Raw genomic sequence first — 144,179 nt, 5'->3', positions numbered from 1 at the left:
AAGCACGCAGTTTCACTACGAGCCGCTTGTGTGGTAAAGTGTCAAAAGTCTTCCGGAAATCCAGAAATACGGAATCGGTGTGAAAGCCCTTGTCAATAGCACTCAACACTTCATGTGAATAAAGAGCTAGTTGTGTTTCGCAGGAACAGTGTTTTCCAAACCCATGATGACTGTATGACAATACATCGTTTTGTTCGAGGTAATTCATAATGTTCGAACACAATATATGTTCCAAAATCCTGCTGCATATCAACGTTAACGATACGGGCCTGTAATTTACTGGATTACTCCTACTACCTTTCTTGAATATTGGTCTGACCTGTGCAACTTTCCATTCTTTGGGTACGGATCTTTCGTCGAGCGAACGGTTGTATATGATTGTTAAGTATGGAGCTAATTCATCAGTATACTCTGAAAGGAACCTAATTGGTGTATAGTCTGGACCAGAAGACTTGCTTTTATTAAATGATTTAAGTTGCTTCACTACTCCGAGGATATTTACTTCCACGTTACTCACGTTGGCAGCTGTTCTCGACTCGAATTCTGGAATATTTACTTCGTCTTCTTTTGTGAAGGCATTTCGAAAGGCTGTGTTTAGTAACTCTGCTTTGGCAGCACGGTCTTCAATAGTATCTTCATTGCTATCGCGCAGAGAAGGCATTGATTGTTCCTTGCCGCTAACATACTTCACATACGACCAGAATCTCTTTGAATTTTCTGTCCGTTTACGAGACAAAGTTTCGTTGTGGAAACTGTTATAGGCATCTCGCATTGATGGCCGCGCTAAATTTCGAGCTTTTGTAAAAGATCGCTAATCTTGGGGATTTTTCGTCTGTTTAAATTCGGCATCTTTGTTTCGTTGTTTCTGCAACACTTTTCTAACCTGTTTTGTGTACCAAGGAGGATCAGCTTCGTCGTTTGTTAATTTATTTGTTATAAATCTCTCATTTTCTGCCGATACTATTTCTTTGAATTTAAGCCACATCTGGTTTACACTTATATTATTAATTTGGAATGAGTGGAGATTGTCTCTTAGGAAGGCGTCAAGTGAATTTTTATCTGCTATTTTGAATAGATATATTTTTTGCTTATTTTTCGAGGATTTGGGGATTAGAATATTCAGTCTCGCTACGACAACCCTGTGTTCACTAATCCCTGTATCGGTTTTGATGCCGGTTATCTCACGATTATTTGGTGCTAATAGATGTTTGGATGTGATCCGTCGATCACTCCAGATGAGAGTGTCCTCTCGTTCCAACATTGCGGGAACCACAGCTGTGAGCGGCCGGCCAACAGGCGGGAGGTCGGGCATGTCTGCGCGACTTGTTCTTATGGCGACAAACGCCTCGCGGAAGTTTCACGGGGCTTTTGTTCACGGCCAGGTCTCCGTAGACATTCTGCAAGCACCTATGAATATCTGCGATGCTCTGGTTTTTCACCAAGAGAATCTCAATGACAGCTCTTTGCTTGGAGCGCACCTCCATTAAAGACGCCCTTTTGGAGGCTACTTATCAGTTGCTCTATGTTGCACTGGCCAACGCCAATGGGTCAGTGACTGACCCCACTTCCAATAAACTTTCTCTATCTAGCGTAAACCATATGACTTAAGTATTTCCATATCTTTGGTAAACTAGAAGTTAAAAATGTTGCTTATCATTACTGGGAAAGGGTTTCTGGGACCTGTTTTTATAAAAGGATTCCTTGAAAAAGTGTTTAAATAAATTATAAAAATGATTTTACATTCATTTATACTAATTTCACAATTACAAGAGTTACTCAGACTCACATTCAGAAGACTTTACAGTACGAACTACATCTACTTTCTTGGTGTGTGCAGCCCAGATATATTCCTTGCAAGAAGTACAAGCCTTCATGTACTTTTCTTCTTTGCTTCTGGCGTAACAGCGTCCTTTCTTTGGTAGATTACCCACAGCTCCACGTGTTACTTTCCGTCACGGCTCTGTAATGATGCTCCCTCTGCTTACAGCACCTTTCTGTTGATTACATTCATGCCCAAAAGTTGATAACACTGTAGTGTATTTTGAGTGTAGGCCTACAGCATTTCAAGCGCGTCATTTCATGTTGAGATCGCAAAGTTCCCAAGCAAGATCTTTCAGGCACTGTTTCCTTCCAGAACTCTTTGTGGGGTGATTCCTTGCCCATTCCTTGTATGTATCTTGAAATACAACATACGAATTATATGCTACAATGTCAATCAAGTCGAGAAACACTGCCATTGGCCATCAACGCGTTGCTCGACGGCAGCTGTACACACTTATCGAATGTATCCACTCCATACTTCGTAGCCGGCCGGTGTGGACGAGCGGTTCTAGGCACTTCTGTCTGGAACCGCGCGACCGCTACGGTCGCAGGTTCGAATCCTGCATCGGGCATGGATATGTATTATGTCCTTAGGTTAGTTAGGTTTAAGTAGTTCTAAGTTCTAGGGGAATGATGACCTCAGATGTTAAGTCCCATAGTGCTCAGTGGCATTTGAACCATACTTTGTACAGTTGTAGAATAGGACGATGTCTGGCTTCTCCTCCGTCACATCCATGTCGTGATGTTGCGTTGACAATACTGTAACAGCCAGCCGCTGTGGCCGAGCGGTTCTAGGCGCTTCAGTCCGGAACCGCGCTGCTGCTACTGTCGCAGGTTCGAATCCTGCCTCGGGCATGGATGTGTGTGATGGCCTTAGGTTAGTTAGGTTTAAGTAGTTTTTGGTCTAGGGGACTGATGACCTCAGATTGTTAAGTCCCATAGTGCTTAGAGCCATAATACTGTAACAACCTTTCGTTTCTTAGGCTCATAACTGACTATAGTGCCATCACCACTTAAGCCAAACCGAACTGTTCCCAGTGTAACTTTTTTAGAGAAACAGGACGAAGTTCTAAAGGAACATAGCGTTTATCACTTAGAATAGTACCAACTGTAGTTATTTTCTCTTTCAAGAGATCGGATGCTAGAGGAACTGTAGTTAACTTTCTGTCGATGGCAACATTTTCTCCTGATTCTTTCTAGGTAGAGATTTCAATCAACCTTCTAACTGTTTCAGGGGCATTGTTATGGTTCTTCTCATTGTCGTGCTTTCCAGCATAGGGATTTGCAGAGAAACAGTATTTCTTATTTGAGCCACATAACAATTTTTTTCTGGTTTTATTGGAATATATAGCCTGAATGAGCATCGGCTATGGAAGGTCACAAGTTCTTTATCCACTGTAACTGACTCACTAGGATTATAAAACTCAGGAAATTTACTATCATGTTCCACGTATCCCTGACAGGAGCAAATTTGTCGGTCTGTTTTCTAGCTGCTCGAGTTAGAGTATCATCAAAGTGCAGACCCTTTAATAAGAGCCTCAGTCCATGCTCTGAACATGAAGCTGTGCTTGTTCTGTCTATGGACTCCACAGTACAAAAGAACTCCAATTGCTGACACAATTTCTTCACTTTCAAATGCTTTCGAATTTTTTCGAATTGCCTAGCTTTTGGTTGGTATATATCAAAATGTTATCTAAGGTGTTATTGTGGTGTCACCGCCAGACACCACACTTGCTAGGTGGTAGCCTTTAAATCGGCTGCAGTCCGGTAGTATACGTCGGACCCGCGTGTCGCCACTGTCAGTGATTGCAGACCGAGCGCCGCTACACGGCAGGTCTAGAGAGACGTCCTAGCACTCGCCCCAGTTGTACAGCCGACTTTGCTAGCGATGGTTCACTGACAAATTACGCTCTCATTTGCCGAGACGATAGTTAGCATAGCCTTCAGCTACGTCATTTGCTACGACCTAGCAAGGCGCCATTATCAATTGCTATTTATCTTGTGATGCATGTACCGTCAGACCGATGTTCACCAATTATGAATTAAAGTTAAGTATTCCAGCAGCTACGTACTTTATTTGCTAGTCTCAATTACTTTAACTGTTCCAGACCTCACGCCAGCCTGCGTGAGCTTAAACGCGTGCCTTTCGGCTACCTCCTAGTGGCTTGGCTGTCTTGCAAAGTCACAACAGTTTGGCGCCGAGGATTGGCGACGAGCCCATTCGCGTTTGTCCCAATACAGACTGGTTTACTTGTGTAATGGCTTCGCCACCATCTCCAGATGTACTGTCGAATTTTATCGCTTGCAGAATCAGCAGACGCAGGCCTTATTGGATGCCCTTGGCCAGCTCGTCCAGGGTCAACGTGCAATGCAAAACGATGCGGCAGCCGCCACTTCACCGCTCACGCAGCCACAACACGCAGTTGCACCACCTTTTCGTCCTTTTGATGCGGCACTGGAAAGCTGGACGGAGTGGTCACGCCAATTTGGATTCCATCTCGCCCCCTACAGAATTCAAGGTAATGAGCGGCAGCCTTTTTTTGCTTTCTTGTGTCGGAGTGTCCACCTACCGTGTAATAGTGAAATTATTTCCCGGACGCGACGTAGCAACTCTGTCCTACGACGAAATTTTGTCTGCATTCGATGCATATTTCAAAGAATCAGTCAATGTAGTTGCAAAAAGGTATACCTTCTTTCGTACCAAACGTACGGCGGGACAGACTAATAGGGAGTGGGTTGCAACCTTGCAAGGCCTTACTAGGGATTGTGCTTTTGAGTGTGAATGTGGACTCCCTTATTCAGACACTATGGTACGTGATGCAATTGCACAGAACGTTTCTGATGTTCGTATATGGGAACAGATTTTGAAACTAGTCAATCCCTCCCTTAAACAAGTGATGGACATATTGGATCGGCAGGACACACTTGACTTTGATCTGGAATCTTTTGAAACTTCGTCACTCGTGTGTCAGGTTAACCGGCCCGCCGGGCGAGCTGCACGGAACAGTAAACAGTACTCGCGCCCGGCCGCGCCAAAGCCACCAGCCTCTCAGCCACGTGTCCCGCGCCGGCAAGCAAATGCAGTGAAATCATGCCCGCGGTGTGCTACTAGACATTCACGTAAGAATTGCCCATCACGCCAGGCTATTTGCTTTTTCTGTAATAAAAAAGGACATGTTCAAAGTGTTTGCCAGAATAAGCTCAGATCGGACACTCACAACCATACCAGGCCCTTTGCTTCGCGCCGGAATCGGAATCGAACCAAGGATACTCCGGCTCGTGCACCTTCGCCCATGGAAATTCATGTAGTTCATGCCAGTCCGCCCAGTGCTACTCTCTCTAACAGTGACTGTGTTCGTCCCACAAGTAGTGTGCGTCGACATCGCCGGAAATCCCGTCGAGTCGCAAGTGATTATGTCCCAGTGTCAGTTCACGTTGCACGAGACAGTCTCTCTTGTCGTCAGCAGGACAATAAACTTTTTGTAGACTTGGACATTAACGGCAAAGTGATAGCATTCCAGCTCGATACCGGAGCTGCAGCTTCACTGATCAATCACGACACGTACAAACAGCTAGGCACACCTCCGTTGCGTGCCGCAAATGTTCAGCTAACTTCATATTCAGGTCACGGGCTCCCTGTGTTAGGACAGTGCAGCCTTCTTGCAACATACAAGGGACAAACAAAACTTGTGTCATTGTACGTCCTTCATTCTTCTTCTGCAGTGAACTTGTTTGGTTTCGATTTGTTTCAGTTGTTTAACTTGTCTATAGTAAATCAGGTCCTCTCAGTGAACCAGACTGTGCCTTCAGCCAGTGTTTCTCGTCTATGTGAAGAATTTGCGGACATTCTTGCACCGGGCCTCGGTTGCGCTAAGAACTATAAAGCAGATTTGGAACTGAAAGTAAACGCGCAACCGAAATTTTTCAGAGCGCGCAATGTTCCCCACGCGTTGCGTGATGAGGTCGCAAGAACATTGCACGATTTGGAATCACAAGGTGTGACTGAACGTGTGCAGGCTTCTCTCTGGGCATCACCCTTAGTAATTTTGCCAAAACCTTCTGGAAAATTGAGACTTTGTGTGGACTTCAAGGCAACAGTGATTCCCCAACTAGTGATTGCAACTTTTCCTTTACCCCACCCAGAAGATCTTTTTGACAAACTGTGCCCGGGTAAATATTTTTCGAAGTTGGACCTAGTGGATGCGTACTTGCAAATACCGGTGGACGAAGAATCTCAGCGCGTTTTAGTGGTTAACACGCATCTTGGTTTGTACCGATTCAAACGATTGCCATTCGGGTGTGCATCTGCCCCTGCATTGTTTCAGCAATATCTACAAACTGTTTGTGCGTCGGTCCTTACTGCAGCAAACTATCTGGACGATATTGTGATCTCCGGAAAGACGGAAGAAGAACATTTAGCCAATCTCAGAACATTATTTCAGGTCTTGCGACAAAATGGTCTTCGTTTGCGGAAGATAAATGTGTGTTTTTTGCTCGGGACTTACCCTACCTGGGCCATGTAGTCAATGCCCAAGGCATACATCCCAGTCCAGAGCACCTCCGTGCCATACAAGACTTGCCTTCGCCATAGAATTTGAAGCAGCTACAGAGTGTGCTGGGCAAAATCAATTATTACCATCGCTATGTGCGCCACGCCTCTTCCATTTCAGCTCCGCTTCATCGCTTACGCCGTAAAGGTGTTCCGTTCGTCTGGACGACGGAATGCGAACGCGCCTTTCGCCAGTTGAAATCGGCGTTGCTTTCCAATACTTTCCTTACGCCATTCGATCCCCAGACACCCCTTTTGTTGATGGTGGATGCATCGGATTTCGGGATCGGTGCTGTGCTTGCGCACAAAGATGGATCGCACGATCACCCTATTGCCTTTGCGTCCAAATTGCTCTCGTCTGCGCAAAGAAATTATTCACAGATCGAGAAAGAAGCTTTGGCTCTCGTATTTGGTGTTACAAAGTTTCATGATTTCTTGTATGGTCGTCACTTTACCATCATCCCAGACCACAAACCTTTGACATCGCTTTTTCATCCGACCAAGCCTGTACCTCCACGTACAGCGCACAAATTCATTCGCTGGTCTATTTTCCTCTCGCAGTACCGCTACGATATCTTGTATCGGTCCACTGCTCAGCACGGAAACGCCGATGCGTTGTCCCGTTTGCCTGTTGCTGAGGATAGAGCATTCGATTCCTCCGAACTTGCTTGCATGTTCATTGATTCGGAATCCGATGACGTGGTCGAATCGTTTCCGATTGATTTTCGTCGTGTAGCTACAGCCACAGCTGCAGACCCCGTCCTTGCTACCGTTCTGCGTTTTGTTGCTACGCAATGGCCCTTGTCGAAGTCACGGATCGGGGATCCGTTGGATCGCCGATTTTTTGCTCTCAAGGAGAGACTTTTTGTACGACGTGGTGTTTTGCTGTTGCGTTCTGATAATGATCAGTCCAGGGTCGTGGTCCCACGTTCGTTACAGTCCTCTGTCTTACGGCTTCTCCACCAAGGACATGGGGTATAGTGCGAACGAAACAACTTGCTCGTCAGCACTGTACTTGGTTCGGAATCGATGCCGCGATTACGAATATGTGCTCTTCTTGCATGGTGTGTGCCGAACAACAATCAGCACCATCGCGGAAATTCTTGGCATGGCCACAAGCCACTTCCCCTTGGCAACGCTTACACATCGATTTTGCTGGTCCATTCTGGAATGCTCGATGGTTGGTTCTGGTCGATTCATTCAGTAATTTTCCTTTTGTTGTCCGGATGTCTTCCACGACGTCTTCTGCCACCATCCAAGCGTTATCCGCTATCTTTTGCTTTGAAGGTCTTCCACTGACAATTGTTTCAGACAATGGCCCACAATTCATGTCCGCAGAATTTCAGTCATTCTGCAAGGCCAATGGTATTCAACATCTGACGTCCGCGCCGTTTTCGCCGCAGTCAAACGGTGCCGCTGAACGTTTGGTCAGGACTTTCAAGTCACAGATGTTGAAGTTGAAAGAGTCTCATTCTCGGGAGGACGCGTTATTGCTCTTTTTGTCCACGTACCGCTCTCAGCCTCGAGATGGTCGCTCGCCGGCTGAGTTGCTTCACGGTCGCCCTCATCGCACCTTGATGTCTTTGCTACATCCGCCGCATCAGGTTCCTGTGCAGCGGCAGACACCTGCTTTTGCCCCAGGCGACGTTGTATACTTTCGCAACTATCGAGGTTCACGGCGTTGGCTCGCAGGGCGCATTCTTCGCTGCCTCGGCCGCGCTATGTATCTGGTTTTGGGGGCCTCCGGTGAGGTGCGTCGGCATCTCAATCAGCTGCGCCTGTGTCGTCGCACGGGTTCTGCCGCTCCCCGTCTGCTTTCAGCGTCGGTGCCGTCCGGTCAGCGCCCTGGGGACCCATCTACTGGCTCGCCTCAGCCCCAGGTGTTACCGACGCTGCCTTCCATTTTGCCCCATGGCGACGCGCCGCCGCCTGTTCTCCCGCCGCCGACGCCCGCAGTGGACGCGTCGCTGCAACCGCCGGGCGACTCCCTGGGTCACGCGCCGCCGATCGCTTCCCGTGACCCGTTGTCCTCCGACATGGAACTCTTGCCCGCTCTGGACCACATGGCGTCTTCGCCCGTCGGGTGCCCCGACCCGATAGAGGTCGACCCTTCGGCCCCTCCTGTCTCTCTACGGGCGCGTACACCGCATGTTGGCGTGCACCCTGGACTAGGTTTTCAGGCGTTTCCTAGCTCCCCTCGGACCGAATGGCAGGGTGCGGGTGGCACAGCCTCGCCTGCTGTGAGGCTCCCCACCTCGTCGCATACGTCAACATGGGGTCCTCCCCACGGCGGGCGGAAGCCTTATAACACAACCGTACGCCGATTTGCGGGGGAGGAATGTGGTGTCACCGCCAGACACTACACTTGGTAGGTGGTAGCCTTTAAATCGGCCGCGGTCCGGTAGTATACGTCGGACCCGCGTGTCGCCACTGTCAGTGATTGCAGACCGAGCGCCGCCACACGGCAGGTCTAGAGAGACGTCCTAGCACTCGCCCCAGTTGTACAGCCGACTTTGCTAGCGATGGTTCACTGATAAATTACGCTCTCATTTGCCGAGACGATAGTTAGCATAGCCTTCAGCTACGTCATTTGCTACGACCTAGCAAGGCGCCATTATCAATTGCTATTTATCTTGTGATGCATATACCGTCAGACCGATGTACACCAATTATGAATTAAAGTTAAGTATTCCAGCAGCTACGTACTTTATTTGCTAGTCTCAATTACTTTAACTGTTCCAGACCTCACGCCAGCCTGCGTGAGCTTAAACGCGTGCCTTTCGGCTACCTCCTAGTGGCTTGGCTGTCTTGCCAAGTCACAACAGTTATCAACAAGGTAAATGAGAAAAGCTTTACCTGGTGTATCAGGTTTTATCCCTGGCTTAGTTCCTTTTGGGGTCCTCATTAAGCCAGCAGGAGACTTCCTCCTTTGATTTACTTAAGGATCTCTCTTCCATATCGTACATGAGTGGTCACCATGTCTTTTTCAAGGTGATCAATTTGTGCCTTCAGCCTGGGTCGCCTTCTTGTTGCTTGAATGTCTTTAAAAATGTGAAAGCAGAACCGTGCACTAAGCACACAAAACACTCATCTGCCGATACAGACACCCTAATATACTCCAAAAATCTGCAAAAAGTAATAAAAATCAATACTTAACCTGTTCATTTTCATCCACCTCGCTGGTGTCAGAAACTACTTGATCTGGAATCTCCACGGCCACATCTTCAGTTTCACTGCTTGAACTTTCGGATAGTTCCCCACTAAATTCATTGTCTGAATTCTCAAGCAACGTTCATATTTCGCCATCTGTCAATTTCATCTTTTTGGATATTCTGTGAATATGTCACAGAGATATCAGCTTCCAGTCACCACACTGTTTACCGATTGACTGCGGGTGGTGATTGTTGAGCTGCTACACCTTCAGTTACAACAATCGTTATGACTCAATAATGAATGTAAACCAAAAGCTCTTTTTATTATCAATAGTAGCAATAATCATTACGATAAATGTCATGTATGTATTAAATAAAATACTGAACACAACGGGAGTTGTAGGCCAAAAACTACGTTGGGGTCAGCTACCGAACCCCCCTCCCCCCTTCAAATTGGTACGCAACTGTTATAGTGCCGCCACCTATCGCAGCTTGGGCTTAAGCGGGAATATTTCACGATATCGCACAACAAATTATGCATTTTTTCAACCGAAGTTGGCCGAGAAAAAAATGTGTTACGTTATTTTTTGAACGCCCGTAAATGAACAGAGAAAAAGAAAGATTTGGGTGTAATGTCGCATCGACGACTTCGTCGCTGGAGACGGAATATAATATGGAATTGGAGAAGGATGGGGAAAGGAAATAGCAATATCCTCTTCAAAGGAACCGTCCCGGTATTTCTGTTTCACGGTAAATGGAAACGACGTAAAATTTAAATGTGGTGGCTGAACAGGAGCTGAACCGCCGACTTCCCTAATGCAAGTGCAGTATTTTACGACTGTTTAAGCTAGGGTACATTAGTGCTGAGAGCATCAAATTTTGAAAACAGTACAATGCCTTACAAACAACTTAAAAAATAAGACATTATTCTTATGAATAATATATCGCTTAAAAGTGTAAAATCCTCATCACTTTAATTTAGGTAGGTCATCTACTAATCAGTTATCTGCAGATAATTGTCCAATTTTAATTAATCACCAATCATTAAGCTGCATCATAAGAGAAATATACCTATAGGAAATATTTCTACACCAGATGAATAAACAAGAAAGTAAGAAGCGAAGGAAACCATCCCTACGATGCCATAAAGCTCAAGCTCATCAGTTACTTAATTTCGTGTTGCACGATAGATCGTAATGATGTGGAACGACTCACTTTACATTCACAGCGCAAATTAATTTGTACATTTTATTACATTGTGAACATTTCTAATTTTTTTCTTTTTCAAAGAGGAACAAATGATGTGAGTTAGTAAGTCCTACCCACCACCTTTTACGCATTGCAGTAATAGAAATTCTTCTACGGAATAGCAGGAGTTGTCAAGGAGAAACTTTCTCGGGTTGTTTTCATATTTTACTTTATTACCTGTCAGAGGTTTTATTTCATTGGGTAAACGATAAAAAAATTTTGTTTCAGCGTTGTGCACACCATCTTCTGCTAAAGACAAACTTAATGTGGAGTAATGAATGTCATTCTTCCTTCTGGTAATGTACATTATTGTTTCTTTTGAACTGGAGTGGATTATTTACAACAAACTTCATGAGGAAATAAACATACTGTGAAGCAGTAGTCAGAGTGCCAAACTCCTTAAATAGATGTCTACAAAATGATCATGGGTGAGCTCCATATATTGTTCTTACAGCATGTTTCTTTCTTAAAATGAGCTACACCAGAACATTTTCCATATGACATTACCGAATGAAAATAGGCAAAATATTTCAGCTTATTGATCTGTCTGTCCCCAAGATTTATAATGATTCTAAGTACAAATGTCGATGAACTCAGTTGTTTTTAGAGTTCCAAAATGTGATTTCTCCGATTTAAATTCTCATCAGTATTGACACCTAAGAATTTCCTCAACATATGTTACATGTATCATTGGTATAGTACCCGTTCGCGTGCAGAATTTAATATGTTGTGACTTTTTACAATTCGGGTGCGACCATTCACAGAAAACTAGTCAATGACACTTTTAAGAATTTTGTTTACCATTTCTTCTGTTTCTGTTTGTATGCTTGGATTGATTACAGTATTAGTGTCATCTGCAAAAAGAAAAAATTCTACTTATTTTATATTAGATGGAAGATCACTTACGTCTGTGGGGAATAATAGTGGGCATAATATTGAGCGTTGGGGAACACCATACGTGATATCCACCCTGTCAGAATTATGTCCCCAGTCTATACTGGATGAATTACTAAATACAGCTCTCTGCATTCTTTTGGTTAGATATGGCATTATCCACTGGTTGGCTATACCTTCAATCCCATAAAACTTCAATTTATCTAGGAGAATACTGTGATACTATCAAATGCATTAGATAGGTCGCAGAAAATACAAACCGCTTCTGTTTTATTATTTAATGTTTGTAAAATGTGGTGAGTGAACATGCAAATGGCATTGCCAGTTAAGCAACTCTTCTGAAATCAAAACTGTGATTTGCTGAGAGTATTATTGTTGGTAAGGTGAGATGCTATTCCAGAATACATCACCTTCTCAAAAATTTTGGAAAATGATGTCAGCAATGAATCAGGTTTTCACTGAATGTGACTTCGCTTTTCTCTAAATGTCATGAGTTAGCCGTCATGAACTCCGGCCGACTTACTAATCTGCAACAGACATCTTTTCAGATTCAGTGAGGACAGACAAGGCGTTTTAAGACACCGCAACATGAACTTATCGAGAGAAACAGCGCATTGTTTAAGTAAATAGGAAACTATCTGTGAACATCTGGCATCAATTCATCATCCATCTAGCTTGATTTATGTTTTCCCTGGTTTCTGCAAATCATTTCAGGACCATCCCTTTCCACCTGATTTAACGCTTTATATCTAGCAGCTTCGAGGTCCGTAAGTCCTTGAGTTCTAGCTGTCCTTCGTTCCTCTTCAGTAAATACAATGAGCAGTTTGATCAGCACTTATTAGTTTCAGACAGATGTGACAACCCGAAATTGTGCAGACATCGAATATTTCTACAATCTTGGTGTAACATGGTACCGGGACATTACATGTAAAGCTTTATACATACCTAACCTTCGCAGTATTCGATCAAGAGCGCTTAATCTTCCTGGTTTGCAAGAACTGCCCAAAGCAAGTAAAGAGCCACATTGGGTAATGTGAGTCATAGACTATCTGATCAAAAGTATCCGGACACGCCAGAAAACATATTTTTCATATTAGGTGCAATTTGCTGCCACCTACTGCCAGGTTCTCCATATCAGCGACCTCAGTAGTCATTAGATGTCGTGAGAGAGCAGGATGGGGCGCTCCGCGGAACCCACGGACTTCGAACGTGATCAGGTGATTGGGTGTCACTTGTGTCACACGTTTGTACGTAAGATTTCCACACTCCTAAACATCCCTAGGTCCACTGTTTCCATTGCGATAGTGAAGTGGATACGTGAAGTGACACGTACAGTACAAAAGGGTGTAGGCCGACCTCGTCTGTTGACTGACAAGAGACCACCGACAGTTGAAGAGGGTCGTAATGTGTAATAGGCAGACGTCTATCCAGAGCGTCACACAGGAATTCCGAACTGTATCAGTATTCACTGCAAGTACTATGACAGTAAGGCAGGAGGTGATAAAACTTGAATTTCATGGTCGAGCGGCTGCTCATAGGCCACACATCACGCCGGTAAATGCCAAACGACGCCTCGCTTGGTGTAAGGAGCGTAAACATTGGACGATTGAACAGGGGATAAACGTTGTGTGGAGTGACGAATCACGGTACACAATGTGGCGATCCGATGGAAGGGTGTGGGTATGGCGAATGCCCGGTGAACGTCATGTGCCAGCGCGTGTAGCGCCAACAGTAAAATTCGGAGGCGGTAGTGTTATGGTGTGGTCGTGTTTTTCATGGAGGGGTCTTGCACTCTTGTTGTTTTGCGTGGTACTATCACAGCACAGGCCTACATTGATGTTTTAAGCGCCTTCTTGCTTCTTAATGTTGAAGAGCAATTCTGGGATGGTGACTGCATCTTTCAACACGATCGAGCAACTGTTCATAATGCACGGCCTGTGGTGGAGTGGTTACACGACCATAACATTCCTTAATGGACTGGCCTGCACAGAGTCCTGACCTGAATCATATAGAACACCTTTGGGATGTTTTGGAAAGCCGACTTTGTGCCAGGCCTCACCGACCGACTTCGAAACCTCTCCTCAGTGCAGCACTCCATGAAGAATGGGCTCCCATTCGCGAAGAAACCTTCCAGCACCTAACTGAACGTATGCCGGCGAGAGTGGAAGCTGAGTGGGCCAACACCATACTGAATTCCAGCGTTACCGATGGATGGCGCCACGAACTTGTAAGTTATTTTCAGCCACGTGTCCGGATACTTTCGACCACATAGTGTATCTAGAAACTTTTGCTACCGGACGTGTATCCTATACGACGCAATGACTTTTTATGGCCAAGATAAGGAATCAGAAGGTCCACCAGATTGCCCACACTAAACGTGGGCTGTGGGGAGTAGCATCTCAACCAGACTCTTAGAGTGACACATTGTACCGCCGATATCTAGAATTAGGCTGTACGGTTACACGCATCGGAGGTGTTATGTAGACCACATGGTGAAAGAAGTGGTAGGACGTCTTGGTCAGTGTGGGTAAGCGAATTTTTATTTCAGTTGTTTGTTGTTAAAGATCATGTGATTGTGCATATTTCCATTAGATAATCATCTGTCCATAGCACAAACTACATATAAATTTGATATCAAGAGACTTTGGCAAGGCACAAATGGCAAGAAAAGCGTTTCTGAAGAAGAGAAATTTGTTAACATCGACTATAGATTTAAGTGTCAGGAAGTCGTTTCTGGAAGTATTTGTATGGAGTGTACCCATGTATGGAATTGAAACATGGACGATAAATAGTTTGGACAAGAAGAGAATAGAAGCTTTCGAAATGTGGTGCTACAGAAGAATGCTGAAGATTAGATGGATAGATCACATAACTAATGAGGAGCTATTGAATAGAATTGGAGAGAAGAGAAATTTGTGGCACAACTTGACTAGAAGAAGGGATCGGTTGGTAGGACATGTTCTGAGGCATCAAGGGATCACCAATTTAGTATTGGAGGGCAGCGTGGAGGGTAAAAATCGTAGAGGGAGACCAAGAGATGAATACACTAGGCAGATTCAGAAGGATGTAGGCTGCAGAAGGTACTGGGATATGAAGAAGCTTGCGCAGGATACAGTAGCATGGAGAGCTGCATCAAACCAGTCTCAGGACTGAAGACCACAACATCAACGACATCAAGAGACTTTCAACTCGTAGTGCGACTATCAAATTCGCTAGTTATAGGCCTTGTACATCACTGACAAAACAAGGTAGGCGAAGTTTGGTTACATCCCAGCTACTGCTGAGGTGACAGGACCTGATGTTTCTTCAACAGATATTGGGTAAACTGCGATTCACTCAAAAACCATTAAAAAGAAAAGAAAAAATTACTTACACACGCTCACATACATGCGCATACATGTGTATTTATTCTACATTTTTTCACAAATAGTTTCTCAATTTAAGTGCTTTCCTACAAATGACATTAAAAACTGTTCATCTTGTTTTATAATAGATAGTTGTTGTGACATAATACTACCACCTGCCCATGATATCTACAGAATTTATCTGAGGCCCTGTCTACGTGGGACCAATATAAGATATTTTTCTATTTTCGTTTATGAGCCTACTCGAGCACATTCACTCGCTCTTCCATTTTCTCCAGTTCTCCTTGTGATGAGTTACAAACCGAGGCCACACCAACACCGCATGAAGTCTCGCTGTCCTTAATATTCCTATTTTCAGTAACCCATGGAGGAAGTGGAGTGACACATCCATGTGGTTACAAACAGCAAACTGTCTTTGAGTATGCGCACACCATATAGATGACAATTTGATTCACCGCTTCGAAGTTTTCAGCAAATAACAGAAGTGTTCAGAAGTCATTAAAGATGTAAACCGAAGCATATGTCATCTTTGATGTTGGCTTTCCGACCCTCATATGCTAGTAATATTACATTGATCATTTTGATGCTATAGCAACATGAGACTACTATATTAAAATCAGTAAATAAAAATTCCTACATGTAAGTGTGTACATATTCCAAGTAACTGAAGTTGTTTTATAATGCACTGAGGATTAATTCGTCTGGTGAAACGTAATTGCATTTATTTAGTTTTAAGTTGCTCAAAGAATTAACCTGAAAAAAAAACGAATGTGAATTACAACTGAAGCTTCCAAAGCTACTCAGCAGTCCCTATACGCTGCATCCGTAAGTGACCATCATTCATAGTTAGGGTACAATAGGGGCGTCAAAGTTAACGAATCAGTAACCTTCACATGCCGTAATACCCAATCTTTTAACTACATCACTTTAATCATTTTCAGTGGTTATTCCGAAAATATAAACACTTCTTGATACTAAGAATACCTCACGAAGAAAGAAATTTGCTAGGAATACAGTAAAAACAAAGCAAATAAGTTTGGTGATTTTATCCATTTCCGCACTGTCGCTTTGACCATTGAAGCGTTTGTCACGTATCTACGCTTGCGCAAGTAATTCCTGCTTATACGGTGCAACAACTAGCGGGCTGATTTATTAATTTACAGTTTCATACGTAGCTTCACATCTGACTTTTACACACCATTAGGGCATTTCTCTAAATGCTGTAGCTTCAACTTCGATCATTGATTCACTGTTCCTTTTCTTTCACTGAATCCCTGCTTTTGCGGCAACATGATCATCTGTTTGCCAATTCAGTAAGGCTGAGTCCTATTTGGGAACAATGTCTGTGCTACTAGTTTTTCAGCCATAGTTTGCAATCAGTCTCCTGTGAACATCATAAAGTCTTACAATTTACAACTGATAAATATACCTCGCGCTTACCAGTTGGTAGGAGATGAGAACCCTACGTTCCCTGACACTGTCGATGGTACACATTGGGCTAGGCCATCTTCAACAGGTACCTGAATGCAGAGGACCAATTTTCGGTGGCTACGAAATTTTATTTAAGACCCTTATTCGTTTAATGCATTAGATTAATCAGGACTTCACAGTCAGCGTGCTCTGCTAGCAGACGGTGTGTGCAGGGCTGCGAACAGCGAGTACTGTACCCCCTGCATCGGTACAGGGAACAAGCTAGGTTGAGGAGACGTGTAGGGACTTGTGTAAACGAGGAAATAGATCCTAAGGGAAATACTTGGAGAAATGTAGAATGTCATTACATTCGTGTTGCAGTGTAGATCAGTTACTTCAGTGCAAATTGGATACTGGAAAACTTCTCATTTTCCTTTAAGTTGCTTTGCGACTACAGATTTATTTCCCAATATAACTTGGGCTCCGTCTGTAGACTCATAAATTAATAAATTCTACGACAAACCAACATTTTCTAAGAATGTCACATCAAGGTGTGTGCCTGTGATATCTACATTTTCTTAGAATGCTACAGAACATACAGCAAATTATATCCAAAGATTTTCCGAGATGGCTCTCAACGTCGTGTGCCAGAAACTGTGTCGGATGCATGAGTCTCGTGTTTGATAACAGAACCACGTCAAATTGTTCTACCTAAAATACGAACAAACCCCGTCCGAACAGCTTATGAAAACCCAACGGTATCGACCGGCCGCCGTGTCATCCTCAGCCCTTAGGCGTCATCCGATGCGGATACGGAGTGGCATGTTGTCAGCACACCTGCTCCCCCGGCCGTTGTCAGTTTTCATGACCGGTGCCGCAATCTCTCAGTCAAGTAGCGTAGCTCCTCAACTGGCCTCACAAGGGCTGAGTGCATCTGGCGTGCCAACAGCACTCGGCAGAACCGGACGGTGGACCATCCAAGTGTTAGCCCAGCTCGACAGTCCTTAACTTCGATAATCTGAAGGGAACCGGTGCTACCACTACAGCAAGGCCGTTGGCTCAACCTGAAGTGGATCCATAAATTCAACTGCAGCAACCAAGTATGCTTCTATCAAATCGCGTGAAAAAACACAAGGACTTTGATAAAAGTAGTGCAATTAAGTAACATTAGAACGGCACATTACTTGATTTTGTTCCTCTTCTTCCTGCTCGACACAGAGCTTCCTTTCAGGTTTTGAAATCTTTTGATTTCTCACGTCCTTCACGTTTGCCGCTTCCGTATTTTTTGACATGGAATGACATGTAGTGTGTTTGAAAATTGAATTTCTTGAAAGTATCCAGTAAAAAAAGGATAGATATATGTACGGCAGAGATAGGCAACGGTCTCCAACTACCCGCCTTACAGTCAGTCATCGTTGCGAGTGACACGTTGATGCTTCCATTGACTCTTAACTTCAACAAAAAGAAGTATTTTCCGTGATTTTAGTTTTTAATACATCTTAATATTATCTAGCATGTCCATACTTTTCCATTTTTCCCGAAGTTAGACTGTGAGTAGTTCCGTAAACTTAAATTTCAGGGCTGCATAGGTCTGGAAGGAACACATAGAAAATGTGGGGAAGGCTAACCAAAGACTGCGTTTCATTAACAGGACACTTAGAAAATGTAACAGATCTACTAAACAGACTGCCTACACTACGCTCGTCGGTGATCTTTCAGAGTACTAGTGTGCAGTGTGTGATCCTTACCAGATAGGATTGACGGAGTACATCGAGAAAGTTCAAAGAAGGGCGGGCCGATTTTTATTATCGCGAAATAGGGGACAGAGTGTCACTGAAATGATACAGGATTTGGGTTGGATGTCGTTAAAGCAAAGGCGTTTTTCGTTGAGGCGGAACCTTCTCACGATATTACTTTCTTCTCCGAATGCGAAAATATTTTATTGACGCCGACCTGCATTGGGAGAAAAGATCACCATAATCACAGCTCGCACCGAAAGATGCAGGTGTTGGTTTTTTCCGTGCTCTGTACGAGATTGGAATAATAGAGAATTATTGTGAAGGTGGTTCGATGAACCCTCTGCCAGACACTTAAATGTGATTTATATCCATGTAGATGTAGCTACGTACCGTCACGTTGATCCTCGTTGTGTTCTCGTTCACCGTGTCTGATGACGTGCTAAGGCCAGCTCTCCCTGCCGATTGGGAGAGATGGCCATACCAACTTTGGGACAGTGAGCCACCCGTAAAACTTTATTTATTTTTAAGTTTTGACGGGAATTCATCTTTCTTTTTGTACAGATGCTAAGTACGTACGTTCTCAGGATTGATTCTTGTAAAGGCAGAGAGCGTGAAGAAGACTTCAGACTGCTGTTAATAAAGTAAAAATTGCTAGTTACTGAGTCAGAAAAGTTTCTGTAGAGTTTAGTATTCCAAGGAAACCCCTGGAGTGAAACATAGAAATCGGTTGTGATGTAACAACTGCAATAGGTCCAGGTTCCTGTTTGGGTTTAGCCAATGAGGAATGTCTTGTGCGATTTCCTATCACTTTCTCTACGAAATTTACCTGTAACAAAAAGTTCAATAAAACATGTTAAGATTATTGGATATTCTTTATTCTTTTAATGCGATGTCCTGTTTGTTTTTAAAGTGTTTTTGCAGCTGGCCATCTATTCCTCGCGTGTCTGGCCATATAATCATGATACATGGGTGAAATGGCCAAGCGGTACATAATTTAAAAAAGTTCGTAGTTATTTCGACATTTGATCTAACTTCGTAGTTTGACATTTGATATAACTTTGTGAACGAAGTCTTATTCTGTTTTTTTTTTTTTTTTAATGAATATAGCTAAGCAGAAGCATAAACTAGTAGTCAAGATCGCAGGAATTCTTTTTATTCCATGTTTACCAGTTTCGGCGAAACTGAAGCCGCCATCATCGGATCTTAGGACACATGCGGGTTACAACATCAAGGCAGACAATGGTGATATTAATAGTTGCCCATAACACGCACGCCTTACAATTATATTATTAATATCACAATTGTCTGCCTTGATGTTGTAACCTGTATATGTCCTAAGATCCGATGATGGCGGCTTTAGTTTCGCCGAAACCGGTAATCATGGAATAAAAAGTATTCCTGCGATCTTGGCTACCAGTTTATTGTTCTACAACCATCTAGATCGCTCCCACATGACCACAATGTGCTCCCTACATAATATATATAAAGCAGTAAATGTAAATTTCTAAGTTTTTTTGTATATTAGTGTTTGATATCGGCATATGAAAAAACGAGGCCATATATATCTGTTTTACCCTGCACGAAACATTTTAACCCATTATTTGTGTAAAAAAAGATAATATTCCTCTCATTGCATATTTAAATGTGTAGACAGTCGGTGCCGCACAGCTCTGACCTGCCCGTGCGGAGACATTGTCGGTGTCACACAATTCCGTCTCACCATTGCTGCTGTTAGATGGCACCATTGGAAAAACTGTCCCTTCCCTACTGTAGCTGGCGCTTCTCCAGTGTTGTCACCGCCAACGGGTGCGCGCGCATTTCCCCCTACACCCCCCCCCCCCCCGGCCCCTTCACCAAAAAAAAATCACGATGCAACTGCTCTTCTCGCGAGCAAGAGTCCAGGCGCAAATGCTCACGCTCAAAATCAGCTAGTTGTTAAGCCCCGGATCATAGGCTTAGCAATATCCGTCCCCTGCTGCCGCAGTGGTCAGATTGTCCTGCATGTATGGATGCACATCAAATATTTCTGAAATATAGGTAGCATATGAATTATATGTAGCGTAGAATCAAAAGCAGGAAATTTCAATTAAAGAGATAAGAACAGTGGTTTTGAAAGTTTTTTACTTTTATTTGTTAGTGCTGTTGCTTTAATTAATATGTTATAAAAAGCGAATTGACTCCTAACAAAATGACCCCAATATATCAGTGCCTCACACTGAATTGAATCTCTTTGATAACTGAATTACATTTCTTCGTCTTTCAGCAAAATGAGGTGACAAAACGAAATATTCATTCGGTTTAGATATTAGTAGAACAACACAAAATTGAAGTACTGGGAAAAAATCATTCTGAAGTTTACGAGATTGATTTGCAACACAAACTTTTAAACTTTTGTTTTTGTAACGTAATAAAGATTTTATAATGAAAATAGACATAACCAGTTTAATTATTCTTTTTTGTTGATTAAAATCAACAGTTTGAAATCCCCCTGAATAAAGTGAAGGTAAGACACTGACTATGAAGTCATTCTGCAGTGCTACAGAAACAGAAGAGATAAAAAAAAATGTATTGTAAAGCTGTAGTGGTTGACACGCGAATAAATGCAATAAATGAAAGCAAATATAAAGCCTAGCTGTCGTTCATGAACACACTAGAAACTGAGCTCTCAACTCTGTCTTCACCATGTGCCAGCCTCAACCCTAGAATTAGGTCTTCTTTCTCTTACTGATTGTGTATTCATTTTTCTTCTTTTTTGGGCTACCTAACTTTCACCATTAGAGTACTTTTTCTCCTATTCTTCGGGAGTGGCATCAGTATTACTGTCAGTCAGCATAATTTGCAGTCAGAATGTTATGTCCAAAATACATCAAGTCTTGGCTACACAGGTCTCCTCCATTATTAAACATTGTAATAGTGTCTCTTATGACACATTGTTATTAAATTCCATCCAGTGTAACAGTAAGTATTTCACCACTTAACATTTTATCGAACCATTTAATGACTGAGAATCAGAAAAAGATGCGATGAGAGGAGGTAACGAGATCCAGCATCACGGAAAGTAAGGTAGTGACGTGTGGCGCCAATAGAAGTGTTACGGGTAGGAACGACGAAATATATGCTCCTTTGGCCCCTCATCCATCCATCTGGATAATTTTTTTTCCAAATTGTGGAAGAACCTTCGAACCTATTTCCCCCCTTCCCACACTTTCACTTTCCCATTCCACCACTTCCCCCTCTCCCCTCCCCCCCCCCCCTCCAACACACAGACCCTCGGTTCTTCGTTCTTTCCCGTTTTGTCCACTCTGCTGACGAAATTCAATAAAAGGAACGAGGGAGAAGTAAGTGACATTATCTTCTTCACTAAGATTCTTCTGATATTTTTTTGTTCAGTCAACGCTTGTAAGTTATATTTACCTGTGTACTTCAATATCTATTTATATTATTTAGAGATCTAATGAAAAAAAAAATTCAGAAACTATATCAGGTAACGCAAGTGGAATTTTTTGAAAATATTTTTGCTCTTTTATGTAACAATAATCTCATTCATATTATTTCGATTCGTTTAGTTCTGTACGACGTAATTATCGGAGCTGCAGAAGAAGAAAACAAGTGCATTGTACATTAATTAAAATATGCAAAATAGTATAAGCATGGGTGGTCGTAGCTAAAATTTCTTGAGTTTGGTAGTACTATCGAAAATGTAGTCATTTTATGCAACTGTTGACTATTTTTGAAGAGATCCATATTTTGTGGAATAATAAGGAATATTCAAAAAATTTTCTAGTTTTGGAATGTCCACGTGGACCTACAGTACCAAGTTAAATCTGTATATCAGTTTCTTTTAAGTGTCCGCTATCAAACTGTACTTATTTACATAGAATCTGTAGTGTAAGGAGGTAACACTTGTAGGCAGGGGAAAACATCTTGCAACCACTTTCCTGTACAGTTTCTCTTGTGCGGCCTTGTACTCAGTGCATGCCAATTCGTGTTCCAGCCTCATACGGAGAAGGGGTGTCCCATGACCTTTATTTACTTTCCTATCGTCGAACGAAGTTCGAGAAGATATATAAGGTTGTTTGGCGGCTACGAGTCGGCCGTTATATTTTTGGGATACAGACCATTCACGACTCCAGTCACGGTAAACATCTTTCATGATCGTTGATTTGAAAGTAATTTGATTTTGTACATAGCAGTACTAACAGTTTAAGGTTACTGTTTCAGTGCCAATACTCGTAGCTGGTATTTTGGTTTTATTTCCTAGTAATGAAGAATATTGTGTAGAATGGACAGCTCAGCAACTTTACGCAAGAGTTCTAGGTAAATCTCAAGCCTCTCCAGAGAGTCTCACCGGGTGAAGGACTACACCACTGTTGATGATGATCCATCCATGAGACGAGAACGTTTGGCTCACCAAACTCTACGAAGACATTCGTGAGAAAAGGAGTGTTGTGTTGTCAGTAGAGAAGCAGTAACAGCAGAATGGATCGGTCAGGAGAGCACAGTAATTTCGAATGTAGACTAGTCACTGGTTGCCAATGGAGCAAAAAATCCAACAGGTGTGTTGCAATCCTTGGCTCAAATGACTCTGAGCACTATGGGACTTAACATCTGAGGTCATCAGTCCCCTAGAACTTAGAACTACTTAAACATAACCAACCTAAGGACATCACACACTTCCATGCCCGAGGCAGGATTCGAGCCTGCGACCGTAGCAGCAGCACAGTCCCAGACTGAAGCGCCTAGAACCGCTCGGCCACAACGGCTGGCCTCGCAATCCTTCCAGAGTTGCTCAAGTTGACTGTTGTGGGTGTGATTCTGAAGTGGAAACACGAAGGAATCATCACAGCCACGCCAGGATCGGGGAGACCTCAGGTACCGACGGACAGGGACCGTCAAGCATTGCCAGCGGGAGGAATCACTCGTAAGTTCCAAAGTACTACCAGCAGTCCAGCTAGCACGATGGCTGAGCGTAGGGAGCTAAAAATAATGGGGTATAATAATCGAGCAGCTCCTCACAATTCACACAACTCGATAGGCAGTGCTAAGTGACACTTGAGGTGGTGCAAAGAGCGACGCCAATGACAATGGATGACTGGAAACGAGTGATCTGAAATGATTAATCCCGCTATATAGTGTGAGAATCCGATGGAATGGTTTCGGTTTGGCGAATTTCTGGAGAATTTCACCTTCCGTTGTGTGTAGTGCCACCAGTGATGTACAGAGGAGATGGAGTCCGGACCAGGACCAAACGGAATATACTCGAGATGAGTTAGAATGTCGACTTTGCCCTAGACCCCAGCATCCAGGATCGCTACCTTCCCTGATTTCCGCTCTTGAGAAAGAATGGGCTGACATTCCGACGTCTCATTGAAAGTGTCCCTGGCAGAGCTCAAGCTGTCATTAAGGCCAAAGGTGAGTACACCCTACATCCACTGATAGGCGTCCGTATACTTTTCATCAGATGACGTATAGTCGTCTTAATCACCTGTTTGGAACAGGCCAATTTGAGACATCTGGGACGGAAACCACCCAAACACCTATACGTCGCTGCCGTATAAGATACGAGGAAATGCGTCGCTCCTACCTGACTGCCCAAGTGCGCTGCTAAGCTGCCCTGAGAAGTCATCATTTATCTCGATGTCTCATTAATTACACTGCCCCAAAGACCATCAGGAACACATAAACATCAGAGTGAATGGAACTGGTGAAGCTCTCGCAATAGGTCCACTTCGCTGCAGGTATGCTCAGTAGAGTGGAAACACAACAATAAACGGTTTGTGTTCTACTATACGATGTGATAAGGTTCTAGACTCTATTGCAAATAAATTTTCACGTGGCAGTGGCCTCCTACAAGCTAGTAGATAGTGTGACTCTGATCCAGGTCCAAAATACATTAAGCAGCATGGCATATGGTGTGTCCTGCAGCAGAGTTCTCAACGCAGGAATGCCCTGGGCACCAGCGTATTGTCGGTGCTGGGCTTCTGCTGCCTCTTCTGGTGCCCCTGCCTGGCTGCAACCAGCCTGTGCAGCAGCAGCTCTAGCAGCAGCGCCGTCAGGGATGCGGCGACGCCGTAGCACAGCATGAGCAGCGCGGGCGACACCTCGGTGAGGCCCACCTCGGCGTAGCCGCTGTCGCGGTTCAGGCAGCGCGGCTTCTGCGCCACCCACCGCGTCCACTCGCGCTGCGTCATACCCGTCTCTCGCAGCCAAGTCAGCCTGTAATGTTAAATAATAGTTGTTTCCTGGCCTTCCATCACAGGTAAACCATCGCTTCACTCAGTTTGTAAATTAAATGAAAGATAACATAAATTAGGTACAAACCATAACGTGCACACAGTTTATTCAACATGTAAACGTCACTACAGATATTCGGATTTAGGTTATGACATGTTCGATACGGCTGCCATAGTTGGCGATGACGTGGCGCAGAGGAATAGTGAAATTCTGCATGACCTGCTGAAGTGTCGGAACATCGATGACCTCCTGAAAGGCTCTTTTCAGCTCAGCAATGCTTTTGTGGTTAAATGATAATTAATTGAAACTCTAAGCTGCCGACAGGTGTTGTTGATATACCTTGATGGGGACAGCTGAAAACGTGTGCCCCGACCGGAACTCGAACCCGAGATCTCCCGTTTACATGGCAGACGCTCTATCCATCTGATCCATCGAGGACACAGATGAACAGCGCGAGTGCAGGGACTTATCCCTGTTGCACACTTCCCTTTGTGATTATTGCTGTAAGCCTTGTCTTTGCAACAGCCCCACAAAAAGGAATAACATGTGTTCAGATGAGGAGAATATGACAGCCAATCGAGACCCATGGCAGTGGTCTCTGGGTACCCCAGAACCACAATGCAGTCCCCGAAGTGCTCCTCCAGGACATCAAACGCTCTCCTGCTTCGCTAGTGTTGAGCTCTGTCTTGCATGAACCACGTATTGTCGAAATCGGGGTCACTCTGGATAATGGGGATGAAATCATTTTCCAAAACATGCGCTTATCATTTGGTGGTCATCGTGCCATCAAGGAATATAGCATCGATTATTCCGTGACTTAATATTGCATACCTCACAGCCACCCGTTGTGGGAGAACAGACTTCTCGATCGCGAAATGCGGATTCTCAGTTCTCCAAATGTGCCAATTTTGCTTACTGACGAACCCATGCAAATGAAACTGGGCTTTGTCGCTAAACCAAACCATATTCACATCACAGTCCTGTTCAAATGTACAAATGTGTGTAAAATCTTATGGGACTTAACTGCTAAGGTCATCAGTCCCTAAGCTTACACACTACTTAACCTAAATCATCCCAAGGACAAACACCCACAACCATGCCCGAGGGAGGACTCGAACCTCCACCGGGACCAGCCGCACAGTCCGTGACTGCAGCGCCCTAGACCGCACTGCTAATCCCGCGCGGCTCACAGTCCTGTTCGTCACTTCTGTGGACAATAGTTTTGGCGAAAAACAACCAATGTTCCATGGTCCTAGGGCTTAACGGCTGATGTGTTTGAATTTTGTATGAGATGCAAGTCTTCAACAACAATTTGTCGCAGTGTCTCCCGGTTGATTCCCACCTGTTGTGCAGCTCGTCTGATCGATTTCCTGGGTCTGGTTTGAGATACAGAGCGTGTCTTCTCCATGTTTTCACCCTTTTTGCATGACCGACATTGCTAACATTGTCATCACGAACGCTACCCGTTCTCTCAAATTTGCGAATCAAATTCGTGATTGTTACCATTCTTGGACTGATTGTCTTCAGCTTGAACTCGGTCGCAGACTTCCTCTGAGCCGCAGTTGGACTGTTGTTGCTCGCATAGTAGGCCTTCACAAGCGCTATACACACATGGACACTGTACCGTGACATTTTCACCTGCAAATGGCTGGCAACAATAAGGCGCGTGCGCATGCGAATACTGATTGCCATCAAGCCCCGCAGCCAGCCATGCCGTTCCACCATCCTAACGCAAACCGTTGAGAAGTTATGATGATTTTATTTCATATAGATCAATTATTGTCATTCTGTATATACACTTCTCTCACACACACAAAATTCTAAATTTTTGTTTGGTCGACGTTCTCATTAAAGGACGTCGTTCCAGAAATAAATTAATATGGTTCCAATGACCCAGTCCTGACCAAGGTTTTTGGGAGGTTTCCATTGGTTGTGGAGCGTATGCTGGAACTGGTAGGTGCCTCCCACTTACTACCGATTGGGATCCCCCACTGTCAGCTTGCCTGATATTTGGCTGAATAGTACCACAACTCTCTAATTCCTAAGGGTGGAAAAAAAGCAACGGACAACATTCTCCCAGGAATAAATTAAAATAGTCCCAAAGTCCCAGTCTCACCAAAGTTTTCGTGTTACTACGCTTATGGCAGAACTGGAGTTACCATTTTAAATATTCTTAATTTCGATTCTCATTTGCACCCTGATGGGTTACTGGGGTGAAAAGAAGGAAATTTTAAAACACCCCGCTTTGTTCTTATGAGTTGATATTCACGCCAACACACACACGCACACAAAATTTTAATTTTGGACTGAGACAAAGGTAACATTGTCCCAGAAAAGCTCTATTGGCCAGAAGGTTCCGAGACTGATTTTATTTCTGCCGTATAAGCGACGTTAGCACTGTAACGACGGTGGCAGCTTGAACTAACAGCTGTGCGCAACAGACGTACATTCATCCAGTCAGCTGGGGCAGGCAGTGGTGGATATGCGACCGAAGTGTATCACGTTGTTGCGTTACAGATCGCAGGGGAGCAACGAACTGAAGTATGCCATTGTTATACCACTGCATAAAATAGGGGATACGTCTGATGTCAACAACTACCGCCCAATCTCTCTTCTGACTGCCTTATCCAAAATTCTTGAAAAAGTAATGTGTTGTAGAGTAGCTTCACACCTTTGTAAAAATAAAGTTTTAACAATATGTCAGTTTGGTTTCCAGAAGGGTTTTTCAATGGAAAATGCTATATATACTTTCACTAATGAAATATTAAATGCTCTGAGTAACCGGAAGTCACCCGTTGGAATTTTTTGTGATCTATCAGAGGCTTTTGATTGTGTAAATCATGGAAGATAAGCTCAAGTACTGTGGTATGAATGGGACAGTGCCCAAATGGTTTAAATCATACCTAACTGGAAGAGTGCAGAAAGTTGAAATAAACAGTTCACATAGTATGCAAAAAACTGGTGATTTCTCAAACTGGGGAACAATCAAGAATGGGGTGCTGCAAGGTTCGGTTTTGGGTCCTCTGCTGTTCTTAATACAGGGTGTTACAAAAAGGTACAGCCAAACTTTCAGGAAACATTCCTCACACACAAATAAAGAAAAGATGTTATGTGGACAAGTGTCCGGAAACGCTTAATTTCCATGTTAGAGCTCATTTTAGTTTCGTCAGTATGTACTGTACTTCCTCGATTCACCGCCAGTTGGCCCAATTGAAGGAAGGTAATGTTGACCTCGCTGCTTGTGTTGACATGCGACTCATTGCTCTAAAGTACTAGCATCAAGCACATCAGTACGTAGCATCAACAGGTTAGTGTTCATCACGAACGTGGTTTTGCAGTCAGTGCAATGTTTACAAATGCGGAGTTGGCAGATGCCCATTTGATGTATGGATTAGCACGGGGCAATAGCCGTGGCGCGGTACGTTTTTATCGAGACACATTTCCAGAACGAAGGTGTCCCGACAGGAAGACATACGAAGCAATTGATCGGCGTTTTAGGGAGCACGGAACATTCCAGCCTATGACTCACGACTGTGGAAGACCTAGAACGACGAGGACACCTGCAATGGACGGGGCAATTCTTCGTGCAGTTGACGATAACCCTAATGTCAGCGTCAGAGAAGTTGCTGCTGTACAAGGTAACGTTGACCACGTCACTGTATGGAGAGTGCTACAGGATAACCAGTTGTTTCCGTACCATGTACAGCGTGTGCAGGCACTATCAGCAGCTGATTGGCCTCCACGGTTACACTTCTGCGAATGGCTCATCCAACAATGTGTCAATCCTCATTTCAGTGCCAATGTTCTCTTTACGGATGAGGCTTCATTCCAACGTGATCAAATTGTAAATTTGCACAGTCAACATGTGTGGGCCGACGAGAATCCACACGTAATTGTGCAATCACGTCATCAACACAGATTTTCTGTGAACGTTTGGGCAGGCATTGTTGGTGAAGTCTTGATTGGGCCCCATGTTCTTCCACCTACGCTCAATGGAGCACGTTATCATGATTTCATACGGGATACTCTATCTGTGCTGCTAGAACATGTGCCTTTACAAGTGCGACACAACATGTGATTCGTGCACGATGGAGCTCCTGCACATTTCAGTCGAAGTGTTCGTACGCTTCTCAACAACAGATTCGGTGACCAATGGATTTGTAGAGGCGGACCAATTCCATGGCCTCCACGCTCCCCTGACCTCAACCCTCTTGACTTTCATTTATGGGGGCATTTGAAAGCTCTTGTCTACGCAACCCCGGTACCAAATGTAGAGACTCTTCGTGCTCGTATTGTGGACGGCTGTGATACAATACGCCATTCTCCAGGGCTGCATGAGCGCATCAGGGATTCCATGCGACGAAGAGTGGAACCATGTATCCTCCCTAACGGAGGACATTTTGAACATTTCCTGTAACAAAGTGTTTGAAGTCACGCTGGTACGTTCTGTTGCTGTGTGTTTCCATTCCATGATTAGTGTGATTTGAAGAGAAGTAATAAAATGAGCTCTAACATGGAAAGTAAGCGTTTCCGGACACATGTCCACATAACATATTTTCTTTCTTTGTGTGTGAGGAAGGTTTCTAAAAGTTTGGCCGTACCTTTTTGCGTCACCCTGTATATATTAATGACTTGCCATTCTATATTCACGAAGATGCAAAGCTGGTACTTTTTGCCTATGATACAAGTATAGCTATCACACCCGACAGACGAGAATTAACTGGTGAAATTGTAAACGCTGTTTTTTTAGAAAATAATTAAGTGGTTCTCTGCAAATGGGCTCTCATTAAACTTTGACAAAACACAGTATATACAGTTCCACACAGTTAGTGGAATGACCCCATTAATAAATACAGACTTCGATCAGAAATCGGTAGCTAAGGTAGAATATTCAAAATTTCTAGGTGTATGCATTGATGAGGGGTTGAACTGGAAAAAACACACTGGGGATCTGCTGAAACGTTTGAGTTCAGCTACTTATGCTATTAGGGTCATTGCAAATTTTGGCGATATACATCTGAGTAAATTAGCTTACCACGCATATTTTCATTCTCTGCTTTCGTATGGCATCATGTTCTGGGGTAACTCATCATTGAGTAAAAGAGTGTTCATTGCACAAAAGCGTGTAATCAGAATAATTGCTGGAGCTCATCCAAGATCATCCTGCAGACACTTATTTAAAGAGCTAGAAATCTTCATTGTAGCCTCACAATATATATATCCACTTACGAAATTTGTTATTAACAATCCGAACGAATTCAAAAGTAATAGCAGTGTACATGGCTACAACACTAAGAGAAAGGATGATCTTCACTACTCAAGGTTAAATCTAACTTTGGCTCAGAAGGGGGTAAACTATGCTGCCACAAAAGTCTTTGGCCACTTACCTAATAGCATCAAAAGTCTGACAGATAGCCATATAGCATTTAAAAGGAAATTAAGAGAATTTCTTAATGGCAACTCCTTCGACTCATTAGATGAATTTTTTGATATAGTAAGTGGGTAATTTCGCAACCTCCACAAAAAATCAAAATTATTGAGTGTCATGTAATATTTTGTCTAATGTACTATCTTGTATAGACACGTTTTATTAAACTGACACGTTCCACATCATTACGAAGTGTCGTACTCATGATCTATGGAACAAGTACTAATCTAAACTAATCTCTAAATCAGGTGTTCAAGACATTCTCTTGAATGTTTTGAAAAAGAGGAAAGTGTGCGCAAAGTTTGTCCCGCAGACCTTGACGCCCACCGTGATTTGACTGAAACGCAAAATGCGGACAATTCTAATCTCAAAATAATCATCACTGGTGAAGAGTCTTGGTGTTATCAGTACGAACCTACCATGAAACCACAAGAGCAGGAAGCATCTTTTATGCTTGGCCAAGATCAAAAAAGGTGCGAATTTGAGGCGTCAGTTGAACATCATCTCAAATAAGGGCTTTTCCGACAGTTTTACATGGTTAAATGAAAGGTCTGTGATACGTACTCAAGTTAGGAAGGGAAGGGGAGGGGGCAGAATATGGGCAACACTTGAAGCATTAAAACACCGTCTTAACTTTTCTTTATTTTTGATTATAATCAAGTCTCAAAACTTTTTGGGCTGACGCGGTACGTTACAGTAGTACCAGTCCACTGGTTTACACCAATGTTTCTGAGATGGAACCCCAGGTTATCAGGAAATATATTCGCCTGAAAAGAACCAAGGCCTACAAAAACCCACCCACCTCCATCACGTCCCCTTTCATGCTTCGTGCTTGGTTTCTTTCCCAACAGCGGTAGCATCTTCGCCAGGATGACTACCCCTGTCACAACCCCAGAATCGTGTTACAGTGGTTTAATGAACATGATAGTAAAATCAATGTCTTGGCCTCCGAATTCCCCTGATCTAAACCCGATCGAACATATCTAGAACGTTATCGGGCACAAGCTCCACTCCCACAAACCACTGGACTGTAATTTACGGGAATTACGTGTCGTATGCGGTGATGGGTTTCACTTACCTCTGCAAACTTACCAAGGAGCTGTTGATTCCATGTTAAGTAGAATCACTGCCTTTTGGCCTTCCATAGGTGGACAAACACGCTATTAGGCAGCTGGTCATAAGCTTTTGGCCCATCAATGTATTTGTGATGACACACTTTTACACCATTAGATCCCAAAAGTATATGACATTCCGATAATTAGTGCTTCCTTAACATCTACTCACCCACCTAGGTGGACAATAATTACAAGTATAGGAAAGAAGTGGCCACACTTGCTTCACAAAGACCGTCTTGCCCTGCATACCGAACATATTGAGACTGCCGTAATGTGCGCCATTCATGAACTGTCTAAAGTCATTCCCTTTTGACTTTCGAAGCGCCCTTAGTGAAATATATGTCATCTCTGTCAGCACCACGACAACGCAAAGGTCGCATAGCAGCGAGACACGTTGACCTTTTACAAGTGGAACAAGTGCTGTCTCAGACACCCCATTCAGCTGACCTGCCATCCTAGGACTTACTGTTGCGTCCAAAGACCTAATCGATCCTGGAGCAGCATTATTCTTAGTTTGAAGAAGACCCGAGTCCTACATCTGTGTGTTCAATGGCATTTCTGTAGAATTGTCTGCAATCATCAGTAGACTGTTCCAGAAAAGAAAAATGTAAGTGACTATGGCGATGATTTTGAAGCAGAATAGTAGTTTCTAATTGTGGCTCTATTAATCCTGTCACTTGTCTTTGCAGATATTGAGATAAATGATAGCCAAATAGACAAAACAACACAGTCGCTTAAAAGGGAAAGGCATCTGGATGGGGCTAGATACCTGTGAAATTATATAGAGATTATGCGAAAGAACTAATTTCTCTTCTAGCAGTAGTTTATAGTAGGCGGCTGCAGCGTGGAAGGGTACCTAGCGACAGGAAAGAAGCGCATGCTATTCCCATTCTCAATAAAGGCCGTCGGACAGACGCATATGATTATAGGCCAACATCGCAAGTGTCCATCTGCTGTATAATTATGAAACATGCTTTATTCTCATATGACATTTTTGTAGAATGAAAAATCTCCTCTATAAAAAGCATCATGGATTCTCCTAACAGAGTTCTTGCGAAAACCAGGTCCCTCCGTTCGTACATGAGATACATATCGCCGTAGACATCGGCGCCCAGATCGATGCTGTGTGGCCGGCTGGAATGGCCGAGCGGTTCTAGGCGCTTCAGTTTGGAACCGCGCGACCGCTATGGTCGCAGGTTCGAATCCTGCCTCGGGCATGGATGTGTGTGATGTCCTTAGGTTAGTTAGGTGTAAGTAGTTCTAAGTTATAGGGGACTGATGACCTCAGATGTTAAGTCCTGTAGTTTTCAGAGTCATTTGATGCTGTGTGCCTCGCCTTCAGGAGAACATTTGATATGGTTCCTCACTGTCGTTTAGTGAACAAAATACGAGCTTATCGGTGCATATTTGCGACTATATTCAAGACTTCCGTAGAAATAAAACTCAACACTTTGCTATTAAAGGAACAAAATCGATAGATGTAAAGGTAATTTCCAGAGCACTCCAAGGATGTGTGTAGCTGTTTACAATATGCAGCAATGACCTAGTTAACAAAGTAGGAAGCTCCACATTGCTGTTCGCAGATGATGTGGCTCTCTATAAGAAGGTAGCAACACCAGTTCGGAGATGATGTGGTTCTCTGTAATAAGCTAGCAAAGCCAGGACTCTATCGAATTCCAGGAAGACCTTCAGACGATCAGTGATCGGCAATTAACCCAAAATGTAAATGAACGTAACGTATTTCCGAACGAATCCTCTACCACACTACATGGTTCAGTCACACTGATGTGATCACCGCCTATGTACGGCGTCAACGTCCAATAACCACTCACAGGCGGCATGTGGCACCAATAGCAATGGAGGGTATTGTGAGCGTGGGCTTGCTACTCTTTTATTCTGCGCAACGGATTAATCTGAGATGTACCCTTTACCCTGTGGCTCCTGCAAGATGCAATTTCCACCCCCACACTACTACAGAAGTCAGACAGACGCTCCTACCGTTCTAAAGAGAAATGCCCGAAAAACTTACAGCAATAAATATCTTCTGGAGTCGTCCGCTGTAACGAAATGACACAAAAATTAACAAAATTCCTTACGTAACTAGTGGGATACTTGGGTACTGAAGTAGTGCTAGTTAGTGTAAGAAAAACATGAAACTAACGAAATTATTATTTATTTTGCTAAAATTCTGAGAAATCACAATGTCACTTTTAGTTATGAACTAAACACGTTATTTCCTGGTTCTTTTCGGAGTGTGAAGTTACCTCTTAAGGATAGGATTCGCTAATGAAACTTCTATACAAAGTTTAAGATTGTTATTGATTTGCCAGAATGGCTGAGAGGCGCACCTACTCACCTTGAATAATTATTCATTAGAATGTTGCTAGGTACGGATGAGGCTGTCGCATGTGAAATGCAGTGAAGTGTACTGTTGTGGAGGAAACATGGGGCTCGCAAGAGCTGTAGCGCACAATACCGTAAGCTGCGATGACTGCTGTCTGCGCCGCTCACTGCTGACAAATAAGATAATTCTCGTTCTATCTGGACTGACCTTCGCCAATCAAACTCTCCCTACGCCTTGATGAAGTCAAGGACTCCTATTCGCCCCTAGTCTATTGGCGTGGTACACAGGTCAGATAATCAGTCCACCACGATGCCACTCAAAATTCGCTCGCAGGCGTTTAACTATAACTCTGTCCATTCACACCGCACAATAAGTGTGGTGGCCAACACAGTGAACAATGCTTAATCACAAGGACTCAATACAGAGTTGCACTTCGATTCGCTCTCGACAGAGGTGCTCTCCCAGTGAAGTACTGAGGAGAGACTTGTTCCTCGCTCTTTGAGTACACGTATGAGCGCGCACGCTCTCGGTACGCGTTCTCGCTCCAAGAGCGACAACGGAACGGCCCCTCTCCATGCCAGACGTGAAGGGGTATATCTTTCGGTCTCTTCCATTACTCCTTCAGCTCAAGGCGTCAGAAATATCGTCTGTCAATCAGCATTGCTCTTCTAAAATGGGAGAATGACGTTTCGTTTGAGGCGAACAATCCGGAAATCTATAGTATCAGCGTTTGGCGTTTGCTGTCTCCCTGTGAAAATCTCTGAAACTGCATGCTATATGTAAATAATGCGTAGGCTGGCCGCTCCCACACAATGTAGCGGAATTTGCTTTTTAGCCAAACACGGGGTCGTTCCTCCTTTCCCTCGGGCAAACGCTGTCTGCTCTACGGGCGGTCACCAGCCAACGTACATGGGTTGGGACCGGCCTCCTGGCGTGTGGTTGCCTCTCTCGAACTAAAAGCTCCTTTGACCCTCGTGTCTGGAATGTATGCGTGTATGCCAGCCTCGAGTATTTCAACTACGGTGCGTACTTGCGATTTATTAGTTATTTGCATATCGTTTCCATGAATTCATACAACATTGACTTTATCTTATCGAGTTTAGGTTCGAATGAAGCATCTTGATGTGCGGAATGTCATTGTGAGGGCAGAATATGTAAGCAATGAAGGTCAGGAGACCACGACGTCTTACAGTATATACAGCGTATCCAGGGACGCGGGAAACAGTGCAGTCGTCGTCGTAATGTGAAATCTGACGTCCAAAAAGGCATAATCATTGGCTTTCGCGCCAAGTGTGGAAGCATTTCTGATACGGCTAAGTCTGTAAACCGTTCACGTGCCGCCTTGGCTGAAGTATACCATGCATGGCAAAATTGCGCTGTCCAAAACCAGAGCCGAGGTAACTGTGTGCAGCAAGGTCCATAGATGACAGAGGTGAACAATGGTTGCGGAGATGTGTTTGGACGAATAGACCTGAAATGGCTGAGCAACTGACCACCCAGACTAACCAGGGGGCACTAACAGTGTCTCCTCAACGACCGTTCAGTGGGTGTTGCTGCTTGCTGGCCTCTGCAGCAGACACCCAGTCCATGCTAGCATGCTGACTACTATTCATCGGCGACGATGGCTGGACCACGAACGTCAGTACCGCAACTGGACTCCAATGTGTGGCGACAGATGGCCTTTTCAGATAATTCACGTTTTATGCTCCACTGGATAGCAGGTGGCGTTTATGGCGTGAAACGTCTGAAACAAAGAACCTCCATCAATATTCGGCAGGACACAGACGTTGCGGTCTGGCGAATGTTTTCGTGGCATTACGTGGGTGGTTTCGTAATTCTGAAAGGCACAATGGCTCAACACAAACAAGTATGCCTTTATCTTTGGGGACCATGTGCACGCCATATTCACTTAGTTTTCCCTCGGCACTATGACGTCTACCTGCAGTACAATGCAACAAAGCTCAAAGAGCACGAGGATGAATTTAGCGTACTCCGCTGGCCATCAAACTCCTCGAATTTTAACCCAATCGACGATCTATAGGACCACCTCGAGCGAGCTGTTCGAGCCGTTTACCTGAACAGAGAAACCTAGCGCAGTTGCTCACGGCGCTAGAGTCGGCATATCATCTCTGTCGCTAACTTCCAGAAACTTATTGACTCTCGTCCTGCACGCCTCACAGCGGTCCACGCTGCAAAAGGTGTTACTTAGGCTTTTGGGAGGTAGTCGCGTCAATGTCGTAGGACACTATTTGCGAGAAAAATAAATAAATAAATAAATAAAACAGAAGACAGTAAACGTCATAAACACCTAGGAGCAGTCTACCGGAACGTCCTACACTGCTGTGATCACATAAAACAAACTGTACGAAAATGTCCGTTTGAGATTCACTGGGAGAATTTTAAGGAAATGTGCACTGAAGAGCCAAAGAAACTGGTACACCTGCCTAATATCGTATAGGACCCCGCGAGCACGCAGAAGTGCCGCAACACGACGTGACATTGACTCGTCTAATGTCTAAAGTAGTGCTAGAGGGAACTGATACCGCGAATCCTGCACTGCTGTCCATAAATCCGTAAGAGTGCGACAGGCTGGAGAGCTCTTCTGAACAGCACGTTGCAAGGCATATCAGATATGATCAATAATGTTCATGTCTGGGGAGTTCGGTAGCCAGTGGGAGTGTTTAAACTCAGAACAGTGTTGCTGGAGCCACTCTGCAGCAATTCTGGACGCGTGGGGCGTCGCATTGTCCTGCTGGAATTGCACATGCAACTGCACATGCCCCACACAATTACAGACCCTCCATCAGCTTGAACAGTCCGCTGCTGCATACAGGGTCCATGGATTCATGAGCTTGTCTCCATACCCGTACGCGTCCATCCGATCGACACAATTTGAAGTGAGACTCCAGTCATGAACAGTGAAATGTCGTGTTGATGGGTCCAGGAGAGGCGTAAGGCTCTGTGTCGTCCGGCCATCAAGGGTAAACGAGTGGGCCTTTGGCTCCGAAAGCACATATCGATGATGTTCCGTTGAATCTTGATAACCTGCCATTGGTGCAACAGCAACCGATTTCACAACTGCACCAGACACCTGTTGTCTTATATAGGTGTTGCCGACCGCAGCGCCGTATTCTGCCTGTTTACTTATCTCTGTATTTGAATACCCACGCTGACACTTGATCATAGCCCAGCACTCAAATCCGCTACAATTTGCGGAAGGGTTGCTCTTCTGTCACATTGAACGATTCTGTTCAGTCGTCGTTGGTCCCGTTCTTGCAGGATCTTTTTCCGACGCAGCTATGTCGAAGATTTGATGTGTTGCCGGATTCCGGATATTCACAGTACACTCGTGAAATGGTCGTACGGGAAAATCGCCCCCCCCCCCCCCCCCCCCATTCATCGATACCTCGGAGATGCTGTGTCCCATCGCTCGTGCGCCGATTATAACATCACATTCAAACTCACTTAAATCTTGATAACTTGCCATTGTAGCAGCAGCAACCGATTTCACAACTGCTCCAGGCACTTGTAGTCTTATATAGGCGTTGCCGACCGCAGCGCCGTATTCTGCCTGTTTACTTACCTCTGTATTTAAACATGCACGCCTATACCAATTTCTTTGGCGCCTCTGTGTAATTCACCCATGAAATAATCAGCTTACAAAACAGTTGTTCGACCGATTCTTGAGTACTGTTCATCAATCTAGGGCCCTTACAAGGGTTGAGTTAATGGAAGAGATGGATAATATCCAACAAAGAATGGCGGGCTTCATCGCGGCACCGTTTAGTCGGTGCGAGAGCGTTGTAGAGATACTCAACAAACTCCACTGGTCGTCGTGAAAGGTTTACTATCGAAATTCCGAGAGTGTGCATTCCGGGAAGAATCGGGTAACATATTACTTCGTTCTAAGTACGTCTCACGTAACGAGTATAACGAGAAAATCCGTGAAGTTAGAGTTTATATAGAGGTTTGTCGACAGTCATTCGCTCCATTTGCGAAAGAAACAGGGATTGAGGAAGCAGATAGTGGTACCAGAAGTAGTATGCATCACACACCGTAAGGAGGCTTTCAGATTATGGCTGTAGATGTAGGCGTAGACACAATTAGAAGGACACTTCATGTGGTGTGCTTACGTGACAGAGAGAATTTCCTTGTACGGTGACTGCTTCCGGACGCCTATGATGATGGCCCTGAGCGGGAACATGGGCACTGACTTGAGGCTGCACTTCTCCGCTTCGAGGAAGGTGTCTCCTATCACCTTGTAGGCCGCCTCGTCGGCGTGGCATGCGAAGCGGCCCTCCCGCATCATGGCCACGCACTCCTCCAGCGGCTTGAACACCTTGCGGTACGGCTGCGGGTACACGCGCTCTTGATAGAACGACCGGGTAAGCGGGTCCTTGGTCTCCTTCACAACAAAACGCGTTTGCTTCCATGCAGTAAGGCTGAATCAGCATTCTACCATATTCAAAACAGTGTTTACCAAATACACACTGAAAAAAGCTTGTTCAATCAAATAACACAAAAGTTCGGAACTACAATAAAACTGTAATTTATTCTATTAAGTTTGCATTACGGAGCAATAGATTAATTTACATTTCTTACTCAAGTAAAGTGTGGTGCCAAAATAAAAAATAAAATAAAACAGAGCAGTTATATTCTTTGATTAATTATAAGCTAGCTGATTTTCGCCAAAAAGAAGTAATTTGATACAAATGCTTTATAATGTATGTGTTGTATCCCACATCATTGGTCTTGCCGGTAGCTCACCCTTCTGACACAGCGGCGTGGCAGCTCGTCTACACTGAGGTGAGGCCAAGAGCGTTGGTTGTTCCTGATGCTGCCAGCGGCGACAGAATTATTTCGTCACACCTCACCACGTGCACCAGTCGCACACAATGGTGTCATCACCCCGCTCGTGGAGCCAACCAGAGGGGTACAAGATATCGCATGCAGCACTAGTCAGTCACTCGGATTCATTGCAGTAATCAGAGCAGCTTTATAACTAGTAATTCAGTGAGTCAGCGATATCTCATCAGTACATTTCATTGAAGCATTTCATTGGGATTCAGAAGGGTTCATCGTCGGCAGAACCAAGAGTGCAGGATTCCTCGACAACTAGCAAGTTATCAGCAGCCAGGAGGCTGCCTTTGTCAGTTCTCAGTCAGGTTCCTTCTGCTGTGTTGGCCGGAGTTCACGTCAGCAACAGCCAGAAGAGAGCTACCACTGACCCGAACTCTGCCGCCCACTAGTAAACTAGCTAGGAGGATGGGGACCACCACAGCCAGGACAGGGGCTCTGAACAGGTGTTTGCTTCTGGAAATGACTGTTGTTTATGGAACTTTATTTCCAGTTTGGACAGATTCATAGGTGTATTTGTGAACTGTGTGACTGTTGAATAAACATGTACTTGTTTCAATTATTTAAATGTAGCGGTGTTTCAGAACGCGTATTACAGTACGCCCACCAGAAACATTGTTAGCTATTCCCACTGGTCGCTTTGGAACACTGTAGACGGTATTTAACTGGTACGAGGTGGACATTTTACCATCCCCGTTGAAGCAAGTCGTGGCAGTGAAACGGTATTCAAGATAATTTGTTCCGTATCTACACGGAATGTGCAACGCGCAATGTGCCCTCGCAGCCATATACCATGGTCTAAGAACAATGGTCGTAAAAATATCAAAAGCGGCATGCAACACAGACGAGCGTCACGCATTGTCAGTGATAACTGATAGAAATTGCAGCTGTCAATGAATGGTATTCCATCTCAAGCACTTTGCGAACAAACCTTGTGAAGGAAATAGCACGCAATGCACATACGGAGTCTAGCATCTCCCGAAAGGTCATGTTCACAGTGGCATGTAAACCTGCATGTCTTCTATGGGCCAAACAATAGGGAAACTGGACAGTAGCCACCTGAAACCAGCAGAGTCGCGTCGAGTGCACCGACAGCCCAGTGATGACTTTAACTTGCAGTGTCTCATAGGTGTAGCTCAGGCCAGAGGTGGTTTTGTGAGGTTCATATTCCGTGCTTTCTTTAACATTCTCAGTGACGAAGTGCTGCCTTTTGTCTACATCTTTATGAGAAGTACGTTGTGGACTCACCACCTTTCAAGACAACAAAAACTGCGTTCACATGGCTGCACACGTGCGTCAGTGGTGTGAGAAACATACAGGCGCCCTATCGCACCTCAAATATTTTGCTAGATCACCCGATGTTAATGCCATAGAAAACGCCGGGGGCTATTTGGACAAGGTGGTGAAATGTAGCAATCAGCACCCCGGCCATATGGTAGCTGTACAGGGTCTAATAGTCAGTGACTGCTTCAGTTGCGTACGACATGACTAAAGATACCTGTGGGATCTCTTCCTCACAGAACAAAAGCCAGGATCAGAACAGAAGTGATGGTACAGAGTATTAGTGCGATGTCTCTTAGGGTTAACTAATAATCTGGCTGGTGTTGTGCTGATTTCGAGTCATTTCTTATACAGGCTGGTCAGAAACAGTCTGAAAAGCTTGTAAGGGTGTTGCAGAATAGATTGTGTTGAGAAATAAATGATGAGCGAAAAATTCGATATGTTTACCGCTTCCAAGTTAATTAGCACTGAAGTTAACCGACCAGGCCGTTGTCCGTCCAAATTCAAGCGGCCCTGCAACGACAGGTAGCCAGTCGTGTTCTTCTTTCGCTTTCGAAAAACCGAACAGGGGAGCGATACAAAAACTGGACATGGGACGGCACTAAGGATCGGACCTGGGCCAAAGTCTGACCTGCCCGGTGCGCTGTCAGCTGCACTATGAGAACAACTGACGCTAATTGTATCTGGCGGGCAGCCTGAATCTGCGCGCACAGCGACCATTTTGACTAACTTGCATGCTAAATAGCGGCGCAACGTATCGAAACTTCTTTTAACAATTATTTCTCAGCTGAACATTTCCTGCAAAAGGCCACAGTGGCTTCAGACTATTTCTGACTCCCCCTATATTTATTATTATTATTATTATTATTAACATTTGTATTATTGCTATATCTTATAATATCATTAATTATTAGTTTATTATATCATTAATAAGTAGTTTATTCTATCATTAATAATTTTGATGTGCATCTTCATGTTTTCGCGGCGTAAAGACTGTTCCATAAAATTTCGGGCGTGCAGCCACATAAATTCAGTTTCTTCTTCTAATGTTTCGGCTGAATACCGTCCAGCTGTCTTCAGAGTGAGCCGAGGTGGCTAACGCTCCAGCACTTGCTCCATCCTTTTAACTCGAGGACCGAACCACTGCGTATGCGGCCAAAGATGCGCAAGGTGCCAGGGACGTTGATAGGCGGCAAAGAAGTGTGACATACGCATGGAAATTAAATCTATGGCTGCGCAGTCGATCCACACGGTGATATCGATGCGTCACGGAGAGGTGTACCGTCGCGACGTCTTTGTGATTTAATTACAGAAATTGCCGGATTCCATGACTTGTCTAAGCTGAAGCCGCTATCTCTATTAATTAAATTCGTCGCCAACCGAATTTCAATTGCTTCTTTCACTACTGAGTCCCAGAAAGATGAAGTCGAGGATAAAATTTCGACAATATCGTATACTATAGACTGCCTAGTGTCAATACAGTGCTCGGTCACCGCAAATGTATTAGGTTGTAAGAGACGGGTGTACCTGCGGTGCTCTGTGCATCTCTGCTCTGTGCTCTGTGCACTGTACGTATCGTCTGTCCGATGTATGAACGGCCGCGCTCACAAGAGATCTTATAAGCCCCAGGCTTCCGAAGCACCAAATCATCTTTAATGGAACCCAGGAGTGCTGCAATTTTTGGTGGAGGGCGAAAAATAACTTTCAGTTTATGTTTCCCGAGCATCCCTCCTATTTTTTACGAAAGGCTTCCCACTTACGGCAGGAAAGCCACTGGATTTCTTTCCGTGTCTTCTTCCGCTTTTCTTGTGCCCACTGTTTATTTCATTTGTAGTGCGTTACGTATCAGCTGTGGAGAGTACCCGATGGCTTCAAAAACTCTTCTCAGGTGTAGATGTTCGTCCTGCAGACTGCTCTCGTCAGCAATGACGTGTGCTCTGTGTACCAGAGTTCTGAGTACACTCATTGTCTGCGAAGGATGGTAGCAGCAATTTTCATGTAAATATAAATCCGTATGGGTTAGTTTTCGATACACTGCATGTCCCAAAGTACCATCATCTTTGCGCATTCAAAAATGGAAGGCATCCATCTTTTTCGATTTCCATCGTTAACTGAATTTGTTTGTGGATATAATTCAGATCATTTAAAAATTCTTTTAGCTTGTCTTCACCATGGGGCCACACTACAAACGCGTTATCAGCATACCTCCAAAATACTGTGGGTTTCAAACTAGCAGGTTCCTGTGCTTTCTCCTCGAAGTCCTCCATAAAAAAGTTGACCACCAAGTGCGACAAAGGACTACCCATGGCGACACCGTCAGTCTGTTCATGAAATTCCTTATTGAATAAAAATATGTCGAGGTCAAAACATGTTCACATAAAGCTGAAATGTTTTTATCGAAAGTCTTTCCAATGAGAGACAATAATTCCGAAAGAGAAACTTTTGTGAACAACGACGCTACATAGAAACTGGCTAACGTATCAGCATTTTTTTTTTAATGGCTCTGAACACTATCGGACTTAACATCTGAGGTCATCAGTCCCCTGCTTAAACCTAACTAACCTAAAGACATCACACACATCCATGCCCGAGGCCACAGCGGCAGGCTCAGAATTTTTCAGGTTGAGTGATTTCAGTTTGTCAATCTGAAGATGGATGGACGGTATTCAGCCGAAATATTAGAAGAAGAAACTGAATTTATGCGGCTGCAGGCCCGAAATTTTATGGTACGATTAATAATTTTATTCATGTACTTGCATTTAGTTCATCCATTATTTAGGAACTGCACAATACTCTGCATTGAAGCTGGTTATTACCAACAAGTTATTAATAGTGTATTGTACCTAGAAGTGATACGCTACGATGTAGGAATTTAGATGTTAGATGAACCCAAGTTATAGAACGTGAAACACAAACTGTAATAAACTGCACAAGTTTCAAAATCAGTCTCACACCAAATCGCCGCGACAAGTATTTACTGAGTAACACAAACAGTCCTCTTCCTCTCTTTACATGTATAGGTGATCACTATAATATGAGCAGACTATCCCATCAAAGCTTTAATATTTCTATGAGCTATCTCTCCATATACAGGCCGTCTTTTTACCGTGAGACAACTAAATATCCCGGAAACGACGTATCGTACGGAAGCAATGTTCTAGGTGAAAAGTTACTATGCTACAGCTGGTCACCTCCTAACCACCCCTCCCGCGCGGGCGTGGTCAACTTTATGTTTTCAGAATCGAACTCCCTCGTTTTTATTGCATATTCGGATTCTACGCCAGAAAACACGCACGGTGTACTCAAATCACTGTTTTTCATTCGTGATACATGGCGCTGTAATCGACAAATATCAAGTGCGCCTTTTTTTGCAATTAAGAATCGATATATTTGATTCTACGTTTCATTCATGATATAAATGTAAACCTTTGTGTTCCAATTGTTGATTTTCTGATCTAAATTTACTTTGTGTTGCAAATACGATTATACAGTACAATATTGCTACCCATTCCTGTGTCTGGTTAGAAACCACATTTCGCTTGATCTAGGAACAACGACGTGGATGTAATAGTTTTGTTCCCAACGGGATGCTTGATATAGGTGAGTCCGAGAGCCTCTCATCATTAGAGTGCTTGATTTCAATTGTATTGTATTCTATTGTATGTTAACCGAGGGTTTAGAAACGACGGAGAGGCCCCGTCCCCGCCGCACCTGCAGTGGTCCACAACCCCACGACGACTACCGCAGTCCACTTCACCCCTCCGCCGCCCCACACCGAACCCAGGGTTATTGTGGGGTTCGGCCCCCAGTGGACCGACAACCCCCCCCTCCCCCCCAGGGAACGTCTCACATCAGACGAGTGTAACCCCTATGTTTGGATGTTAGAGTAATGGTGGTGTACGCGTACGTGGAGAACTTGTTTGCGCAGAAATCGCCGACATAGTGTAGCTGAGGCGGAATAAGGGGAACCAGCCCGCATTAGCCGAGGCAGACGGAAAACCGCCAAAACACCATCCTCAGACTGCCCGGCTCACCGGACCTCGACCCAGGTCCGCCGGGCGGATTCGTGCCGGGGACCAGGCGCTCCTTCCCAATTTGGAAATCCGTGGACTGCACGGCTAACCGGACGGGCGTGCCTGTCACTATTACTTCACAGACATTTCACCTTATTACAATGATTGTGGTTTGTATTCCGGTGGTAGTCATGTAGCGACCAGCGAGAGTTACGGCGCTTGGATAGAGACACACACTGAAATCCAGCATTCAAATGGTTCGGGAACTCACCACAATCAACTCCGTATGGAACAGAAAACTGCGTTACCATACAGGTAGCTTATTGGCCAGAAATGTCAATGTTTAGCCACGTTAATGCTAGTATTATTTGTAGTGTACAATCACATTTGTAAAATTCATGTAACTTTTGAACATCAGTATCAGCTGTTAGAACACGAATGCCTACATTTAGCCTACAACTTAAATGAAATGTAAAATGAAATGCATCGGTTCTTGAAAGTCTCTTCGGGTTTGCTGCCTGATCCTAAAATCAACTCGATTCGTTATTTCGGCGATCCAACAGTTCGCCATCTTCAGGAGAATGCTGCTTCTGCTGATGAGACCGCTGAGAACTGACGCCAGGCTGCAAATCGACGTCCTATATAGGCCTGCTTCCCGTACAAGGTGCATGCGCCGCCCATCAGGGTTGCTTCCCTCCAAGACTGGGCAGCCGCGCGGGATTAGCCGAGCGGTCTCAGGCGCTGCAGTCATGGGCTGTGCGACTGGTCCCGGCGGAGGTTCGAATCTTCCATCCGGCATGGGTGTGTGTGTTTGTCATTAGGATAATTTAGGTTAAGTAGTGTGTAAGCTTAGGGACTGATGACATTAGCAGTTAAGTCCCATACGATTTCACACACATTTGAACATTTAAGACTGGGCAGGTGGCGCCGACCTTCGTAGAACACCGCCGGCAACTAGATGTCGCACTCAGCGACGATTTTCGAACATTCGGACTGGCCGTACCGAAGAACGTTCTGATTTGAAGGCGGGTAGTACAGGATTCCACGACCTGCTAAGAGGAAACCCATTGTCTCTATTAATTAAATTGTCCGCCAACCTAATTCCAATTGCCTCTTTATAGACACTGTTCCAAAAACCGGAAGTGTTGGCAACTATCAAAGTTTCGTCGAATTTCGTACCGTGACCCTCATTTAAGCAGTATTCTGCTACTGCCGATTTTTATGGCTGTTGTAGCCTCGTATGATGGCGATGTTCCACACACCTGTCATGAACTGTGCGAATCGAACGGCCTATGTAAGCCTTCCCACAGTGACAAGGAATCTTGTATACACCGGGTTTCCTAAGCCCCAAATCATCATTCACAGAGCAGAGTAATGCCCTAATCTTGGTAAGTGGACGGAACACACTCTTAATGTTAAGATTCCTGCCCCCAGCATAAGGAATAAAGGCGACCAATCTATTTTCCTCTTCATGCACCTCCAATGATGATCCAAACTCCGTCGCCCGACGAATCTGCTTCTCAGAGTATCTATTTTCCTTAAAAACAGCCATCAAATGCGCAAGTTCTAGTGTTAAGCTGTCCGCATCAGAAATGGCATATGCTCTGCGTACCAAAGTCCTCAGGACGCCACTGCGTTGGTATGGCGGATGACAATTCTTAGAATGCAGATACCGATCTGTGTCTGTCAGCTTTCAGTGAACACCATGTCCCAAAGTACCATCAGGTTTTTTGTAAGCCATAACGTCCAAAAATGGAAGCATCCCATCACTTTCAACCTCCATGGTAAATTTAATGCGGGGACGAAGACAGCTGAAGTGATCCAAAAACCTATTAAGAGCATCACTTCCATGTGGCGAGACGAAAAAGGTATCATCTACATATCTCCAGAAGCACGTTGTTTTAAAAGCCGAAGTCCTCAGTGTCACATCCATAAATAAATTGGCAACTATGGGTGATAAAGGGCTATCCATAGCCACTCCGTCATTCTGTTCAAAAATGTTGCCGTTAATAAAAAATACGTGGTTGTCAGCACATGACGACGAAGCTTCACCAACTCTTCATCCAGTTTTACACTAATCGAACTGAAGGACTCTTCCAGAGGGACTCTTTCTCAGTCCATACATTGGCATGTGTGAACACTATATCTCCAATTCGGTGGATTTTATTAGCATTCTCCTGTAGATGACGAACAGCTGGATAGCCGAAATGTCGAATCGAGTTGATTTTAGGATCCGGCAGCAAACCCGAAGAGACTTTCAAGACTTATTACGCCGGGAAAGTCTACGAACTTGCATCGGTTCTCGATTACAGCGCCATCTACCACGAATGGAAAACAGTGATTTGAGTGCATCGTGAGTGTTTTTTGGCGTAGAATCCGAATATGCAATAAGAAAGGGGAGTTCTTTCAGATGTCATCTTTACTAACATTAATTTTTCACCTGAACATTTTTTTCGCAGGATGCGTCGTTTTCGAGGTATTGAGTTGTTCAAGTTAAAGCAAACACCGTGTACTTCGATCATTTTCGCTCACTCGTCCATACGTATTTTCGAGATGGTGTGTTTTTGTGTGTGTGTCTGTGTGTGTGTGTTTGTGTGTGTGTGTGTGTATCCGTGCGCCCCCTTCTTACGTTTCCGTAGTTGAAGTTGTAGGGCAGGTCGTGCATGACGACGCGCAGCTTGGAGCCGAAGAGCGAGTCGAGGGCGTTGATGGAGCCGCTGGGCAGCTGCAGCAGCGACACGATGCAGGCAGAGTAGGCCGTCACGTGGAAGACGGCCAGCACCAGCAGGAACATGAGCAGGATGCGCGACGACACGTTCTGCGGCGGGTCCTGCATGCCTGCGGGCACGCACTGTACTTCAGCGGGTGTGCCGACACTCCTCTCCGAATTCTAAGCCCCTCCACGTTTTAAAACTAACATAGGAATAATCTATAAAGCTGTTTACTACCTTTAAAAACGCAAAACTAATTTTTTTATTCATACACATTGTCGTGTCCACAAAAAAATAGTCATGTCTTGTAGAAAAATAACGAATGTAGAACAACGTTAATTCTTAGAAGTCTTATGGTGTGGCAAGGAAAAGTCAGAGGGCAGCCAGGGGGCCAGCCAAGTGCCAGCATGTCGGCATGTAGGACAGTCACGTGCAACGATAATGCTATAAGCTATGAACACAGAGTCATCCAAGGACTTTACGGAGTACCATTAATAGGCATAGCTCCAGGTGTACTCGGAACACATGTCGACAATACTGGTGATGCCAGCATTTCCTGACGTGAACGAGAGGGATTAAGAGATAGGTCTTTGATAGGGACACCGATACATCGCGAAAAGCCAATGGCAAGCTTAGGACGCAGAGTGTGACTATATAGGGAGAGGCGCCTGTCAGACTCCGGAAAACTGCTGAAGAGTAGTGCATAATTCGGCCTTCAGAAGTGGACTAAAGGTAGGAAGTCAGAGAGACCCTGAGAACCGGGCGAGTAGTCAGCCAAGTCTAGGCAGAAGCAGCTGCATTTGTATCGGCACAGTTAACGAAATCATAGGCGAAAAGCAGGGGAACTCTGTGTGTCGTATAGCGGGTGTGGGCTCAGTTAATACTCTCATTTCAAAGTAGACGGGATTGTGCTGCCAGGCACCGTCTCTGTCCTAAGACTTGGCCTCTTCGTTAGAACAACTCCTTCTAGGAAAACAGAGCAAGACCTAAAACTCTTTTCTGAATAGATTTAGGAGTTGCAAAACGCTTCTAGTTGAGGTTATTTCAAGTCCTTTTCCAATCCTTCCCTTTTGTAATAAGGGATGTAACATTACAGCCAGGTCAAGATTCCTTCTCACATACACCAACCAGCTAATTCCCTTCTCACGATCCCCGTCGCCCAGTCTCAGGCAATACTTACGCTTGGGACGCGACAACATTCATGGATGCGCAATACAGGAGGCCTCTTTTCCATCTTACTCGAAGGTAAGTGGAAACAAATTCCTGATCACTCTTATGGACGTTGACGTGGAGACAAGCGAAAGAGACTCTTCCATGTTGTCGGTAACGACAGAGTGACACGGTGAACGGCTAATCAGAAGCTACGTCCAGAATACAGTCAAGCTTGTAGAGCGTGATAAATCAGTCCAGAGAGTAATCCAAATCGAAAAACGTAACCATGCAGGGTCGAACCCAGAAGAATCATATCGAACGCAGGGGAGGTATTTATAGACTGTGCAAGAGAGAGAGAGAGAGACTGGGAAGTGTCCAGCCACGGTATCCATCTGTGGTGTTGCGTCAATGGCCACGCCCATCCACGCGCCGGCTGCGTCCACTCGCTGACTACTCAGCGCATTTCTGACCCCACATCTGTAGCAACATTAGGGTTGGGCTGCAAATCCTCAATTCCTGTCAGTAATAAAAGTCTCTATCTCTTTCCCTGTGCACTCTCGTTGTCTTGATAGACCTACACAATACTTTAGCGGGGAAAATGGACGTAGAGTATACGCAAAGAAACTTGGATCGTAGCTGCACAGATTATGTGGTAGGGGAGGGAAAAACGATAGTGGTAGGAGGCCATTGCAAGCGGCCACCGCGTGATAGTGGAGGTGCACTTCAACAGCTGAAGATTACTCACAGGCAGAACTCGTATCCAACAGCTGGCGAGTTTGCAAACTGTCTTATTAATATGTTATGCCAGTACGATCAATAATTCGACAAGTCAACCATTTATTATTAAAAACACAATGGGTTACAGGATTACTGTGAAACTACAACAGAAGGAGCGATTTATTTTCGCCTAACTTGTAAGTATTCTTTTCTTTCCCTTGTTGGTATGTTAAAATTAACTTCTTTTTCCAAAACAGGAAGGTGTTCACCTCACTGACATAGTAATACAATTACAATTGCGACAGAATCATGAAGCAGACTACTACTAAACAAGTAATTGATGATAAGCCAAACCAATAGCTTATAAAAAGTTCATGCTCGGTGAAAAAATAAATGAGTAATTTTTTCAGTTACCTACACTAATTCTCATTTCATCAGCTATCGATGGCCCTCAAAATAATTACATTATTTCATTGAAATAATCTGTAATTACCCACATAAACCGGGAGATAACAGAGTTTCATATCTTAACTAAATGGAAAAATACTCTCCACTTTGCGTATTATTATTCCTCAGAAACTCATTTCAATATCTCAAAACCGTTATGAAATGTGAGGGATATCATGAATGTTTCATTTTCAACTCTGTCATTTACGCATGCAGGCAATGCAAGCAGAAGTGAGTGCACTAGATACAGTTAATTTTCTCCAAATTGGAGATAGAACCAGATCTCATCTCAAGTTTAAAGAAAAATTCTATATGTTGGCTAGATTTCATATGCAGCAGTATATGACGTAACATGCGCTAAATGCAAATTCATAGCAGCTCCTACTTTTCATTGAAAACTAATCGAATTTCGCGCAGTAGTTCATTTAACGTCGAAATATCACAGTAACTATTACCATTAACGAAATGATAAGCAGTTCATCATGAAGTTGATGAACGACGCCAAAAGATGTGAAAGAATCATTATTTTATCGAATAGTTTCTTTAAAGTCGTTTAAGAAAGACTGCAAATGAGCCAGCCTCCATTTATGCAATGTAGCGAGTCGGCCACCAACTAGACTGAAGCGAACAAAGAATGCTTCGTTGATAACAGACGAAGTGCATAGCTTAGTAGGTGACAGCTGAGGCCGCTGCCCCTTTGAGAGTGTTGGATATTCCCGATGTTGAGAACGAGAATGCATTTCTGTGAGCTGCTGCACGAAATTCGAATAGTTTTCAACGAAAAGTAAATGTCGCTATGAATTTGCATTTAGTGCACGTTAGGTCATACCTTGTTCCATACGAACTACAGCCGCCATGTAGAATTTATCTGTAAACTTGAAATGAGATCTGTTTCTATTTGCAATCTCGAGGAAATTGGTTGTATGTAATGCACTCAGTTCTACTTGCATTCCTTGCATGCACAAATGACAGAGTGAAAATGAAACATCCATGATATCCCTCACATTTCATGACCTGTTTGAGACACTGAAATGAGTTTTTGAGGAATGATAAAAAATTATTGGTCGCACTGACATAAGGTATTAATATTCTCCCTTCGCTGGTGCCTTCTTTGTAATGGGAACGAAATAGTTTCACCATTTAATAAGTAAAGGAACTGCGGTAAAAATCTGGAAACGCCACATTCAGCCGAAATATCAAAAATATTGATACGATTATCATCATGTGACAGCCGACTCTGGTGTGAATGCTGTGGAATAAGGTAAATAATTAAGAACAGGGATAAATGAAAGTGTGTCTCATTGTTTTATTCCGCAAATATAACTTTATGGTTGTATCTATCATCTTTAACATATTAATTATCTCATCTTTCTGCAGACTCACGTCAGAATAAGTTCAAAAGCAAAGTAGAACACGTTTTGGTCCTGATGGGCTAATCGTGACCGACCAACCACCTTGTCATCCTCCGCTAGTGAGGTCACTGGATTCGGTACGGAGGGGCATGAGATCGGCACGTCAGTCTCCCGGCCGTTGTAGGCTTTCTTTGCCTTGAAGTCAGTAATTCTCATTCAAGCAGCACCTTAAATGGCTTTATGGGGCTGACAACAGTGTGCCAGTCCTCCCACCAAGAAAAAATTCCTGGCAGTACCAGGAATCGAACCCGGTTCCTGACATACTGACCACTGGGGTATGGAGATGAACTGGATACGTCCAGGCTTTATACATTTTTTTACCAGCGGATACTCATCAAAGTCAGCTCCAACATGTGATTTGCCATAATGTTGTACAGAAATTGGCTTCAGTTCCAGGTTTTAAATACGATGAATTACCGTAATACATCCTTCCTGACGTCTCATAGGGGGTCGTCTTCTTGACTGCTGGGAACGTCATAGCCAGTTTCCGGTATCCAACAGAAGGGATTTCGTTCTTCGTCCACCCTAGAGATGATGGGATGGTTTTTCCCTAATCTGAGTAAGCTGTCGGAGGCTTCTAGACTGGCTTAAGGACTAGTGACTTTCCCATGAGAAAAGGTGTTTCCAGCATCTGTTGCAAAGAAACTTGGAAAAAGTCGTGGGAAGAAGCAGCCCTTTCCAGCGGAGTGCCCTTAACAGGAGCGGGAAATGGCCATCGAAATTGATTTCATTCTGCTATTAAGGCTAATTCGCTGAAAGCCTGTTAAGACAGTTAAATGGAACGTTTTGAAGTTAGAGGAACGGAGTAGTTGGCTGCTAGCCCGTGCAGCTATAGGAGGCAGGTCATGTGCCCTCTAGGACAGAGGTGGCGTTTTAAAGTGTTTAACATTGTAGAAATGGGAGTTAGTGATCCTCCATGATAAACAAAGTTGCTTTTCCAGTGAAAAAAACCTACAAGTACTCTAAAGTATGTTCTTGGATGACTCAGTCACTTTCCGCTGTTCTAGTAAACAGGGCGGTTTAGTGGGCGCTCTTGTGCTCGGTAGGAAGAGGATTGAGCCATTAGCTAGCGGAAGGCCATGTTTAATAAATGTGACAGATTTGATGAGGTTGCAGTCAAGTCACTAAATTACGATGGTTGGAACTTTAATAGTGGCAACTATTTATTTACAGCTCGTACAAAATAGATACGTGTTTCAAAGTTTTACTGACCTTGAAAGTAGTCACCAGCATTGTGTATAACCTGTTGTCAGCGATGTAGAAGTCGTAGGATTCTTAGCAGTGCCAGTTGTGTTGACAGTTCGACCGGCGCGGTCTATTGCGCGACGGATTTGTAACTGTTCTGAAGCGAAAGCCGTGAAGTGTTTCCTTCAGTTTAGAAATCGAGTTGAACTCAGGAGGCCTTAAGTCAGGGGAGGGCAGTAGGTGGTATAGCAATTAGTAGCTCTATTAGTTAAACGAATCAGTAACAGCTTGCACTGTACGTGCTTGAGCATTGTCCAGCAAAATGATGGTCAGGTCCTGCAGAAAATGTGATCACTTCTGTCTCTATGCTGTTCGTTTTTGGAACACAACCTACGACCAAAGAAGACCGAAGTAACGAATTTCTTGACACGTCACAGACTCGATGTTGTTTTCATCTCAGAGACACATCTCCAAGAGCCGACGTACGCAACATGCACGTTTACCGTACGGATAGAACAGGACAATGCGGGGGAGGGACAGCCATTCTCGTCCGCTGACTTATGAGGCATCACCAAGAACGGTTAACTCACCCTCAGAACATCTAAGCAACGGCAGTTGCCATCGCGGCGGCGATCGGAAACTTGATGTGCTACAAATGGTATCCAAGAAGCTGAGCATAACCATATCGAGTCAACGATCGGTTCATTTGGACCAAAGGACCCATTCCATTCCATACAAATACAGCCCACATCAATATGGAGCCACTACCAGCTTGCAGAGGGCACTGTTGTTAAGTTAGGCCCACTGCTTCGTGAGGTCTTCGCCACACTCGAACCCTACCATCTGCTCTTAGCAACTTAAATCTGGTCTCATTTGACCGGCCATGGTTTCCCAGTTGTCCAGGGGTCAATCAAGATGGTCACGAGCCCAGAAGAGGCGCTGCACACGATGGCTAGCAAAGTTACTCTCGTCAGTCGTCTGCTGTTATAGCCCAGTAACGCCATATTTTCCCGCATTCTCCTAACGGATACGTTCGTCGTTACGTCCCACAGTGATTTCTGCGGTTATCTCACGCAGTGTTACTTTTCTGTTATCACTGTCAATTCTACGCAAACGCCGCTGTTCTCGGTCGTTAAGTGAACGCCGTCGGCCGCTGCGTTGCCCTAAGTGAGAGGTAATACCTGAAATTTGGTATTCTCAGCACGTCTTTCACACTGTGGATACTAAATTCCCCAACGATTTCCGAAATGCAATGTTCCATGCGCCTAGTTCTAACTACCATGCGGCATTCTAAGTCTGTTAACTCCCGTAGTACGGCCAAAATTACGTCGGAAACCTTACCACACGAGTCAGCTGAGTACAAATGACAGTTCGCTAATTCATTGCCCTTTTATAGCTTGTGTTCGCGGTACTACCGCCATCTGTATATGTTCATATCTCACGACTTTGTCTCATCGGCGCATGCTGACCACCAGCAGTGGTAGACCAGTGCATATAAAACGCGCACCTTCCTCGCAGACGATGCTGAAGGCGACGAGCGGCACGTCAGTCCAGGGCGGCGCGACGGCGGGGTCCGTGTTGTCGTCGAGGATCCCCTGCGCCCTGGCCAGCAGCCGCTGCGAGGCGACCACCAGCAGGGCGAGCAGCAGCGCCGCCAGCGAGTAGCTGAGCCAGACGCCGCGAGAGAAGGGCCGCGTGTACACGTTGCTCACCGCCGCCAGCGACGGCTCCCGGAACATGAACGCCGGCCTGCACCGGCGACACGCCGGCTAGAGCTTTGCACACAGTATTGGCGAAGAGAGTACGACAAGTGCCATAATCCGATTTCCCAGAAACTGCGATTAGTGGGAGAGCGAACACGTTGAACTCTGGTTTCACAGTACAGAGCGGATCAGGTTGTGGAAAGGGACCAAGGTCAATTACTGTTAGTTATACAAGAACACAAAACGTTATTGCTCGAGCCAATGCACAGTTTTCTCTTTAAAACAACAAAGATCAATTCACGGCTGAGGGCCCAAGTAACTTCTCCAGAGTAAGTTTAAATGATTCCTTGTTTAACACCAGGATTTAGAGTAACGGCTGAAGGCCTTACTTAATTAAAATTGCAATATCTTTTCGGCTAAAAGCCGAAATAATATTTCAGATCAGCTAAGAAAATTCTTTAGAAGCCAAGCATTTACAGTTTTCGGCTAAAGGCCATATTAAGGAAAATTCAAATAAATTCTTCGGCTGAAAGCCCAATAAAAAATTTCTTTACATAATAAAAGAGAGGCTTTGAAGATATGCTTTTACACAGTACAACAAAACATCTTAAGAAGACTTGAAGCTTTTTGTTGGCTGAAGGCCCAAACAATTACCCAAGAATAATTAAAGACCACCTTCAGAGAAACATTTACAGAACACAGCTGAAGGCCGTTCCAAGAACTCAAGATAATTAAAGTGAAACCTTACAGGCAAGTATTTACATATTAAAGCCACAGATTCTGAAACAAACACGGCTGAAGGCCTAAGCCGGTCGCAGGTTCGAATCCTGTCTCGGGCATGGATGTGTGTCATGTCCTTAGCTTAGTTAGGTTTCAGTAGTTCTAAGTTCTAGGGGACTGATGACCACAGATGTTAAGTCCCATAGTGCTCAGAGCCATTTGAACCAATTGAAGGCCTAAATACAGAGCAAAAAGAATTTTAAATAAAACACGTTTGAAGACCTAATCTTAAAATAGTTGACATGAAGTCGGCTGAAGGCCATCTACTAAACATAAAACAGATTATTAATACACGGATGAAGGCCTGTCACAGTACCTGTGACCATATAAAATGACAGTCACAAACAACAAACAGTGGTGCTCAGAAGTGTTCCAAGGGTCGGCCTGGGGAAGAAACTCTAACAACAGTTTAGGTGAGACAGACAGCCAAGCGTAACACTAAATAATTAGGCGACAACACGACCTAGGGTCGGCTGAAAACCAACTAACAACCTAATCAATTCCCTCTGTCGCAACCGACCAACTACCTATTCCAGTCCGCAGACAGCATTCATCTGCTCGGTGGAAATCACAGGAGCTACACACAGTTCCACGTAAACACACTTGCACAAGGACTCGAACAATCTTAAAAGCAATCACTGTGGACCAGCAAGGGCGAATCATTTCGACAAACAGAGTTTCCACAAGCTGTCGGTGACCAAATACACGTCGTCCGATGAGACGACCGACCGAACGACCAACCAAGGTCGTCCGCACTGAAATTATGTGTGTCGGCAACGGTCGGGCGAGTCTTGGCTGTCCGAAGCTGACTGCAGCTCCCACCCGACTCAACTCGATGTCCGTTCGGAATTCTGAGACACGGCGACCCGAGAACACTGGTTCGGACCCAACCATGCAGAGGTAACTCTTGCCAATTGGCCACGACATCTCTGCACAAGGAAGGAACCGACCCACGTCTCAGAAGATGACCAACTGACGAGGCCCAGAAACGGTCAAAGGACTAAATAGACGTTACCCGATGAGACGACCAACCAACCAACGGTCGTCCCGCTCCGATCTCCTTCCGTCGGACAGTTCATGTAGGTCGCCAGCTGTCGGTAACCACTGGCTGTCCGCACCTCACTAGAGATGGGCAAAACTGTTCTTTTCAGAGATCGGATCAGAACTGTTCACTCCCTGAAATGAATTAGCTCTTTTTCATGACTCACCACTCATTTACAATAGAAAATAAATGGAAGGCACATTGCCCTTTAAACTTGGTTTATTCCAGTACTATACCTGTATTTTGATCTTATTTGATCCTATTTTGAAGTAACACAGATAATGAGTAAGAATTTTGTATTGTTTATTGAAATTTCCACGATATGACAAAGTTTTTGATTATTGATTTATTTTGCACTATCGTGGTTTTTTGGGTGATCGGAAAATGTTGTAACTTGAGATTTATATTAACAATATATTTGGCTACAATGTATTAAAATTTCATTAACCTCATACAAATACATCGCAAGCCATATATTTTTAAAGGTAACGTTTCCTTCCGAAGACGCCTAAAATCGCAAAATCCGTACCAGAATAAGAAAAAAACTATAAATTTGACTGTAAAACGAAAGTGCTGCATATAGCCTTACGCAGAATAAAACAAGGAAAATATTGGTGTATCACATTTTGCGATACGTTTATCGGTTCGCTCGTAATTAAAGCGTAAATTCGAGTGTCCATAATAAAAATCCTATAGTAAGAGGAGTCGTCAGGAACCTAATCTAATCAGTTTAAACAAATAAAAATAAAATAAAAACAAATGATGTATACATAACATAATAATGTAATATACGTAGTGGTATTACTACGAAGAACAATATCCAGTAGAGACGAACTCCGATGCAGAGCCGCTGAGTCGAGCAGGTCGAGCCGCGAGCTGTATTACTGCGTGAGCCGAGACCGCAGAGACCAGAGTGACACCTGAGTCGCTTTGCTCAACGCTCTGGCTAGAGTCGAGACGGTTGGGTGAGCGTTGAGCGGGCGAGTTCCGAGGGTGGGGGGAGCGGTGAACTCACCCGCTCCGAGACAAATCGTCTGTTCTCTTGCGAGCAGGTTGTTTCAAGTAGTTCCTATGTTATCCGCTAGGTGGCTCTCTGTCCTGTTGCTCGCATCAACTGCCCAGAGGGCAGGACGTGCGACTGAAACGATCGCCGACAGAGTGCGATGCGAAGTCAAGCTGCGCCAGACACTGCGCGCGGCAGACGACGCACAGAGACGGCACGGCATATGTGAAACACAAAATCCAATGGGGCACTGCACAATGCAGGCAGCCAAGGTAGAAGCAGGGCAGAGGTCGGCGCTGGCTGTGTTGTGTGGCGTGCACTGTGCTGTGACCAGCAGAGGCGCCGCTGATATGCTCCGTCTCTCTCTCTCTCTCTCTCTCTCTCTCTCTCTCTCTCTCTCTCTCTGCCGTGGGAAACGTTTGGAGCTACCGTTCTTTTTTTCTGAATCACTGATTGTTCACTCCATTGAAAGATTCAACTCTATGAATTAGTTCAAGAGTGCATCCCCCATCTCTACACCTCACTGGTGCTCCGTCCCCGACTTGCTCCACTGCAGGTCCGCCCGCAACTGAACTCACGACACACGACGACCCGGAAATACTATCGGTCGTTCCAGAGATGGTACGATAGTGCACATATCGATAAGCGCTGCTGCCACTCACGGACAGGTAAGACAGGAAGTCAGTGACGCCAGTAAATGGAATAAGAAAACGAGGTGGCAGTACCGTAGTAGAAGATGACAAACAATAAACGGCATGAACACGAGCCGCGCACGGCTCACACCTGTCTCAGCTTAGCCGTGGATACTCGACCGTTTCTGAGAAAACGACGGTAAAAGTTTTCCAGGTAGTGCCTTTTAAAAAGCAAAAAGGTTCAAATGAAGCGGAGTGGCCCGGCAGTAGACGTCTGGCGTTAGATCCAGCGAATTCTGGCATTTCTCAAACGTGCTGCTCCTGACCGAATAACAGCGCAAACGATGTTTCTAGATGATGTTTACGACCCGCAGAAAAGACTCATTTGTGAATTAGGCCCGCCGTCTTGCAGCTCTACTCTTTCTCTTTTTGCGACCGACGAGAAGCGTATTCTCGATTTTTGAACTTACGCGAACATACGACATTGCATCGTTGTCTGTAATCCGAAATATAGGCAATACTTTTCCAGCTTCCTTTGGAGTGCTTGCTACGACCTGCTGTGCAGTTGGAATGCCCCTGCAATGAGCAGTTGATCTGATGTACTATTTCTGATTTTTTTATGCTGCGACCTCCAACGGTATTCTTCTTTATTTCGAGAAGACGTGCTTGGATTTCTCCACAGCTATGGACGGCTTTCATGGACTTCACTCCACATGTCCGAGGAAAAAAAAAATATTTTCTTCTGATCCATACATTTGTTACCTCTGCCCCCTTTCCTTTCCTTCTTTCTTAGTTTAGGTAGAACTGTTGTAATAGGCGTAATTAAGTGCCGACGCCTGCAGCGGTAGCAAATAGACTCCTTCTTTACAGGTTCCTTTATAGCCAGTATAATGAGTGGTAAAATTGGTTAGCGTTAAAAAAAAAAAAAGAGTGGCGCAGTGACTAGCGTCAAGGATACACGCTTTTGCGCCTCGCGTTCGAAACACGATAGCTATTGTTATTTTTGTTTTTCATTTATCTATCCATCACTGTAGAAGATTTATATACGAATGCTTTCCAATGTATACTGAAGCAACGTTTTTCTTATTCGTCAAGTAATTATATGTCTGGAGAACGAATTTAAAACAATGGAAAAATTATTTCAAATTGTTTTCGGTGAAATTCCTGCAGTGTATCTGGATTCGTAATCAACTGCAAGGGCCACTTTTAAAAAGATTGATCCAGTATGCACGATTTGGCTGTGAAACTATTGCCAACACGTGAACTCTTCAGCAGTGTTAACGACGTTTCTTTCCCGAGTGAGATTCATACTAAGAAATGTCGCTGCGGCAAATATGCTTCATTAGATGCTCGTGGTGTTCGGAATTTCTATGTTTAGTATGTTCCTAGGATCGGTATCATCCAAGGGAGTGCACGAAATCTTTCTCAAGAATAAACATAAGAATAAAATGTAAGAATCAAAAACTGATATAAGAATATAGTATAAGAATATGAGAATTTAAAATGATAGTAACCGCTAAAATACCATACAAAAAAAATGGCTCTGAGCACTATGGGACTTAACATCGATGGTCATCAGTCCCCTAGAACTACTTAAACCTAACAAACCTAAGGACATCACACAACACCCAGTCGTCACGAGGCAGAGAAAATCCCTGACCCCGCCGGGAATCGAACCCGGGCGCGGAAAGCGAGAACGCTACCGCACGACCACGAGCTGTGGACAAAATACCATACACACACACACACACACACACATTATTCAAGTAATGTATGACACTTATTGTCAAACCCAGCTGTGATATTACAGTTAATGTAACGCCTTTGTGACTTGATAAGAAACATTCGCGTAGTAACTTCCATGGACATGGCAGGATAAAGGAAAAAAATAAATTAAATAAATAAAAATAATCGGATTTCGAACACGGGATGTAAAAGTGAGAGGCCGCAACCCTAACAACTATGCCACCAGTCGGGCGGAGCTTACCATCCCATAAGAGACATCTACACATATTAAGTCGGTGATTTTTCACAGTCGTTTTATCAGAAACGGTCGAATATTTACAGATAAGCCGATACAGGTGTTTAGTCCTCCTCCACTGAGCGAAGTTTCTGGGAAATCTGGTTATGCCACTTGCCGAGTTTTCCTCGTGAGTACAGTGACAGTATGAGTCAGTCACGTGACATTGATGAGTTGGCAACGTTCCGCTTCTGGCCGTCAGGCTTTAAGGGTGAGGGTAATAGGCATTCTCGGGCAGTAAGAGATGTGCATTGCAATAAACTGACATAGGCTACATCCTGACTGACTGTCTGCCCGTGCAGCAGTTTTTTCCTCACACGTACAGGCACTGAAGACGTTCTAACAGTTACTTGTCTTATGGAGTGCGAAAAATTAAACCAATGCAAGTATAATGTATTCATTGGAACTATGGTCAAAAACTCAAGTGAACTTTGATGTAGCTATACGTTTTGTTCTGCTATAATGTTTGGCTGACTTTGATATCGGTTTTAGAAACGATTTTTGACGAGATTAGACTTGCGAATCATGTCCTTTACTTTGGTATCCCTCCTTGGCAAGTGCACTTTAAATTGTAAGTTAGATCATCAGTAGTGTCCATGTACGTTTTGCAACACGGCATGCGTACCTTTTTACGTCGAGCTGGTACTCAAACGCATTGGAAGTCAGCCAAGACGAGACTTGTCTCGAACAAGCAGAATGCTCAGTCAACGAGTTGGGTCTTGCCAAAGCCTACCTGTCTGCCTTGTGACACTTTACAACCATCATGGAACAATACGTAGATGTGGAAAATAACTTGAGTCTCCGTTGTGCATTCTTCCATCTATTGTACAGTAACCCAATTATCCATCTACAAAAGTGCTGCTTTACGCAACTTTTGGATAATTACTTTTGAATACAGCGCAAAAAATTCACGGCGTTCTGATACCTTTTATAACGTTCCAGAACACTACAATGTTTTATTTTAATGACCTGTAAAGTACTTTCAAATGTGGAGGTACCACAAATTGCACCGTTTACGTAATTCTTCGAATAAATATTTTTAAACATGACACCAAAAAGAATCAATGCGTTCGCATGTTTATTATGACAGGAATTTTGTAAAATAGCACTAGTCTGGTTCTGTGGAGTATAAAATAGCAAAGAACTGGTAGGTAATCGAAGAGTGAAAACAAAAAAAAAATTGTAAATTAAGTATACGAGTGGAGATTTTTAAATAGCCTCGACAGAGCTTTAGTTGGGAAAGACTTACTGAAATCGTCCAGGCGGCGTCGTGTAGTCGATGACGTCGATGCGGTCCCTGCGTAGAGCGAATCCTAGGGCGAGCTCTATCTCGCCTCTCTGCAGTTGACCAACCTGACCGTTGAACACCCCAGGGGACACTCGCATGCCCCACTGGTTCGCAAATACGATGTTGTGCCTGTTTGAGACAACACTCACAGGTTATGAAGACTCCATTTGGATGAACAGCTTAGCGCGATCACCTGAACTTGTTAATTAAGCACGTAAACAGAAAAGTCGCAAATAAAAATGTACAGTTGTTTATGAAAGTGATACAGAGCAGTAAGCAACAATTAAAGACATGTCGTCGACGGAGTAGGAATCACAAAATATGCATTAAAATGATCAGCCCATAAAGCCTTTATCTGGATTGCTGAAAGTGTGGTCTGTCGTTTCGAGCTTCGTATTGGTTTTGTTTATATTGTGCACATGTCGCTATAGTGTTGACAAGCACAGTTCGAACAGTTAAATGATCTAAACTGATGTCTTAATGCGGGTTTGCAGCAGTGAATAGTTCTAATGAGAAACTGCCCGACAGTTTCAGAATAAGATGCCCGTTGTGTATCAGAGTTGATATCAGTGGTTCACGGAAGCGCACATGCTAATCCTGATGATCCGAGGACAGCAGCATACCTTCACTAATGTGACAACAAAGGAAAGTAGTGTAGAACATAATCGCTAAAGACAACATCCGACATCTCTATGACTGTCTCTCCTAAAAACTGCAGCGTTGCACTGCAGGTAGAGACGTCGGTACAATATACTGCAGTTAGGGCCCAAGGTAATGTATAGTAGTTGTACGACCGTGTAATTGGGATTATATACAGGGCAGAAATTTGAGAATATACAGTGCAGAAATTATGTGATGTGTAAACAAATTTTTATTCGTATAAAATCTTTACTTTGGGGAATGTTTTCTCACATACCATTTGTGTATTACAGCGATAGCAAATTGACATTAGCGCTGTTTCAAAACAGTAAAGCACCTCTGAAGACAACGAAACTGAAAAGTTCCACTCGCTAGAACATTTCACCTGATTTCTCTCACTCGTGAACCACAGACGATAGAAATGGTTCGTCTTATTTCGTGGCAATCATGTATCAAGCGCCAAGCAAAAAACGGAAGGGAGAAGGCTTGTCTTTACTTCCCCCGTGGATAACGAGATCGTTGGGAACAGGAGAACCTAACGTATACCGGAAGATTTGCTAAAAAGACTGTTTACAGCATCATTCTGTACTCACGTGTAGTTGAGGCGTGCAGCTGCTACCTTGGATATGGCGTAGTACAGCTTGCTCCAGGTATCCAGATGGCGGTAACTGGGGTCATCGTAATGTGAGAAATTGTCGTTCAGTTTCTGTCAAATGTGAAGTGTGACATATATTACTCACTTACTAGGATCGTTTAGCGATATATTTGACACACATACATCTACATAGAAAAACACACACACACTTACATACAAACACTGGCGGGCGCGCGCACGCACGCACACACACACACACACACACACACACACACACACACACAGGCACATCCTTGTTGTGGAAGAAGTTTCGTCACCTACGACCATCATTTTGCCGGCAAGAGGAAGACAGAGTAACTTTATGTTTTTGATCAGCAGACCATCTCTCTAATGTACTGGGCTAAACACACCTATTTTCATTATCTCATAGAGTGAGAGTATGTGACAGTTCTGACAGAGATCCATCTTTGAAGAGGATGTTGACCCTTCTTCTTTGTCGTCAACAACATAAAACCCTCTTATTTAGGTTCCAGAACACCCCTGGAGTGTCTCCCATTAACAGTACGATACAAATTCACGTAACCTTTGGTAACTTATCACTGAGATCTGTTTTACAGAGGAGAAACTCACAACACAAACACATATATGTGTATCTGCAAGAGCTCACTACATGGGATAACGTATGGTAGAAACCGTTATGGATGTTAAGCATTATAGCTGTTTTTATAATCACCCAGTCTCAAAAGAATATGGTAATTTGCTTGCTGTTACGTAGCAATCTTAAACTGGGATTTAGAATAGGTATTAACACCCATAACAATGCAATAATCTCAGCATGCAGATGTCAGCACTAACTTTTAACTATTAGCAACACTATATGTGTCAACACATCAGTCAGTCTGCATCCACTGTGACAATCCTGTTTCTGTCACTCTTCACTGACATTTTCAGGTTTTCTGCGGGGTTATTATCTTATTGAAATGTCAATGCTAATTAAATGTTATCCATTTAAAATTGTGAGATGATAAACAAAATGCCCAAATGTTTTATTAAACAAAGCCTTCCATGATAAAGCTCTTATGTTCTTAAATACAGGGTGATTCAAAAAGAATACCACAACTTTAGGAATTTAAAACTCTGCAACGACAAAAGGCAGAGCTAAGCACTATCTGTCGGCGAATTAAGGGAGCTATAAAGTTTCATTTAGTTGTACATTTGTTCGCTTGAGGCGCTGTTGACTAGGCGTCAGCGTCAGTTGATGCTAAGATGGCGACCGCTCAACAGAAAGCTTTTTGTGTTATTGAGTACGGCAGAAGTGAATCGACGACAGTTGCTCAGCGTGCATTTCGAACGAAGTATGGTGTTAAACCTCCTGATAGGTGGTGTATTAAACGTTGGTATAAACAGTTTACAGAGAATGGGTGTTTGTGCAAAGGGAATTAAGGGAGCTATAAAGTTTCATTTAGTTGTACATTTGTTCGCTTGAGGCGCTGTTGACTAGGCGTCAGCGTCAGTTGATGCTAAGATGGCGACCGCTCAACAGAAAGCTTTTTGTGTTATTGAGTACGGCAGAAGTGAATCGACGACAGTTGCTCAGCGTGCATTTCGAACGAAGTATGGTGTTAAACCTCCTGATAGGTGGTGTATTAAACGTTGGTATAAACAGTTTACAGAGAATGGGTGTTTGTGCAAAGGGAAAAGTTCTGGACGGCCGCCAGGCAGCCCGTGACAGAGCATTTCATCACTGGCCTCCAAGAAGCCCTGATCTTACCCCCTGCGATTTTTTCTTATGGGGGTATGTTAAGGATATGGTGTTTCGGCCACCTCTCCCAGCCACCATTGATGATTTGAAACGAGAAATAACAGCAGCTATCCAAACTGTTACGCCTGATATGCTACAGAGAGTGTGGAACGAGTTGGAGTATCCGGTTGATATTGCTCGAGTGTCAGGAGGGGGCCATATTGAACATCTCTGAACTTGTTTTTGAGTGAAAAAAAACCTTTTTAAATACTCTTTGTAATGATGTACAACAGAAGGTTATATTATGTTTCTTTCATTAAATACACATTTTTAAAGTTGTGGTATTCTTTTTGAATCAACCTGTATTATCAAACTATGATGTATAGTAATATGTTAATGATATATGTAACAATAGCATAAAATATTCGTGGGTTAAACCTAATGTCAATGATTCACGAAAAATAAAAGTTATTGCAATATAGAAATGTTCTATTAACGGAGGTGTCGCACCTTAGTCCATTTATATATTAAATAACTAATTGGAGCGATCCATAATAATCTACTAAACCGTAGAATTGCCCATTATACTACCTAAAATCTAAGCTGACGTTCTTATACAATGTTTGCCAAACAATAGAAATAGTTGCAAAAATGGCTGTGTGGACGATGTGGCCTATTCTGCACCTTATTTAGATATATGTGACGATGCTGTGCTGAGTATATTTCTATGTTTTCACGATGCCAATACAGCGTTATCACTTTAGGACGTGGTGTAGGAAACATCTGAGGATGGTCATTAGCCGGTCATCGTCAAAAGAATTGATATTGTGATCAAAGACTAGAATAAAAAACGTTTGATAGACAAGAAAGTTTTATCAAGTAATTTACCAGCAGAGATACAACTAAATTAACACTCAAAGACTCATAGATGCCAATTAGAAACGTTGATGTTGGATGGATGTAACAAGACGAGAGGATTAGGATTTCTGTGTAGAGGAGGCATAAGTCTGGCTGGGAGTCCGGATGTTCTGGTGGTAGAACGTTTGTCTTGCTGACTCACCACGATGCCAGCCTTGATGGCGAGTCCCTGCAGGTTGTTGCGCGACGGCGGCGCTGGCATGGGCTCTCCCTGTTGCCAAGCAGCGGGCTCTGAAACCACGAGGCGCTCGCCCAAGCCATAAGCGTAGCGCACCAGCCAGCTGACGGAAGCGGCACGTTTTCCAGACAGCAGCGTCACGCTGGAGTCCAGCGCCAGCTGCGGAATCTCCTGGGGCTCCAGATCTCCCAGCAGCAGCCAGTGGCGCATCACTCCCAGCAGCTGCCTGTCCGCCGCCTGCGCACAGCCCTAATAGCTACAGGCCACAGCGCTAGGCAGTGTCTGCAGAAAGCAGTTCCCCGCTGACAACAGGCCAGGCCGTCAGTAGCTTTGGGAGGAAATTCTCTTGTCCAAGAGATAAGAAAAAAGTCTACTGGAACACAAAGGGCCCTCAGTACAGAACAACCACCTTCAGCCACAAATCGTGATTTTATTAAAATGCACGATGCATTTCGAGCTCTTGGGACTGATCTTCAGTTACTTTGACAGTCTACATCAATTTCACATTTCGTTTTATTCTGGGACTGGTAAGATCATATTGTTATATTACAAAATGCCACATTATGAAATATAAGTTTATAAAACTGATAAATCCAAAAGGAACTTAGCATGGCTCTCGAGAATGTTTATGTACAAATACATTTACTATTAAGCAGCACATTTGCATAACATTTTGGCGCAACACATTTTCGAACATAATTCAAACAAGTCAAAGAATTCCGACCGTTAAGATGCTGCATTTTAATACACAGATATTATTTACAAGGTGACACATTATTATTTACATAGACGTGATTCACAGTACGAGTACAAATATCTGTGAATGTGATAAATGTGCCCATATTTTATGGTATGCCTATATTGTACGAAATCGTTATGTTATTAAATACTTGTATTAATAGGAAAAAATAAACTCTTAAAATTATTAAAAAAATTGTGACTGCTTAACTGTGTTCTTTGAACAAGTTTACAAAAGCTTTTTCTTTAAGTATTATGAGATGTAATGGCTCTATCAAATCAAGTATTTAGCTTAATTTCTGTATGTAGTACGGATTAGCTAGTATGAATGTTATCCTAATCCGTGTCTGATAATGTACGTGTAATGTCTCTATGTAATGTAATATTATTGTAATATTACGGCTGCGAGTACCAGCGATGATGCGCTACCGTAATTGAGACGACAATGCTCTATGCTGAGAAAAAAAAGGACCTATGTTTTTTGTAATTGTTGGAGATAAGGAATGCCGAATGGACACTGTGCTTTTTTGAGGTCCGATAAGTTTGCATATAGAAGCAATTTTGAAGCACGAAGGAGATAAAACTTGTAATCGCAATTATCAAGAATTAAAAATTTAATTTGTGGAAAAGAAGGTAAAGATCGTTTACGAACTTTTATTCGGTGTTGCATCTCATGACCTTCGTAAAATGATTAATGTGTTTAGCAATACATAGTGGCTTCTTCGCAAATTAACAATACTGGGCAAATCTGCTAATATCACGGTCCGAACGACGCTCAATATTTCTCCGTCAGCTTGTGCGTTAAAGACGTTCCCTAAGCGACCAGTTTGTTAGTCAGAAGATATACTGCCACTGTTCTTCAACATTCTCATTCTGAAAGTGTCTCCAGAAAATCTTAAGGAGACTGTGAGTATTTTAGCTGCCACGAGAGACGGCGTCTTCATCGCGAGTTGTATCAGTTTTCTCTGACTTTACCTGGCGTTCTCTGAGAACCGGAGAAACGGAAACCTCCGACCGCCAACTCATCCTGCACGTAACCCGTTCTCTCCTTACGGTAGCCACGAAGAAAATATATTCATCTATAGTCAAATGTTTCACAGATTTTTGTATTAGACAGGTAACAAATTTTAAAATGCATGCATCAGGACAAAAAATCAAAAGAGAGTTTAAGTGCAGTACGTGTATTATTAGTGTCAAAGTCAAAGGTTAAGTTAGCTAATTAATTAATTTTTCTTTGTACGACGTAGCAGTTTATTTCAGTGGTTAAGTGTAAAGGCATCAGTATGTGTGAGGTAAGTGGTGTCCCAGTTTGTTGTTTACAAAGAAAGAAATTTTAATATTGGTGTTTCTAAATAAGTTACAAATTTTTATAATGCTGTGCCTAAAGAGGGAATGCTTGTGAATATATGTCCAGTGTCAGATTTTTTCCTGTAGTGCTTCTATTGCTGATGTTAACCTGTATTTTGTTTGATAGTTTTTCAATTTATTTATCAGAATATCCGTTATTTTTTGCAGTTGCTTTGATGGTATCAATTTCTTGTGGTACGGCTTTGGGTTTTAATAGTAATGTGTGCCCTGTTCAGCGTAGATCCAAATGCAGCATACTAGTGTGTGTTTAGATGGTGTGATGATTCATGTTTTGTGATATCAATGCAGGCTGGTTTTCTGTAAATGTAAAAATTGTGCTCTTGCTGTTCATTAACAATTGTGAGGCCTAAGAAATTAATGGAATGGTCAGTTTCATGTTCAACTGTAAACTTTATTTTATTGTGGAGGGAACTGAATAATGTGAGAAGTTCACCAAGTTCATATTTTGTGCCATCAAATGGGAGTAGTATGTCATCCACATATCTTATGTACTAAACAATGTTTTCAGCAAGTTTATTTTCCCTTCAAAAAATTAGTTTTCTAAGTGGTTGATTAATATGTTAGCCAGGACGCTTGACATGTTACCAAAGCCTTCTTTCTACTGAAACATTTTATCATTAAATCAGAAGTAGCTTAGGACAGTACTTCAAATAGATCGACCAATTCTGAAATCTCTGAGATAGTGTGTATTTTTTACTAAATAAGTGGTTACAAAAGTGTAAAATTCTCTGAGGATATTATTTAACAGTTGGGAAACTTCGTGTGCTGGACTATTCTTAGAGTTAACAGCGGGTCTCACTGGAGAACCAGATATGTGGACCTTTGGCTGTGCTCTGAGTTTGGGGGCAGTGGGCTTCATTAATGCACAACTTTTAATTTCTCTATCAGATAGGAGGAAGTTACATTAGCTAAGCATTTTCTTTAATTTTTTCTGGAATTTGGTGGTTGGATCACAGTTCAATTTAGTAATGTTGTTTTCCGAGAAAATTAAGAGTCCTAGCAATGTTACAATTTTTGTAAAGGACAATGAATGGACTTTCCTTTATCAGCCTTAACAACAGTATCGTTGTGTTCAGTGAGATATGTTTTAACACTTTGTTTCCATCATAATCTGTATTAGAGCAGTGTTCAGCTTCTTTCCTTTCATTACGGATGATTTCATTAATATTCTGTGCTAAGACAATCTGTTCTTGTGATCATATATGCTGCTTTCTTTGTATTTACTAAGAGACTTTTTAGGTTACGATGATTAAACACTGGCCTGATATTGTGATTGAGAGCGCAATTCAGTAAGGCTTGTTCTGTGTTTGTTGGTTTTGTTTATAACTGTTTCATAGAAAATGAGTGTTTTGGAAGTTATATTGTTCTGGGCACTGTGGTGTTTTTCTTTAAAATATTCAAGTTCTTTTGTATGCTTGGCATCTAGTGCAGTTCTAAATTTTGTATATAAGCTGGTAACATATTCATCTATATAATTTATTTCCAATCGATGGAGAACGTTAATTAACCCTATATGCAGTTGGTAATAGTATCTGTTAAGTTCTTTTTTATGTTTGTACTGCAGCTTAATTTCTGTACGTAACCAGGCTTTCTGAAACTTCTTCTTAATGATTTTGGCTGCTCGGGAACGACATTTTTTCACGATGTTAACTTAGTTTGTTAAATCTGATGTTGCAAGACACGTTTCTGTACTAACATTTCGTATGCTAATGCTGGAGATTTCCTCAGTAGCTGATTTTCTTTAAGTTCAATAATCAAGTAACGAACTTTTTATAGTGTTTGAGGATGTCTCGACCATTAGGAAACGTTTGGCTCCGAAACATGCCTAACCACAGCCTAATACACATTTACCGAAAATCATCAGCGATCTAAATGCCGATGATGAAAACCTGCATTGTGTACTCATCATGTTGGTCGTGAGGCCACAAAAGTTCTTTTGATCGCATCTATACGCTGGTGATAACTTTCCGACACATGCAATATCTGATCAAAAGTATCTGGATACCTATTAGCGGACATTCGTATGGGGTACGTCCCTCCTTTGCCTTTAGGACCGCTTAAACTTTGCTTGTGACACTTTCAATGAGCTGTCTGAATGCATGTGGAGGAATGGCAGCCAACTCTTCCTCAAGAGCGACACCAGAGAAGATAGTGACGTTGGGACTCTGTGGTGTGGAGCGAGGTCGATCATCTAACTCATCCTAAAGGTGTTCCATTGGTTTCAGATCGGGGCTTTCGACAGGCCACTGCATTTCAGGGATGTCCACAAACAACTGCCTCATAAGTGCCGATCTATAAGAGTCCATTATGATACTGACACAGTCACCGTCTCTGAACTGTTCCTCCCATGTACGCAGAACACAATGCCCTACTATGTGTTCATATCTTCCCGCATTTAACATTTTCTTAAGCGCAATAACAGGATCACGCCCTAACCCCGAAAAGCGTCCCCGTACAGGCTGTGCACCACTCGCATCTATTCATCCGCTTAACACCGAACCTTCTGTTTGTTTATAACCCCATTCTAATTCAAGAATCTCATATAAAAATCATGTTCCCTGTAACATAGTCACTTCATGAATCGCACAGACTGGTTTAAAGGAGTACTCACGCAGCCACATAGCACCAGAATTATATCTGCTCTCTTTGGTTAGCGTCGTGATAGCACTGTGGATCAAAATCATTTGGCCTGGAACTTTAATATGTAGAGTGTATTTTGGAATCTGTTTTGCTTTCTTGTTGTTCGACTTCACTTGTGGGTTCGACACCGTACGAACTACGAGTACCGCGACTGTTCGTGTTGTACTGGTGAACATGCGTCTCCCGTTTGTGTGTACCATTGCTTGGATGGAAGTCGTTGACGGTTGTAAAAGTTGGTATCGTGATCGGTGCCGACGTAAACACGATTCGAGTATTGCAGCATCATGAAAAGGAAATGAGCTAGTGTTCTCGCGTCATTTAATATATTACAGTCTGTGTGTGTCGTGCACCAATGTAAACTTTACAACAAATTTAAGTACAATCCCGTTCTATGAACTGCTACCCACGAACACCTGCCAGCTACTAAAAGAAAGCTGATAGTGAGCGTGATCTGAAGTGGTGTGTAGCAAAACCTATATTTTGCTGATACAGCCTCATAAACATATTATGACCTCAGATTCTCCGTACATATAGTAAAACTATTTTCTGCCCGTGAAATTGCCGTTAGCATCCAAACCAACGCTATATCCGATGTAACAAAATATAAATGTCGTCAACTGTTAACGAACGGACTACACGAATCACATCTATTGATTTTACAGTCTTATGATAGGGCTGTCTGGCTAACTCTCTCTCTCTCAGATTAATACAGCAGCAATCGCTAGTTTCCAAACATCGATGAAACTTTCTCAAATTAATGGCACGTTTTGCAAAAGTAAGCATTGCCTACAGGGGAAGCGACTGTAGAAACTAAGTTTTTGAAAACAGTCCCAAGTAACAGTATTTTTAATTTACTGGCTTCTCTCTTCAAATGATGATGCGTTTGTTAATTTGAAGAGCAAAATCGGTAAATAAAAAATACTAAGCGCGAGTACTGGCTTTTTTCAAAAGTTAGTCCCTTTTTGCTCTGACATGCGCATGCACGCTTCTTGACAAAATTTTCGTCACTCATTTCTCCAAATGTTAGAGATATTCAGTACGCTATTATCTCAAAATACACTAATTTTGGTTCATGAATCGATGAAGATTTTTTTCACTTCTTGATCCTGCGAACACGCAGTACTTATGCGATGTGTGTTCCACGTAATCGCGAAGAGCTATTTGCAGTGCTAGAAAGCACTGTGTGAAAGGTGATATAGGGTACCGGCACTAGCTCAGATAGAGGACAGGGAACGAAACTGTGCCCCCCTTGGACGAATGCAGACACCAGACAGTAATGAATAGCGTGACACTAGTCATGCACAGTACTTGCAACGAATCGCTGTTTATAACAAATAATCGTAAGTGAAATGTATTATATAACTTTGACCCTATACACTGATATTCAACAGAGCATTTAATAAACCTGTGACGCGATTCTGTGGGTTGTTCAGCTGAGAAGCTGTGTTGTTGCGACTACGGTCGACAATTTGCTTGGAATTAGAATTATTGAACTAGTATGCAAACATTACCCAATGTACTTTATAGCTTTGACACGTACGATATATACTTGGCAAATGCACCAAAAAGTCTGACAAATCAAATTGCTGACTTTCACTAGCGTCATCTTCCTTGCATTCGCCTCAGGAAGCCGTGTGCCGAATCTGGCAACCTACCCTTTCCTGGAATCGTTATCTGAATAGAGGCCGTTTAATCTCGTTTTCCTGAAAATAATCAGAATGTCTTCTTTTGATATTTATTTACTTTTTGCCAAAGGAAATAAAGAAAACTAGGTTTCTCTAAGGACAGATAAGTGTCCCAACAGATCTTATATAATGTTTCTGAAGTTAATGCAGTGTCAGCACAAAGAAGGCATTAGTTGTTGGTGAAGGTTTCAGACTATTTTCAGAAACCGTTTTACGCAACCTCTTCGCTCCTTGTAAATAGCCTACTCTGCTACGACATGCTTTTCCGTTATGGTAAACACATAGTGAACACCCCTGGCATGTCACTAGTAAACAACTTCACACATTCAGATTTCAACATCCTATTCCCGTTTCCGCACTTTACCTACACCTCTACACCTACTAAAATTCACACTGCAGTGTTTGGCAGAAGTTCATCAAGCCATCTCCACACTATTTCTCTACCGTTCCACTCTCGAACAGCGTGCGGCAAAAACTAACACTTAAACCTTTCAGCGCGAACTCTGCTTTCTCTTATTTCTTACGATAATCATTTCTCCCTACGTAGGGGAGCGTCAACAAAATGTTTTCGCATTTGGTGGATAAATTTGGTGATTGAAATTTCGTTAAAAAGAACGAGAAGCGCCTTTGTTTCAACGATTGCCACTCCAACTTGCGTATCATATCCGTGACACTCTACACCCTATTTGGCGATATAACAAAACGAGCTGCCGTTCTTTGAATTTCTTCGATGACTTCCATCAATCCTATCTGTTAAGGATCCCATATTGCTGAGTAATAGTCTAGAAGAGGACGGACGAGCGTTGTGTAATCTAATCCGTTGCATCTTCTAAATGTTCTGCCAAAAAAAAGAAAAACAAATGCAAGCCTTTACATTTGTTTGATTTGTTGTATTATTGTGTAGTAGAAATTTAGAGAATTCCATGTAGCAAATCAAGTGAATGAACTCAGAGTTTTTCTTGTTCAGAGTCAACTGCCGCTTTTCGCACCATACACATATCTTGTCTAAATTGTGTCGCAATCGGCTCTGATCTTCAGACGACTTTCCTAGACAGTAAACGATAGTATCATCCGTAGACAATCTGAGAGGGCTGCTCATATTCCCTTCTTAATTATTTATATAGATTGGGAAGAGTAGATCGCCTAAATACTTCCTTCGGGAAAGACAGATATCGTTTCTGTTTTACTGTCTGACTTTCCGCCATTTACTACTACCTGTGACCTTTCTGACAGGAATCACGAATCCAGCCGTACAGCTGAGGCAGTATTTCATAGACGCGCAGTTTGATTAGAACCCGCCTAAGGGCAACCGGGTCAAAAGCATTCTGGAAATCTATAAATTGGAATCAATTTGAGATCTCTTGTCGATAGCACTCGTTACCTGGTGTGAATAATGAAATAGCTTTATCTCACAACAATGATATTTTCTGGACGTTTATTATGTGCCAAGAGTTCGCTTTCGTCGAGGTAATTCGTAACGTTTGAAATACGCCTGCTTAGCTGGGTGGTAACGTGCTCGCTTTCCATGCAAGCGGGCCCGAGGTCGATTCCCGACCGGGTTGGAGATTTTCGCCGCTCGTGGAATGGGCGTTGTGCTGTCATCATCACTTCATCCTCAACGCTGGCACGCAAGTCGCCCAATGTGGCGTCGACTGAAACAATACTTCCACTTGCCGGTCGCACTTACCCGGATGGGGCCTTCCGGCCAACAATGCCATACGTTCATTTCATTTTCAAATGTTCGAACACGGTAAGTGTTCAAAAGTCCTAATGCAAATCTACGTATGTGATACGCGTCTGTAATTCAGTTGATTATGTCTATTTCCTTTCTTATGTAGCGGCGTGATCCGTGTAACTTCCAGTCTTTAGGTTCTCGTATTGCTAAACCTCTTTTTCTTGGGGATTTTAGGCCAGGATTTGTATGAGAATCGTTGTCACCAGCATTCAAAATACATGTTCCTCAATTTAATTTGGATTTTTACGTCTTCTTCCTGTAACTTATAGCAAACATTGTTCTCTGCTTGTAGAATAGTTTGTTTTATCTTCTCTGCTGAAAAATGAGGAACTTCATTTATACTTATGTTTGCAAAAAAACCTTTATTCCTTAAGATACAGCAGAACTGCCTTTGATTTAGGTCTCTTTCATCACTTTCCCTTTGAGGTTACCCGCTGTATAGCCTCTGATAGATGTTATCCTTAGTATATCTCTGTATCTTCCTCTTACGTAACGTCACACTTGGCATATAGTAAATGTGACAAATGCTTCGTATCTTAAAGACAATTTGATAGACATGAATCGTTTTTTTTTTTTTAAGATTATCAATCTTTGGTTTTAGTGACTCAAATGTTGATATAGCGTGTATACATTATCAATTTAAGTCTGTCCTCACACTCTGGATTATAAGTTGATAATTAGCCCAGAGTACAGAGTGAAGGTATCGCCAGTCACCAATGTTGTTATACTCAACCGAGATAAGGGCAGACATTTTTTTTAGATAACTGACTGTCTTACATGCTAAACTTTGCCTTATTCTGACAGCCTTGCTTCATAGCCAGTGATGTAAAACGGATAGTATATATCGGCCTCTGCAATGGATCTTCTCAAACTTCGTTTTACAAAAACTACCATTTTTTGGAACTATTTTCCTGCACGCTTTACTCATCCTAGCAATTTTACTGAGATATACTTTCTACTGAGCTTCTGACTGTCAGTCGATGATTGGTAGGATGTGCTAGGTAATTTGACGGACTTGTAGAATTTTATTTTGCACTGCTATTCTCATTTACGGCCTGTCTAGTCCCTCTTCTTCGTGGCTTTGTCTCTCCTGTTAGGGACACGTTTGTTGTTGTTTACGCCACTATCCATTTTACTGGTGCTAACAGAATTGTAATTTCACTTGAGCTTTTAACACCGCAGTTACTTTACATGCAGCAGTAATACTAAATTGTCTTGAGTTTGTTTCAGTATTCATACGCTTCGGAAATACGTGAATAGTGTGAATGTGCGCAAGTTAGGTGACACTTGCGAGTCGTGAAAGGAACTCTTAAATGCACGTTACGTCTAAAACTTGCTCGAAATTTCTGTATCTTACAAAGGAAACGAGTTTACGGCTTTAGATATGTTATTCCCATGGCCAATGTTAGCGGTATGTGTAGACCGATTGCCGACCAGAGTGGCCGAGCGGTTCTAGGCGCTTCAGTCTGGATCCGCGCTACCGCTACGGTCGCAGGTTCGAATCCTGCCTCGGGCATGGACGTGTGTGATGTCCTTAGGTTAGTTAGGTTTAAGTAGTTCCAATTTCTAGGGGGACTGATGACCTCAGAAGTTAAGTCCCATAGTGCTCAGAGCCATTTGAACCATTTTGTAGACCGATTATTATGGCAACACTTCATGAAATCGTAAACATGTAACCACCATTAAAGATCTTTCGCTACAATTTATAGGCCGAATGTAAATAACGAGATGACTGTGTAGTAATCGTTAGTTCGTTGCTGGCTGAATATACTCTAAGACGTATTGAACGGTCACACTTCGGATGTAGTTAGGGACCATATGGAACCAGATAGAAAAAGTCACCAACATATTAATATTGAATGTGAAAAACGTCGTCGTTCAATGTCTTTTTTCATAATTAACTTACTCCCACGTCTATTGTTAACGAAATTGATTGGCGCTGCTCCATTAATCTACAGTAACATTTGAGCGATCTGCAGCGAGCAAGCCATTGTTATACGTTGGAGTTGTCGTAACAGCCTCCAGACGTATAAAGTTGATCGTAGGTGATCTTGGTTAGTTCGATTGCAGTGTTTTCGAATGACATGCAGTTTTACTTATATTCAATTCATTTCGAAACAACCATATTTAGTCCTGGCGCAAAAGGATTGTCTTCAGAGAAGAAATAAGATTCAAAAATATGATGGAATACCTACTCGAGCTGCACAAACAGCTTTACAGTGAATTGTGCTAAGATCGAATAGTAAAATGATTAGTAGGGATGGAAATATTATAGAACTTGTTTAGTGGGCTTATCCTGTTTAGCATTTCAGTGCAAATTTATTTAGGAAAGTCAATGATTATTTTTTTATTATTGAATCATGCCAAGTGATAGCTTGGTTTCCTAAAGTCAATGAGAAAATGTCAGTGTGTAGTTAGCGCATATTTACCTTCATGTTATATGCATGAAATGTGTTCTGAATTACAAAGAAATTACATTTTGTCACATAGCCCCTTTAGCATGATAACACTCCAATTGTAGTAGCTGGCGACAGGTTGTGTGCCCGATGTTTTCACGGGGTGAGACAACTGGAGAACGTTTTGGCCAGGACAACAGTCAAACACGCACTGTATCAAGGTAGTCTGGACAGAGTGCGACGCATGACGTCTTGTATCATCTTGTCGAAGGGCAACTTCACGGTAACAAGAAAGAAAGGGCCAAGCACCGGACTTCACACGTCAGAAATGCAATACCTGCTGTCGAAACTATCATTTATTCAAACCAGAGATGATCGTGTTGTCTACCCAATAGCACCCCATACCACCATGCCAGGTGCTTGGCAGTATGCCAATGACGAATACAATATGGCAATGTTTGCCCTCCTCTGTGCATCTACACAGGGATTCGCCCATCGCGACGCTACACGAGAACCAGGACTCGGCTGAGATTAGGCCGTGCAGCCACTCCTGTCTCTAGTGTTGTTGTTGGATACATCATTTTTGACGGGCCTCTCTGCTGTCGTGTCAAGGGAAGCCGCTTAAAAAAAAAAAAAAAAAGTCCCGTCTAGAGCTGTGTGACGTGGCTGTACGATGGAACAAATTATATGACTGTCCCGGTCGCTTGTCGCGTGGAGCGTTGACACACACTGAGGTGGCGAGAGTCATAGGACTCCTAATATCGCGTCGGACCTCCTTTTGCTCGGCACAGTGCAGCGACTCGACGTTGCATGGACTCAGTAAGTCGTTGGAAGTCCCCTGCATAAATATTGAGCCATACTATCTCTACAGCCATCCGCAGTTGCGACAGAGTGGTCTGCGATCGAGGTGGCCAAATCATTCGCTCGAATTGTCCAGAATGTTCTTGAAACCAAGCGCAAACAATTCTGGCACGGAAACGTGGCGCAATGTCATTCATAAAAATTCCATGGTTTTTTCAACTGCAAATGGCCTCCAAGTAGCTGAGCATAACAATTTCCAGTCAATTATCGGCTCAGTTCGACCAGAGAACCCAGTCCAATCCACAAAAACATAGCCCGTACCATTATGGAGCCACCAGCAGGTTCTAAAGCGCCTTCCTAGCAACTTGGGTCCAGGATTTCGTGGGGTCTGCGCCACACTCTACCATCAGCTCAGGACTCAACTGATAAGGCTGCAGTTTTTCAGTCCTCTAGCGTCCAAGCGATATGGTCACGAGCCCAGGAGAGAGCTGCAAGGGATTCGTACTGTTAGCAAAGGCACTCACATCGGTCGTCTGCTGCCGTAGCCCAATAACGCCAGATTTCACCCCACTGTCGTACTGGACGTGTTCGTCGTTCATCTCACATTCATTTCTGCGGTTATAACACGCATTGTCTTTTAGCACTGACAACACTAGGCAAATGCCGCTGCTCTCTGTCCTTAAATGAAGGCCGTCGGCCACAGAGTTTTCCTTGGTAAGAGGTAATGCCCGAAATTTGGTTTTCTCGGCACACTCTTTACGTTATGAATCTCTGAATATTGAATTCTCTAATGATTTTTGAAATAGAATGTCCCACGCGTCTGTTCCAAGTACCATTCCGCGTTAAAAGTCTGTTAATACTCATCATTCGGTCATAATAACGTCGGAAACCTTTTCACATGAATCACCTGAGCTCCGCCAGTGCGCTGCCCTTTTATACCTTGTGTACGCGATACCAGCGCCACCTGTATCTGTGCATATCGCTGCCCCATGGCATTTGTCACCTCAGTGTACTGTCTGGCGTTGAGTATGGCCCTCTATAATCCGTTGATCCCATAGTCACGTGACAGCCATGAGATCCCAACCAACACATGCTCGTACACATTTCTCTTTACAAGGAGCGTAACACGCTCTTCTCCCCATATTCGAATGTGATTTCTGAATGAGAAACCCATTATGTACTCTACCCCTGTATACCGAATGAAGGTAACTGCACTCCTACTTACTTTGTGCGGTAGCGCTGAACTGACAATTATTTGTTCATGCAAGCAAGCAATACATTTCATGGAAGTGCTAAGTTTGTTGTGTAGTATAACATTTATGAACTGGTATGACACTGACCTTGAGCGTGAAAAATGACTACACCTGTATTAAAGTATTTTTTAACATACTACTGTTTGTACCAAAGGTCCAATGCGACTACGATGTAGCTTTGATACGCGTTCCATGCGCTATGCGTTTACTCCTTGTTCATTGTGTCTAATTAACTTTGTAGAGAAGTGTTACCAGTCGCAACACTCCGTCCTGTTTTTGTTACCCACAGCGACAGTGGCGCCCCAAACGGCCAGCAGGTATCACCTCTGAGTACGATTTCGGATGAGTGCAAATACTGTCGTTTATATTGATTTTTAACATAGTTTTCACAATAAGGAGCGTATGAAGTGCCATAAAAACTGACAGTAATTGAAAAATGGCAGCACATTTGTCATTCTTCAGTTTTCTAGGGACCCTGGGAGGTATGAGACGGTACATTAAAAAACAGTTTATTTACGATTCTCTTGTAACGTACAGTTATTTACTGAAGAATGTCTTTTCCTTTTAATAACAAAAAAATTCCTAGGAAACACCAGGAGACAGGAAAGACGTCGTGTATCTTCCCAAAAATGCGAAGTTTTGTTCGCTACATTTTCACCAAACCACTGAATGACGGACGTAAGAAACGTGTGTGGGATGGAATACCTACATTATACCTGGAGCTGAAGAGAAAACGGCATAGATGTCATAATAAAACGTTAAAAGCAATAAAACTGTTCCCCCAACAGAGAAGAAAACAATTTTACTATTGCCACTACCTCTGAGACACAAACGACAAGAATCTTAAAAGGCATTCGCTTTTGAAGCAAAAGTAATTACATTTACAAAAATATTCGTGTATCAGAAAGTCCAATGATGTGTAAGACTTGGCGTATGATTAGACTCCATAAAAAAATTTACGTGCCAATTAAAGTGGTTATCGTAATAAGAACAGAAATACACGTTTTCAATGCATGAAACATGTATTTATATTCTCTTACTGTCAGTGAAGTAAGCTGCAATTCTACACATACTCGGAAGTATTTCTTCGTGAATAAGTTATAGCTTATGTCATTGAATCAGTGAAATTCGGCTGTTTTTTTAATTTATTTCGCAATAATTCATGACCCTTAGTAATTTAGTACTGTATGGAACGGAAAATATAACAATTATTTCGTTAAATATGTCGAAAAATAATTAAGTCATGTTTTATCCTTACGACACATGTGAATGTCTGCTTTCTCACCGCCTGGAGAGCTAGCGTCACTCTAGGTGACAAACGGAAAAAACTTTCACACCAGAGAGTGTCGCAACTGTATACACCCCCTATATTAGACTGTGGTATTGCTCCGATTGTGTTATTAGAGAGAGTAATGACTCTAGAAAAGATAGATGTTTAATGAACTCTTAATTACCGAGAAGAATCATTATCTGTCTATATTACGTGCTGTAACAAGCAATATTTGGAATAATGAGAAGATTATAATAAAAGCCGGACTTATGAAACTGATAGTATGGTAACTTGAATTCTCCCGCTTTTTATTCTATTAATGTTGTATAAGGGATTTCAGTAAGCCGGAACGGAACAATAAGGAGCTCTAAAGCCGTGCTCGAACCTGCTGTACACGGTCTCTGCATGGTATAGACTCCCAACGAGCTACAAGTTCGATATCTGGACCGCGCAGCACAGGCGACTATGAATATCTACTGTTAATTCTTTAATATATTGTCTTAATACGCCGTTTCAGACCTTGCTTAATATAATTACAAATACCACCCAACCACGATATTATTGCACTTGCCTCCCATGGCTGTTACTGGAAACTAGGGTTGTTGATAAAATGTCGATATATCTTTTCGCAATTTTCGGTAAATATTTGAAGTTGTTCTTTTGAAATTATAATAGAACATTATTTTACTTTCATTGTGTGAATGTGTCTTAAACTTTTTTAACTTTCATCGCATCCACTCTTTCTCTTTGACTGTGTGAAGCAACTCTAGGCGGCGATTACACTGGGGTAGCGGTGTGAATGGAATAACAAGATACCGGATATGAAGATATAGCACACCAGTTGCGTTAAAAGATAGTTTATAACGCAGCTAGTGTGCTATTTCTTCACAACGACATTCTCCAAAAACAGTTGCTGAAAATGATGAAAAAAATCTAAATGACAAGATTGGTCTTTTCGGTGGGCGGAGGGGAAATGCTGACGTAATCGGCGCTACCAACAGAAACTGCAACGTTTAACTTCACCACTCAATTTTGACACTACAGTTGCTAGGTCTCTGACATTAGCAGAAATGAAAAAAACAGGTATGTAGACATGAAGCGTTCCGGATAAATCCGACAATGACGAAACCGATCGACGAACCCATCGGACACCTTTTATTGAGCCATTTACATGCAGTTACCATTGTTAGCAAAGTGGTTATCGCCAAGCGTTAACATGCAGTTCTTGATCTGAAGGGGACAGGCACACTGCTAGCTTGTTGATGTACAGAACATCTAATAATAAATCAATACGTGAATATACAATTCTATATTGACAATGTGCAGCAGATATTCTTGTAGGCCGATACGTCGAAATTTTCTCCGCTAATATATCGATATTTGGATATTTTTTAGATTCATCGATGGTCGATAATGATATTCCTTTAAATATCGATATAACGGATTCCCTATATTTTTAAAATTATCACCAATGCTCCCGGAAACACGCAGTGACGTTACAGTAAACAAGTACAGTTGTAACAAAGGAGTACGCATCGCGGAGACAGCTGTGTATGTAGCAACAAGTGGTTCAACGTGTTGTCAAGAAGTATCAGGACAAAAACTCTCCGTAAGCCGACTGAAGTGCCCTCACACTCAGGTGCAATAATATTGTGGTCAACTATACGTTATTCATCATAAGAATGAACCTGACGTAAACAAACACAAACACGATGACAAATTCTCAGCCGTAGCACACTTACACTGATGTTGTTACGCTGTTACTTACGTCTCATATATCTTGTTACTACATTATAGTAAGTGACACTTTGAGATATTCTAATGTATTAAGAGCCATCAACGTTTTTCTTAATCATGCTTTAGCTATGAAGTTTTTCTTTCAAAAATCGTGCACGGTCACAGTCTCTGTACTGTGCGCTCTCATTGTCGCGCTGTTAATACGCAGTGTGAAAATGGTTGACGCTGCTTTCTGCTCCGTAGTGATATGTGCGCGCGGAACTCCGCTATAAAGTAACATGTAGACGTTGTTCTTGATGTTTTTCAAAAGTTCGCAGAAAAAATCGGTTTTTAAGTTTTCCAAGGAACTGTATTTACTACAGGTAAGGGATTGCTTATAAAGTGGATGGATAGCTGAATCGGGAGCTTTGTAGAATGGTTATCTGTTTCAGTCCATCGCTTTGATACCTTTTTTTTCCTTCGATTAAATATTGCACGCAAAATTCCATTTTTCATCGGAAATATAAATTCTTAATTATCGATATTTTATAAAATATTGTTGATGAAGGTTGTTTAAATTTAAAAAAAAGATTTCAAATTAAATTTTTAGGACAAAATTGAAAAAAACAGATACTTTTTGTTTGGACTATGTCCATTGTTTTAGACCACAGATGTGGTCTGACAGGAGACAGAGTGATATGCATCGTAGGAAACAGAAAAACAACCATTTTCACAGCATCGATTACGTCATAGGAATGCTGCATTTTTACAGATGCCACCATATCATTTCAATATGAGCCCAAGAGAAATGGTTCAAATGGCTCTGAGCACTATGGAACTTAACATCTATGGTCATCAGTCCCCTAGAACTTAGAACTACTTAAACCTAACTAACCTAAGGACAGCACACAACACCCAGTCATCACGAGGCAGAGACCAAGAGAAATGATCTGAAGCCAAGTTATGGGATTTGTCGCGAGAAATAAAAAGACATTTGAGCTGCCAGACGTACTGGGACTAATGCAGGAAGCTCTGTCACACGTCACTGTCGAACGCACGCGGCTACAGAACGGCACGCCATGGAAGGAGAAAACGCGGCGCAAGGATGGCTCCGTGGATTCTACTGTTGTTCGACTTGTTATCAACGTATCAGATGGCAGTTCCAGTACATAAACGTATTTCCCGGGTTTGCATATGGAAGGAGTTCAGAGGTTACCAGAGGACGGACTATAAATAATACTTTATGTGGCTTCAATATTGAACTATGCGGTAAAGTCTCTGCCAAAAGCTTTTGTGTCACACGTAGCTTGCTCAGAAAAATGACCATGTGTTAAAGTTAGGAATTTTCATCACTCTTCCTATTTTCATATTGTGTTATGTGTGAACGACAGCATATTACGCTTTCCATCTGGTCCCCTAAGAAGCGTGCGGTATTGCTGGAGTTTTGCCGAATATTATTTCATTCTCTTTAAATATTAAACGTCATTCGAAGCTGTACTGTTGCTCTGCGCGTCCCTCTTTACGACTCAAGTGCAAGTGCTCAAATCACTGCAGGATCGTTGGACCAAATGGCTGGCCAGTGCTGTCAAAGTTAAGTGCGTCGTTAAAGGTGTACCGTATTATCGCTCAGTCGACGTGAGCGAAACGCACAGCATAAAACGTATCCTTATTATGGTGATCGACTTTACTCGAGAGAGCATGGCTTTCGCTCCACGTGAAAAGAAATCCAATGAGATTCCAGCACTCGTGGAAGAATGCATGGTGTAATGTTTACATCAGGTTTAATCTTACGATGTACAAAGCCTAATACAGTTAGGGAGATACGGGGTGTTCAAAAAGTCTCTCCGCAGTGCCGTATGATTGTTAGCCGCGCGTGCGATATGCCGCAGTGAATATACCGAAATGAAACTCAGTGGAAAACAAGTTATTATTGAATGTTCATTTTTACTTACAAAATGTCATATTAAATATTGACAGTGTCCCCCTTGTTGTTGAATACACAATTCAGTTTGTCTAATCATGTTTCCAAATACAAGCTGTAACATTTCTTCTGTAATAGGAGTAGTGAAAGTGGATATTGCAGTTTTCAATTCATCGATGGATTTTGGACGGTTTTTATAGACAGTTGCTTTCGCTGCACCCCAGAAGAAAAATTGAGGTGGTGTTAGGTCAGGCGATCGTGGAGGCCAAAGTCCCTGTGAAATCATGCGGTCACCAAAAACATCAGCAAACAGTGACATGGAAAGGCGAGCTGTATGCGCGGTTGCACCATCTTGTTGAAAATAACCGTTCAGTATTTCACTTAACACAAGTTCTCCTATGAATGGGTACAGAATATCACTGCAGTATCGTTGTGCTTTTATTGTTTCGTTGAAAAATGTGGGACCAACAATCGGACGTCTAGAAATTGCAATCCAAACTCCTATTTTCACAGAATGAAGTGGTTCCTCATGAATACACAATGGATTTGCAGTACTCCGCACACGAGAATTTTGCGAGTTCATGTACCCGGATAAATGAAACCACGCGTTCATCAGTGAAAAAGGTTTCATTAAGAATATCCCTTCCATTTTGTTGAACGAAAATTTTGAATCGTGCAGTCTCTTTCCACGATCAGTGTTTTTCAGTTCTTGCACGACTATCACTTTGTATCGGAAAAGTTCTAATTTTTTCCGTACAGCTGTGTGGGCCGGGCCGTTCCGACACTAACATCGATTTCCTGGGCGAGCTTTCCTACGGACTTGTTCGAACACATGAACATTTTATCGGTAATTTCGAGTAGTTTATCCTTAGACAAAACGGTACGACGACCACTTCTCGGTGCATCTGTCACTGAACCCGTACTTTGAAATTTTTTAATCAAGTCTCGCACAGTATTGTGAGGTGGGAGTGTTGTCTCCGGGAAAACTGAATTAAATGTTTGACGAACTGAAACTGTGTATTTACCGTCAGCTTTGAACAGCTGTTCGACTAAAAACACACGTTGTTCAATGGTTATCATTTTAACAGTGACAAAAACGAAACAAATGAACAAAGGATCTAAAACTTAAACGTTCACGTCAACGCGTAACGACACACACCAACGATACTACTGAAACTGGCTGAGATGAACGAAACAGTGGAATGTTGGGAGAGTCCACTTGAAGGGAAGTAACCCAGGCAGGCGTACAATCCATGCGGCACGCGCGGCTAACAATCATCCGGCAGTGCGGAGAGACTTTTTGAGCACCCCGTAGTATGCTTGCACAGCTACTTCTTTGTGTTGCACTTGTAATGACCAGCATTGTACAAGTGTTGGAGTAGGTATTGCTGGTAGCGTACCTTACGGAAGACGTGGAGTGCGCCAGGACAGGAGAGGGCAGCGAACACGGCGACGGCGCCGCGGCGGGTGTCCAGCAGCCTGCCCAGGTCTACGCGCAGATCCCAGGGTTCGTGGACAGAGGCGCGCAGTCCGCGCCGCCCCCAGGCGTGCATCGCTGACACACCACCTGACGCAAAATGATTCCCTCACTTACATGATCGCATGGTGTCTCATCTTTCGGATTTGTTGCATTCATAGAACTGATATACCTAGCTGGGCAATGGATCCACCTTCTTCAGCGCGGAAGCGCAAAAACGTCCGACCTCCTGTGGATTCTCAGTGTAGCGAACGCGAGTAAAATGGACAGGAACTACGGACAGGTGCTGCTCGGGGGGAGTGTGGATCGGCCGTGAGGCGGGCCGAGATGGTTCACGCAGTTGCGATTACGCTGTGCCCCGGATGGCGCAGTGGTTGCCGCAACCTCCTAGTAAGCAGGAGGCCCCGGATTCGAATCCCGGTCCGGTACACATTTTCACTCGTGGCCGCTGATTCCGCGTAACGTCCCGCTACAAATGACAGTAATGACCCCCTTCAATTTACATATAAAGATTCCCTAAGTGATTCCCTAAGTGCCACGGATAAATAATAATTGTCTTACCATTGAATTACCGCGTCATAACAGGGTTATACAAAGTGGAGCAAGTGATTCCCTAAGTGCCACGGATAAATAAGAATTGTCTTACCATTGAATTGCCGCGTCATAACAGGGTTATACAAAGTGGAGCAATTTGGGCAACGTCACTCTCGTGACGTAGCTCTTATTATGGCATTCTCCTAAGGGTGGTGCCGGCAGGGAGTGCCTCACGACACGTCTCTTTATGTAGTATTCTACAAGCCTGTGTCTATTGAACCGACTGCGAGAATGAAAACAAAATAGCACATCGCTGTGTATACAATTTTTATTTAAAATTATGTACGAGGAGAAGAATATCTCTGGGATGAAGTTTGTCTAATGCTTTAAATGCACTGCTACTGTAGTTCAAACTGCCTGCGAGAAAGAAAATAGCACAGTATATCATAGAACGTTCTTTCTCACGGTCATTTTAAAATAAATCACGTACAGTATTGCTTAAAACATTATTTAGCATATGTCCATCCGAGTAATTATTAGAGTATCATGGAAAAATTCCAAGTATATCAATCAAGAAATGTTCGAGATATTTTCTAACGTTTCCTCTTTACATCTTATAATGTATATACACTCCTGGAAATGGAAAAAAGAACACATTGACACCGGTGTGTCAGACCCACCATACTTGCTCCGGACACTGCGAGAGGGCTGTACAAGCAATGATCACACGCACAGCACAGCGGACACACCAGGAACCGCGGTGTTGGCCGTCGAATGGCGCTAGCTGCGCAGCATTTGTGCACCGCCGCCGTCAGTGTCAGCCAGTTTGCCGTGGCATACGGAGCTGCATCGCAGTCTTTAACACTGGTAGCATGTCGCGACAGCGTGGGCGTGAACCGTATGTGCAGTTGACGGACTTTGAGCGAGGGCGTATAGTGGGCATGCGGGAGGCCGGGTGGACGTACCGCCGAATTGCTCAACACGTGGGGCGTGAGGTCTCCACAGTACATCGATGTTGTCGCCAGTGGTCGGCGGAAGGTGCACGTGCCCGTCGACCTGGGACCGGACCGCAGCGACGCACGGATGCACGCCAAGACCGTAGGATCCTACGCAGTGCCGTAGGGGACCGCACCGCCACTTCCCAGCAAATTAGGGACACTGTTGCTCCTGGGGTATCGGCGAGGACAATTCGCAACCGTCTCCATGAAGCTGGGCTATGGTCCCGCACACCGTTAGGCCGTCTTCCGCTCACGCCCCAACATCGTGCAGCCCGCCACCAGTGGTGTCGCGACAGGCGTGAATGGAGGGACGAATGGAGACGTGTCGTCTTCAGCGATGAGAGTCGCTTCTGCCTTGGTGCCAATGATGGTCGTATGCGTGTTTGGCGCCGTGCAGGTGAGCGCCACAATCAGGACTGCATACGACCGAGGCACACAGGGCCCACACCCGGCATCATGGTGTGGGGAGCGATCTCCTACACTGGCCGTACACCACTGGTGATCGTCGAGGGGACACCGAATAGTGCACGGTACATCCAAACCGTCATCGAACCCATCGTTCTACCATTCCTAGACCGGCAAGGGAACTTGCTGTTCCAACAGGACAATGCCCGTCCGCATGTATCCCGTGCCACCCAACGTGCTCTAGAAGGTGTAGGTCAACTACTCTGGCCAGCAAGATCTCCGGATCTGTCCCCCATTGAGCATGTTTGGGACTGGATGAAGCGTCGTCTCACGCGGTCTGCACGTCCAGCACGAGCACTGGTCCAACTGAGGCGCCAGGTGGAAATGGCATGGCAAGCCGTTCCACAGGACTACATCCAGCATCTCTACGATCGTCTCCATCGGAGAATAGCAGCCTGCATTGCTGCGAAAGGTGGATATACACTGTACTAGTGCCGACATTGTGCATGCTCTGTTGCCTGTGTCTATGTGCCTGTGGTTCTGTCAGTGTGATCATGTGATGTATCGTACCCCAGGAATGTGTCAATAAAGTTTCCCCTTCCTGGGACAATGAATTCACGGTGTTCTTATTTCAATTTCCAGGAGTGTATATACCATGTACATTAATGTCGGTCCAAACTTTTATTAATCGTGTAAAAAATTTGAAGCAGATCAGTCAAGCATTTTTCGAGGTTATTGGTTACAACGTTAAACAACGACTTGTTTTTGTATGGTAGTACAGATTTACTGGCAACAAGCATTTTTGTTGAAAAAAGTTCACTATGTTGTACTCAATAACAGCGTAGCAAAAAAGACCCTCTGCTTGCAAAAAACGAGGTAGGTTTATTTTTTCTATCTTGTGTGTATAGTGGAGAATATATAGAATCCAAGTTTTCGACCTTCAAAACCCTCGGAACAATTTTTTGTGGCAAAAAACACTAAATTTTAACACTATTTTTCATATTTTCACCTGTTACGCAGAAATTATACGTCCTAATGAAAACGTTGCCATCACCAGAATGAAGGAGCATTAAATTTTGCATCGAATGACCTACTTGAATGTCAAAATCGGAACAGCCGTTTGGCCGCAATCAGTTGCAAAAATTCGGTCATTTTTACCAGCTTGGCTAAAAAGTCGCTTCCAACTCCTGCAATTCAAAAACGGCTATTCCAAATGAAAATCTCAAGTTATCAAAGTTTTGGGGCATGAAATTTCATGCTACAAAAGCATCTAGGTTTTCAGTTTTAGGCATTTTTAAACTTTCATACACTTGAAATGAATGCTGAAGATTAGATGGGTAGATCACATAACTAATGAGGAGGTACTGAATAGGATTGGGGAGAAGAGGAGTTTGTGGCACAACTTGACCAGAAGAAGGGATCGGTTGGTAGGACATGTTCTGAGGCATCAAGGGATCACCAATTTAGTATTGGAGGGCAGCGTGGAGGGTAAAATCAGAAGGATGTAGGTTGCAGTAGGTACTGGGAGATGAAGAAGCTTGCACAGGATAGAGTAGCATGGAGAGCTGCATCAAACCAGTCTCAGGACTGAAGACCACAACAACAACAACACTTGAAATCCAGAGTAATTCCATTTTGTTGTTGTTTCAAAGTTATTCAACGAAATGAAATTTCCAATAGGAAGACGTAAATCTATCCAATCTTCGGGTGTGGAGGTATCTATACATCTCCTTCGACTGATATGTCGTTAGCAGCCGAGGCTACCATCCCCTCCATTCCTTTGTTATTGTTTCCATTGTTAGCCACGCTCAGTCTTCCTGTGTTGTGCGAGGGACGCGCTTAAAACTCCTGCGTCTTGCAAAATTCTCGTTTCCTCGTTTGAGTTTACTTTCGTTGTGCAGTCAGTGCATTTAAAATGAGTGCTCCAGATTGAACAGATGTGTGTTTTATATACGATGGCAACTTGACAAACGATAATGTGGTTACAGTGAAACAGAAAGGACTAGAAACGCTACTACAGTCTCGTAAGGATAGAAAAATCGCAACACACGGTAAGTTATTAACTGGTCTGTCTGAAGATGATGTGCACAGTTCCTGTCACGAGAAGTACAATAAATCAAAACTGATAAGATCGTCTTAGACAAAAGGCCCGCCACAGTTAACGGAGAATCTTCGTTAGTACAAGAAAGTATTTGATTTTAATAAATACTACTTTTTACTGTGGCGAGGAAGCTGATGATAATTGGGAGAAACTTAGCAGACTTTCCTATGCAAAGCTAAACATTGTTCCTAAAGTGATGATACTAGAATTAAGAGATACTGTTATTGGGGTAACTGAAAGGCGAGGACTGGGCTCTTGAAGTCTTGCAACGTATCTGTGATGAGGACCTTTGTGCTAAAGATGTTAATATTGTAGGTTTTATCAGAGAGATTTTTTCCAGCCAGTCAGGGGTGGAGGAAAAGAAATAAGTCCTGGATCCATACAGATATGTGAAGCAGTGGATATGGTTTCCTCCTACATCGAACAATCAGAAGAGTGCCAGTGTACGCTGCAGGAGTTAAAAGAACCAAATCACCAATGACTAAGCGACAGATGTAAGGATCATACAAATCCGCCTCTTCCGGAAGCGTGGTGAAGAAGTAATGTTTGTTGACAGACATAAAAAGAACACATTAGTGTGTTTCAAAAGTAAAGGCTATAAGATAATGTCTGATAGTTCCTATCACAGCAAGCTGTCAGATCCACGAGAAGAGCGTCTGAGAATTGCACGCTCTGCTGTGTATGTACTTCTTGAGAACTTCCGTACACGGGTATATTATACATCACAATATCCCTACCTAATGATTTCTCGTCGTATGTCCAATCAGTGCTCAGTGAATCATTGCTGCATTTCTTTGAGTCGTTGGTTTTCAAAAACAAACAAAGAACTCTAGATAAATAGAAAAATGTGTTACTCATGTGCAAAAGATTCGGATCAAGACTCATTGTCGACGCTCTTAGTGCAATTGAATTCGCTGATCCATGATGGAACCTTCCCTATTTGAGAAGTCTTCGATTGCACAACCTGAGCTTCCTAACAGAACCAGTGAAGGATTCATCCAGGTCATCTTTGATATCGCCGATTTCTATACCCGCACGATTGACGGATTGAATACGTTCCACTGCATGGGAAGAACCACGGCAGTTCCTCGCTACACAGCTACGAGTCTGATAAGAACACTGATGGGAAAGGAAAACATTCAACTTCCAGAATTTTTGTCTGCTGTGGGTATGCCTCAGCTGATTACCTATGAAAAAGCAAATGACGTTGCCTTAAACAGTCTTATTATAAAGGATCTGAATTTCAACAACCCATAGTGCTTGAAGGTATCGTTCTCCGAATATAATATTCTGTGGCTTTGTGGGAAGTGGAAGAAATTAACTGACGTGTCAGAGTGGGATGGATTCATGGAAGAAGTCACAAATCATTAAGAATCGGTTCATTCAGAAGTAATGTGAATCCCATTCCTAAATTATCTTCCAACTTTATAGGACACAGTAGATACGTCTCTTCTAACAGCATTGAAAAAATGCATGAAACATGGTCAAATGTGGTGTTTTGTCATTTTCGATCAACCACTTTATCTGAAGACGATGGTTATTGTAAGAAGCGAATGCAGTGTTAAAAACTTGCCATTTTACGATTAGGTGGGCTTCACATTGTAATGTCCTTTTGGAGCATCAGTAAAGTAATGGCGGGAAGTGACTTGAGAGACTTACTGTCTACAATATTGCTCAAAATAGTTTGGATAAACTTTTGAGTGGGCATGCATACGCTCGAGCAGTAAGAGCTCATAGATTGGGTCACGTGGTATTGTCATATTATATCTTTCAGAAGACTGACTTCAAAAATGAAACTAACTGATATATTGTTGCTTCCCCATAACATACCATCAGTATTTAAATGTCAAAGCTGCTCGTAGGTTGTGTTCCAAAAATGAACAGCATAGAGACAGAAGTGATGACACCTTCTGCAGGACCTGACCATCATTTTGCAGGACATGCTCAAGCACGTACAGTGCAAGCTGTTACTGGTTTGTTTGACTGACGGGGCTGCTAATTGCTATACCACCTACTGCACTCCCGTGATTTAAGCCCTCGTGAGCTCAACTCGATTTCTAAACTGAAGGAAACACTTCACGGCATTCGCTTCAGAACTGCTACAAATTCATCTGGCAATACACCGCGCCGTTCGAACTGTCAACACAACTGGCACTGCTAACAGTATCCTACGACTTCCACATCGCTGGCAACGGGCTATACACAATGCTGGTGACTACATTGAAGATCAGTAAAACTTTGAAACATGTATCTATTTTGTACGAGCTGTAAATAAATAGGTGCCGCTATTAAAGTTCCAACCCTTGTATGTACTGTACATATGAACTGTTCAATTGCATATTAACTCCAGATTTCAATGAGTGAGAGTGGATTGATGAGAAACATGTATTGCTAACGTTTAAGCTTTCATATAGTGACGTAATGTTTTAATATGAAAAATCAGAATTGACGTTTACAGTCTAGGGTCCCAGTAACGTATTTTGCGCTGGTAGAAAAAGTATATTTTCGGGGGATTTTTAATCATGTGCCTTAAAAGCTGTGGTTCACCCGAGATGAATAACACAGACAGAATTAAATTTCATTCATAAGATTAGTGCTTGGTGTAAAGCCTAGACGAGCAAAAAATTGGTTCAAATGGCTCTGAGCACTATGCGACTTAACTTCTGAGGTCATCAGTCCCCTAGAACTTAGAACTACTTAAACCTAACTAACCTAAGGACATCACACACATCAATGCCCGAGGCAGGATTCGAACCTGCGGCCGTAGCGCTCGCGCGGTTCCATACTGAAGCGCCTAGAACCGCTCGGCCACACCGGCCGACCCTAGACGAGCAGAACCACCACACATTTAATACGTGAAAAACAAAATTCTCGCAACCTTTCTTCTAGGCCTACAGAGTTGAAGAGAGGGAAATCATTAGAACGTAACTTTATTTTTGGGATGACGTAGGCACCAGTTGCCTCGATTTTCTGCAACACGGAACGACAGGAGCACCTCTTACCGTCTGGCCAGCATGTGAAGGCCACGACAAAGTGTAAGGAGCGCTGCCGTGCAAAGTCTGCGACCACGGCCGCAGCGTGTGGGTCCATCTGTGGAGGGCGCACTGCCGGTGCGCCGCAGCACCGTGCCGGCAGCGTCAGCGTCATCAACGCCAGAACCGACAGCGCGGTCCGCAGCGCCTGCTGCATCTCTTTCGAAGGCCATTCGGATGGTCCCATCAGCAATGGACGTAGCTCACGGCGGTCCTTTCTGCGGGGCTGCAACGCTACGCACGTTCCCTATGCATAAAGGCCTTTCGGGTCCTCTTGAATTCTAAGAAACAATTTTAATCACTTTCCAATATATATTACTGTACGTTCAATAAGATATTTTCCTCATAAATGACTAGCTACATGCTTTTCAACTTCTAGTTCAGAAATAAATTACGTTGGCTCCCATAAATAAGGATAAACTGTTATGTGGCTCACAACACGACCTCACGGAGAGGCCTTCTCCGATTTTCTCCATACTTATAGGATTTTTCTGAGCACTGGTAAGTATATATCATTTCTCCGACACCTGAGTTCGCAGAGTAAGAATCTTGTAACTGTAAAATTAGTGTTTCGAATCTCCCTTGTAGCGACTTCCTATTCCATATTTATTAACAAACGAAAATGTTAATTAACAAATATTGATTCATTATTTTTGAATAAAAATAACATCATTTTATTTTCATTACTGGTAGTTAAAATCTGATACAGACATGCGAAATTCCTTATTATTAAATTTTTAAAAAATGTACGTGGTGATTCACAATTCCTGTTACAGGTTTTTAGGGGTTGTAGAGAGGACCTAACACATAAAGTTTTGATAGTGAACCCATGCTCGGAAATGTAGCGTTCGGATGTAAAATAAGTTTGAAGATCGGATCACTTTTAAAGAGGACCAGACCGTGGTTCAGGTTGAAAAAAATCGATTTTCGGTTTTCATCATATTTCGATAGATTAATGTTTTATTTAAGTACTCTGAAAAGGATTTTACTGAAAAAAAATTTTTCGAGCAATTAAAGAGTATTTTCCTACCACGTGTGTTTATGTGCCTCTCCCACTTTTCTGCCACCCACTTTTCTGCATATATTTTAGATCTTTATATCCCCTACATTGCACGTTAGGGATTTTTTTTACTCCCGAGTGTGTTGGCTATCCTTGGAATGCATGGTTGGTATTCTTTTGTTTCTGCTGTTTGTAAACAACTCGCTTTCAATTAGAAGATGGAATATTGTTGACCGGACAGGGTCAGTTAACTAAAACTGAAATAGAAAACACTTGCAGGTATACTATGGGCAGGCAATTAGGAGAAATAAAGAAAATCTGGAGGCAGTGAAGAGAGATGTTTGGTCCATATTCTTCCATAAGTCCTCTATTGATGATAAGCCATGTCATGGATTGTGTCCATTAGGAGAAAATTCGTGGTGCAAATAAAACTGGAGAATCTTATTCTCACCAGCATTGTCTTCCTGATGCTGTTACTGCAGCAATTAAACCTATTTACTGAGACTTGGCTCATCCTGACCTTCTAACGAAATGTCTGCATGGGCAGACACAGAACCCAAATGAATGTTTCAACAGCATAATTTAGAACCGCCTTCCTAAAACTGTATTTGTAGGCATGCACACAATGAAACTAGGAGTTCATGATGCTGTTATACATTCAATTGTGGTAATACTGGAAAGTGTTGGGTACTGAAAAAGTTGAGAATTAATCCTGGTGAAAATATGGTCACTGGGCTGCAACATTGCGATAAAATGAGGATTAGCCAATACAGACAGTTCAGCATGTATTATGGCCAAGAAAGCAAGACAAACATCCAGGAAGGTGAAAAACAAGCTTGAAGACCTGCTAGAGGCCAAAGAAGGACCATCATATGCAGCAGGACAGTTTTAATTAACTGTAAGTAACAAATTTCAAAAGTTTTTCTTTAATGTCAATTTCCCGCAAACTAAAATTTTCAGTATATATGTCCCATTATATTAGAAACTATCGTAGATAAATGAATGAAATTTTCAGAGACTCTGCATAACATAAAAAGCCACCTCTGGTACTACATTCATTAATATTTCTCCATTAGGAAGTTCACAAAAAATATTTTCTGCAGAAAAAACTTAATATTTTTGTTAATAAATTAAAAAAAATGGATAAAGTAGATTTAGTACAGTTGACTCTATTAGCATCATGTAACATACAGTAAAAATATTAAGGTGCTACATCAAATAGTTTTTTTCAGAAATGGGTCAAATACTTGCCTAAATTAACATGGGTTAGATAGGCAGGGTGTGGTCCCCTTAACTCTCTTGCTTCACGGTACATGCACAACAGCAGTTCCTGTCGTAATTGCAACATCATAGATCATTTTCATCCGATTACGAAAACGGCTGCGTTCGCAACTAGGAGGACTGACTGTCGTGCTCCAAGGACGCGCCTTTCTTCCTGGCTTCGAAGAGGACGTCCTATGATATGTAGATGAGAACCCTGTGAAGAGTATCCAAAACATTGCCCATGCCAAGAGCTCCTGTAGAACACACGGATCTGAGTCCATTGATTCTTCTGTGAGCGTTCCGTGAAGAGTGTTATTTCAACGTGATCCTATCTTCAAACTTATTTCACATCGTAGCGGTGCATTTCTAGATCTGGGTTCTTTATCTAATAAGGTCTCTCTACAGTCCCTTGAACCCTGCACTAGGAATGGTGAATCACCCCGCATACATCAGTCTGTAATACTGTTCAGTTTTTAGAAATAAAAAAAATATTTTACTTTCTGTTTGATGTTTCTCATTTTTACCAGATTTTAATTTATTACGAATACTCGCGTTTTCATGCGATTACTGGATAAAAATAAAATATCTTAGTTTTATTAAAAATTCTGATCCAATATTTGCTAATTTATATATATATTTGTTAATAATTATGAAATCCAAACAAAAGTGGATGAAGTTCCCCGTAGCGAGATTAGAACCTGTAAGTAAATTATTACAATACTTTCACACTACTCGCACAGCCACCGTCCAGTGCGTTAACAGGCTACAAATGTTTTGTACTCAATACAGCCCGGAAATCTTTTAATCTTTGAAGGCGATTTTTTATTGCATCGTACTACTTTAGAAAACCGATCTTCAAATCCCATAAGTATGAAAAAAATCAAGGATGCCTTTCCGTTAGATCTCCTCGTGACTGACGGAATTTAGCCACTGTGTATGATATATGACACTCAATAAATAAAACATCAAAGCAAGGTTCCATGCAACAAATTTATGTTAGAAATTTACATATGATAAAACTTACGAGATTTACTGTGTCAGTTTGGTATCTTGTAATGAAAGTAACATCACTTATTGCCCCAACGATCTACACGTTTCATACAGCAATGTGTGAGGCGCGTAATTATGGTTTTTATGTGTTTCATAGGAAGTGAATGTGTATCATTCTTCTCGTACAACTGTTCTCAATCCAGGAAGATCGTATTGAGGGGCACTGTGAGCAACAGAACTAATTCCTCTTCTTGTTAGTTTCGTCAGTTAGTGAAAACTAATGTATCTTTATCTATTGCAGTTGTGAGATGTACCGTTCCGTCGATATACGTACATACTGCTTAATTAGGTGCCACAAAATATTCATTTCAATTAGTAAAAATACAATTTTATATATCACCTGATGTTTTAGCGAGGCTACTGCATTGTTCACTATATACCACAGTAAGCTTTGCCGTTAGTATTCAACCTTTATATATCTTTTACTAACGGTTTAGAGCCTTCATTGAGAAATGTTGACCAAAGACTGACAACGTGACAGTGGAAGACTAGAATCAACACGCAGCAGCAAAGCGAATGCGAGAAAAACCTATACAATACTGGCTAGAGCTAAGGGTCTACTTAACGATCTCTGCCCCGGCTTCCTTAGACGCGAGTTCTTCGTCCAGTGTACCGAGCGTCAGAGCCATGACTGCTCTGCTAATGGCGCATGTTCGCAGTAATGCTATCTAGGGTCGCAGCACATAATTCAGTACAAATATTCGAACCATTCAGACGCGGTTCTGACCTTACTATGTTTTTGGATGAATCTTTCACTCTCTATAATGACGGACGTTGGTGTGGAACTTCCTAACACATGCATGCCCTACCAGGACTCGAACTTTTTCCTTTTCGCCAGCAGTGTTATTACCTACCAGGTAATTATATCGCTCTGAAAAATACAGTATTATTTACGTCTACTTTACAGATATTACGAACGGTAAGACGTCTGTGTAACTGAAGGCCGAGCCACACCGTATCTCAACGAGCAGCAACGACCCGTCAAATAGCGTTAAGTTGTCGTTGAACGGAAAGTCAACACAATGTCACGTCGCACCACCCAGTCTCAACGATGAAAGCGAGCTGGTGAAGGAGCGTCTTGTTAAAAGTTGGAGTGAAGCGTCTTTATTAAGGAACTGAAATTATATTATACGCATTTGATGATGATGATGTCCCATACTCCGAGGAGCGTAGGGAACGATGCGGGAGACCCGCACCGCCGACTAGGCAAGGTCGTAGCGGAGGTGGTTTGCCATTGCCTTCCTCCGACCGTAATGGGGATGAATGATGATGAAGACGACACAACAACACCCAGTCATCTGGTGGCAGGGAAAATCCCTGACCCTGTCGGAAATCGAACCCGGAAGCCCTTGCGCAGGAAGCTACAACGCTACCGTAAGACCACGAGCTGCGGACATAAATGCATTTATTGAGGGGCAAAGCGAAATTCATAAGGAATATGCTGACATAGTTTGCATGGTAAATTCTATTTATTGCAGTGAAGAGCGAACATGTGTTGTGCATACATTTTAAGACATCAAACATCAAAATATATTCAAATATGGAGATCAACAATAGTTAGAATGCAGACGCATATCTCAGTTTTGCTCTTTTCTTTGCACGTTGTTTTCTTTAAATTTGTGAATCAAAGTCAAACAACTCATTTTCATCCTCATTACTGAGACTATTTCACTTTCTAAGTAAGTTTCGTAAAAAAGTCTGATTCCTATTTCTATTACAGGCTTCTGTGTTAAACATGTGTTGCGTAAAATTTAAATAATGTTTCTTTCCTTCTTTTTAGGTCGTTTTGACTTCAGGAAGCCACGTGTACGATGGAGATAAAAGTAAATCTGCGTCCTTAGTGTAGTTCAGTGGTGTGATTTGTCTCCATTCGAGAGCGGAACCACTGTATGTGGCTCGTATACGGTACAGTGTTCAGTCTGTCAACATGATTCGGCGGTTATCTGAGACCGTGCTCGCTCTATCACTTTGGGACAAGACGGGCTGTCAGCACGGAAAGTTGGCCACCGAAATAGCATACCTGACAGCAAGTCGTTAAAATACTGAACAGCTATTGTGATACACAAAACATTGAAGATCTACCTCATGGTGACTGCCTGCAGTAGGGACAGGGGTTGGACAAAAATTTGGAACTACCGCAAGAAATGCATGCTTGAACCTGCGCGTTCCGCTGTTGTATTTGACCACGAACGGCACCACTGCAATGTCCTCAGTTCTATAGGTGTCCACTGTATGTGAGTCCCTACGTTGGTTCACGACGGTCGAGTAGCGAAGTTATGAGGAGGACCACTGTCAAGCCCAAGGTGTCAATCAAATAGCACTAAATTAACATCCGTTTATTGCAGAGAGCTTTACAGAGATCCAGTCTCCTCCTCGAGACGGCCTGGTAGCAGCCGAGCCAAGTCCGCGTTGCCGGAACGTGCTGAGTGGCGCACCAGCACCCGTTGTGGAATTTATAACCGAAGCACCTGGTGTTGCCCGCTTTCACTTCCGCCGCTTCGACAGGGCAGAGCTGCGATCGGCGTGACCCCACAGCCCAGCGTGACTGTGGACATCCGCCAAAGCCTCATTGTTCTAGTTGCACTTAGACTTGCACGCAGTAATCCGCATATGCCTCACCACGGTTGTCGTGATGGCGAGAAGTCGGATGTCCCAAGAAGAGCGGGACATTCCGAGCGGCAGTCCCAGTGTACAGCCGATAAGGCGGTACACGAATTGCCAATGAGAGGCACCACTTGGCGCCCCGCTCCCAAGTCGAACAGCTTACAGCCAGATACATCACTTCTTCATCCACGGAAGACCCGCTTAGCCCATATCTTCAATCAGTTACCATTGTAAAAGGCGGGATGGCAGCTCGCAGAATTGAAGTTCCCCCCACAGCAGGATCGCTGTGGACGCGGACAAGTAGACTCCTAACTGACAGTTGCTGGTACACTTCGTCGTATGTCTCCAGGTCATGTTGCAACTAACAGTACTGGTGTCCCGTCGGTATCAGTGATGCTGACGGAATGAGCAGACCCTGAACCCTGTGTGGACGGAAAGAGAGGTTTATATAGTGGCCAATGAGGATATTCACTCCTGTAAAGGGGACCGAATGTGCTCCTGCTTTTCGGGCCAGTCATCGTTCTCTGCTAGACTAATGTTTAGTTTCAGAACGTTCTTTTATGCAAGGTTTTGCTGCCTGAAAGGAGTTCTTGCGTATCGTGTAGGCCTAGTTACTCCACGTTGCCCCATTAACAGACTATCGTTAGTGTCCTTTGCAGTGATGTCACGGTGCTGAATCAGGGGTTCTTAATGCACTCTGCCGCACAGTCTGCGGCGACGTACTCCTTGCTTCTTTGTGTGGCGGTGCCCCCGACCGTTTGTACTCGTTACGCGACCATTGCCTGGATGTCGTTCCAGACAGCTCATAAAAATTTTATTCTTCGCTCTAATGCCATTCTGCTGCGCAAAAATTCGTTGCAAGTGTCAGTCGTGATCAGAACAGTGTTCTGTGAAGTTGTGAGCGCATTGTGTCGGAGCTAAGTGATTTCGAATATGGGAAAACTGTTGGTACTCATGTGCTTCCGTAAGAGGCTCCGTATCGAAAATTCGTACCACATAGGGGCGGCGATAGGAAGGACATCCGGGCATCCTCTACGACTAACATTGCCAAATGCAATAATCATCATACGAACCCCTGAATGTACGAGATAAAGGTCAGGAAAAAGAAGAAAGAAAAGGAGATCTAAATTTATTGGGAATGGTCAATGCAGTCATCAATCCGACAAACATAAAGAAAATTCATTCCACTAACAAGAAGTTTGATGTATGCTTAAGGAAACTACGATCGTCTGCAGTAAGTAGCTAGTTCCCACAACATGATAAGAGAATCTCTGAGGCTTTTAATAGGAACAAAGAGGAACTGGTGTCAAACTGAAACTATATGATGCACCCTGTTCTCCCAATCAAAAGATGCAGCCTGGAAGTTTCAGCTGTCTCGGTCCGAATGCCAGTTCAAAATGGTTCAAATGGCTCTAAGCACTGTGGGACTTAACATCTGAGGTCATCAGTCCCCTAGACTTAGAACCTAACTAACCTAAGGACATTACACACATCCATGCCCGAGGCAGGATTCGAACCTGCGACCGTAGCAGCTGCGTGGTTCCGGACTGAAGCGCCTAGAAGCGCTCGGTCGCAGCGGCCGGATCAAATGCCAGTCAAGCACAAAATTCCAGTATGTTACAAATGTATCCTCAGTATACTCTCCACATGTCATATACGTTGCCAAAGGTTCAAGCATAACGAGCGAAAACTCATTCAAGGCGCCCCAGTTTTTAAGACACTGCAGTCACACAAAAGGAGAGTGAAGTTCACGTTAACATCCGAGCAGCCTTGTTTACATTTCCCATTGTTTCTCAGATGGCGTCAGCCGAAAGCCTGGTTGGTTCTTTGGGAATAACTGCGCCTAATTTATTCGCCTGTTATTGTCCAGAAGTAATGACGGGAAGAAAAGGAAAGTTTTGGAGTGCTGTTAAAATTTTGGGTGAAAGGTTATCAATGATAAGATTCGCTGATAACATTGCTATGCTCAGTGAAAGTGAAGAAGAACTGCAGGACCTATTAAATGGAATGGACAGCCGAATGAGCATACGCTATGGACAGAGAGTAAGTCAGAGAAAGACGAAAGTAATGATGAGCAGCAGAAATGGGATTAGTAATAAACTCGACAAAATTCGGGACCACAAATTAGTCGAAGTGAAATAATTCTGCTAACTTGAAAGCAAAATAACACTGGACGGTTGAAGCAAGGAGGACGTAATAATCAGACTAGCACAGGCAAAGAAGCGTTCCTGACCAAAAGAAGTTTAGTGATATCAGACATCCAATTTACGTGAGGAAGGAATTTTTGAAATGTACATTTGGAGCACAACATTGTATATAAATGAACAGGTGGGAGACAGGAACAGAAGAGAATAGAAGCGTTGATGATGTTGTAGAAAGATGTTAAAAATAATATAGATTCATAAGGAAAGAAATGAGGACGTTCCCTGCAGAACCTGTGAAGAGAGGAACATGTGGAAAACATTGACAAGAAGAAGGGACAGGATGATAGGACATATATTAAGTCATTATGGAATAACCTGCAAGGAGCATGAGAGATCTGCAGAGAGTTGTGCACAACTGAGATGAAGAGCCTAATATAGAAGAGGAACTCTTGGTGGGCCGTGTCAAACCAAAAAAATAATAAAATAAAATAATATAAAACTGGCCAAGAGCGAGTAGGAATCGCGCAATGAGGGTTCCGTACAGGCTTATTATGTATATAGACAGTTAATCAATCCCCGGAATCGTGAGTCTCTACGAATTTTGCCAGTCGTAGACATCGATACTAGCAAGATATAAGTCCTGGGAATCCCAAGACCGTATCAAAATCTCTGCAGAAGTTGCTGAGACTAGCCCGGACACACAAAAAGAAGCGAGAAAGGGAATTCAGTTTATATTCCATGCGTAGAGAGATGATTTAATAAAAAAAAAATTATTTTACTTACTAAAATGTTACTCCACTTTACATTTATGGTCTCATGCAATAATTTTTTTTTTCTCTTGTCTTTTTGACGGACTGGTGAATACAGTGTAAGTTCTATCGGTAAAAAGTTATTTTTATGTGATATAATTAAACTTTAGCAATTTTCACATTTTCCTTTTAGTTGTACTATGAGACCTTGCTTCCTTCCAAATTACATGATTCTAGGTAAACGGTTTTAATGACTGAGTTTGCGAGTATCACGTATGTGACAAAAATGGCCGTATCTTCTGATTGCGTTGACTTAGAAGCTGAAATGTTTTTGCGAGTATCAAATATGTGACAGAAATGGCCGTATTTTCTGATTGCGCTGACTTAGAAGCTGAAATGTTTTACACCGCCAAGGGACCGTAGACGTTGGTATGTGATATAAATTTGAACTTGATGCGCTCATCCGATCCTGAGAAAAAGACGTTCTTAACAAACAGACAGCCGGACAACACAGCGTCCTACGAGGGTTCCGTTTTTACGGACTGAAGTATCCAACTCTACAAAGAAAAACAAAAAACCTAATGTACATTCTCTACTGGCAGTTGTGGACGAGACGTGACGTTCAACTTTCCTTACCATAAGCAAAAGCACACGTTAAAATGTCATAGTGTTTCATCAACAAGTCTATGAAAAAACTTGAATAGGGGTGAACAGTGCTCTGTAAGTTAGGCAGTACCTTTAGGATGAGCCCTGAATAGCCGATCCAGAGAAACCAAAGGAAAGACAAGTTACGTTAGTTTATATATCGAAAGCAATGGCCGCTACGCAGTACATTAATGCAGTCGCTGTATTTGAAATTAATGTTAAACGTTCACCTCGGAAATCACGAAGAAAAACTCTGTTTGTACCAGCTGTGCCTTCACACGACAGCGTGTGCAGCAACGCTAAGGCTAGTTGCATAATTCTGTCCAGAGGCTTACATTCCGAGGCAGAGGTGCGCTGTGTCTGCTGCAGTATTAATATGTGACCTCTGCTTTACGTATCACTTGAAAGATAGTCGATATAATTCATATATCCGGAAATAAATATACTATACGAGAAAAGTCGCCTGATGAGTTCTTGCGGAAATTCATTTTTTTAAACGAGAAGTTCTAGTGTGGCCCAAAGTAGTAGTCGTTGCTTTGTACCTTGTTTCTGTCTTATCATGATGACTTATCATTAGAGAGATGACCTCAGTTTTGGCGCCGAACAACCCTTGACACTGTACTATTTAGCAAACAGTCACTGTTATAATGCGCTTTTGGAATCAAAGTAACATAACAGAAAGTAATCTTAATCGTGTTGTGTGCTTCCACAGTTGAGTAAACATGGATGTTCTGCACGAACATACTCAGATGACAATGTGGAGGAAATGTGCCAGTGTAATGATTTAAAATGCTTCACAACCGGATAAAACGTTAAAAAGGTGTATGTTACACTGCGACAAGTATAGTACTCCATTTCGTTGTCTGTGCTTGATATAAGCAAAGCCAGCAGTACGTGTTGGGTAGAAACAACATGCAGTGCTATACTGATGATAGATGTAGTTAGAAAGTGTTAAATTATTAAAAAAAAAAAAAAGAGAGTGTGGGTATTATGGCTGTTACAGTACGATGTCATCAGAAAAGGAGAATGTTGTTACTGTTGCACAATACTGCTGTTTTATGCGGTTTATCAACTAGTAAAACAGCAGGGTGCTTGAAATTTCCCAATTCTCGTTTTTTTTTCCGAGTCCATGTGGCTTATCATTTCAGTTTAGCTGCAATTACCACAGTCCTTAGTATATTTATTGAGAAAAGATATTAAATCCATTTAACATTTGCCGAGAGTGAAAAATTGTGAAATTTTCATTGTCTATATCTAGGTAGGATGGGAGTTCAACTTGTACAAAACATGGGGCAACTGAGTTTAAACACTAAAGGAGTAATTCAACACGCACTTGTTCAATCACTAGAAAACTCGAGATTGTAAGGAAAATTTGCAAACTTTTTCGAGAAATTACGTAACATCTCATGGACCCAATCGCACGCAGAAAATTTGCTGTGCTAAGTCACAACCTTTTTTTCATTCTTTGCTGCAATTATAAATATCTAAATGGCAATAGACACCAAACTACAAAAAGGGTGAGGTGCTCCACATTAGTATTAAAATGAATCCCTTAAATTTTGACTACACGATAAATCACACGAATTTAAAGTTGTTGATTAAACTAACTACCTAGGGATCAGAGTTGTAATGACTTAAATTGGAACCATTACGTAGAAAATATTCTACGAAAGGCGAACCGAAGGCTATGTTTCATTGGCATAGTATTTGGAAGACGCAGCAAATACGCTGGAGAGACTGCCTACACTACGTTTAGCCGTCCTTTCCTGAAGGATTGCTGCGCAGTATCGGACCCTTACCAAAGAGAGTGGCGGATCGTTCTGAAGCATAGTGAAAGAGGGGAATGAGTGTCACAGATATGATATGCAAATAGGGAAGTCAATTATTGAAACAAAGGGTTTTTTCGTTGCGGTAGAGATCTTTTCACACAATTTCAATCACCGAATGCGAAAATACTTTGTTGGACTGCCGCCTACGTAGGGGGAAATGACCATCGTAATAAAGTTGAATTTGAGATTAATCATGTAGATATAGATGCAGGCAATAGAGAGAGGCGTCACGACATCCGGAAGCTTAGAAAAGTTTAGATACTATATATCAATAAGATGCACTATGATCAACATGGATCGCTGAGTATTGTCATTCTCAATGCTGTCTACGTTGGGTGTGGAACAGATTGAGGCAATGCGACTGCATCAAGAAACTTGACAGACCCCAGCAGTAACACAAAAAAAAGGATTATTAACATGTGTGACTGTACTGAGACACAGAAACTTGGTGTGAAATACACTATTGCATCCTCAATGGAAACACGCATCTGAGATTAGGCACATTATTGAATCGCTATAAAGTAGTATGTATGTTTAAATTACTGCTGTCTCAACTCTCGAACCCAAGGGCCAAATAGCCAATGCTGAATCTGTGAGAGACAAGCAATGAGACACTTGTACAATACTTAGACAGTGTAAGAAAGTGAGGGAAATGGAGAAAATGTGCTGAGAAATTCTCGCTGATGGGAAGCGGAAGGGGAAGGACAGCTGCAGTTTTCTCACCATTTTTGCAGTTTCGATTTTTCTCTAGTGTCCCACCAAAATTTGATTTTAGTGCCATTCTGAATTAGCATACACTGGCAGGGTGGGACGAGGATGCTGAGGTGGGTCACAGCTACTGTGTTATCGTCTTGTTACACGTTCCTGTTTTGTCCAGCGACTATCAGTCTTTGGTGTGCTTCTTATCTGTTGGATTTTCTCGGTCGAACCATCTGGACGTTGCCCCTGTGGTTATAAATTGTCGGTGTAATCTAAGGAAGTGTCTGCTTCTGCCCTGCAGCTACTATAAAGATGTGACCACTGTACCAGTTACAAGGAATTCATCCTGTTCCTATCACGGATGGAACGCGGTAACAATGCTTGCTTAAACGCTTCTGTGTAGGCTGTAATTAATCTGATCCTGTCCTCGCGATCCCTATGTCTTCGACTTTTCCGCTCCCTGTCTCTCCGTCTCTCCCCCACATCTCGCGTGTTTTCGACTTTCGACGTGTTAGGTTTTCATGCTTTTTTGTTGACCTACAGAATTAAGTTTCCATATTATAAAATATCGAATCAATAATGGAATTAGTTAATAAAACGTAAACTCTAAGACAATAGAAAACGACGCACCACGAAGAAATTATCCGAATTGGACGGAAATCGGCTGATGTGATAAACCAATGATACAATTTCAGAAAATTTGAATGATGTATTCTTGAGAGAGAGAGCCACAAATTGAACAAGTCAATAACACATTGGTCCACCTCTAGTCCTTATGAAAGCTGTTATCCGGCTTCGTACTGATCGATAGAGTTGTTGGATGTACTCCTGAGGGGTATAATGCCAAATTCTGTCGAATCGGGGCGTTAGATTGTCGGAACACTAAGCCTGGTTGGAGAGCCCTGCCAATACTGCTCCAAAAGTTCTCAACTGGGGAGAGATCCAACGATCTTACTGGGTAAGGCAGAGCTGGGAAGCACGGAGACCACCAGTTGAAACTCTCGCCCGTGTGCGGACGAGAGTTATCTTGCTGAAATAAAAGCCCAGGACGGCTTTCCGTGAAGGGTACAATATCTTCGACTTACCGCTGTGCTGTAAGGGTGCAGTGGATGACAACCAGTGGGGTGCTACTCTGAAAGGAAATGGCACTCCTGATGGTTCGGCTGTATGACGAGCGACAGCCAGGTTGGTATCCCACCGCTGTCTCGGGCATCTCCAGACTTGTGTTCGGCCTGGAACGTCATTAACTAGAGTACAATTACTTTCAGTGATGAGTCCCACTTCTTACTAAGCTCCGGTGACGAGCGAAAACCCGTCTGGAGACGCCCTGGACAGCAGTGGGATACCAACCTGGCTGTTGCCCGCCATACTACCCAACAATCGAGGGATGCAATATATTTTCATAGCAACATCCCTTTGGTTGTCATCCGCGGCACCCTTACAGCACACTGGTACGTCGACGATATTCTACGCCCCGTTTTGTTGCCTTTCGTGGTAAACGTTGGCTTACATTTCAGCAAGACAGTGCCCGCCTCCACACGGCGAGAGTTTCTAATGGTTGTCTTCGTGCTTGCCAAACACTACCTCGGCCGCTCCATCCAGCTCGGAATTTTGACTATCTTGGACAAAATTTGGCACAATATCCCTCGGGCAGGACATCCAACAACTCTATCAATCAATGTCATGTCGAAGAACTGCTTTCACAAAGGCCAGAGGTGGAGCAGAACTCGAAGAACCGCTTGCACAAGAGCCAGAGATGGCCCAGCATGTTATTGACTAGCTCAGTTTGCGAAGCTCTTTCTCTTGAGTAAATAATCCAATTTTTTTTTCAAATTATAATCTTTTTTGTCTGTAAATACAAATTACTTCTACGTATTTCCGTTCCATTCGGATTTTTTCTTTTTCTCTTACAGTGTATTACGGAATCCGCACTTAAATCCACCAAGTCTTTCAGTTTGAACAGCATTTCCTCTTTTCGTTCAATAGCCCGTTTCATATTATGTACATCACTTAGTTTCTTCAACCCGCTTACTGTTTTGGATAGACTACTTCCGTAAAAAAGGCAGTTTGCTAACAATTATACTGCTTGGTGCTAGCTTGCCTCCAGTGTTTCCAAATTACATGCACATTTGTGTGTGTGTGTGTGTGTGTGTGTGTGTGTGTGTGTGTGTGTGTGAGAGAGAGAGAGAGAGAGAGAGAGAGAGAGAGAGACCAGGTCCATCGAAAATACAAGGGCCGATCGAGGTCTCTCGTCGCTCCATTTTCTCTCGGTATACCGACCATTCAACTTACCTCCTTGCCGTAGCGCCAGTTTCAGTCCTACTTGGAGACATGCAGGTAGCTGGAACGTACTGATGGCGCCAATATACTTTTGTACTTTTGGATACGGTCTGTTTGTTTGGTGCAGAAATACTGTGGTAACAACATAGTTGTCCTTCTTGTCGTTTGTTGTACGGGAAGAAAACATGGTCGTACATTTTCCGTGTCGCATCACTTAGTTAACCTCTGTGATCTGTTTGGCTATTTCAACAGTAATTTTGCAAATTGCGATTATAGGACTGTATTTTCAGTTGCTTAGTTCTACGAACAAGCAGTTTGCTTCACTCTGTCAGTAACGGCATAACGGCCACTCATGGCAAATAATTGATAACAATTGTTGAACATTGTGACAAGAATTATATAACTTTTTATACCACGGGTGTGTCTAAAAAACAGGAACACACTGTTTGGGGAAATAAACTTTATTTTGTATTCACTAACGTTATTGTTGTTGTTAAAATTTAGAACTGCGTGTTTATCGTAGCATTTGTAAGAAACTATAAAATACCCTGCGAGCTGGCAGTAAGCTAAGCTAAATCTGGCGAATTCCCAGATTCCCAGCGCCGATATACCTCTGGCAAACACCCTGGTCCTAAACTTGCCAGCACAACGGTACCTCAGAATGGAAAACACATAACACAGCTTGACAAACCGCCAACTAACTTCTCTTATTCTGCGTCTTTCTTCGCTAATACGATTCTCACCGGAAAATTGTTGACGGTGATTATTTCACAGTTAGGCAAGGTGGTTCGGTTTATGCAACTGCGGGTCCAGCAAGCCGGGTTTCTATTACTGCACGCTCGACCATTTGGCAAGGGTAGCACTGTTAAGGTGTCTGTCTCTGAACAATAGTGCTGGGCCGTGTCAAAATGTTTTTAATTTTATTTAATTGAGTACCGCTGCCATTATCAAAGTAAAAGGAAAATTTTGATAATATTTAGACTGTACATTTTCTAACTCAGCTTCTGTTCGTATGCAAAAACAATATAATGCGTTATTCGTTTTGTTCTGTGCATGAAAGCTGAAAGATGGCAAACCATTTCTTCAAGACCGATCTTTGTGACAGTGCTTTCCATTGATCACGAAATGAATGCTGTGGCGCAGCGTACGTTCGTGAGCAGGACTCATCAAACGTTCACACAAGCTCTCGAGAGGAAGCGATGTACAGAAAACTAGGAAAAATTCGACGAATAAGCATCTCCGTGGCATGGCCACTTCATGGCAAGAGCGATTTATGCTATAGCTTAAGAAACAAAAAGAAAATTTACAAGTTTTATAAATAATTGTCAGTTATCCTTTCATACTTTGAATATCACGGTTCGTTGCAAGATGGACTTCAGTGCAAATGAATATTAATTGTTGTACGATTACTTTCCACAGTACACGCCAGTACACTTTTTTTAGGCCTATCCAGTTGCCTTTCTGTTAGAGTCATTACACGCATCATTTAAGCCTGCACGATTTGAAGCTGCTTACTGCAGCAGGGCCTTGGTCTGCCTCAACAGTCTCAGCCCACATTACCCTCTATTACCAAATTAACGTTTACTTGACGCTTCAAGATGTATTCTATCAGCCCATCTTTTCTTTTAGTCAAATTATGCCATAAATTTCTTCCCTTCCCGATTCACTTCAGTATCTCACCATTACTTATGCCATGCGCCCGTCTAATCTTCAGTAATCTTCTGTGTCGTCACATTTCAAAAAATTCAGTTCTTTTTTTCTCTGTATTGCTTATCATCCATGTTGGCTACACTCCACAAATACTTTCGAAAATTATTTCTTAACACTTAAATTTATCGTATATTATAAATGTTAATAAATTTCTCAGTAAAACTTTTATTGTTGTGGCCACTCCGTATTTTATTTGTAATATTTCAGATTGTACTGTAACATTTGTGAACTGATATGACATTGGCTTTGAGTATGAAAAGGGACTATGCCTGTAATTAAATCTTTTTTTAAATACGCTACTGCGTGGATCGAAGATATCTGTGACGGCGATGTAATACGTTTGCTCCTTGTTCATAGTGTCTTATTAACTTTACAGAAAAGTATTACTCCGATTGTGTTTTGGATAAAGTCCAAATACACACTAATCTCAAGTACCGATGGATGGTTAATTAATTATTAATTATCAAGGCAAATCATTATCTGTCTTTATTGCGTGTTATAGCAGCAATACCTGGAATATTGAGGAGTTAATAGTAAAAGCTGGACCTGCGAAACTATTGGTGAGGCAGCTTGAATTCTTTGACTCTTTATTCCATTAATCTTCCATAAGAGATTGCAGTCCATCGGGACGGAGTGGTAAAGAGGCCGAACGCCACGGTCGAGGCTGTTATGCACGGTCTCTGTATGATTCTGCCTCCACAACGAGCTACAGGCTTCGATACGTTGCCCGAATAGCACTACGCGGAGCCCGCCGACTGATTAAAAATCTTTCGGCTTTTCTGGCGACTGTGAATATCTGCAATTAATTCTTTAACAGGTATATCGTCTTATTAAACCATCACTGACTTCGCGTAAGATAACTACAAGTTAGGGAGATGGTATAAGATGTCAAAAATACTGAGCTTACATCAGTTAAGCACATAGTATAATATCCGCTTCTGACAGTACGAACCATTTTGTAATTTTAATTTTTTTCTCTTTGCAGTGATTACAAAATCGAAACTAAGAGCATAAATTTATGAAGGTAAACTGTAATTAATATATATTTTCGTAGACTATATTGTTTCATTATATTTAAAAAGTGCTGAGGGAACTTTCTGAGTATTGACACGGATTTCCGATGAAGCACTATATGAGCGTCAGGCATATTTTGCGCAATCAAAGGGAGAAATAAAGCTTTTCTGTTTGCTTATGTGTGGTTTAGTGGGTAAGAGGTGAAGTACCAGCCTATGGATCCAAAGGTCTCGACTTCAGTCCCCAGTCGGTCCTGGGAGTATTAACTGTCACTTAGCCCTTCTGAAAAATGCCGATCTGTGCGATGGCTTGGAGGCCAGTGACCTGGGTGTTCAGAAATTCCCGTTACAAACTTCTTGAACTAGTAGAGGGGAGTGAGTACATAATATTTTGAACAGGAACTCATGTCCGGAAATGTACCGTTTCCGTTCTATGACGATTTCCATTCAGATGTGTAACGCGTACGCATCTGCTGAGGAAAAGAGGAAAGCCTCAGAGATGCTTGTCCTGGTATGCAACAGGGTAGACAGGACTACTTCTTGTGGGATTGTGTGCCAAGTTTAATTTATTAGACTTCTGTAGAGACAGAGGAAGATACGGAATGTAATTTTCACTGCAGCGAAGAGTGCGCTGATATGAAACTTCCTGACATATTTAAACTATGTGCCTGACAGAGATTCTAACTCGGAACCTTTGCTTTTTGCAGCCAAGTGCTCTGCCGACAGAGTTTCGCAAGCACTGCTTACGTCACGTCCTCACAACTTTACTTCCGCCAGTACCTCGTCTCCTACCTTTCAAACTTCACAGAAGCTGTCCTGCGGAACTTGCAACACTAGCGCACAGTTTAAATCTTACGGGAGTTTCAAAGAAATATCTGCTGTTATGAGTTCTGTCCGCTGCACTAGAAACTGAAGAGACACCAGGTGGGATGGACAGCGTGTACCAAAACATGTTTCGTAGGTACAACGTCTGTACAACGTCAGAGGTCGCCACATGAAGCCGTTGATATAATGCATCAGTACTGTACTGTAAGTACAGTTGCTGGGTTCCTTTTTCTTTTGGAATGATGTAAACACGTAATATTTAAGTTCTAATACAAACAAATGTGCTTAAGTGAGAAATGGATCTTTCGTTATGCTTCCTTTACAATTATTACCTAATAACTGTTCTGTGTCAGACCTATTCAATTCGTCAACCAGAAGTGGATGAGTTACCTCTCTGGCCAAACATGGTATCTGGACCCCTCCACTGTCCTCCACACTTATAAATCCCCCATCCACGCCATCCTCTGCTATGCCCATCCCGCCTCGATTTCCGCCCCTCCCAACCACTGTAAGTCCCTCCAAATCCTTGAACTCCACGCTCTTCACCTCACCCATCACATCCGTCTCCCATCTCCCACACAGATCCTATACGACTTTATTCCCTTCCTACACCTTCTCCTTCCCCTCAAACGGATATGCATCCTTTACACCTCCCACAAGCTCAATCCCCCAAACCCTATTGTCTCTCCCATCCTCGCCCATCCCAGCCTGCTGCTGTGCCTGTATTCTTGTATCCCACCTGCTCGCCATCTTCACACCCTCCATACCCTTGCCCAAGGTGACTTCTGCCAGCTCCCCCTCCCTGAAGATGTCTTTGTACTGTCCATCTACCCCTACCAGCTCTGACTCTCCCCTCCCATCCCACCTTTCCCCCAGGGCTCTCTCTCTCCCTCCTTACCTTCCTTTTTTCCCCCTCCTCTCTCCCACATCTCCTGCTTCCACCCCCCCCCCCACATCCCCAGGCTTCCAACCCCTCCTCTCTCCCCTCCCCCACTCTCCCTTCTTTCTCCCACTGGCTCCACCCCCCTCCTTCCCAACTTCTTACCTCTCCCTTCCACCTAGAGGGAGGGCCCCCCCCTTCAGAGCAGTGTGTTTGTGAGGGCTTCGCCAGTGATCGTCACCAGTGTTTCCATGCATCAGTTTTTCTCAGTTGTGTGCTACAGTGTTTTCATCGGTGTTCTCCTATGTTTGCATCTCCAACTGGATGTCTTCATCTGTTCTACTGGTGACACCCTTTATGTATCATGCCTTCTGGCGAACGGCTTCTAATGTATCATGTAATGTTCATCATGTATTACCATACTTTTTATGTTCTCTGTCTCCTATGTCTATCTGTTGTATCTATTGGCCAAAGAGCGGCGCATGTAGGCCACTGCCGGCCTGTCTCATCTGAGGCATGAAATAACAATAAAGGGAAAAAAAGTGGATGAGTTAAACATCTGAATTGAAACTGTCGTCGAACGGAAATGATACGTTTCCAGGCAGGGGATCCGATTCAAAATAGTATTTACTCATTCCCTTCTACAAGAAGTTTGTAACGGGAATTTGCGAACAGCTATATAACTAGCTGCGCAAGTCAGTTCGGAGATCGAGGGAATGCAGCGACATGTCACCTCCAATAGGTCTGTGCCTAGTAAAGCATTGTGGGGCTCAAAAAAGTGATCTGATAGGTAAGTCTTTTATCTTTACGTCGTATATGAGGCGCTTATTTATACCTGCGTCTTGTTACAAGCATTTTGGCGTTCGTTACCAGTACCTGGTATACAAACACATATTTCTTGGTTTGTAGCGAAGTCATAAACACTTGCTCTAGTTCTAAACTGGTATGTTTCTTCATGAAAACCAATAGATGGAAAGGCACAAAACAGAAGCAATATAATACTATCATCATTACCAGTAAGAATGTACTTGTAAGTGAAAGAAGTGTGAATACTACTTTTTTATTTTGTTTTATAAAATGATCAATTATTTCACCCAGAGAGTTTCCTACAAATAATTGCGTTAAGACCTCTTGTTTTTATGACCATGTGCTTGTGAGGTAACGGGCGAGTTGTGTCGCCCTGAGCTTATTCTAAGTTCGGAGTTGGCGTGGCCGCACGGGCCTCTCGGCGGGTCGCGGCCCGGCAGCAGCCACGTGGTGCCGAGCGTTTAGCCTAGCAACCACGTGGCGCCGCACAACGGTCGTCAGACTATGTGGCTGGGGGTTCCTCGGTGACGCTGTGTCGATGATAGAGACTTGTACACCGGGAGTGACAAAGATGGCGGACTTCGTGAAACCTTAATGACAGACACTTCACAGTTCATATAGTAATTAATAGTAGCCAGAGGAGTCATGATACCTCAAAAAGAAACATGTACATTACCATTATTTGCACGACGATTCTGATGATGTAATCAGATTTTCAGTATCTTTATTGGTTTAAAATTTAGTATCTGACTGCAAATTATACAAGCAACATCCAGCAGCGAATTTCCAAAATCTAAACGTTTCATCCGATTTTGTCGATCGACATGTTTTTAGAAAGCTATTAGTGTAAACCTAAATTGGTATGAATTACAGGCATGTAACTTGAATAGTACATGAGTTACTGGAGGTCAAAGTGGCCGATTACTATAAATCACGTCAGGCCATAAGCACTCCACAGTTACACGAAAAAACGGTAGCAGCATACTTATAAATATATTTATTCATCTATATCTTTGTTTATATCCGATAATACTATTCATGAACAAATTGGTTAAATATTTACTGTGTTTTAGAAAGCATAGAGACACTAGGCTACTGGGGCCTACCTTTTCTTGCTATTCCTTTGATATATGTTTATTTAATTTGTTTATGTATCTAACAATGTGTGCTAGAGCGTGTTTATGGTCCAGTCGTAGGGATATTTATTTAATATCAAGTTATGTAAATGTAGATCCAGTATTCCTAATGTGTTTCATTATGTTTGTGTGGGTGTATAGGATTGAAGGCATGGCGCGAGCGCTCTAGCCAATCACAGAGCTCGTGAATGGGGAGACTGGATGGAGGACGGGACAGGACAGTTGACACGGTGCTGGACAGGACACGGAGAGTGCTGGACGTGACGGCGCGACGGACGCACCGTCGCGGGGAAGACTTGGAGTGGAGCAGTTTGCTCGTGATCGCGAGAGACAGAAATACTGCGGAGTGCCGACTTGTCTACTTGTGCGATTTCCGTGCCTTCTGCAGTGAAGGTGTAGTACGCATTTGGAACTGAATATCTCGCAAGCTATGTACTTTTTCATAACTATACTACTGGCCATTAAAATTGCTACAACAAGAAGAAATGCAGATGATAAACGGGTATTCATTGGACAAATATATTATACTAGAACTGACATGTGATTACATTTTCACGCAATTTGGGTGCATAGATCCTGAGAAATCAGTACCCAGAACAACCACCTCTTGCCGTAATAACGCCGTTAATACACCTGGGCATTGAGTCAAACAGAGCTTGGATAGCGTGTACAGGTACAGCTGCACATGCAGCTTAAACACGATACCACAGTTCATCAGGAGTAGTGACTGGCGTATTGTGACGAGCCAGTTGCTCGGCCACCATTGACCAGACGTTTTCAATTGGTGAGATATCTGGAGAATGTGCTGATCAGGGCAGCAGTCGAACATTTTCTGTATCCAGAAAGGCCCATACAGGACCTGCAACATGCGATCGTGCATTATCCTGCTGAAATGTAGGGTTTCGCAGGGATCGAATGAAGGGTAGAGCCACTGGTCGTAAAATATCTGAAATGTAACGTCCACTGTTCAAAGTGTCGTCAATGCGAACAAGAGGTGACCGAGACGTGTAACCAATGGCACCCCATACCATCACGCCGGGTGATACGCCAGTATGGCGATGACGGATACACGCTTCCAATGTGCGTACACCGCGATGTCGCCAAACACCGATGCGACCATCATGTTATTGTAAACAGAACCTGGATTCGTCCGAAAAAATGACGCTTTGCGATTCGTGCATCCAGGTTCGTCGTTGAGTACACCATCGCAGGCGCTCCTGTCTGTGATGCAGCGTCAAGGGTAACCGCAGCTGTGGTCTCCGAGCTGATAGTCCATGCTGCTGCAAACGTCGTCGAACTGTTGACACAAGGAACGAGACGTGGCTGCACAATCCGTTACAGCCATGCGGATAAGATGCCTGTCATCTCGACTGCTAGTGATACGAGGCCGTTGGGATCCAGAACGGCGTTCCGTATTCCCTCCTGAACCCACCGATTTCATATTCTGCTAACAGTCATTGGATCTCGACCACCGCGAGCATCAATGTCGTGATACGATAAACCGCAATCGCAATAGGCTACAATCGTGAAACGTGATGGTACGCATTTCTCCGCCTTACACGAGGCATCACAACAACGTTTCACCAGGCAACGCCGGTGAACTGCTGTTCGTGTATGAGAAATCGGTTGAAAACTTTCCTCATGTCAGCACGTTGTAGGTGTCGCCACCGGCGCCAACCTTGTGTGAATGCTCTGAGGAGCTAATCATTTGCATATCACAGCATCTTCTTCCTGTCGGTTAACTTTCGCGTCTGTAGCCAGTCATCTTCGTGGTGTACCAATTTTAATGGTCAGTAGTGTAATTACTTGAAGTAAGAATCTATTGTTTCCCCGTTATTCAACTTGTATTTTACTTAATCATCGACACCAATAAGTGTTTTGCAGAAATATACCATATTCTCAAAAGTGCTTCTGCTATCGTACTCATCATTTAAAGTCTTTAAGATAGTGCCTGCAGATTTTATTTAATTGCAATCTTTCATTTGTAAATTTCTACGTTACATTCGCAATTACCGAGTGATAGGAACCTTCGGCCATTCGATTCACGTGTATATTTATATTGTATACTGTAGACTCAGCAGTATTTGGCTTGTAATGCGGCAACTACGTATCCCAGCCCCTAGACAACGAAACCAGCTAAAACTTTTAATATTTCAACTCTGAGTCAGAGGGTACGTAGTTGAGGGCGATTTCATGACATCATTATTATTGTGATACCCCGCATGCTGTACATTAGCAGAAGTGAGAACCGTATTTTCAGATATTAAACAACCATTCTTCTCTCATAATTGATTAGACTTTTACAGCATTACTTCCGCACACATTCCATACGTGACCATCTGTTAAAAGCCTGAAAAATCATCTTTTGCACTGTGGACCGTTACTAGACGTGCAGGTAGAAAGTCGGTGAGGTTCTGGGATGTGGAGCCGTTCCGACTCCAGAGCCTTGGTCAGGTGCATTATTTATTTTTATTTATTTATTTAACTTGATCAGATTAGGGCCTTCAGGCCCTCTCTTACATCGGACCAGTGTTCCACACATGCAGCATTTCAAACATCAGAGTTACATCATGACAATAGTTTAAATAAGAAAATTAGATTACTCTAGTGACAATATGAATAAAGAGTAATGACTAAGACCTAATAAAGTAAATGCTGGCAGTATTTTTACAACAGGCGCTATACATACAAATAATGATAAAAGCAATAATAATAACAGTAAAAAAATCTAATAATAATGATAAACATGAGAAAAATAGGCAATAGTAATGAAGATTTTGCAGATGTACATTAATATCTTGGTGTGTAAAGTAGATGTTTGCTGGTATAGCGAGTTTTGGGGAAGGGAGATTTACGGAGGGGGAAAGAGGGAAGTAATGAGGTGAAGTGCATTCATGTACAGAGGAAGGCATTACTGTTGCTTAAGTAGATATGTCATTAACTGTTTTTTTGAAGTCGGACATGTTTTTAAGTTCTCTAACATAACGAGGGAGGTTATTCCAGAGTCGGGTTCCCACTACTGTAAAGTACTTGGAGAAGGTGACTGAACGATGCAGTGGAACAGAGAGGATTTTATTATAGTGGGAACGTGTGTTTCTGTCATGTTGTCCTGACATAAGCGTTAAGGACGAGGAGAGATGTGAGGGACAGTGTACATTTATAAGGCAGTAGATGAGACAGAATGTATGGAAATCTCTGCGTTTGTCTGCACGGAGCTAGGACAATTTTGCATATGTTGGTGAAATGTGATCAAAAATTCGAGATATATCGGACGCAGGCATTCATGACCAGTTCCAGACGTCGCGAATTTTCCTGAGAGAGGCCTTGTAGGATAATATCGCTGTAGTCAATGATTGGGAGTATAAGCGTTTGTACTAATTAATCTCTTTTTCAGATCGAAAGGGAAGAGTTTTTTATATTTTTGTAGGACATGAAGGGATGCTGATGCTTTTTTGCACACTGCAGTTACGTGCTCTGTCCAATTTATATTCTCATCTATTATTACTCCCAAACTCTTTGCTGAGGGAGAGAAGTTAATATTTGTTCCATTTAGGATAAGACATAGTACGGATTCCCGATGTTTTGGGCTAATGATCTTAGAGTGACCAACAAGTACCGCTTGGGTTTTAGATGGGTTTAGTTTTAGTCCTATGTCCTGTGCCCATTTTGATCGTGCATCGGGGTCAGTATTAAAATTTTCAATAGCTTTCTTAAGATTGCTTGGTTTCGCACTTAGATACAACTGAAGGTCATCAGCATACATATGATATTTGCAATAGGTCAGAACCGATGACACATCATTGACATACAGAGAGAAGAGTATAGGACCTAAGACTGAGGCTTGGGGAATGCCTGACACTACCTGCTGCCATTGTGATTTTATATTCCCGGACAGGACGCGTTGCTGACGAGACGTCATGTATGAGCGAAACCATTGCACTGCACTTGGTAAGAAATCTAGACCGCTAAGTTTGGCTAGTAAGATGTCGAAGTCGACAGTATCAAATGCTTTGCTGAAATCTAAGAAGCAAATGATAGTCGCTTCTTGTCTGTCCATGGCAAGTTTCAGGTCATCTGTCACCTTTATCAGTGCGGTTGTTGTGCATCGATGTTTACGGAAACCTGATTGGTATTCGTCTAGTAGGTTGTTAGTAGTTAGGTAGTTCGTGAGCGGGTCATGGATTATATAGTCTAAGTCCTTTGATAGTGCAGGAAGAAGGCAGATGGAGTGGTAGTCAGAGGGTGCTGTGGCGATGTCCTTTTTAGGCAGTGGCTTAATTTGTCCCAGTTTACAGGCCTCAGGGAAAACACTTGTGATTAATGTCTGTTATAGAGGGCAGTAGTTGATTGATTAGGTTTCTCGGTTGAGCATCCATTGCGCGAACAGCCCGATCGAGTTCGTCTCACAGATACTCGATTGAGTCTAAGTCCGGGCAGTTTGATGACCAAGGGACTACGGCAAACTCATACTGGTGCTCTTTGAACCACCCACGTATACTGCGAGCTGTGTGACAGGTCGTACTGTCCTGGTGGTAGATCCCATCATACCGAGGGAAAAAAACGCCATGTAGAGGTGGACATGGATCCCGAGAACAGATGCATAGTTGTGTTGATCCACTGTGCCTTCCAGAATGACGAGATCGCCCAAGGAATGCTATGAAAACATTCTCCAAGCTATACCATTGCCTCCTCCGGCCTGCACCCTGGTTTCACCGTCCTTCCGCCTCTTTCCATAGTTGCTCACGACACTAGCAAGCGACCGGCTTTCCAGCTTTGTCGTTTCTGAGGTGCTTGTCCCCAGGCGTCGGATAGCGAAAATCTGATCTTTCTCGAAGTTGCTTACGTCAGTCGGTTACCCTCCTTTGTAGCGCGTATCGTCGCTAGAATGGTTCCCCTACACACCACCTGGCTTCTGGAGATCTCTGGATCTCGTTCCTTTCGTAGTTCTGGCACTCGCAGCGCCTTGCTTACTTAACTGCTCTTTTCGTTCGGTTTTTAATTCCGCTCTTTTTTGTGTATCTCTTGTTATACCACTGCCCTTTATTGCGTGCTTTATTCACGCGATAGGTCCGGCCACCTTGTGGTCGGGCGCCAATGTATGTGGTTGCCCAGATTGGCTATTAATGGATTTTCAGACCTCTGCGGCTCTTCATAGAAGTGGCTAGCGGTGTCTTTGAGGCGGTCTTTTAACACAGGAACGCCAGCTTGCTCGTGTAGCTCCCTAGTGGGCGCGTGGGTAGGTGAAGAGCAAACTGGAGATCTTTGTTCTGCACTTGCTGAAGTTTTTCAATGTGGATGTTGGCAGCGTTGTCCCAGATCGTAGAAGCGTACTCTGTAACGAGCCTAGTAAGAGCCGGATATAGTGTTAATGCACACTGGCTGGATAGCGTTCGTCTCTGTGCCGTTTATGGACTGCCCTTGCCGTGACACACGCCCCTGGTGCCACCAGGTGGCGTTCCGTCGCTCAGTGGGCAGTGAGCATCATGTTTTGGCTCTTCAGTATGTGTCAAACCCTCTTCGCAAGCTTTCTTCCAGCGCTCCCACTCTAGTATTTTGTACCCAATTTTGAGGTGCAGCACGTCGCACGAAAACGTGTACATACAGAACATTGTACTTCAACGTAGTTGTGCGTCTGTACATAATTCAGTCATTCAGTCTGCACAACATTCGCCCCCTCACTTTAACAGGGATTATCGTTCTCCACAGTGAAGATATTGTTTTCCTATCTTTATGATTTTATCCTTTTTAGATGTAGATTCCATCTATGAAAAGTTGTTTGACAAGGAGGACATGTTAAGTTTTAACAAATATTAAAAAAGTAGATCACCATTCTGCTGAATCAGTACAGAAACCATAGAGAACCTGTGCCAGACATTGGGGCCGGCCAGTGTGGCCGAGCGGTTCTAGGCGCTTCAGTCTGGAACCGCGCGACCGCTACGGTCGCAGGTTCGAATCCTGACTCGGGTATGGATGTGTGTGATGTCGTTAGGTTAGTTAGGTTTAAGTAGTTTTAAGTTCTAGGGGACTGATGACCTCAGATGTTAAGTCCCATAGTGCTCAGAGCCATTTGAACCAACTGAACCAGACATTGGGCCAAAATTAAATTTTAATTTTTTTACCAATATAAATGTTAACGTGGATCATTCGAGTACAGTTAAAAAACTACACTGCTACCAACCGGTCATATTTTAATGTGGGTATTATTTACGCCTCATGAAGTACAGTGTCAGAGTACTTCTGAAAAGTTTCAGACGTGCATGATTACTTTGCCTTCTTATAATCCTAGTAGGCAACAAATCATCGAAACTCTGAAATGAGTAGTTTTTGTGTAGGTGCTCGTGTTTGTATACACTGCTGGAAAAAAAATTGTACAGCTGGAAAGATTATGTCGATTTTTTTCCGACGACAGCCCTTATTTATTTATTTATTTATTTATTTCATCAACGGTACAGAGTAACCCACCGCCTTGAAATGTAAGGTGGGTCGGATGCTTCTGAATCCAACAGCAAAACACTTCTGATTATTACAGTGTTATTGGTATACGACTGTAAATGGATTTTTTAAATAATTTTAACTAATATAAAGAACGACGGCACATGTCACCTGTAGATGCACTACCAATGGTTTCAAAGTCGTCCTCCAACAGATAGCATAGTGGCATAGCTACTAGAGTGCCATCTGTTACTGCCCTTTTATAGGGAATGGTCAGAGCCAGAAGGCTCACTGTGGTGCAAATGTGTGAAGCAAGCAAACAACATGCCACAGAGACACAAACTCGTGCTTCCGACGGGCAACTGAGGGTATTGGAAAGGGGTGAAATCGTGACTTTCCAAGCGGCGGGATGGTCCTTTCGGACAAGTTTCACATTGCTGCGTCAGTTGTGCAACAATATTGGTATTAGTGGTCAATTTAACATTCTCACACCCGTACACGAGGTTCTGGACGTCCACGCAGCACAGACGCCCGCCAGGATCGCCGTATTGTAGTGGCAGCAGTGGCAGCACAGGTAAGAGGGCTTCTAAGCCCAGATCTGTCAACACCAGCTGTCGCAAACCGGCTACCCGCAATGGGACTACAGGCACGCACACCTCTAGCCCCTCTTCCAGTCATGCCACGGCACTGACGTGCACGGCTCGCCTTGAAGATTGAATGGCCATGGTCTTCAGCGATGGAAGCAGATTCGGCCCGCATGCAAGTGATGGTTGTTTGCGCGTACGACATACACCTGGTGAGCACTGTCTCACCGTGGAGTCCATTCGTCCAAGACAGACTTGCCCCATCCCAGGTCTATGGTGTAATGAGCTGGAACTCTTGTTCACCTTTGGCGTTCCTGGAAGGGACGCTAACCAGTGCTCGGCACCTGCAGAATGTTGTTAGGGCTATCCTTTTGCCATTCATGCAACAGGCGCGTGATTTGTTGTTCCAGCAGGATAATGCTCGCGCACACACTGCCCGTCAAACTCAACGTGCAGCAACATCCCTAGCCAGCACAATATCCAGACTTGTCTCCAATCGAGCACGTGTGACATGTGTGACTAGTCAGTGAACAACTCTTATAGGACTACATGAACAGGTCAAGCAGGCGTGGCATAACGTATTCCAGAGCGGTATTCGCCGTCAGTACGATCGCCTGGATGCCAGAGTCAGGGCCTGCATTGCCACCTATGGAGGCTGCACCACGTACTAGTATGGGTTTTTCAGCGTGAGTCGATATCTGGTACTTCAGAGCCGCTTGTGCTATTGATCTTTAAATGTAATAATTTCCATGTATTCCTTATGCACTGTTGCAACAATAAATCTTGAGTGGATTGGAAACCTCTAAAAGGGTGTACTAATTTATTTTCCGGAGATGTATATATAGATGGTCGGATGTCACTGTAACCGCCGATGGCGGGATTGTAAATGACTGGATTTGCAGTTACCTGTGACAGGTAGGACGGTCACTGCAGTGCATTTGTGTTGCTTCTACATCTACATCCACATCTACATCTACATTTATACTCCGCAAGCCACCCTACGATGTGTGGCGGAGGGCACTTTACGTGTCACTGTCATTACCTCCCTTTCCTGTTCCAGACGCGTGTGGTTCGCGGGAAGAACGACTGCTGGAAAGCCTCCGTGCGCGCTCGAATCTCTCTAATTTTACATTCGTGATCTCCTCGGGAGGTACAAGTAGGGGGAAGCAATATATTCTGTACCTCATCCTGAAACGCACCCTCTCGAAACCTGGACAGCAAGCTACACCGCGATACAGAGCGCCTCTCTTGCAGAGTCTGCCACTTGAGTTTATTAAACATCTCCGTAACGCCATCACGCCTACCAAATAACCCTATGACGAAACGCTCCGCTCTTCTTTGGATCTTCTCTATCTCCCCTCTCAACCCGACCTGGTACTGATCCCACACTGATGAGCAATACTCAAGTATAAGTCAAACGAGTGTTTCGTAAGCCACCTCCTTTGTTGATGGACTACATTTTCTAAGGTCTCTCCCAATGCAACTCAACGTGGCACCCGCCTTACCAACAATTAATTTTATATGATCATTCCACTTCAAATCGTTCCGCACGCATACTCCCAGATATTTTACAGAAGTAACTGCTACCAGTGTTTGTTCCGCTATCATATAATCATACAATAAAGGATTCTTCTTTCTATGTATTCGCAATACATTACATTTGTCTATGTTAAGGATTAGTTGCCACTCCCTGCACCAAGTGCCTACCCGCTGCAGATCTTCCTGCATTTCGCTGCAATTTTCTAATACTGCAACTTCTCTGTATACTACAGCATCATCCGCGAAAAGCCGCATGGAACTTCCGACAATATTTACTAGGTCATTTATATATATTTTGAAAAGCAATGGTCCCATAACACTCCACTGTGGCACGCCAGACGTTACTTTAATGTCTGTAGACGTCTCTCCATTGAGAACGACATGCTGTGTTCTGTTTGCTAAAAATTCTTCAATCCAGCCACATAGCTGGTCTGATATTCCGTAGGCTCTTACTTTGTTTATCAGGCGACAGTGCGGAACTGTATCGAACGCCTTCCGGAAGTCAAGGAAAATGGCATGTACTTGGGAGCCTGTATCTAATATTTTCTGGGTCTCATGAACAAATAAAGCGAGTTGAGTCTCACACGATCGCTGATTCCGGAATCCATGTTGATTCCTACAGAGTAGATACTGGGTTTCCAGAAATGACATGATACGCGAGCAAAAAACATGTTCTAAAATTCTACAACAATTCGATGTCAGAGATATAGGTCTATAGTTTTGCGCATCTGCTCGACGACCCTTCTTGAAGACTGGGACTACCTGTGCTCTTTTCCAATCATTTGGAACCTTCCGTTCCTCTAGAGACTTGCGGTACACGGCTGTTAGAAAGGGGGCAAGTTCTTTCGCGTACTCTGTGTAGAATCGAATTGGTATCCCGTCAGGTCTAGTGGACTTTCCTCTGTTGAGTGATTTCAGTTGCTTTTCTATTCCTTGGACACTTATTTCGATGTCAGCCATTTTCTCGTTCGTGCGAGGATTTAGAGAAGGAACTGCAGTGCTGTTTTCCTCTGTGAAACAGCTTTGGAAAAAGGTGTTTAGTATTTCAGTTTTACGCGCGTCATCCTCTGTTTCAATGCCATCATCATCCCAGAGTGTCTGGATATGCTGTTTCGAGCCACTTACTGATTTAACTTAAGACCAGAACTTGTGTTTAATGTTGGAGGTGTTATAAGAGGGGTGAACAGCGCGTGTGTTGAATGATCACTGTGAAGGACACGGTGATGCCGCCTACTCGTGTGAGACAGCGTTGTCAACAGAGTTTGAAAGGAGTCTCACTGGGGTCTCCATTTGGCCAGCTGGTCTAGTCGTGCAATATCCAGATTTATGAGGCATTCGTACGTGACAGTGACATGATGCTGGGCTGCATGGAAATGGGAGGGCAGGCATACTCGTCTTCATGGTTCCGACCGACCATGTCTAACTATTACCAGGGAGGACGGCTGTATTGTGCGCCTGCCATCAAAGAATAAGTAATGGACTCCACGCAACATTCTGTGTGATCCTGCGCCGTTGGTCGGAGATTTGCAGTAGCCGGACTACCGAATTACGCCTCGTGCGTATGCTGCAGTTAATACCACAACATGAACGGCAACATGGTGTCATGTCCGGAAGAATTGGACTAATGATGGCTGGCGTCGCATTGTGTTCAGCGTAGAACAGTGTTTCTGCACTATCCAGGGATGACCATCGTCGGCTAATATGGCGGCGACCTGAGAAGGGGTCACATTCTTCTGATGTTTTGGAGTGGCACACCGGTGTTACACGTGGCGTAATGGTGTGGGGAGACGGCGGTATGAGTTCAAGCCACGGCTGGTAGTGTCTGGGGAAACTCTGGGGGCACAGCTGTACGTCACAGTCATCTGCGTCCTCTTGTGTTACCTCTCATGGGACATTAACATGGTATACTTTTCAACACGACAATTCTCGTCCACAGATGGCACGTGTCTCTATGAAACGGCTGCACGACGTTGAGGCACTATCATGGCCGCAATATCCCCAGATATCAAGCGAAAAATACACCTATTCATAAAAGCAGATAAAAATTCACTTGACGCTTTTCTGAGAGACAATCTCCATTCATTCCAAATAATTAATATAAGTGTAGACCAGATGTGCCTTGAATTCAAAGAAATAGTATCGGCAGCAATTGAGAGAGTTATACCAAATAAATTAACAAATGACGAAGCTGATCCTCCTTGGTACACAAAACGGGTTAGAAAACTGTTGCAGAAACAACGAAACAAACAAGCCAAATTTAAACAGACGCAAAATCTCCAAGATTGGCGATCTTTTACAGAAGCTCGAAATTTAGCGCTCACTTCAATGCGAGATGCTTATAACAGTTCCCACAGCGAAACTTTGTCACGAAACCTGGCAGAAAATCCAAAGAGATTCTGGTCATATGAGAAGTATGCAAGCGGCAAGAAACAATCAATGCCTTCTCTGCACGATAGCAAAGGAGATACTATCGAAGACAGTGATGCCAAAACAGAGTTACAAAACACAGCCTTCGGAAATGCCTTCACAAAAGAAGACGAAGTAAATATTCCAGAATTCGAATCGAGATCAACTGCCAACATGAGTAACGTAGAAGTAAATATCCTCGGAGTAGTGAAGCAACTTAAATCACTTAGTCTTCTGGTCCAGACTGTTTACCAATTAGGTTCCTTTCGGAGTGTGCTGATGCATTAGCTCCATACTTAACAATCATATACAACCGTTCGTTCGGCGAAAGATCTGTACCCAAAGACTGGACGGTTACACAGATCACACCAATACTCAAGAAAGGTAGTAGGAGTAATTCACTAAATTTACAGGCCCATATCGTTAACGTCGATATGCAGCAGGGTTTTGGAACATATATTGTGTTCAAACATTATGAATTACTTCGAAGAAAACTGTCTATTGACACACAGTCACAGGGGTTTAGAAAACATCGTTCCTGAGAAACACAACTAACTCTTTATGCACATGAAGTGTTGAGTGCTATTGACAAGGTATTTCATATCGATTCTGTATTCATGGATTTCCGGAAGGCACTGTACCACACAAGCGGCTTGTAGTGAAATTGCGTGCTTATGGAATATCGTCTCAATTATATGACTGGATTTGTGAATTCCTGTCGGAGAGGTCACAGTTCGCAGTAACTGATGGAAAGTCATCGAGTAAAACAGAAGTGATTTCTGGCGTTCCCGAAGGTAGTGTTATAGGCCCTTTGCTGTTCCTTATCAATATAATCGATTTGGGAGACAATCTGAGCAGCCGTCTTAAGCTATTTGCAGATGACGCTGTCGTTTATCGACTAATAAAGTCATAAGAAGATCAAAACAAATTGCAAAACGATTTAGAAAAGATATCTGAATGGTGCGGAAATTGTCAGTTGACCCTAAATAACGAAAAGTGTGAGGTCATTCACATGAGTGCTAAAAGGAATCCGTTAAACTTTGGTTTCACGATTAATCAGTCTAATCTAAAAACGTCATATATAAAACTAAATACCTAAGTACTACAATTACGAACAACTTACATTGGAAGGAACACATAGAAAATGTTGTGGGGAAGGCTAACCAAAGACTGCGTTTTGTTGGCAGGACACTTGCAAAATGTAACAGACCTACTAAGGAGACTGCCTAGACTACGCTTATCCGTCCTCTTTTAGAATACTGCTGCACGGTGTGGGATCCTTACCAGATAGGACTGACGGAGTTCATCGAAAAAGTTCAAAGAAGATGCCACGGCTTATGAAATCCTAGGCAATTGAATCAGTGCGTGCATCTAGATTGGATGGGATCCAGCGTCATACTTATAAGTGGGTTCATACTGCCAAATCCTTTGTAAATTTGACTCGATTTTGTAATCACTACAGTAACATCACATACCCTTTTCTTCCTTTATTGTGAGTTCATTCCCCTGCCCCATATGGGCAGGAAAGGGCTGCCAGCGGCACAATCCGCCGCTCTTCAGCCGAGTGACATGATAACTACAACAAGAATAAAATGCTACATATATAGGGTGATATGAAAGGGGAACATAAAACAGAGTAAGGGGAGATACTGGAGGTAAAAATGCGCTGACATGGAGATGTCCATTGGGGGGGGGGGGGACATCTAAAAAAGTCGTCATAAAGTTAAAAAACACAGTTGGCGATTCTTAAAACACAAAGAAGACACTGAAGGCACATGCACAGGTTAAAATTCGGCCACAGTATTGAAAACACTCCAGAACAACACACTTAAAACCCACTTGGAGCACACTCGATGAAGAATAAAATTGCCAGGTGGGACCTGCCGAGGGAGAGGCCAGAGATGAGGGAAAAGGAGGGGAGAGCAAGGGGCAGCAGGGGAGGCGGCGGGATGAAGAGAGTAGGGGCGTCAGCGGGTACACTAAGAGGCAGGAGACTGGTGGGGCAGGAGATGAAGAGGGAGGACAAGGCAGGAGGGAGTGCAGAAACACTGAAAGGGAGCACAATAGAGGGAGGGGGAGTAGGAGGGGGAAGCCGCTCAGTAGAAGGGGGGAGAGGAGAGGGAACCCTGAGGAGGAGGCAGGAAGATGGGGTTAGAGGTGGTAGGAAGGGTAGATGCATGGGCGAAGGTCATCATCCGGGAGGGGTAGATGGTGGAAGTTGCATTGGGAAAGGTGGCAGAGGGTGTGGAGATGGAGAGAGGATGGGACACAATGGTAATGGAACGACAATGGGTTGGGGATGGAGAGGAAGGGAGACACCAGTGGGTGAGGGGGATCAATGCAGCAAGCAATATATAGTGTGCGGATGTGTACAAGAAAAAGGAGAAGGTGGGGGAAGGGGATGAGGTCATAGCGGATACGCATGGGGGACGGAAGGCGGATGCGGAAGGCGAGGTGGAGCTCATGGCGATCGAGGATTTGGAGGGCTTTATAGAACCAGGGAGGGGCGGATATCCAAGCTACGCTGGCATAACAGAGGATGGGGCGTATACCCTCTCAACACGTAAGGTTTCATATACACAGGGTGATTTTTTTTCCACTGGGTACAAACTCTACAGGTTGATCGATGAGAGGATATGGAATAAAAGAGGTCTAAGAACTTATGTCCGGAAATGCGTTGTTTCCATGCTAGAGACCATTTATTCAGTCATACTTTCTTACAGAGACTAGGGTCTAATATGCGCTGTGCCACGCGGCCACAATTATAGCATGCATAGTTCCCTCCTAGAGGGTGGTACTGTTCTTCATAGTCATGCCCTAGCGCCCTCTCTTGCGAGAGTAATTGGTAATGTTGTGTCCGATTCACTTCTCTTGCTGACTCACCTTGTAGTGGATGTGATACAGCGTTGTACACAATGGTTCGATATTTAAATCGAGAGCTTGCCGATATGGTGTTTACTTACGAAAAGGCAAATGGCAACTAGTGGCGGGCAGCAAGATTGTATCAGGAGACCTATCCCCGCCGACAACAACCACAGCATTCAATGTCTGCATCAGTGTTTCGCCGCTTGTCTGAGACAGGGTCGTTTCAGGAAGCAGGAAATCATGAAGGACATATCCGAAGTGATTAACACTGTGGAAAGCGACCGCTGTGTCAGTACCAGGGGTTGGCCCGCCACTACAAGACAAACCAGACGACCGTGTCGAACATTTTCCATGACAATTGTTACCACCCTTATCAATCACAGGATGTGCAGGGCTTGCTAGCGACAGACTTTCCACATCGGGAGCAGTTTTGTCACTGGTGTCTTCACCAGGCAACCACAATTCCGGGATTGGTGTCATCCATCCTGTTCACAGATGAGGCCACCTTTTCGTGGAGTGGTATCTTCAGCTTTCATAACAGTCATGCAGTACATCCATCGTAGGGTGACAGCGAATCACCAGCATCGGTGCAGCCGGAATCTGTGGGCCGGGATAATTGGCCGACCGTATTTTGGGATCAGTCTTCCTTACACGTCGCCTAACATGCAGGAACTATCGGTGTTTCTTGCGGGTGACTTTGCCTTCACTGCTGGAAGAAGTGCCATTGATGATTCGAAGGCTTATGTGGCTCCTACATGATGGTGTCCAGTCCTCTTCGCTGTTAACTTCCGGACGCATCTCAATCGTGTCTTCCCTGGTCGATGGATCGGACGAGCAGGACCATTTGCATGGCCTGCTCGTTCACCGTGCGAGCCCGGCCGATGTGAACGTGTGAGACAGAGCATGCTACGGCGTGTACACCCATGCGTTGAGGCACATGGAAACCATTTTAAACACATACTGTAACTGTGGTGCATGATACAGCGCGTATTAGACCTCTGTGTCTGTAACTATGTATGACTGTATAAATGGTCTCTGGCATGGAAACCATGCATTTCCGGACATAACTTTATTAGACCTTTTTTGTTCCGTAACCTATCGTTCAATCCCTAGAGTTTGTACACGGTGGAAAAAATCACCTTTTGTATACATTTTTCATCAAGCAGCCAGTAAAGATTGAAAAGGGAACTTGACGAGTTCGAGGATATGTGATGCTATTACAGTGATTACAATATCGAGACAAATTTACGAAGAGTGTGCCTTCGGGGACAGTAACTGTGTAGCGGTACCGTATCATACAGAGCACACATTTCAGACTCATGAAACATGGCTGTAATGGAGATCGCACTGTAAGACAGACATATTACGTGATGTCCCATTGCCCGTACTGCAGCGATTTCACTGTCAGACGTAGGTCACATTAAAGAAACTCAGATTTTTACGCTGGCTCGGAAGATGTAGTGGATGAATAATTGATCAAAACGATTCTTTGACGGTATAATAAATTTTTGAGCGAAGCGCTTGGCTCTGAGTAACGGATATCTCTGTTACTTCCGGACGTCGAGTTTGCGGCTTACCGCATCAGAAAACACTGCTGCGTCGCAAATTCAATCTTACGTGTTTCAATCAATTTCATCTAGTGCTGATATTAACAGTTCCCTTCCTTTGTGTTCGTATTCCTCTTGCTTCAACGATAGGTAATATGCTAGTGTAGTTATGTTTACTAGTTAGACATTTCGTGGAAACAGCTTGCAATAATTATATTAATAATAGTAAGACAAAGCAGGAGTGGAAAAATTAATCACCATGTTTAAATGGACGACATATGAAAAAGAAACGAGTCTGCATTTCCGTATTTTCAGACTTCTCTGACGCATAAAGCTAGTTGGGTGATGCACAAATTTTTCGCTCGTTGGTCTGAGTACAGCAATTCTATGGTCCAGGCACCTTCGGTATGTTTGTACTTTTCGTGAAGGTTCCGAAATTTAATACACTTGGTTACTGTTTACCCAAGATCAGTATCAGGTAGGTGAATTTTATCTATTGCCGCGCAATGAAGCACTGCACTGAAATACTTCATCGTAAATTAGACCTTTGATTTTTTTATAAACCCCCTGACTAATTGTCGTGGAATCCTAATGTTCTGCAGAACACAGTTTACGAAGCTATCTGACATTTTTTTCCAGATATATATGTCTACGCAATCACACGTGAACTGTATCCATGAATACGTTTTTCATGTGTATATAATGGGTGCTAAAAAAGTATGTGCCGTTCGAGCGTATCACACGCAATTAAGGCCGATTTTTTGCACTAGCTGTTAATATGAATCGATAACCCACGCTGTAGTACTGATCAAAATCGTAGCAAGGTGATGAAAAAATGACTCAGCAGCGAAAAATAAACTAAAAATCCGACAAATAGTATATCATCTCATGGATGAACCAAGTGTTTAAGTCATAAATGTTTGTAGCTTGGTGACCGTGGTAGTTAATAACAATAATTACTTTTCTTGTGGCTTCTTTACTTTCGTTAGGCAGGCATGCTAAACCTGAATCTAGTAAAACTGAAGTGAAAATACTAAATAACGTCAGGAAATAACGTAGGCTAGTCGGTAAAGGTTTTATGAACTAATCCACGTATTTTTGCTTATAAATGCTACACTGCTTAGAGTGACATCGGAGTTCCTTTCAGTCTGCTCGCTAACACAAGAATGTTTCAGTGTCTTTTATCGATGTCACTTGTCTTATTCTTCTTCTCTAGAAGACAAATGAAGCTGTGGCAACAGGAGAGACATAAATGCTATGTGCAATCGGTAGCAAAATACGTCAATACGGGAAAATGTATATGTTACTGTAAATCACGAAACTAAATAGATCGATTTACGAGGAACTCAGAGGAGGTGTAATGTGAAATAGTGCATTGTGTGACAGTGGAATATGACGTTCTCTTGAAAGAAAACTAAATAGAAAAACAAAAGCAAAAAAACTAAAACTGGCTTACGTGGCTGTACGTTGTGTACTTTCTCTCAGCCGAAAGTTCCCGCTAATTGCAGATTTGTAACTCGCTGCCAAGATGTTTTAAAGCCAAATAACAATGTAAATCAGCAGAAAATAGAGTGAACTGTTAACAGAGCAAATAAAAAACCAGTGTTAATTAGTACGAGAAGTTTGATACCAATAAAAGCAGGACACAAGAAGAGTGATAAACTTTAGGCTGGGTTCACACTCACAGTTGCAAGTGAGAACATCGAGTTTTCAGTGGCGTTTTGTGACACCACTTTGCTCCCGCCACCCCCGAATAGCATCATTCCAGTGCTACCTTGTGACTAAACTTTGCACCAGCTCAAGTGCGTTTTCGTTACACCACTTTGCTCCCGCCACCCCCGAATAGCATCATTCCAGTGCTACCTTGTGACTAAACGTTGCACCAGCTCAAGTGCGTTTTCGTTCACCAATTGTGATTCTGGCGTGTTTTGCTTTATGTTTGTGTGCGGAGACTGGAGCATCTGCAGACGCGGTTTATAAACCCACTTTATCTTGGTATACTTGCAGTTTCGCACGAGTTGGGACTGCCTACCTTATGTGTGCATCCGGTCTTTGAAAGGAGCTTGATACACCACCCAATAAGTACTCGAAATTTGTTTCTGCCATTCGGGAATGGTTTACAAACGAGTTTTCGTCTTCTAATGCTAATTCGCAAGAGTATTTCTAGCCACCATTTTATTCTAGCGTGAAATCAATTTTCGTAACCAACATTTCCGTTTCTGTACGTCCATATTTTCACAGTTTTCTTTTTCTTTGTATTTAACTCTTGAGTCATTAGTCAGTTGTAATCCCATCTTCGCTTATTACATTGACATGTGTTCGAATTACCTGTACCCAACATTTGAGTTTGGTTTTCTTTGTATTTATCTTCCGACTCACCTGACAGTTCTAGTTCCACTTTAGCTACTACGCAGAAATCTTTCGAATCATCTCTGCTGACGCTGACGCCATTTTTAAAGAATTTGTGGCGTCCTTTGCGGTCGATAGCTCACGTGCCAATGTTGAATGCCACGAGCTGTGGCGTCACATTAGTTCTTTGTTTAAACCCAGGAGGAAGAAACAGTTCATTAAACTAATTCATTAACATGCTTCAAAGGAAACAAGCGTCGAATGAATGGAAAAATAATGTTTCTAAAACACCTTCTTGAATAAATGTACGAATTAGTGTAAGACCTGGAATGGAATGAAACTACCAATCCACCTAACTACGAGTTAATATACGGGGGTCTGAGGAAAGTAGATTGAGGTATTCACATGGGAAAGGAAACAAGTCAAAACAAACCATTTTTCACATTTTTCATCGGCAAATTAGTACTACATGTCGCCCGTGACATAGAAGTAGATGAATGTGAAAGCAGAGTGCGGCTGCGTTCTTACAAACGACGCAGGGTGGTACTTATTGTAACATCACGTGAGCTGGCATCTCGTATATGGGAATAAGTTAACAAGGCACCGTGTTATCAGCTTTTCTCTGGGACCAACCATTCATTACTATGTTACTGATTCGGTAGTAATGTTGCTGTTGTTGTTGTTGTGGTCTTCAGTCCTGAGACTGGTTTGATGCAGCTCTCCATGCTACTCTATCCTGTGCAAGCTTTTTCATCTCCCAGTACCTACTGCAACCTACATCCTTCTGAATCTGCTTAGTGTATTCATCTCTTGGTCTCCCTCTACGATTTTTACCCTCCACGCTGCCCTCCAATACTAAATTGGTGATCCCTTGATGCCTCAGAACATGTCCTACCAACCAATCCCTTCTTCTGGTCAAGTTGTGCCACAAACTTCTCTTCTCCCCAATCCTATTCAATACTTACTCATTAGTTATGTGATCTACCCATCTAATCTTCAGCATTCTTCTGTAGCACCACATTTCGAAAGCTTCTATTCTCTTCTTGTCCAAACTATTTATCGTCCATGTTTCACTTCCATACATGGCTACACTCCATACGAATACTTTCAGAAATGACTTCCTGCCACTTAAATCAATACTGGATGTTAACAAATTTCTCTTCTTCAGAAACGCTTTCCTTGCCATTGCCAGCCTACATTTTATATCGTCTCTACTTCGACCATCATCAGTTATTTTGCTCCCCAAATAGCAAAACTCCTTTACTACTTTAAGTGCCTCATTTCCTAATCTAATTCCCTCAGCATCACCCGACTTAATTAGACTACATTCCATTATCCTTGTTTTGCTTTTGCTGATCTTCATCTTATATCCTCCTTTCAAGACACTGTCCATTCCATTCAACTGCTCTTCCAAGTCCTTTGCTGTCTCTGACAGAATTACAATGTCATCGGCGAACCTCAAAGTTTTTATTTCTTCTCCATGAATTTTAATACCTACTCCGAATTTTTCTTTTGTTTCCTTTACTGCTTGCTCAATATACAGATTGAACAATGTTACTAGGAGTTGTTAATATGCCAAAAACCCTCCAAATCCTGTTCTATACAAACTGGTAAATCATATTTTCTGTCTGCAATGAAATTTATTTGATTACATTCAGTCGTAACACCTAGTTTTATATTTCATTATGACCTAACCGATATGTATGCTTCCTTTGTGCAGGCTTCTTGTAAAAGCAAATATAACTGCCGTAGTTTTGAAGATAATGACGTACAGAAGCTGCACTCAGAGATTTGGAACCAAAATTAGTGAAGTCAAGGTAGTTTTCTTTTTGGTTTAATCAACATAGTGCGGATAGAACATGGAAGGTTGCGCAATACTGGCGACCCTGCTTTAGCAAAAGACAAATAATTGTTATTATTGACTCTGATTCTGACTGTGTGGTGTGACAAACACGAGGAGCCAAAACAGAAATCGGATGCTTTTAGCTGTCCCAGTCTACGCAGTGGCAAACAGTACGGTTAACAATGTCAGCCGGCCGGGGTGACCGAGCGGTTCTAGGCGCTGCAGTCTGGAACCGCGCGACCGCTACGGTCGCAGCTTCGAATCCTGCCTCGGGGATGGACGTGTGTGATGTCCTTAGGTTAGTTAGGTTTAAGTAGTTCTAAGTTTTAGGGGATTGATGACCTTAGAAGTTAAGTCCCATAGTGGTCAGAGCCATTTTTTAACAATGTCAGTTTGAAATTTTTTATGTCGGGACAACTGTACATGTCTTTTGACTGAGGTTTCGGCATAATAGAGAAGAGAAAGAAGGTTTCACAACCGATGACTCTGACGAAACAGCTGATATGATTAAAGATGCAAAGAATGTACAACCGATGATTGTTGTGAAAGTCCCGGAGGAATATTTCTATGATTTCGCCTCGGTATGCGAAACATTATTGCGTTCAGCACCAGTCAGGATCAGTTCTGCCTCTTGGTTTATAATTGTGGCGCATAAGCTGCCCATCATAGAAATAAAAGATTCGTTCAATGAAATTGACTCATTCCCATCTCATTATTTTTTCAGTAGTGGTGACCATAGGCGACCGTACGGTTTCTGGCTGGGGAGTGGGAGGGAGGAGGGTGAGGGGGAAGGGATGGACAAGAGAGAGCACTTGCCCCATCCTGGAATCTGGGTACAGACTTTTTATTCATTCCAGAATTCTGTCGGACTTTTAGCAGTCATTGTCTGCGACTCCACTAAAGCTCGAGGAGCAATGCTGTAGCTGTAGCAATCACTACTGTATAACATGGGTTTTCTTGTCATTCTACTCGCGGGAAATTATGTCGATTCATGATGCCGCTACGGTTTCGGTCCCAATAGACTGTCAACATTTATACCCACTTTCGCAGAACCAGGCAAGAATAATATCTTCAGTCTTTTTCTGTCACTTCCTCTTTCAGCCATAATTTCGCTACAGAAAGAAGCCGGTCTAACACTGTGGTGCACGCCCACGAATTCCGTCGCGGAGTCCTAACACGTAAGTGCCACATCAGTATACGTGCCATCTGCCTCCCCTTGATGCACAAAGGAATCATAATGGTACACTACTGGCCATTAAAATTGCTACATCACGAAGATCATGTACTACAGATGCGAAATTTAACCGACAGGAAGAAGATGCTGTGATATGCAAATGATTAGCTTTACAGAGCATTCACACAAGGTTGGTGCCGGTGGCGACACCTACAACGTGCTGACATGAGGAAAGTTTCCAACCGATTTCTCATACACAAACAGCAGTTGACCGGCGTTGCATGGTGAAACGTTGTTGTGATGCCTCGTGTAAGGAGGAGAAACGTGTACCATCACGTTTCCGAGTTTGATAAAGGTCGGATTGTAGCCTATCGCGATTGCATTGGTAGAGATCCAATGACTGTTAGCAGAATAAGGAATCGGAGGGTTCAGGAGGGTAATATGGAACCCCGTGCTGGATCCCAACAGCTTCGTATCACAAGCAGTCGAGATAACAGGCATCTTATCCGCATGGCTGTAACGGATCGTGCAGCCACGTCTCGATCCCTGAGTCAACAACAACAACCATCTGCACGAACAGCTGACGACGTTTGCAGCAGCATGGACTATCAGCTCGGAGACTATGGCTGCGGTTACCCTTGACGCTGCATCACAGACAGGAGCGCCTGCGATGGTGTACTCAACAATATCATGATGGTCGCATTGGTGTTTAGCGACATCGCGGTGAACGCACATTGGAAGCGTGTATTCGTCATCGCCATACTGGCGTATAACCCGGCGTGATGGTATGGGGTGCCATTGGTTACACGTCTCGGTCACCTCTTGTTCGCATTGACGGCACTTTGAACAGTGGACGTTACATTTCAGATGTGTTACGACCCGTGGCTCTACCCTTCATTCGATCCCTGCGAATCCCTACATTTCAGCAGGATAATGCACGACCGCATGTCGCAGGTCCTATACGGGCCTTTCTGGATACAGAAAATGTTAGACTGCTGCCCTGATCAGCACATTCTCCAGATCTCTCACCAATTGAAAACGTCTGGTCAATGGTGGCCGAGCTACTGGCTCGTCACAATACGCCTGTCACTACTCTTGATGAACTGTGGTACCGTGTTGAAGCTGCATGGCCAGCTGTACCTGTACACGCCATCCAAGCTCTGTTTGATTCAACGCCCAGGCGTATCAAGGCCGTTATTACGGCCAGAGGTGGTTGTTCTGGGTACTGCTTTCTCAGGATCTATGCACCCAAATTGCGTGAAAATGTAATCACATGTCAGTTCTAGTATAATATATTTGTCCAATGAATACCCGTTTATCATCTGCATTTCTTCTTGATGTAGCAATTTTAATGTCCAGTAGTGTAGTTTACCTTTTGTATGCGGAAAAAAAATCGCATGATGGCTTCCTGATTCTGCATTCAGAGCTACTGCAGTATATACAGAACATTAGAAAGGTAACATGAATAGATTTGTAGCCTATTTATAGTGGTGTTGTGTTTTCTGTTAGGAACACATTCGTAAATTATCGATTCCTATGTGCCACTATCTCTTCCACTTACAACAACACAGTAATTTTATATGTAGCAGTAATATGAAAGCATCTGATTTTTTGTTCCTGTGGTCATACGCTTCAGAAGTGTATGCATAGTGCGAAGGTATACAAATACAAGTTAGCAGACATCTGCGAATCGTGAAAGGAACTTTGAGATACATATTATGTCTTAAAGTGCTTGAAAATTCCTCATCTTACATAGGAAACAAATTTACGGTTTCTTTTAAGTTATTATCATCTCCATTGTTAGCAGAATGTGTAGACAGAATTTAGTGGCAATACTTTGTGAACTCATACACATGCAAGGACTTTCAAGGAGCTTTCAGCTAAGGTTTGTGGGTAGCAAAGCAAAACTCTCAATGACTTTGTATGAAAGACGCAGCTGGCACTAGAAATGGCCAGATACCTCGTTGGTTCATTGGCTGGGTATGCTATGGGACATACCGAACGGGACGTACCGCTACAGATGCAGTGGTAGACCATGTGGAAGTGGATAGAATCCGATGTCGATGACACATTGAACGTGAAAAATGTAGTCGTTCAACGACTTTATCCACTATGCCTTACTATTAAAGTTGCTGCGCGTGTTCGGGAATCTCTCAGTTTCGGTGAATCGAAACTGACTGACGTTTCCTCCGTAATTTACAGCAACATTTTAGGTAATTGCAGTGATGAAACCATTTGTATATGTTAAGAGTTATTGTACTAATCCTCCATACGTCTAAAAGGTGATTCTAACCGATCTTAATTAGTTCGACTGCCATGCTGTTGTCGAGTGACATGAACTTTTAAAGACCAAAGATAGTAATCACACTGCAAGCTCTCGCTAAATTCAGGAGACGTTGGAGTGACAAGTAAAACGTGATGCAATTGGTGATGAAAGTTTACCTAGAGATTATTCAGTGAAGTTTCGGGACTGATGCCGGATAACGTCGACTTCTCGCCACGACATTTCAGTTGAAAACCATTTAGTCATCTTCCGGTGAGCGTTTTGCACTGGAAATTCTAATACATATCGCTCCCTTAACACCAAAAATCGACGCGAAGACGCATGCATAATGGCAGTCGCTACATGAGTGACCTCTGTCGAGCTTCGTCCATCTATGGCGCACAGGCGTATGCGTAATGTGAACTACATACGCACTCTGTTGTAATACGCACTCGCAGAGTTAAAATTCAGATGTCAAAATTAATTAAAGGTATTATAAAATGTTTACTTTCTGAATAAATTAAAGAAATAACCGGGTCTTACGCCTTAACTAGTTCAAAGTCATCATCACGATTAATAAAATCTTGCATCAAAAGTATTTCTACGGAATGCCAGAAGGATCTTGTCGAGACCAAGATTTCCGTGGCAGAATAATCCATGGAGTGTCCTGTGGAGATACAAAGCTCGGCTATGGCTGACTTACTGGGCGGCAAAAGGCGAGTGTGGCGATCATGTTCAGTGCGTTGTATGACTAACGTAGGCTCAAGTGTAGGGTTATAACAATTATTATGTGTTATTTATGGTTGTTCAAAGCAGAAAAATACGTAAAGATTTGTTACAGGTTAAGTAAACATTTTAGAAACTTTGACACGTTAAGTCACAATATTCGGAAGTGACAACAGTCGAACAAGGAAAGCCGGCACCTGTGTGACACTGGACACAATATTCTGACACTCAGTATCAGTAGATTCCAGCATTCCGCAATACCAGATCGTCTTCCGCGGAATCGAGAAGAGCACACATTTTTATAGGTGGGTGAAAAGATTACTTTGACGTGATGTTTCCTTAAGAACTGTCTGATTTCGATGAAATATTGTCGACGTACGGGAGGAACGCGATGGACTTGAACCGCCCAAAGGAGGAAATAAGTCTAGCGCAAGACCATTTTAATCGTGATGGCGACTTTCAACTGGATAAGTCGTAAGACCCGGAGATTTCCTTAATATCTTCAGAAAGAGAGCACTTTATGACGAATGACACATCTAGCGACACATAATTTTATTAATTTTGACATCTGAATTTTAATTCCTCGAGTACCTATTCCAACAGAGAGTGCGCATGTAGTTCACAATACGCACGCGCCTGCGCGCGATAGATGGAGCAATGGCCGAAGAGGGCACAAAAGTCGACAGAGGTCACACATGTAGCGGCTGCCACTGTTCATGCGTCTTCGCGCCAATTTTTGGCAATAAAAATAAGTGATTAAATTTGTATGTGATTTGAGGATGTGCAGGATGCGAAATTTAGTACACAGGACCACTTCTGGCAGCAGCAAAGACTGTAACACGCTCGGATATCGAGTCTAACTGAACTTAGAGCACAGATATGGGGTTACGTCGTTCCACGCTGCTTCAGTTCTATGCCAGTGTCAGTCAATCTTGTGCCTCTCGATTGGTGATGTGCCAGTTTCCCTGCAAACCAGATGGTTTCAGTGGGTCAGAGATATGAAGGATGTGCTGCCCTGGGCAACAATCTAACAGCATCCGTATTGGTCTCAATTAGAGGAGTAAAGTGGTCCACAAGAATCCAGCTGATGCTACAGATTGATGATTAGATCTGTGCAGCTACCAAATTATCTACTCAAACCAACACGAGTTTATGCACTGCTGTTTTCTTAGATCCTTCAAAATGAACGCTGTGTCTGTTGCTGCTAATGGGCAATGACTGAAACGTTCCCTTTCTTTTCCTCTGTCAATACCTCTAAATGAAGTAAATTCTTATAATATATTTTCGTTACTGTTATTATTGTTACTGTTTTATTTTAGCATTTTTGTTCTAGTGCTTTTTTCAATCACATTTTTGTTTGTTTTGATTTTCTTTGGGTAAGTTCTAACCAGAACATCTTGCTAGCTTTATAATATTATTATGCAGAACTCTTTTTGTTTTATTCTTAGAACCCCTCCGACATAAAAAACAGGAATGTTTGTAACTAGAATAAAGCTCCAGTTATTCATTTACAGCTGTAGCAGTAACGATGTTTTGACTATTCATTCAAAGTACATCGACATCTACACCGACATATGTACTGGTATTCTGCAAGTCACCTTTCAGGGGATGACAGAGGGTCTCTTCTACTACTACTAGTCATTTGTTCATGGAGCGAGGCATATGCCTCCGTACAAGCCCCAATTTCTCTTATGTTATCTTCGTGGCCCTTAAACAAACTGTACGTTGAAGCAGTAGAATTGTTCTACAGCCAGATTTAAATGCCGGTTCTGTTTCTAAAAAATAAAATTTGCGCCATTTGACTGTTTATTGTTAATTTATTTTACACGACCGTGATTTCTACTTTATGCTCTGATGTCTTCCTTTAATCTGACCTGTGGGGATCCCAAACCACACTCGAGCAGTACCCACGAATGGGTCTCGCTAGTGTCAATATCCGGTCTGCTGTATAGCATAGACAGGTGACATGTCACTGATAAGTTAGACATATTTTAACATTTCCACAAGCCCTTGAGATTGGCTATAAAGCCGAAATATAATTGTGTAAAATAAACAATTAACAGTCAAATAGACGAAATTTATTTCAAAAAATTCTGCATGACTGTGGTTCATTGGGAAGGAAAGGTCATTAACATCATCTTCCTTTCAGGGATTCCCATTTGAGATCATGGAGTGTCTCCATAAAACTCGTATGCTGGTCGACAAATCTACTGCAAGCCACTCAATTGTTTTGATGTCTTCCTCTAATCTGACCTGATGGGATCCCAGACACTAGAGTACTAATCAAGAATGGGTCGCTTTCTATAACAGAACTGTATATTTGGACAATGTATTAAAGCAAATTATATTTCGAAAATTTTTCTTGCAATATTGCTCTTATAGTCCATGAAAGAACCGTCTGTGCGTCCAACAGTTTTTTCTCCTTCTTACATCTGCTATTTCTGAAATTACAGCCTGAAAACTTATGCAAAAAAAATACAAGAACATTTCCACCAAATAATTCGACCAAGAGCAATGACAATGGAATGGAAAATGTGCTGACTCCAATCAGCACTGCCACTACTAGAGTAACTAGACCGATCAGCAAAAAATCCTTATTCATATAAACCTTTTTTTGAAACCATGGAGAAACTGATCAAATTAATATCATGGGACATATATTAATACAGAAGTTGTTTATATGTAGAACTGCTCAAGAAATGATTACTACTTTTCTTTTCACTGCTTGAAAGACTGTAACAAAAGTAACAACACAAATTTCTTACACATCCAAGTAATCAATAAAATTTTTCATTAATATTTTAGTCACAAATTTTCCTTTCTGTTCAAATGTGGCATCAATTACCAGATGGATTGACAAACTAAATGCATTATATTTGCATGGTGAATTATACAGTTGATCAATAAGTAGCCAATTTACTGGATATCCATATATGAACTGTTCCCAAATATTATTTGTTTAGGGACTGATATATCAGTGCCTAAATACAGAAACAAATATCTTGTTCATTAACTGCTACTCTTTTTTCTGTTTCTAGTGTACCACATCACTAGAAAAGACAGAACACAGGAGGTGGGTACAATGAATTAATATCCTACAGTAACACTGCATTAAAACAAGTAAAGTAAAAATGTCATTAATTGAAATGTCACTATTGCAAACCCCACAAATCCCTCATTACACATGGATCTAATTAACTTGCATGTCAGCTCATTCTGCCAATCATGATGCAATAAACAGTTCAATTAGTAACATAAAGAATGGTGTCCACATTTTGTACATATTCAAGGTTCTGTCAAAAGGGAAATTACTGTTAAATGTTTGAAAAAACTTAAGAAATTGTCAAATATTGGACCATGCATGTTTTACTTGTTACATACTCTCTTAACAAATGAAAGCTAAATGCATAAAGACAAGTGAAGTTCGACTTTTCATTCCTTTTACAATATCATATAATTTTCATCCAGACATAGACAATGTTTGAACAGTCCCAAATCTCATACCTTCAAGACTAATGACTATTTTAAGGAATCTTTTCGAACTGTCAAATAAACGAGCAACGAGGCAAATAAAATCACCATGATTGGTTTTCAGTATATAAAGACATCAACTAACAAACATATGATTAATTGTGTGTGAAGGTACATTTAACTAACCTCTTCTGCAACAGTATGGAGTAATTCCTCAGGAAACCTCTACATGCAACTTCTTACTATCTGTCTAAACTTAATTAGTAACTTTTAGAAAATTTACTGCCATAAACTATGTAATGAATGTGTATTCAAGAAAAATACTATGTAAATATTCAATTTATAATACTTCAGCGACATTACTGTTTTCTGTCAGATTGATCTCTTGAGTGATCTGTAGTCCATGATAATAGTTTTAAATTACCTTGTATAGTATACATACTAACAGCTTTATATCAGTAGTCCAACAGGGAGGATACAAGGTCACAAATAAAAATTACACATTCTAGTGGCTAATACTAGTTCACTGTTTCCAGTAACCATTGCACACAAAAATCTGTAGGGACAGTTCTTGAAGTTTTATCCATTCCCAAAAATGCAGGAATTATCGATTACATGTTATGAGAAAATGTTACATGAATCTGGCACTGACTGACATTATGCGTTGTTGTGTGGCAGCAAATTATCACACCCACAGTGTCTGAACAACTTTAGAGATGGAATATATGTATTTTGTGTGTCTTGTAGAGTTTTTAGTTGACAATTTCTGAATGTAGTTAATCAAAGAAAACTCTTATTGGACTGAGTTATCATTTGCAAATAGTTGAGTTTTGTTAGCCTTTAAAGGTAATCACCAGACCAAAATTAGAAAATGTGAGATATGTAACTTAGTGTAGAAGCACTGAGAAAGAATTTCCCAGTACTTAATTAAATAAACATCACATCATTGACCTTAGCTGATTTGTGCAAATGATGATTAAAAATAAATGAGAATGATCAGAATAGGTCACATCTCACATAATAAGAGCGCTTTTCTAGCAGATGAATTGTATCAGAATTGCTTATTTAAAACTACACAGCCACAGTTGGGGTTGTGTGATACTGTTACTGCATCTGTTTGATATACCAAGAAAATGACTTTGACTAATGCCAATTCCCCTGGTCTGTGCAGAATTAACAACAATGAGAATACTGGAAACAGTCGATAACAACAAAAATTTTAAATTTAGTGCTTCACAGAAAAAATTTACAGTTATATATTATGTAAAGAGAAAGAGAACCTGACTGAAATAACTCATCTAAAAATTTCCAAATTTATGCATTTTAGCCTAATGTTCTACAGGATTTCATGTCAGAGGTGAGTATGTGTGTGCAATGTAAACATAAGGATGTATTTTACATGAATAAATTTCCATTAAATTACTTATTGGTTTCTCTGGTATCCCTTCCAACATCATTACCTGATAATCTGATACACTCCCATTACTATCACCTCCTCTATGCAGCATTCTGAAGGAGACCTGCCCGGTATCTGCGGTTCTCTGGCACAGTTCTCCTGCCTCACAAGACCTGGATTCATATTAAACCTCCAGAAGAAACAGAAAATTGCATGTACACATAATACTGAGGTCACTACTTGTGGGGTACATATACACTCAGATTGACAAGTTTGGTTTCATTGTCACCCTTTGCTGTAAGCACACAATTTTTAAAAAAAAAATAAAACCGCTTTTTCTTGCTGCAACTGTAATTTACTTTTCCCAGAAGAATTTCGTCTTTTTCTTGCTCTGAGGCATGTCCAGTGGGATCTAGAACGATACAGTTTTGTTATTTTTAGATTATCAAACAGTTCATGTAACGTTTTTATGTAAATAAGTAATTACTTACAGTACGTTGGCATCTGCTTTTCCTGTCGTGTGGTCTCGAGGTCGCATTACCACTTCATTTCCGAACCATAGGCACAAATTTATATTCCGAACTTTTTATTTCACATTTTTCACCGTGTTTCTCCTTATTCTTTGTGGTCCACTATTATTCTTTTGCCACTAGTCAAACAACATAAAAACAAAAGACTTAAATGTTCTAATAACAAATGACTTACAAAATATTTCGATAATGTGGCTTTCTGAAAATTGGTTTGATTTGTCTCCAAAATTTCTCTTTGGTTGATTACTATTGTAGCTCTTGTGATCCATATGGGAGACTGAATATATTCACTAAGGGCGAATAGCTATCATAATCCTCCAAAGTAGTGAGACAGCAACAGTAAACTGGAAAATAAAATTTAATAACAACGACGAAAATTATTCTCCATCAGGGAATTTTGAGATGCTTGAGAAGAATGGATCACAAATACAAGTGCAACAACATGTGAGTTTATAATTTATAGTTTTTTTAATGCTGACTTTCTCAGTAAAGGTAAACAGAGAGACGCTCTAGTCACCTTCATCAAATCACACAATTTGACTGACATATTCAAACCTGAATGTAGAGCAACGCTAACTAACGCTAGCCAAACCTTGACTGACAAAAATAAATTTAAATGGTCCATAAAACAGGTTTCAATGACCATAAAGCTTTGTTATTTACCATTACTTTTAAAGGAGAACAGATGAAAAGCAACATTCTAAATGCCAAAGCAGAAACGTCAAGCTGAATAACATAAACTGCTTTAATTTAATATTACAGTCGAGCTCTCTGAAACAGAAAGTCTGTGTATAAAATTCAACATATATCTAGAAAAACTGGTGCATCATTTTGATACTGCCTTCCCTTTTTAAATGTACATACATAAAAGAAAATAATAGGCACTGGCTGAACAACAAATGAAATCAGAATTTCTTGCCAGAAAAAAGAACACTGCACCAAATCTGCGATCAAAAAGTGTCACAGCATATGTGTACATGTAAAAACTCTACAAGTACTGATATATGCGGCATCACAAAAAAGGAAATAGGCAAAAATAAGAAAACCAATTAGACCACTATTTTATTTTACAACGAAAAAGCTAAAGAGCCAAACTAAGTGTTAAATATATTTAACAGCTACTTCACTACTGGTATACCTAAAAAAGTAATAGAACTCAATTTCAGTGCATAGGAGCAGCCAAGGAAAACAACACCAATATTCAAAATTATCAATGTTTGTTGGTAATGTTTGCCAGGAAGTCAAGGCTGTCAAAAACCTCATCAGGAACTAATGGTATAACCTGCAGTATCTTAGAGTTCCCCTTCAAAATCCCATTCAGCCTATCACTCACTTATATAACTGCACACTAAAATCGAGTATCTTTCTAGAAATGTTAAAAACAGCCAAAGTGATCCCTATTTTCAGGGCTGGATAGAAAAAGAAAGTCACGAGCTATTGTCCGCTGCAATGACCTAATGTTTTTCTAAAGTATTGGAAAAAACAATATACACCAAGTTTATGAAATTAATAAAAGAAAATGGAACAGGTGTTAACTAATTAGCAAAATGGTTTCCAAAGCCATAAATCAACGGAGTTTGCTCTCTATGAGTATGACAAACTTTGTCTCGAAAGCAGCTATGAAAAATAGGACGTCTATTTTTAGATATAACTATGGCTTCGGTAATGGTAAACAGTAGCACTGTCCTAAACAAACTTGAATACAATGGTATCAGGTACCTTTTAAGAGGAGAGTGATTATAAGGAATTACTTAAGGTTAGAATAAGAACATTTTGCCACTTTACAATAACGTTATTTACTTCGTTGAAGACATACTGTATTTTTTGCCAAGATACTAATTATTTATGCATACAAACTGTTGAAGACGTGTACTGTCAAGCGAGTAAAACCAGAATTAGAGCAGAGAGAGCTGGCATCAGTTGCTGAAGCTCGTGGATAATGGTGGGGGGGAAGGTGCATGTGGCCAGTAAGTTAAACAGCTTTTAACTCCTCTTGCTGTCAGGCCAGCTGGCATGACAGAGGGCCTGTAGGATGTTTCCACAGGCCAGTTGTCTGGCCAATGCAGTGGTGGGAGTATGCATGTATGTGTTTTTGTTGCCCATGAAAATGGAGTTTTAGGCTCGTACGTCTTCTATAAGACTACAATTAAGGGCATCGTGTGTGCTAATGGGAAAACGGTAGTGTAGATATAGCAGGCAAACGTTCACTGGCAGTGAAAGAGATGATTCTGCACAATATCTGGAACATACAAAGACGTAATTACTGCGATATTGTGAGAAGATTACAACACAAATACAGACAAGTGATAGATTAAACGTAGAAGAGTAACATAATGATAACAGCTACACAGGCAGTACGTTATTCTGTAGGGATATACTTAACAATGTACCTTTCGCATGTTCAAAATTCTGGAAAAGTAGAAGTCTTCAAAACACATCGAGTGTCGTAAGACGCCAGATTATTTGTTCAAAGTGATGGGGCTCAAATGTATTTAAATAGGAACTTAACTGAAATTCTCCTGAACAAGGAGTTGAAACGTCAAATACAGAAGTGGGACTTTAGAGGAAAATACACTTCCCAAGACGCCAATTTTGCAACAAATAGGAGTGAGACGGACAGAATGAAAACTTAAAATAGGTTTAATAAGCAATAAGATATATTGTGCAATCGTTAAGCAATCAGAATGGCTATGCGCTAATTGTAAAGAAGCCGTCCACTCTAAACAAAGACTACGCTTTTGTCAGGCGCCGCTAATCTGAAATTTTGCTACACCAGGGAATGTCGATTCGGGTTAATCCAATAACAGAAGCACAGTACTCGCACAAAGTACATTTTCATAGCCTGAGTGCTACACAAAAGATTCGTCATAAAGAGGAAGCGCAAAAACCACAGATGTTCTATCTATAGTAAATGGCATTCAACTGAGTAAGAGCATCTGAGAAAACAATTGAAACTCAACTGTAACTTCATCGTATATTCTGAAAAATGAGGCAGACAAGGCACAAACGTTCTGTGAAGTAATAAGCATATGTGAAAAATAACATCAAACCATTCATGCATATACAAAAAGTTGTTAAGAGTTCTTGGAACAACAACCTGAATTCAAGTAACCAGATAATTACATTTTTATTCGCGGCAATTACGTCTATAAAAACGAACTCAGAGTAGCCACACACTGATTTATACAAACATTGAACAAATAAATATTGATAGGTGTTACAAGAATTGATTTATTTGTGCATAAAATTCAGAACTTCCACACCAACTTCACATATCTCATTGGCGCAGAAATCTGTCACGACGTTTTCCGCTTCCTTATATGCGGCAAATCTGTCATGAACTGCCCAACGAACTCTAGCTGTTGGACTTGTCATGGAGAGCAGTCGTCATTAAATTTGCTGAATGCGGATGCAATAGGTTTGTGGTACGTATAAATAGTGAATGCTCTGGGCTCAGTGTAGGAACGAAAATACTTTACAGCTTCATGCATTGCCAGAAGTTCCCCGTCGTACGCATTCCATTCGACCTATATTGCTGTGGGTCTGCGTGAAAAGAAACCCAGAGGCTGCCAGTGGTTTTCTGCAAACTGATAAGAGGGTTGATCCTATTGCCCGTTGACCTGTGACAGGCACTATAGCCGACAGAGCATGCAGTATCGGGTGTGCCAAGAAAATCGCTTTCTTCAGATCTGCTTTCACCTGGTGAAATGCCTTTTACGTTTCTGGGGATCACTTCAGGTAATCGGTTGGTCGAGGTATTGCTTCCATAAAGGCTATTTTATCCGTCAGGGGTCGTATTCCATCCGCCAATACCGTGTGACCCAAAAATGTCGCCTGCTACTGTCGGAAGATGCATTTCCACTCGTTGATAAGTATTCCATATTCCTTAATACTTTCGAAAACGGACCTAAAGTGTTCTTCATGCAACTCTTTTGTCCCTGAGTACACCAATATATCATCTAGATACGCTAAACAACACTTTAAACCCCGTAGTATCTTGTCCACAAACCTCTGCCGCGTCTGCCGCGTTTTTAAGGTCGAAAGGCATTCGGACGTACGCGAACAACCCGAAGTTTGTAGTGACTGCCATCTTTCGTATACCAGTCTCTGCGACTGGTATCTGATGGTATGCCTTCTGACGGTCAATCACTCTGAAGACTGTCGATCCTGCGAGGACATTAGTAAAATCCCTCAGGTTAGGTACAGGGTCTGGAACAGTGTAGGTGTTTAAATTCTGATAGTCTCCACAAGGTCTCCAAATACCGTCCTACTCTTTTACTAAGTGTAACGGCGATGCCCTTGGCTATCGGAACTACTAGCACACCTACTTTTAACAAAACCTGTAATTCGGCCTTTGCCATTAAAAAGCGATCTGTGAATAACGTTCTTGGTTGTGATACTAACTGAACGAACCCGTTCTAATGAGGTGCTCTATGTTATGTGACACCATTGGCTGAAGTGCCCTTGTGCTGTCTTTCTCACCCCGTGCCACCTCTTCGTGCAAGCAGCCTGTGGGGTGACGTATGTGTTGTCCAAGCGTACCGATACTGAAGCGCCAAAGAAACTAGTATAGGCATACGTATTCAAATACAGACACACGTAAACAGACAGAATAAGGCACTGCTGTCAGCAACGCCTATATAAGACAAAAAGTGGCTGGTGCAGCTGTTAGAAAGGTTCCTGCTGCTACAATCAAGGTTATCAGCATTTAAGTGAGTTTGAACGTGGTGTTATAGT

General features: G+C 42.7%; 1 protein-coding gene across 1 annotated transcript; it reads right to left on the bottom strand.

Annotated features, from left to right (window-relative positions):
* Nucleotides 1–24,111: 24,111 nt before the first annotated feature.
* LOC126456049 (uncharacterized) lies at nt 24,112–89,840 on the bottom strand. The gene is made up of 9 exons (XM_050091804.1): nt 89,654–89,840; nt 82,537–82,703; nt 63,578–63,850; nt 60,775–60,887; nt 59,504–59,671; nt 52,582–52,823; nt 46,080–46,288; nt 37,433–37,704; nt 24,112–24,394 (listed from the first exon to the last, which is right to left on the bottom strand). The coding sequence occupies exons 1-9, from the start codon at nt 89,838–89,840 to the stop codon at nt 24,112–24,114; spliced, it is 1,914 nt and encodes a 637-aa protein (XP_049947761.1).
* Between the last annotated feature and the right edge of the window lie 54,339 nt (nt 89,841–144,179).

The sequence above is a fragment of the Schistocerca serialis genome, chromosome 2 (genome assembly GCF_023864345.2).
Source record: "Schistocerca serialis cubense isolate TAMUIC-IGC-003099 chromosome 2, iqSchSeri2.2, whole genome shotgun sequence".
Taxonomy (NCBI): domain Eukaryota; kingdom Metazoa; phylum Arthropoda; class Insecta; order Orthoptera; family Acrididae; genus Schistocerca; species Schistocerca serialis.
Note: the sequence above shows the minus strand (reverse complement) of the source record. Positions and strands in the feature narration are given on the sequence as shown.

What these genes read in the sequence shown, in the direction of transcription:
- LOC126456049 (XM_050091804.1), bottom strand. Translation starts at nt 89,840, where the DNA reads ATGCAGCAGGCGCTGCGGACCGCGCTGTCGGTTCTGGCGTTGATGACG. An exon ending in CCATCAAGGCTGGCATCGTG is followed by an intron (nt 60,888 to 63,577) that starts GTGAGTCAGCAA and finishes CACATTTGACAG; the next exon opens with AAACTGAACGACAATTTCTC. An exon ending in AAGGAAATTCTCTCTGTCAC is followed by an intron (nt 24,395 to 37,432) that starts GTAAGCACACCA and finishes TTAACATTACAG; the next exon opens with GCTGACTTGGCTGCGAGAGA.